Here is a 144,179-nt window from a genome sequence, read left to right as displayed (position 1 = left end):
AAAACAAGTTAAAGTTGAATATTCTTAAAGAACCAAAAATCATGTTTTCATTCCATACTTATCAATGTGTTCAAAAGGCTGTTGCAGGTTCTTTCTTAGAGTTGAGTTGAGTTGAGTTGATTGAGTTTAACGTCCCGTTCAGCAGCGAGGCTATATGAGACGTGGACCTACTGATTAACGTGGAATCCGAACCACATGAGCTCCCGCCGGGAATCGAACCCGGGCCTCCCACGCCAAAGGCGCGTACGCTAACCGCTTAGCCACGGAGGAGCTCGGTTCTTTCTTAGAGTTTGATGTTACTACCCAATTTAATTCTAGACAATTTGATATGCCTGATTTCGTAGTTGTAATGTTCCAAACTGATAGAAGTGGCAAACAAACGGCGGATGCAAGTAAGTTTGATCATTGTAAGGTAAAGAATATCTATCTTAAGAATGGAAGGAATGAGGTTTTTCCAAAAGAATCAAGAAACTTAGATATTGCTAACAAGGATTATTTCAAGATGTATGAAGATTATACTGCGTTTAAGAGAATAACGTGTGGCAACACCGAAATGTACTATAACCCTAAAGAGTTTATAGATAACAGACCAATGTATGTGATTAATTGTAGTAAGAGGAAGAATGTATCAGTAAACGAAAGAACAAACATAAAGATTGTTGTAGGCTTTGCAGAAACTGTGACTGCTGATACTATTTGTTATGCGATTTTAATTGGACGAAAGAACTTTACATATGATCCCAAGAATGAAAAAGTAGTAGAAGAGTTTTAGTTAGTTAGCAAAATATCAACGGACATAAGGGTATCAAAAAGATACCCTCAAACTGTTTTTATTAACGATTGTTTTATGGAAGTTTTTCCATCAAACGAAATTGACGAAAATGATTAAATATTTTTTGGTGAAGATAAAAATTGAAAAGTGTTCATTGATTTTCTATATAATAAACACGATGGCAAAACACGTTGATTTTTTAAACAACCTTGGAAGTCTTGAACAAAAACAGGTTATTGGATTAAGAGAATTAGAATTAAATACGGAATATAAGATTGTGAAAATGGAAAAGATTAAAACTAAGTTTGGGAAGAGCATTTTAGTTGAATGTGAAGAGTTTAAGATATTTCTTCCACCTAGATTTACAAAACACTTAACAGATAAAATGATTGATGAGATCGTTAAAGATGGAATAAAAATTAAATACACTGGTCTAAAAGAAAACTATCCAACTGTTGAGTTCTGTATGTAAATCCAAAAATGAAAAAAAATGAACAAAATATGTTGTCAGAACCAAAAAATGGAGTGTTTAGAAATGAATCTTCAAACAAAGTTCATTCTTACTAATAACTTTAATGTAATTGTGAAAAATGTGCAAACCGAAGTTCAAGTAGTTTTTGATATTAACGGCTGTCTATTCAGTTTGAATTACGATCAGTGGACAGAGTTTAAGAAGTCATTGTTTCCTATAGAGAACGAGGTTAACAGAAGATTCCATTATCAGTATCCGAACTTGTAATTTTGAGTATGTTCTAAGTGTTTTATGGTAATAAAGCCATAAAACTGTGATCTTTGGATATACAAATACAACTCAGCTATTAAATGCTTTCAACTTTAGAAATGCGGAGAGAAAAAAGAGAAGATGTGTGGAGAGAAATACATTTCGTATATGGGACTACACCAGCGCACGCATGTGGCACGTTTTGGAACTAAAGAGCGGCTCTGCCGAGAAGGATACTCACAGCCAGAAGTCCTCCATGTAACAGCGCGAAATGTTTCGCTCGGATTCTGTTCGTTAGGAGATCGTTACAAAAGAAAAGTTGAGCGAAGGATACAGCGCTCGAGCTATGTTTAGCTGTTAATTTCAATGTTATTTAAATGGAAATCGAGACATTCGACGCCGTTAATCATTCTTTCTCTGTTTCTATCGCATAAACCTCTCTCTCGCTCAGAGCTGATGGGAAAAAAGAGAGAGAGAATGAGAGAGAGAAAAAAATTGGCAAGCGTTCAAGTTTTACTTCCTCCTTCTTCTCTGCTATATGTATATGTGTGTTAGTAGCTTTTTTCTTTTTTCTTTTTAAACTTGTTTCAGAGATGATGTAATAAGTAAATACATATAACAGCTTGCATTTCCTCATACAGCGCAGAATGAGCAATACATCTGATCAAAGAGTATGTAGATTCTTAGAAAGCGTTGTGGCTAAGTCTGACAATGAAACAATTGAGCTAAAAATCACACAATTAAAATTAAAAAAGAAGCGAATTAAAGATAATATTAGAAATGTACAAAAACGTATGAAAGAGCTATCTAAAAAGCTTCGTATGTATGAACATGATTGTGATAATATCGATATACAAATTTCAAATCTAAAAAGCATAAAAACTACTGAATTTGAAGAAGATAAAAAGATATGGCTGAACTAAACATTAATCTAAGATAATACATCTCATAATATTTTTTGAAATCGGAGGGCACATATATATGGATGGTGCTCACAGAATGTCGCGATGGTTGGGGCGATATTCACCAAAAAATATATATAAAATTTTGTCTTTCCATTAAAGGAACAGTAATCTAAACAAATTCTTTTAGATGTAAGTTTTTATGATTTTAAATGTCATAAAAGCATATTCAGTCTCACTTGGGGGTATCATTCTGTGTTAAAGTTCAATGATCAGTGGCGGCTTCATATATGTTTGGGGGCAGTTAGGGGGTAGAGGGGCAAAGTGGGGCAAAATATACATATCTCCCCTACTATCGTGAATATATATTTAATAAAGTTTTATCTGAAATACAACAAATCTGAACGTACAGCCTAAGCCAAAACACGTTTTGCTTATTTTCTCAAAAGTAAGTGATATGGAGTTAAGGCTTTTTCGCTTAGCACGCAGTATGCACAAAATACCCACACAGCAATGAAATATTTTCAAAACGTTTTTAAAACGTACCATTATTTTCCTTCAGAAAAGGTATCCTACTTCCCTTAAGGAAATAATTCCATATGTTGTTGAAAACATTTTCCAAATGATACTGAAAATATTTTCGCAATATACTCAAAAACGTTGTAGAAATATTTTATACGCCGTTAGAAAAGTTTTCCAAAAAATGTTTTCTGAATCATTTCCACACATTACTGAAAATGTATTTGAAAAGTTTTATACAATGTTAACGGAATGGTTTTTAAAATGTTTCGCATGGAATATTTTAAAATCATTTGCCAATAACACTGAAAATCATTTGTCTAAAATAAAGAAATTTTTTCTAAATATTTTTACAATGTATTGGGTACTTAGTTGAAATGTTTTCTGAAGATTTCTAATCCATTTTTAACAAAAATTAATGTTCTGTAAAATAACAATTTTAAAATATTTTCCACTCATACCAAAAAATATTTTCTATACATGACAAAAAATATTTAGTGAATATTTTCCGTACATCACAGAAAATATTTAATGAACATTTTCTGTGCATGACAGAAAATATTTAGAGAATATTTCTGTACATGACAAAATATTTAGAGAATATTTTCTGTACAAGACAGAAAATATTCAGATAATATAAGGTAGACATATCAAAAACATTTTCAAATTATTTTCCTTGGTGTTTTGTAACAGTAGAAAATGTTTAGAAAATATTAAACTAGTTTCAGATATGAATTTGTGCTAAGAAAGAAAATATTTACGATTCATTTTTCAAATAGCAATTGATAAGTTTTTGATTTGTTATTGCATGTAGTTTCAGAACGTAGTTAAAATACTTTCTAACGAATTTTGGTTTTCACATAGAATATTTTAAATTCTTTCTGAATATTTTTTCGTCATTTCCACGATAACACCTACAGTTTGAAATACATTTCTTTCTTCAATACTGAAGGAAATGCATACTGAACAGTTTTCCAACTCTTGTAAGTTAAAATATCTGGATTTCATTTTTACAAATTGATGGGATGGTAGCAGTCTGTGTATGTTGGAACCGGTTTAGAACACGGAAACTTCCATCATCACATAAATTTGTGGAAATAAATTCTAGTATTCTAACTTATAGGTTGAAGAAAGAAATGTATTTCAAACTGTAGGTGTTATGATGGTAATGACGGAAAAATATTCAGAAAGAATTTTAAATATTTCTCTGCGAAAACCAGAATATGTTAAAAAATATTTTAAGTACGTTCTGAAACTACATACAATAACAAATCAAAAACATATCAATTGCTATTTGAAAAATAAATCGTAATTATTTTCTTTGTTAGCACAAATTCGTCTGAAACTAGTTTAATATTTTCTTAACATTTGCTACTGCTACAAAACACCAAGAAAAGTAATTTGAAAATTTTTTTGATTTGTCTACCTTATATTCTCTGATTATTTTCTATCATGTACAGAAAATATTTTCTAAATATTTTGTCATGTACCCGGGATCCCTTAATATTACAAGGCGACACCACAGGGGGCACTGTGCAGTACAAGTGGAGAAAACTAAATTATCTCGGACACACATTCTATATCTATGTCAATATTCATTTAAAAATATGGAGGAACAATAACAATCGGAACAAATCACATGCATTTTGTGAAAAGTATTCTTAATGGAACAAAAAAAAATGCTATAGTACAGTTTCTTACAGAAGTATTAAAAATATACGAAACTTACAAGCACGTGTATATAATGAGTTTTTCTTATAAAGAATCACTATAAAACGTGATCATATCATCATGAAACCATTTTATTGCACTATGACTCTTAACACAAGGACGACGTGGACCACTCAGATGTCCACAGTCGAGGTGTCTTAATTGTGCTCTTCGTTGTATGTTTTACACAACACTAAAACAACTATTGTAGTGCGTAGAATAAATGACAGCACAAGGAAGACATCCCAGTTATCAACATGTGAGTGGTTCATGTCGTCCTTGTGTTGAGTCATGATGGAATAACTCGAGTATAAAGGAATCAGGTCTACTAAGCTAAAGTACATAATTACAAAAGGAAAGAAAATGCAAGACTGGACTAAGATTTGAACCTGTAACTTCAACTTACCGTATCGATGCATTAACCACTAGGCTACTCACTGTTTCCGAATAGTCATTCATTCTACCACTCCTGAAGTCAGTGCTCAAGCAACCAGACCGCATTGACTATACCGCAACTTGTAAAGTACTTGGGCAACCAGTGTCTATACTACAGAACCCCACTGGTGGTAAGATTTATACATGATAAATGGGGAAAATAACTTATTTTATATCATGTAAATATTTAATGCGATATACAATCGATTATTTCTTTGTGAGTTATCGTATATAATAGAGAAATTGTCCTTAAAATGATCTAAATTCCACCATCCTACATTACTTATGATTACATAACAAACCGAAAGCCAAATAAAGGAATGAACCTTCAAAAGACAATACATAAAATAAAATCCTGTAGATTTATTGAGAATAATTACAGTAATAATCTATTAAATTTTACATTAAGTATACATTTGTAGTACACAATATATTTACTGTGAATACATAAACAAAAAGTCTATATTAATTTAAGTCTACTAATTGCATACCGTACATTATAATAGTTTGAAATGTATACACACCTCATCAGTGTATCAATTTTAACAAGTTTTATTTAACATTTAAAATAAAATAAAATAAAATAAAACACTTTGTAAGAAAAGTTTGAACAGAGTTGCATCTTACAAACTCTTTCCCACACCCTAGTATTGTAGTTCAGAAGATGACTGTACCAATCACCGAAAACCAAGCAGCAATGCGTTTACTTACGTCCCCCCTCCCCTCAACACACACAAAATAAGTTAAACTATTTCTTGAAAAGTTCTCTGTCACCTTCATCTAAGAATATATTTAACGATACGAAGTAGGTATATTATACATTACTTTAGAATCTGAAGTGTGATTTAACTGCCATAAATTAAAACAGCATAATATGCACGCAAATTAGCTTAAATGAGTACCATACATATCACACGAAGCGAGCTACGCCAATAAAAAAAAATAATAAAATAAATCACAGTCAATAAGAATTAATTTGATCTTCAGTCTATATTTTTAAATTGGTGTTATGTTGACGCTATGAATTTTGGGCTTTCTATACTAAATGTCTCTATGCCAAACTCTCTATATATACAACGTTTTTCGTCGAATCTGCAAATTAAGCAAGCCGCGCGCTAATGATGGGAGGCTGATGATAGTTCATCACATAGGAAGACACTTTGAAATGCTAGGTGAGTCACAACACTTTCTTCCTTTTTCTGGGATTCATCCTTACTTACGGTCAAATTTGGTACCGTCTATGTAGTACCTGTGTGCGGCGTACCTTGAAATCATCTCGGTTGATAGCCTCCAAACACAGTGGACTCCTAAAATAAAGCAATTGTAAAATTACTATTTGTAGCATGTGTGGCAAAATTTAAAAACAAAAGATATCTCAGAATCAAGGTTAAGTCAAACGAAGCGTTTTATGCGTTTTTTTTTATCTTACCTCAGGCTATCCAAAATACTAAAACATTGTTTCCTATATTTTTGGAAGTTATATACTAAATATCTTAATAAATATCACTCAAATTTGGTACGCTGAATAAAGTTATAGTGTAGATATAGAATTGAAACTATGATCCAAACTTAAAATAATGATATTACAGAACACAATAAACTTAACTTAGGATGAAAATGGAAATTGTAGATGCATGAGTATTACTGAGCGAAGGAAGGAAAGTAACTCAGCTGGGTTACGAGTTTGACAGAGTTCATACACAGAAATCGTTCGGTGGTTTATATTTCCTGCTTCGACTTAAAAGATAAAGATAAGCTCGCTTTAAAAAGAGTTAAAAAGAAAAAAAAACTTTTAAAAGATTTAATTTATTCTGAATTTTTGTTCAGTATTTGCAAATAAATAATGTAGAAAACCGACACAGAGCTTGCCCGCTGGACTCTGGCGCCCAAATCCGCTATATGCATGCCTGCCATAAAGTAATAGAGATAAAAACTTTTTTAAAAACGTGCAGATTAAGCCTAGCTTAATATTTACATTTTTTTAAACGATACCTACAGTATGGCGCTAAATTAGTCGTACAAAAGCAGAGGAGTGTTTCCTGAGAGTAAAACAAACAAAAAAGTTCCAATAAACTTACGGCGAAAAGCCCATCGTTCACGTGTTATAGGCTGCCGAAAACATGAAAAAATCAATTCTAAAGGTCCATAGCTCCAAAACTATGGGACCTACCAAAGTCGGGTCAAGACTTCACTTAGGAACTAATATGTGCTCTATCCAAAAATACATGTTTTAGAATCCTAAGGTACTCACGCAACAATTTCTATGGAGGTTGTTGGAGAATACTTTATATCATAGGCCCGTAGTCAAACTCCCTCTATAAACATTGTTGTGGAAGCACGTGAGGATTCTGAAACACGCATTTTTGGATAGGGAACATATTAGGTTCTAAGTGAAGTCTTGACCGGACCCAGGTAGGTCCCAAAGTTTTGGAGCTATGAACCTTTAAAGTTCATTTTTTCATGATTTCAGCAGCCTATAACACACATAAACGATGGGGTTTTCGCCCTATGTTTATTGGAACTTTTTTTTTTTTTTACTCTCAGGAATCACCCCTCTGCTTTTGTACACCGAATTTAGCGCCATACTGTATAAATTAATAAGGTAGAAGTATATATGGTCCTTCTCACTATGCTCACTTATATATATATATATATATATATATATATATATATATATATATATATATATATATATATATCTTAAAGGCTAGTGATAAATAACACCAGCCCTCTGCTCCTATACCACCCTGTGATACCGGAGCAGGACGTTTGGGAGCGAGACGTTTGGACGCAAAGCCGTATATCTAAATAGGTTAATCTACTTAAATGAGTTATATTGTACTTCAAAAATAGAAACCGGATGATTACGTACTAAAAGCCTTAAAAATAGGCATTAATATCACTAAAACTCACAAAATAACTGCACAACCTAAAATTAAGAAGTTCGGAAAGGTTAAATTTGATCCACATTTTCTTTAAAATGCCATGGTAAACAGTCACTGAAAGTCTCAGTTGCAACAAATGCTTAATTTAGTTCTAATATTTTTTTTTGTATAATGCAAAAAAAGATGGGTCTAATTATTTTGTTTTTAGAACGATATATCCTAATTTCAGGAAAATCGGAGACAATGACCTGCAGAAATTTTTCTCAGCATGAATCTATATTGGGCTAAAATAAAATTTGCTGTAGGCATCCTACAGCACCCCAAAGTAAACTTCTGTGAAGTTATCTTTACAATATCTCTAACGTAAAGGATATTCATAATTAATAGCAATTCATAACACTGCATTACTGCTTATTACTACGTACTTGCAACACAGATAATTGGAAAGAAAACAACAGTGAAATCTAATATACCTATTGAATAATTTACTTTGTCTTATGTTACAATTACCATTACATTAACATTCCATGACGGAATTATGGGCCAAATCCAGCATTATTCTGCAATGTCAACAGTTTCTGTACGGCGAATTCTTTCATCAGCTTGAATCTATTTTCTTCTTTTAGTTCAGTTGAATTTGAGTTTAACGTCCCGTGAACAGCGAGGCCATACAAAACGTGAACCTACTGATTAACGTGGAATCCGAACCACGACGTGAGCTCTCGTCGGGAATTTTCTTCTTTTCTTGGGCGAATCGTCTTCTCGAAGCATTGCCTCGTGTCCTGCTTCTCTTTTTTCTTTCGAAATGCATCAATAAAGCGCCAAATCAACCAATGTCGTTTCTTTACGTTCGATATATTATAAAGAACAGAAGTTTGTTTATTTTGGGGTGTCATTGGCTACCTACAGTAAATTTTATTTGACACATTCTTTCTATTTAAATGTATAGTTAGTGCCTATTTCTATGAAAATTTATTAATATTATAGTGTCTCAACTTTCTATCAATACAATAGAGTCTCAACTATATGGTTTAATGGGCATATCGAATAATAATAATAAAACATTCAATAAATACTCACTTCCTGAACTACCCAATACATAGCATAAAGAACACCATTTTCATTCCAAAACCAGCTCGTATTCATCTTTTCTGATCTCTCGGAACAGGTCAGTACTTAATAAACATTTCTTATGTTTTGTAACACGTGTTTTAATAATATATTATAGAAAAAGAAAATGCAAAAAATTAATATATGTACAGTATTTTACAAATTGTAAGTTACATCTTTATAGTAACTAAAAATTAATGAGAAACGTACATTGTTTTTAACTTAAATTAGATATCTGGTGCCTTCCATTTCAATTGAGGCAAAAATAAATAAATAAATAAATAAATAAATAAAAATAAAATTGTACCATCACCATCTCAGATATTGTTCAAACTTTTTTTTTTAATAGAAACTAGACGTGTTTTAAGCGACCCGTATTTTTTTTCGGAAAAAAAATTCCCACCAAGTAATGGGCCATCAAGGACGGGGAGTACAATTCATGAATTGTAGAAAACGTGGAAAATGGTCAAATTCGGAGCCTCACAATTCAGCAATGGAGACATGTAGAGTTATAATTCTTGTTGTGGTATGCACATAGGGATATGAATAAACTATATTTTATTATAGTTTGGTTTGCATATGCGTATCTTTTTGTACATAAATTAACAAATGAACGTAAGTTTATGTGAAAAGTCGAAGTTTATGCTTTCTTCCGAGCACTTCCGGTTCGAATTTTAAATTCCGTTTTCAAGGTTGGTAAGACCTAGTTACCCGCTTCCCCCCCCCCACAAAAAAAGTATCGCTTCTGTGTGCAACCGTTTTATCGCAAAAAATTGAGAAATTGTCAAATTTTCAAAAATCGTCATTTTCTCGAAAACATCATAATTTAAATTTCTTAAATTTTGTCAGATGGTTCAACTGTACATGAATAATAAACACCAAATAGCATTCTCGACCAATGCTTCATGAATGAACTACAGCCTTTTTAAGTTAGCGAACTTTCTTTAACTTTGAAGTCACAGTTGGCAACAATGAAAACAATGAAAGTGTAAAAAAATGTTACCGCAAAGCATCGTGTAAAATTTCAAGATATAAATTCTATTTGTAGTAGTAGTAGTAGTAGTAGTAGAAGTAAAATGGCGGTTCTGCGCCACTGACCCTCTACCCACTTTCTCGGTCCCGCCTGAAGCAGACAACGAGTTTCCCAGTGCCGCCTGACACACTATGCCGGAAGACACAGGGAGGATACGAGAAATCGAGCATCGTGAACTGTCAACCCACGGTCTTTTACGACCTCCATTTTAGGGGTGAATTCGTTCCCTTTCATGACCACTTTTAAGGGGGTGACCTCGTTCTCTTTTACGAGCACATTTTAAGGGATGAACTCATTCCCTTTTATGAGCATATTTTCCAACCCCTATGAACAAACAGCAGAACATCAGACTACGTAACATAACGAACATACAGAAGAGCAAATTGAACTCGTTCCCTTTTATGAACACTTTTTCAGGGGTGTACTCGTTCCCTTTTATGAGCATATTTTCCAACCCCTATTCTGAACATAGCAGAAATTACGAACACATAGAAGAGCAGATAACACATAACACTACGTAACACACAGCAGAACAGATAACACATAAGAGTACGTAACATAACAAGGGTAAACTCGTTCCCTTTTATGAGCATATTTTCAACCCTTATTTTAACATAGCAGAAATTACACTGAGACTATGAACACACAGCAGAACAGATAATACATAGCACAGCTAATAAAAGAGCATGGCTTATTTTCCAACCCTTATTTTAACATAGAAGAAATTACACTGAGACTATGAACACATAGCAGAGCATAAGACTACGTAACACACAACAACCTCCATTTTAGGGGTGAATTTATTCCCTTTTATGAGCATATTTTCCAACCCCTATTTCAACATGACAGAGACTACGAAACATGGCGGACATAGCACAGGGGGTGTATTCATTTTCTCCACCCCTAATGAAATTACATAGGAGAGCAGATAATACATAAGATTCGTTCCCTTTTATGAACACTTTTTAGGGGGTGAACTCGTTCCCTTTTATGATTACTTTTTCAACCCCTATTTTGAACATTTTAACATAGCAGAAATGACATAAGCATGTCCTCAAACTACTGACCATCGTAAACAAAGGTCAAACTCGAAAACGAAACAACATATCGAGGTGCTGTTTCCACATTTAGCAATTGGTCATCAAGGTCAAAAATTAAAACTCGAAAACAGAGCCACATTTAGCAATAGGTCATCAGGTACTACATGTCCCAAAATTAGTGGTCATCGAGGTCAAAGGGCAAAATACTTAAAGCCAAATAACTCTTAAATGGATCCACATATTGAGATGCTGTTTCCAAATCTAGTAACTGGTCATCAACTACTACAAGTTCCAAAATAGTGGCCATCGAGGTCAAAGGTCACAGTACTTAAAACCTAATTACTCGAAAATGGATCCACGTATCGAGGTGCTGTTTCCACATTTAGCAATTGGTCATCAGGTACTACAAGTTCCAAAATAATGACCATCGAGGTCAAAGGTCAAAATACTTAAAACCTAATATCTCGAAAACGAAGCAACATATTGAGGTGCTGTTTCCAAATCTAGTAATAAGTCATCAACTAGTACATGTTAAAAAGTACTGATCATCGAGGTCAAAGGTCAACATACTTAAAACCTAATAACACGAAAACTGAGCCACATATTGAGGTGCTGTTTCCACATTTAGTAATTGTTCATCAACCACTGCAAGTTTCAAAAATAATGACCATCGAGGTCAAAGGTCAGCATACTTAAAACCTAATAACTCGAAAACGGATCCACATATTGAGATGGTGTTTCCAAATCTAGTAATTGGTCATCAGGTACTACATGTTCCAGAATAATGACCATCGAGGTCAAAGGTCAGCATACTTAAAGCCTAATAGCTCGAAAACGAAGCAACATATTGAGGTGGTGTTTCCACATTTAGTAATAGTTCATCAATCACTGCAAGTTCCAAAATAATGATCATCGAGGTCAAAGGTCAAAAAAATACTTAAAACCTAATATCTCGAAAACGAAGCAACATATTGAGATGCTGTTTCCACATTTAGTAATTGGTCATCAGGTACTACAAGTTCCAAAATAATGATCGTCGAGGTCAAAGGTCAACATACTTAAAACCTAATAACTCGAAAATGGATCCACATATTGAGGTGCTGTTTCCACATTTAGTAATTGTTCATCAACCACTGCAAGTTTCAAAAATAATGACCATCGAGGTCAAAGGTCAGCATACTTAAAACCTAATAACTCGAAAACGGATCAACATATTGAGATGGTGTTTCCAAATCTAGTAATTGGTCATCAGGTACTACATGTTCCAGAATAATGACCATCGAGGTCAAAGGTCAGCATACTTAAAGCCTAATAGCTCGAAAACGAAGCAACATATTGAGGTGGTGTTTCCACATTTAGTAATAGTTCGTCAATCACTGCAAGTTCCAAAATAATGACCATCGAGAGCTTGTAAACGGAGCAGCGGATAAATTTTGTACAAAGCAGAAAAAGTGAAGGAGGAATAAATTTGAGTGGCCTATTCAATTTTGTACCAAGGAGAAATGTCATTTTAACTAGCTGAGAACTATATGTCTTCTTGTACTAGTTAAACAAACGAAGGAATATTGTACCAATGAGAAATGTCATTTTTTCTAGGCCATGTTCTAATATTTAAACAAACGAAGGGGTGAATTTGAGTGACCTATTCAATTTTGCACCAACGAGAAATAATTGCGTATTTTAAACAAACAATCAAATAAATTTAACCGGCTCAGAAGTTCAATACTATTTTGTACTCTTGAGTGAGCTTTCCAATTTTGTAGCAAGAAGGACCATTTTTTAAACTAACTCAGAATTTCATTTCATTTTGTAATACTCAAATTTGGATGGAGTGTTTAGTTTTGTACGAACTAGAAACATTTGATTGGATTATTTCCTTATGTACCAACTGGAAAAAGTGAAGGGCCATTATTCAAAAAAACGAAGGAATACCAACTAGAAAAAAAAAAGAAGTGAAGTATGAATAAAATTTAGGTGGACTATTTTCTTTTGTACCAACTGGAAAAGAGAAGAAGAGCTACTTTAACTAGCTCATTATGTACTGTTTAAAGAAACGAAAATTGACTCAGAATTTATGTAAGAATAATTTCGATGTTCTACTTTTTATACCAACGAGAAAAAAATGAACTAGCTGAATATTTAAATATACGAAAGAATAAATTTAAGTGACCTATTCAATTTTGTACCAATGAGAAATGGCATTTTTAACTGGTTCAGAATTTTACTACTCAAATAAACAATGGAATATTGTACCATTTTGGAGTATTCAAATAAACAAAGGAATTATAACTTGTGTCAACTTCAACAAACAAAAGGAAAAAGCAAAAAAGGATCATTTCAACTAGTCTAATAAACGAAGGCATAAATATGAGTGAGCTATTTAATTTTGTAGCTGAGTATTTTAACGAAAGAACAAAATTGTACTAACCAGAAAAAACCGAAGAAGACACACTTTAACTAACTGAGAATTTCTGTACCTTTTTGTACTATTTAAACAAACGATGGGATAAATTAGAGTGGCCTGTTTTTTTGTACTAACCAGAAAAATCGAAGAAGGTTCAATTTAGCTAACGCAGAATTTATGTACCTTCTGTACTAGCCCAATGAACGAAAGAACAATTTTGGGTGTTCTACTTTTTTATACCAAACAAAGAAGAACCATTTTGTACTACTCAGATCTTTATACCATTTTGTGCCATTTAAAGAAATGAATATATACATACGGATGTTCTATTTCCGTTTGTACCAACGAGAACCATTTTTAACAGGCTTAGATTTTTATGCCTTTTTGTAATATTTGTACTAAACAAAGGAATAAATTTGTAATAACCACAAAAAGCGAAATCTCATTTCCAGGCCATGTTTCACTATTTAAACAAACGAAGAAAGCGAACATGAACTCAGAATTTTATATCATTTTGTAATACTCAAATTTGGATGGATTATTTAGTTTTGTACCATGCAGAAAAAAGGAAACAAAGGTATAAATTTGCACTGATCAGAAAAGCTGACATTTATTGAGGTGTCCTATTTCCTTTTGTACCAACGAGAACCATTTTTAACTGGCTTAGAATTTTATGCCTTTTTGTAAAATTTGTATCAAATCTAAAAAAGCAAGGAAATACCATTTTTAAATAGCTCAGCATGTTATAACTTTTTGTGTTTTTGGTCTACCCAATTTCTTGACCATATTGTACTATTTAAACAAACTAAGGAATAAATTGGTGTGACCTATTCACTTTTGTTACAAGAAGAAGGAAAGAATAAATCAGTTTTGTACTAAGCAGAAAAAAGCGAAGAAGGTAAAATTTAAATAGCTCAGTATTTATAACGAAGGAATAAATTTGGGTGTTCTACAGAAGAAAACGGGGAAGGACCATTTTATTTAATTTTGTAGTACTCAAAATATACAAAGATATAAATTTGTGTGACCCATTCAGTTTTGTACTAAGCAGAAAATATGTTGGTTTTTGTGCTCTACAAATAAACAGAGGAAAAGCAAAGAGAGACCATTTTATGTGTCTTTTGTAACGAAGAAACAATCCTGCTGCGAGTAGATCAATATGGCATTATTGCGACTTTCATTTTCGAATACATACGGATTAAGCCACTATGGCAAAAAATACTACTCTCTCCTTATGCTTTAGAAACCCGCTGGTAGGGCGTCGATTCAGTAATCCATATTGGAGTATACCTTTTATACAACAAAACAAGCTTCTTAGCCCCACTCCAGAAATTAGAAAACAAATTCTTTCTTCTACGGTCTTCGGCAGCAAGATTCGATTCTCTCGATCTTCTGCTTTATCCTGCAACTTTACTTGGAAATTATCCACATCTCAGAATTTATCAGGTTACATCTAGTAAAAGAAAACGAATAGATAATTTTGAGTCAGTTCCATATGGGTAAATACTGTAGTAGTAGAAACGATAATTTTTTTAAAAAAAATTAAGTAGAGATAAAGAGAGAGTGTGAAAAAATGGATAATTAAATTTTAAATCATTATTATTATCATTTTAGAGGTCAAAGGGAAGAATAAATGAATTTGAGTGGCATATGTGCGAACATGATATGTCATTTTATTATATTATCGTGTGCTGTTTAAACAAATGTATGGAAATGCACTACTCAAATAAACGAAGGAATTTAGTTTTGTACCGGGCAAAAAATTTGAATGGAATATTTTTTTTTGTACCAGCTGCGAAAAGTGAAGGAATATTTAGTTTTGTACCATTGTATCAATTTAAGTATTTTGTACTATTTAGTACCACCGAGAAGGTGTAGAATATTTAGTTTTGTACTAAGGCTTCTTTACTTTTGTATTAACGACTAAAAACTTTAACACATACTTGGTTGTGTATTACAATGGCCGAAGTTTTTCATTTCCCTGTGGTACAACGTAATGGTCTACAATTAGATATTTTCGGTTACATAATGGTATACAGCCATGTTTTGTTGAGCATAATGCACACTATAGCGATGTGGTAGAGAATTATTTGATGGATAGATATTATCGCTTCTTTCGCTATGGGGGAACGCAGGACACTTTGGATGAGTTATTAAAGTTTTGGAATCATGTGTGCGAGTTCAGGCCAAGTATCCAGACTGCAGATTTACTTGGTTGCTTTACACGATGTGGTAAAACTGGCCTTTTTGCGGTATCTCCTGATACCTATCTGTTGGACCTCGCGGTATTTGGAAACTTGGTGAAAAAGAATAACAAATGTTTTTCCTCACAATAAAGCTATACATACAGAATAATCCATTATGGCAAAAAAAAATCTACTTTCTCCTTATGCTTAGTTGAAGTAGACTTCGATACTGCACTTATAATAGTCTGTAATAATGCAGTTTATTTTTCGAATGAGAGTAGGTTTTAAAGGTGTATTGTAGTCTACCAGCAATAATGATCTCTAAGAGAGTTATTAGGTAAAGATAACAATTACACCGCCATTCTGCGAACACATTTATACGATCCAATTTCTCAGATTTAAGGCTAAATTAAATGGGCAAGAGATGTACAGTATTTGGGAGATATAACTAAGAAGTACTAGGATGTGCCAATAGAAAAAAATTCAGAACTTCTATTTTAATTTTGGGGTGGAAAAACATGCCTATTAACACTATTTGTAATAACGATGATTCCGTGGATGACAACTATCTAATTGATTTTCTTCATTGTTCAGACAAGCGTTTACAGGGTATTACGAGATGTGAAGCAATTATCTTTAACCACTATACTGATGAGTGGATCCAATTTTACACATCAAAGAATATTTACAGATGCTTATTGAAGTTGCAGGATAAAGCAGAAGATCGAGAGAATCGAATCTTGCTGCCGAAGACCGTAGAAGAAAGAATTTGTTTTCTAATTTCTGGAGTGGGGCTAAGAAGCTTGTTTTGTTGTATAAAAGGTATACTCCAATATGGATTACTGAATCGACGCCCTACCAGCGGGTTTCTAAAGCATAAGGAGAGAGTAGTATTTTTTGCCATAGTGGCTTAATCCGTATGTATTCGAAAATGAAAGTCGCAATAATGCCATATTGATCTACTCGCAGCAGGATTGTTTCTTCGTTACAAAAGACACATAAAATGGTCTCTCTTTGCTTTTCCTCTGTTTATTTGTAGAGCACAAAAACCAACATATTTTCTGCTTAGTACAAAACTGAATGGGTCACACAAATTTATATCTTTGTATATTTTGAGTACTACAAAATTAAATAAAATGGCCCTTCCCCGTTTTCTTCTGTAGAACACCCAAATTTATTCCTTCGTTATAAATACTGACCTATTTAAATTTTACCTTCTTCGCTTTTTTCTGCTCAGTACAAAACTGATTTATTCTTTCCTTTTTCTGCTTGTAACAAAAGTGAATAGGTCACACCAATTTATTCCTTAGTTTGTTTAAATAGTACAATATGGTCAAGAAATTGGGTAGACCAAAAACACAAAAAGTTATAACATGCTGAGCTATTTAAAAATGGTATTTCCTTGCTTTTTTCGATTTGATACAAATTTTACAAAAAGGCATAAAATTCTAAGCCAGTTAAAAATGGTTCTCGTTGGTATAAAAGGAAATAGGACACCTCAAAAAATGTCTTAGCTTTTCTGATCAGTGCAAATTTATACCTTTGTTTCCTTTTTTCTGCATGGTACAAAACTAAATAATCCATCCAAATTTGAGTATTACAAAATGATATAAAATTCTGAGTTCATGTTCGCTTTCTTCGTTTGTTTAAATAGTAAAACATGGCCTGGAAATGAGATTTCGCTTTTTGTGGTTATTACAAATTTATTCCTTTGTTTAGTACAAATATTACAAAAAGGCATAAAAATCTAAGCCTGTTAAAAATGGTTCTCGTTGGTACAAAAGGAAATAGAACATCCGTATGTATATATTCATTTCTTTAAATGGCACAAAATGGTATAAAGATCTGAGTAGTACAAAATGGTTCTTCTTTGTTTGGTATAAAAAAGTAGAACACCCAAAATTGTTCTTTCGTTCATTGGGCTAGTACAGAAGGTACATAAATTCTGAGATAGCTAAATTGAACCTTCTTCGATTTTTCTGGTTAGTACAAAAAAACAGGTCACTCAAATTTATCCCATCGTTTGTTTAAATAGTACAAAAAGGTACAGAAATTCTCAGTTAGTTAAAGTGTGTCTTCTTCGGTTTTTTCTGTTTAGTACAATTTTATTCTTTCGTTAAAATACTCAGCTACAAAATTAAATAGCTCACTCATATTTATGCCTTCGTTTATTAGACTAGTTAAAATGATCCTTTTTGCTTTTTCCTTTTGTTTGTTGAAGTTGACACAAGTTATAATTCCTTTGTTTATTTGAATACTCCAAAATGGTACAATATTCCATTGTTTATTTGAGTAGTAAAATTCTGAACCAGTTAAAAATGCCATTTCTCATTGGTACAAAATTGAATAGGTCACTTAAATTTATTCTTTCGTATATTTAAATATTCAGCTAGTTCATTTTTTTCTCGTTGGTATAAAAAGTAGAACATCGAAATTATTCTTACATAAATTCTGAGTCAATTTTCGTTTCTTTAAACAGTACATAATGAGCTAGTTAAAGTAGCTCTTCTTCTCTTTTCCAGTTGGTACAAAAGAAAATAGTCCACCTAAATTTTATTCATACTTCACTTCTTTTTTTTTTTTCTAGTTGGTATTCCTTCGTTTATATGAATAATGGCCCTTCACTTTTTCCAGTTGGTACATAAGGAAATAATCCAATCAAATGTTTCTAGTTCGTACAAAACTAAACACTCCATCCAAATTTGAGTATTACAAAATGAAATGAAATTCTGAGTTAGTTTAAAAAATGGTCCTTCTTGCTACAAAATTGGAAAGCTCACTCAAGAGTACAAAATAGTATTGAACTTCTGAGCCGGTTAAATTTATTCGATTGTTTGTTTAAAATACGCAATTATTTCTCGTTGGTGCAAAATTGAATAGGTCACTCAAATTCACCCCTTCGTTTGTTTAAATATTAGAACATGGCCTAGAAAAAATGACATTTCTCATTGGTACAATATTCCTTCGTTTGTTTAATTAGTACAAGAAGACATATAGTTCTCAGCTAGTTAAAATGACATTTCTCCTTGGTACAAAATTGAATAGGCCACTCAAATTTATTCCTCCTTCACTTTTTCTGCTTTGTACAGAATTTATCCGTTGCTCCGTTTACAAGCTCTCGATGGTCATTATTTTGGAACTTGCAGTGATTGATGAACTATTACTAAATGTGGAAACACCACCTCAATATGTTGCTTCGTTTTCGAGCTATTAGGCTTTAAGTATGCTGACCTTTGACCTCGATGGTCATTATTCTGGAACATGTAGTACCTGATGACCAATTACTAGATTTGGAAACACCATCTCAATATGTTGATCCGTTTTCGAGTTATTAGGTTTTAAGTATGCTGACCTTTGACCTCGATGGTCATTATTTTTGAAACTTGCAGTGGTTGATGAACAATTACTAAATGTGGAAACAGCACCTCAATATGTGGATCCATTTTCGAGTTATTAGGTTTTAAGTATGTTGACCTTTGACCTCGACGATCATTATTTTGGAACTTGTAGTACCTGATGACCAATTACTAAATGTGGAAACAGCATCTCAATATGTTGCTTCGTTTTCGAGATATTAGGTTTTAAGTATTTTGACCTTTGACCTCGATGATCATTATTTTGGAACTTGCAGTGATTGATGAACTATTACTAAATGTGGAAACACCACCTCAATATGTTGCTTCGTTTTCGAGCTATTAGGCTTTAAGTATGCTGACCTTTGACCTCGATGGTCATTATTCTGGAACATGTAGTACCTGATGACCAATTACTAGATTTGGAAACACCATCTCAATATGTGGATCCGTTTTCGAGTTATTAGGTTTTAAGTATGCTGACCTTTGACCTCGATGGTCATTATTTTTGAAACTTGCAGTGGTTGATGAACAATTACTAAATGTGGAAACAGCACCTCAATATGTGGCTCAGTTTTCGTGTTATTAGGTTTTAAGTATGTTGACTTTTGACCTCGATGATCAGTACTTTTTAACATGTACTAGTTGATGACCTATTACTAGATTTGGAAACAGCACCTCAATATGTTGCTTCGTTTTCGAGATATTAGGTTTCAAGTATTTTGACCTTTGACCTCGATGGTCATTATTTTGGAACTTGTAGTACCTGATGACCAATTGCTAAATGTGGAAACAGCACCTCGATACGTGGATCCATTTTCGAGTAATTAGGTTTTAAGTACTGTGACCTTTGACCTCGATGGCCACTATTTTGGAACTTGTAGTAGTTGATGACCAGTTACTAGATTTGGAAACAGCATCTCAATATGTGGATCCATTTAAGAGTTATTTGGCTTTAAGTATTTTGCCCTTTGACCTCGATGACCACTAATTTTGGGACATGTAGTACCTGATGACCTATTGCTAAATGTGGCTCTGTTTTCGAGTTTTAATTTTTGACCTTGATGACCAATTGCTAAATGTGGAAACAGCACCTCGATATGTTGTTTCGTTTTCGAGTTTGACCTTTGTTTACGATGGTCAGTAGTTTGAGGACATGCTTATGTCATTTCTGCTATGTTAAAATGTTCAAAATAGGGGTTGAAAAAGTAATCATAAAAGGGAACGAGTTCACCCCCTAAAAAGTGTTCATAAAAGGGAACGAATCTTATGTATTATCTGCTCTCCTATGTAATTTCATTAAGAGTGGAGAAAATGAGTACACCCCCTGTGCTATGTCCGCCATGTTTCGTAGTCTCTGTCATGTTGAAATAGGGGTTGGAAAATATGCTCATAAAAGGGAATAAATTCACCCCTAAAATGGAGGTTGTTGTGTGTTACGTAGTCTTATGCTCTGCTATGTGTTCATAGTCTCAATGTAATTTCTTCTATGTTAAAATAAGGGTTGGAAAATAAGCCATGCTCTTTTATTAGCTGTGCTATGTATTATCTGTTCTGCTGTGTGTTCATAGTCTCAGTGTAATTTCTGCTATGTTAAAATAAGGGTTGAAAATATGCTCATAAAAGGGAACGAGTTCACCTTTGTTATGTTACGTACTCTTATGTGTTATCTGTTCTGCTGTGTGTTACGTAGTGTTATGTGTTATCTGCTCTTCTATGTGTTCGTAATTTCTGCTATGTTCAGAATAGGGGTTGGAAAATATGCTCATAAAAGGGAACGAGTACACCCCTGAAAAAGTGTTCATAAAAGGGAACGAGTTCAATTTGCTCTTTTGTATGTTCGTTATGTTACGTAGTCTGATGTTCTGCTGTTTGTTCATAGGGGTTGGAAAATATGCTCATAAAAGGGAACGAGTACACCCCCTAAAAATGGAGGAGGTCATAAAAGAGAACGAATACACCCCCTTAAAAGTGCTCATAAAAGGGAATAAATTCACCCCTAAAATGGAGGTCGTAAAAGACCGTGGGTTGACAGTTCACGATGCTCGATTTCTCGTATCCTCCCTGTGTCTTCCGGCATAGTGTGTCAGGCGGCAGTGGGAAACTCGTTGTCTGCTTCAGGCGGGACCGAGAAAGTGGGTAGAGGGTCAGTGGCGCAGAACCGCCATTTTACTACTACTCTCGACCAATGCTTCATGAATGAACTACAGCCTTTTTAAGTTAGCGAACTTTCTTTAACTTTGAAGTCACAGTTGGCAACAATGAAAACAATGAAAGTGTAAAAAAATGTTACCGCAAAGCATCGTGTAAAATTTCAAGATACAAATTCTATTTTACTGCATGTGGACTTCGCTTAAATTGGACTGTTATTCTGCAAAGGGAAGTTCAGAATGATCACTGGAGAAACGAGCAAATGTCCTTCTTTACGGGAGTGATATATTATTATGAAACAACTGACAGTTTTGCCGTAATAAGCGATGACAAAACACACGATTCGGCTCGTACTCATAGCCATGAATAAGATTCTAAAAATACTCGAAGAAAAGCGATAATATACGTTATAGAAAAAGGTTCGAACACGTGAGAATAAGTGTCTACAATTTCATAAACCGTTTCAGTGATTTCTGATGGTGCTGCATTCCACTTTAAAAATTGCTTTCAGATGTCCAAGATGCAGACAGGTCCGATAAAGCAGTGGCTTTTCAGTGAAACCGGCCGTGGTAAGGGCCTCTGCGACGTATTGGGGAGAGGGAGGGATAAGAATGTGGCAACCCGGGAAAACGAAAAACAGATTCACAGTATTAAACCTGCAGAAAAATTCGTGAGTATAGTGCAAGTACCAACTCCGGGTATTACTCTCGTCTTGTTGCCAAAAACCGAATTCGACAATTAAAAAAAAAAAAAGTGGGAAAGTGTGCGACCGGTAACTGGTATTTACCGAAGTCATCTTTGGCTTTTATGGCAGTAACGGGTCATCATGGACTAACTTCATGCTTTCCCCAAAATCGAGCTTCTGCAATTCAAAGTGTAGATTTAAGAAATCTGCAAAACTGAACTTTTGTTACATGCATATATGATAACCAGTGATGGATAGCAGAAATATTATCAATAAATCATAAATTACATGAAATTGCAGTGTTCTTTGTGTTTCCAGGAGGCGCGGTAGCTCAGTGGTAGAGCGTTCACCTCCGGTGCTTAGGATCCTTGGTTCGATCCCAGCTCGCGCCGTGTGGACTTTGTGGTGGACAAACACCGTGCTGGTGGGTTTCTCGAAGTTCTCCCGTTTCCTCCCACTTTCTTCATTCCACCATTTCACTCATTTCTCATAATCACTGTCTCCTTTAGCCTAACCGCCATAAACGTGGGACGTAAAACGCCCAAGATTTCATTTCATTTTTTTTCTTTGTTTCCACATGGAACTTCAACAGGGTACACGTTTCCAGAAGAGAATAAGAGAAGAGAATATAAGTGTTTTGTGACTATCGACAACGTGCTACGAGTTGTGAGTGCACCAACACCTATTGGAGCATCTGCCATGGTGACATGCTATTAGCGCAGAAAACACTAAGCAAGCAAATAATTACTTCAGAGTGGAAAAAATCAGTGAAACTTTGTATCCGAAAACCATTTTAAGTAAGTTTAAAATTTGTTTCGTAATCGTAATTTTCACCTCAGGATACATCGGTTTAAGAAAACGGAGTAGGGGGAGGCTCATCTTATTATTTCAGAGAGTCTTTTTGATCAAAATAATAAAAAGGAGCCAGGAAAAACTTTTATTTTTTATTTAATGAATGTGAACCACAATCATCATCAAATTGTTGCACTTTCATTGTTTTCAGTGTTGCCAAGGGTGATATTGAAGTTAATGAAACCTCGCTAACTTCAACAGGCTGTAGTTCATTCGTGAAGCCTTGGTCGACAATGCTATTTGGTGTGTTTATTATTCATGTAAAGTTGAACAATTTGACAACATTTCAGGATTTTAAATTATGGTGATTTCGAGAAAGGTGATTTTTGAAAACTTGACGGTTTCTCGAATTTTTTGCGACAAAATGGTTGCACACATAAGCAATACATTTTTTTTCGAGAAGCGGGTTACTAGGTCTTACCAACCGTAAAATAGAATTTTAAAATTCGAAACGGAAGTGCTCGAAAGAAAGCATAACCTTCGACTTTTCAGATAAACTTACGTTCATTTGTTAATTTATGTAGCAAAAGATACGCATGCGCAAACCAAACTATAATAAAATATATTTTATTTATATCCGTATGTACACTCATGTCCAAAATGATTGTCGCATATCTATAAATGTCTTCTTGTAAGAATATAATTTGATAATGATGTTGCAGGGTACTATAGATACAGATACTACATGTATAATCGGGAAATGTATACTCGTAGTAAATTTCAGAAGAAAAGAATTACAAACACGAAAATTAGAATGAGTAAAACAAAATGTTGCTAAATTGACAAGAAAGTTTTATTTTCGTTTTATTGTTCTTATTTACTGCTCTTTTGACATGAAATTTGCCACATACATCGTCCTTCCCGATTATACACACACTACATTATAAGAAATACCGGACGAATTCGTTATCAAATTATATTCCTAGAACAACATATTTATAGACATGCGACAATATTTTTTGTCATGAGTGTACATACCACAACAAGAATTATAACTATCTGTCTCCATAGCTGAATGGTGAGGCTACGAAGTTTACCATTTTCCACGTCCTCTAAAATTCGTAAATTGTACTTCCCGTTTTGATGGCCCATTACTTGGCGGGAAAATCTTTTCCGACAACAAAAAATACGGGTCAACATAAAAATACGGGTCAATATAAAAAAGTTCCAACAATATCTGAGATGGTGATGCTACTTTTTTTTTCTGAGTTGAAATGAAAGGCGCAAACCATTATTTATGTTATTTATATGTAAGGCATAGTTGTATGGGATATAAAATTTTTACACTACCTTCGGTTACGTGCATATCCACCGTCGCTGACATGCCCGCTCCATACGGAAGCACATTAAGCTCATCCTGCTACGCCCTTGTGCTCACTCTGTTAATAATATTCGTGCTTTTCAGTGGCTATCTAGCACTGGTTGGTTCGTATTTTTCGCACTGTCGTTCTATCATTGCTTTTTTTTTATGGTAATCTTTACTTGCAATTTTTTAATACATATATATTTGCGCCTGATTTACATAAGAGTTGTACTTCTACACTTCTGATGCACAGAGTTAAGTTGTTCTAAAGGAGAATATACTTTCGGAAAGAAGAACAGGTTACAAATACAAAACATACCTAAAAAATATAAAAACTTACTCTTTTCTTTATCATAGCACTATCGTATTCTAGATTCCTCACCCAACTAAATGAGGATTTCACTTACGAAGTATCAATAACACTAAAACTGTATTCTGTAACCATAGCCGCCCGCTGCAGGGAGCACTTGCTTTAACAATGGATTTTCCTAATTAGTATTAAAATATGCTAAATTTTTTATTCACACACAACAGTTAGTAAAGTTAGCAGTGAGTTGTAATAATTGTATTTTACATTAAATATTATGTGGTTCTAGGTATTTGTATCCGTGACTTTGCTTGTATGTCGGTCCTTTTGCCCACTCCCCCCTGTAAAAAAATCCTGTGGGAGTTACTATGTCTACATTTCCCTTTAAAATTCGCTTATACGAGAGCAACTAATTGTTAATAAAGATGAATATATTTATGATTACGCCAACCACACGATTAAATTAATCGAGAGCCGTAATTAGTAGACGCTACTTTAATTGGTTAGTGCATCGCGTACACAACAATGACAACTAGCATATCTGAGGATGTTTCATACTGTGACCAGAAAACTTTACTTCGAAATATCCCATACTGCAGCTAATTTAATATTATATAAGAATTTCGATACTCGAAAAGAAAGATCAATTGAGACGTGTTAATTTATCCTGAATAACTGAGTCCTGCAACCAAGGAAGAGGGGTTCAAATAACTAATTGTCTATAACAGCCCAAGTACCGGCAATAATTAAGTGCAATGAGCAATTACAAAGACGAGACGGCTATTTTTACCGCAAAACTGTACAGCTGTTATTCCTTTTGCTTAATGTAACCAAGTAAGTTGGTTAACACCTTTTGACAATTTTCTTGGTAACTAAAGGTTAGAAGGTATAGCGTCGTTGGCTTCCCGCACTTGGACCTGCTCGTCACTGGGGGTGTGGTAAGAGGATAGCAAATCACCAGCCACCATTCACTGCGCTCAGCGAGCCACGAGTAACCAAGCTGGCAACTCCCCATAAACGTCACTACAACTTTTCACGGGAAAGCAACGATTATACCTTCCGTACTATAGTAATCCAGGAAAAGGCAAAGTGTAGTTTCACTGAGTACTGCTCGATTACTATTCGGCTACACGACTTCTAGCGTAGTTTTAACCGAAATTCGACTACCAGCAGCTAAGTTATCATTTAATTCTTACTCTGCGCACGAAAAGAAAAAAAAAAGTTCATATGGACCCGTGGTCAAACGTCTATAGTTACAGGCTGCCGAAAACGTGGGAAAAGGAAATTTAGAGGTCCAGAGTTCCACTACTGTGAGACCGATCCCAGTCGAGTCAACACATTACTTAAGAGCTACTACGTGCCCTATCCAAATATCCATATTTCAGAATCTTGTGGCACTTACACATTAATTTTTATAGAGCCAGTTGAGGAATACTCAGAAAAGTTGAAGTGCTCATAAACTGTCCATTGATACGCAAGCACCGCATAATTCTGAAACATGGGCATTTGAATAGGGCACATACTAGTTCTTAACCGATGTCTTCCTTGACTGCGCTCGGTCCCACACTGAAGCTATACATTTTTAAAGTTTATTTTCTTATGTCTTCGATAGTCTATAGCTTCGGAAGTATGGACTTTTGACCACAGGTCCATATGAACTATTTCTTTGCTCTGATGTGACAAATCACCTCTGTAGGTTTGATGCTTTAAATTTTCTTACATCCTATATATATATACCAGGGTTGGCTGGTTTAAACCAGCTGGTTTTTTCAAAAAAACCAACTGGTTTAAACCAAAAAAACGAAAAATGTTCTTAAAAGTGTAAGTGTTTGTAAAATCTTGATGAACAGACATTTGTGGGTTATCACGTTTCACTCCCATTATTCGTGTTATATTCAGACCTAAATTCCCCATGCATTACTTAAAAAGATTATACTACAAAAGCAACTTTTTTTTTAAGCTTATAAATGTTTGTAATTTTTTTGTAGTAGTTATTATTGTTATGTAATTGCAATCAAAGAAAAATACTAAATATTGTTTCGTTTCAATGTTTACTATTGATAAAATACTTCGAAATGCCGTACTTTGTGTGTGTGTGTGTGGGGGGGGTCATACAGACCCCACGAGAGACAGTTAGTGAAATAAGAAGTATTTCTGGTATCTATTTATGTATAAATGAGTCTGAGCCAAAGTGGACTCAAATAATTCGTATCTTTATTCACTTTTCTTACTGATATGCAAATTAAGTTGTTGTATTTCTTTAATTTCGATCAATAAAAGTCATTGTTAACCAACTTGAACTAAATTAGTTCTTCTGTACTCCGTAGTACTTTGAAATTGTTCATATGTAATTCTGTATAATGGTTTCACTTGTGCAGCTGTTTATCTTTTTGCTCTTCTGAAATTACTCTTGACAATTATATCAAGAAGCATGTAAAGATCAGTTCAACGTATTTTTATGAGGATTCCTTCGTGAGTGAGTCGGCAAACGTATCGCATTTGTGGCTAATTAGTCCGGGTTCCGAGTTTAAATGGAGGACAATTTCTCTCGGATGTAACTCGAGAAGCGGTTTTTATTCCGCATTAAGCTTATATGACCCCTTTCAGCATAACCCGGTTGTTGCATAATAACATCAAGATGAAACAAACTTATTTCTGTCCATATATGATATGAATATATAGAGCAAATTATTTAAATCAAACAAACCTGGTTTAAACCAAAAAGAAAAGTTTTTTTGTTTTTTTTTTTTTCAATAAAAACCATGGTTTTTGCCAACCCTGATATATACTAATATAAAGAAACGTGGAGAAAGTTACATTGTCTACTGTAACGGTTAGTGACATAACCAAGAAGGCAGCAATCTTCTAGAACACAGGCCCGTCTTCCCATTTAGCAGTAATAAAAACAGAAAACAACGTGCCCTGCGGGGCACTAACCCGTCTCCACTCGCTAACACTCACTCGGCATTATTATGTGAATTAAATGTAAAACTTTGGTAAAGAAAGAAACCAATTATTACACTTCTAGCCAAAAAGTAGGCGACGACCAACTTCGGAATAAATAGTTGTTAGTGTGCTATTCCACTATCATCGTTTATGCGCGTAACCCCCGTCGATGACGCGCCTGCTCCCTACGGGCGCACCCTTATCACTCGGGCTTTCGTGCTGCACTTTTGCCCTGACTCAGTTAGATAGCACTCGCGCTTTTCAGTGGCTACCTAGCACAAACTGGGGCTTAAGTTTAGAGTTGCCCCTCCAGTCTGTAGGTGCCCTTGGACTTTGCAACATACAAAAAACAGTGCTTAAAGTATTAAAAATTATTACATTTCACTTAACTTTAGTACTCCGTTGGCTTTACAAAAATTTAAAAGGTTTTCTTCATTATTTTTGAGCATTCATTACACCTGTTCGCCATATTTTACAACTACCATGCTGCTGAAACCTTCCGCGAATGCTTCCGCATCCGGCAAATAGTACTAACTTCCACATATCTTTTCTCGTATTAAACATAACTCTCATACCGAACTTAAATTCCTAAACATCAAATAAAAACTTCAAATTATCATTTCTTACCTCATTTCTCCTGTAAATTTTCCTGATTGTTATAAAAAGCGGTGCAGATTGACATAAGGAGAGGTCAGTATAAGGACGGTATGGACGTACAACATAAAAATTACAGTGCATAAGGGTAAGTCACGCCCCAACTACGCATCGATAAGTAGGGCCCTTTGAAAAAATATAGTAGAGTAGGGTATGGTAAAGTAGAGTAAGATATAAATAAGTAGGGTAGGGTTTAGCTTAAGGTTAGGTAAGTTTTGATTCTTTTTCATAAAATTATTAATGTGTAATTTCTCCTTTCTGAGTGAGAGTATCCGCTGGAGCGGGCGTTGTAAATTAACCCGTGCATAAATCACAAACCAGTTTGGGGTTGAGGGGCAACTCTAAACTTAAGCCGTTAACAGAAATACAAAGCTCTACCCTAACCTGAAAATGGAAGAAATTTGTCAAACGTTATAAATATATAAATAAATAAAAACTTACTTGTTTCAAATGTTAGCTTCTTTTTCTTTCTTTCTTCATCACTATTAACAGTGTTTTTCTCGCCTCCGACTTAAATGTAGTCTTAGTAGGCTAAATGCTAAATTCGTTATGTGATCTCTATTGAACATATTGACTTGTTACTATTTTCTTCAATGGAAGGAATATTTCAAACAATTTATTTGTATTCATCTTCACAAATGAATGATGCACCAGTATCTAACACTCATTTGTTTTCAAAACTCGCTGGTTCATATCAGCGTTGCCAGACTGACAGTTCGGAATTATTCCAAAACCTGATCGAAATTATGCTAGATTCGGTCAAATTATGCTAGATCCTCATAATTACTATATCAGGAGTTTTAAAAGAAAAAAGAACGAAGTTGAGATACGATAACGTAACTTAAAATACGCAGAGCTCAAGAATGCGTGGATAGAACTCAATACTTCACGCACCAAAGCTTCAACTCAACTAAACTAGTGCAGTCGTTGCCAGACTCAATGGCGTATATATCGTATAAATGAATGCAAAGTGTTTGTTTACATATTTGGAAAGAAAATTACCTAGCAGCATAAACGGAGTTGGGAATTGTCTGCTGGGGGGGGGGGAGCAAATTTTTGGTCGGTCCCTGACCTTTCATTTCAGGAAAAAAGGTGGTCATGAAGTGAGAAATAAAGATGGTGAAATTGTCAAAAAGTTGGCAGGGGATAATGGCCCCCATAGCTCCGACCATGCCTCGCAGTTAAAGAACTAGTAAACCGTGGGTTAAGTCACAAAAAAAAAGCCCAAAGCCATTTTTACCTTACTTCGGAAAATAAGATTGCCTGTATGGTTTACCGACTATATGAATCGATGAAAGAGGATACATTTCTGCCGTTCTTTTTCTTCCCACGACCAACTTGTTTCTCATCTTCAGGTTTTACGGCTTTTTTGATAAACTTGCTGAAATTATGCTAGATTTGGGTAGGATGCTAAAAGCAAGATGCTAGATCCCAAGAAATGCAAATTATGCTAGATCTAGCATCATTATGCTAGATCTGGCAACGCTGGTTCATATACTTTCCCCTGGCGCTGCATACTACAGGTAATAGAATGACGTGTAAGGCTGCGCCTCCATTGCTTCCGAATGCGATTGCGAATGAGAATCAAGTTGCAATGTCTCTTTCAACCCTTCAATGTGAAATATTTTTGCTTCAAAATTCGTACCTTAAAATCTTGAGAGCACGAAGAAGACGAATGCGGATAAATGACATATTTTGCACATTCAAAGGATGAATGGCATTTCCTTTGTGTGCAAAATAGACTGAATGTCGCTCCCTTTATTATTATGCTTTCGTGGTAACCGCTACTATTTTCACTTTAAAATAAATTAACTAAATAAAATTAGAGATTACAGAATCAATCTACTTTCTAAGTAACTTTTCTCCATGAGTAAAAGGAACCCGTTTTTGCTATTTCAAACATATTTGTCAATAATTACATATATTCCTAAAATCATTATTTAAGGAACAGAAAGGAAAAATAAATTGAATAAAAAGTTGGAGTTCATGTATTAATTAAATCTTCATATTTTAAAGACAAAACAAAGAAAAATATACATACCTTCCACGCCAAGTTCCTTGCTTACATCTGCCCATAATTTGTTCACGACGTGTCGTTTGTGATAATCTGGATAAGCTTGGTTCCACAATGCAACTTTATCAAAAGCACAATTTATTAAACCATGAACATCTACTTCTATCTTAATTTTTATTTTATTTTTTTTTATTTTATCTCCGCACCTTGCAACGTCGTCTGCTTTCACGCAAAACAAACTTTATTTCTCTCGTAGCGCTCAATTCCTCTGCAGACAAATCTCCTTCGCACGTATTCGGACGAACAATCCCAACAGGTTGGGATCATTCGTATCTTTTCGTCGGTTTTTTCACAATTTGCTGGTCGGAACTAGTCGAGGCCTCTCCAATTTATTTACACGTGCTGGGAAATTCGTATTCGCAATCGCATTCGGAAGTAATAGAGGCGCGGCCTAAAAGACATCCACATTTAGTTCGGATTCCACGTTAATCAGTAGGTCCACGCCTCGCTGCTAAAAGGGACGTTAACTCAATATCAACTCAACAATATATATATATATATATATATATATATATATATATATATATATATATATATATATATATCAGGGGCGTCATTTCAGATTTTGCTTGAGGGGGGCAAGAGCACCACCAACATAAGACTTTCTCGTATTGTACTAGTACATTAGTAGACAATCGATTAAAGCGTATGTATTCCTCAAAATCTTGGGGGGGGGGAATTGCCCCCTCCTGCCCCCTCTAAATGACGCCCCTGATATATATATACAGGGTGCCTCAAAAGTCCCCTACCACCCCTATTAAAATCCAAATGGATGTACTTTCAGCGAATTTGATCTGGTAGGTGAACTTGAGGGTTAGGGGGACACTTTTTAGCGTAGGTTACCTGACGGCTGCCATCTTGAATTTAACTTTTTTATTATAAACGCTACGTGGGTCATGTGATACATGACCATAGGCTAGAATTTCACCAGAAAACCGAATCTGAAGTCAAAATGCATTTATCTTTATGTGGTAAATAGTTATCCACAATTGAAGTTGTGAATTTGACTGCGTTTCTTTTGTCTTGCAGGTTGTGAATCATGCCCTTAACGAGGGACGAACGCAACCAGATCATCAAAATATGGGACGCGAGAAGTGCCCGCGCTGTGGCTGCCGATTTCAATGCGCGTCATCCACAACGAACACCTGTATCGCATGTTGCAGTGAGACGGTTATTGACCAAATTCGAAGAAACGGGAACAGTTGTGGATAGACTCCGTAGTGGACGGCCAAGGACAGCCACGGACGAAGAAACAGCTACTGCCGTGCTGGCCTCCTTCTCGAAGTCGCCGCAGCGAAGCACACGTCGTTTAGCAATGCAGTGTGCGTGAGTCACAGTTCAGTGCACAGAGTGCTCCAAAGGTATAAGTGGCATCAACATAAAATGCAATTGCAGCAACATTTGTAGGAGGACGATCCCGATCGTCGCGTTCAGTTCTGCGAGTGGGCTATTGAGCAATTGAGGGTAAATCCGCAATTCGCTATGCAGATACTTTTTTTGGATGAAGCCCATTTCTACGTAAATGGTGAGGTCAATAGGCAAAACATGCGCTATTGGTCCCGTGACAACCCCGCTTGGACAGATCCCTCGAAAATGACCGGTGCAGGGAAAACTATGGTATGGGCAGGCATATGGGGAACAAAGATCGTCGGTCCGTTTTTCATTCCAGGAACGTTAAATGCAGACCGATACCTCGCGTTGTTGCAGGAAAACATAATGCCGGCTCTGATGTCCGAAGATGGTACCTTCCCCAGGTTCTTCCAACAAGATGGTACACCTCCCCATTATGACATCCAGGTGCGTCAGTTCCTGAATGAACAATTCCCTGGGACGTGGATTGGTCGACATGGACCAGTGGAATGGCCTGCCCGATCACCCGACTTAACCCCCCTTGACTTCTACCTGTGGGGACCTGTGAAGGCTATGGTGTATGCTGTGAAAGTTCGTGATGTTCGCCATCTGGAACAACGTATCATGGCTGCCTGTGAACAAATATCCTCAGAAACTTTAATACGTGTCCATAGTAATTGGGAGAAGCGTCTGAACACGTGCGTTGCCCAGCACGGACAACATGTTGAGCACATTATGTAATACGAAAGTCACACTTGCAATTGTGGATAACTGTTTACCGCATAAAGATAAATGCATTTTGACTTCAGATTCGGTTTTCTTGTGAAATTCTAGCCTATGGTCATGTATCACATGACCCACGTAGCGTTTGTAACAAAAAAAGTTAAATTCAAGATGGCGACCGTCCGCGTACCCTACGCCAGAAAGTGACCCCTAAACCCTCAAGTTCACCTACCATATCAAATTTGCTGAAAGTACATCCATTCGGATTTTAATAGTTGTGGTAAGGGACTTTTGAGACACTCTGTATATATATATATATATATATATATATATATATATATATATATATATGTATGTATGTGTGTGTGTGTGTGTGTGTGTGTGAGCTTTTGTGAATTTCTTCGCGTTTGTATGGTTAGCATATACGCCTTGAGCACGGGAGACCATGGTTCGATTTCCGCTGGGAGCTCATGTAGTTGTTATACCACTTTAAACTGTAGCGGAAACAAACGTAATAGTTTCGCAATTAAAGCTTATAATGTATTACTAAACACGTATTTACTTACTTCGTAGTTCCTTAATTAGCTACTATAATGAAAATTTTGCCTACCCATACTCCTTTATCGTGAAACTTCAGATTTTTGTGGCACTACCAAAACTTGCAAGTCACTGAAATCACAATGCCTACTGATTCTCAGCCCCCAAACTTTGTAGGATTACTTTCTAATATCAGCGCCTTTTCTTAATCGGAGTAAGTAATGTGCCCAGCACAACACTTGGCTGTTTATGCTTCATAGAGACGCTAGAGACTGGGGTGCCGGATTAGGGATAGAGGGCTGGTATTGGTAACTTTCCTCTCTCTCTCTACACACACACACACACACACACACACATATTATATATATATATATATATATATATATATATATATATATATATATATATTCTTTCTCCAACATATTTAAATTAGAAAAATGTTTCAGAAACATTTCCGATAAAATTCATTTTAGGGATAACAAGGAATATGTACTTTTATTGTAACAGAAGCATATATTATGAGAATAATGTAAAAGTATTTCTTTGATATATAATAAAATAGTATTAGCTAAAAGCACAAACTATATTTCATAAACATCAAACTATATTCATTTTTAATAATCTGTTTTAGCTTTTCTAATTAAACATTAGATAAAATATTCTGAAAATAATTCTAAAATATTGTATGAAAATATTTTATTTAACCCTAGGAAGTCCAAGCTCGTTTGTATTTCTTGAAAAAACCCCGTCGTAAATCTTGATGAAAATATTGAGAATTTTATTTATTGTGTATTATTACTTCTTCGATAAATCCAATCCACATCATTAATGTGCATTTTTATTTAGTAACTTGTAAGTTAAAAATTATTTCAAAGTAGTGGGCTCATCGAACCCCCTCCTTGGACTTCCATGTGACATAATTTCTACAAGTATATTTCCTGAAAAACTCCGTCGTAAGTCTTGATTAAAATATTGAGAATTTTATTTGTTGTCTATTATTACTTCTTTGATAAATCCACATCATTAATGTGCGGTATTATTTAGTAACTTGAAAATTAAAAATTATTTTTAAGTAGTGAGCTCATCGAACACCCTCCTTGGACTTCCATGTGACATATTTTCTACAAGTATATTTCCTGAACTTAGATTTTTTCGTTTGTATTTAACAAGGATTGTGTTTTTATGTTGGGTAACAACATATCAGCCACGAGTAAGTTCTGAATGCTTATTCTATATTCATTTCTTGTTAGATGGCATTATGTGAGTTATAGTATGTTATACTGTGGGTTCGAGGAGCCCCCCCCCCCTTGGACCTACTTGAGACAAAAAAAAATTCTTGAACTTTCTAGGGTTAATTTACAGTAGAAGGTAACAAAAACATTTCCATACAAAATTAATAGGTGTTTTAAAAATATTTCTGGAAAATATTTCTCATATTACGAACGAATTTATTTTTAAAATATTCGAAACATTTTTAAAATTATATTTCGTACGTTTTCTCGTAACAATAGAAAAAATTGCGAGTAACACGTTAGAAAACATTGGTAAAATCTATGGAATATATTTCCTATTCTGTTTTTTATATCATGTATGTAAAACATTTTCAGTATTACTTTGAAAACATTTTCTCTCTCAACATTGAAAACATATTGCATTACATTCAACACAATAGTAGAATTTGTGAAAATTTTCCTTAGATTATTTTCCTTCTAACGTTCTAAAAATATACTTATTGTACTTCATAAAATGTTTTCCAAACATTTTCTAAAAATATTTCCGGTAAGTATTTGGGATATTTCTCAGATATAACAAGAAATATATTTTCTCCAGTAACGGAAGAGTATATTCTGAAAACAATGTAAAAATATTTCTATAATATATCAGAAAATGTTGTTCACTAAAAACACAAAATATTTTCGAAAACATAACGGAAAACATTTTCTATTCATTTTTAATATGTTTACTTTTCCCTGTTTTAGAGTTTTATATTCAAAATCCGATAAAACATTCTGGAAATAAGACTAAAATATTGTACGAAAATATTCCATTTAAGTTATAACAGAAGGTTACCAAAATACTTTTGTTAAAATTAAGTAAACCTTTTTAAAACATTTCTGAAAAATATTTCTTATATTACGAAAGAATTTATTTTTAAAATATTCTAAACGTTTTAAAAAATATATATTCAATATGTTTTCTTGTAAAAATAGAAAATATTGCAAATAACCTATTAGAAAACATTTTTCAAATATATGGAATATATTTCCTTTCACTGTTTCCCATATCATATATTGAAAACATTTTTATTATCATTTCGAAAATATTTTCCTTCTCAATAGTGAAAACATATTAGATTACATCCAATAAAATATTTCTAATATATTTTGTGAATATTTTCCTGGATATACTTTCCGGCTAGCATTCTCAAAATGTACTTTCGGTAATTTCTAAAATGTTTTCTAAACATTTTTGGGAAAATATTTTCCGGAAATATTCGGAATACATTAGGGAAACCAGCATGGAAATCTCCAGAGAAGGAAAACCTTTTGGAAACCAAGGAAAATATTTTCTTTTGGTTGAGAAAATATTCCTTGCTGTGTGGGTAATATGCTGGCGATACAAAAAGTTGATGAAAAATAACCCAAATAAATTCCTCCAAATTGGAAGCATTTAATATGTCAATGGAATTTAAAAATAAATCATTGGTAGTGATAAGTGTCTGAAAAACTCGAACTTCGTTGGGCTAATTTCTGGCCCCTTAAGCCCCTATCCTACAACTGTTTGAAGTTCGAAAATATTATTGTTTTCCTCGTTTACCTTTATTTTTAACATTCCCGCACATACAGCAGCTTGAATGTGTCTCTTCACTCTTCTCACTTTAATACCTTCATTCTCACCGTCACACAATGGGGCCAGGCGTGACGTCATATTATGTGGTGCTCTCGTTTTGTCAACTTAAGATCTCTCAGGCAATTCTTAGCAAAAACTCGAAAAATGAAGTAAAAGATTGACTCGACATAATTTATTATAATGAAACAATAATAGTGTACACATAAGATAGTATACAGGAAAAGAAGTTATAGCAGTTTACAATGAACTCATGGGACGTGTAAATTTGGTTATTCGCCGAAGCCGGAGAGGCGCTCCTTAGTGACAGAAAATAGGAAATTGACTTTGAATGCAACTATTCCTACATTGCGTGTAGATATTCAGTGGCTGGTAAACATGATGACACGGCCAACATGTATGTATCATTTTGTATATTTAAAATGTAGATGTGATGTGTAGTCAATAATCATATTTGAAATGATGCTAATATTTATCATATCCCTATGATAATCAACTACTAAATATCATATTTGGAAAATGTTGTGGTACTGAAAGCATATAACTATGGTCAAGCGATAGAATGACATTTTAGTAGAAAATATGGCATGTCTGTAATTTTTTAATATGTCGTAGCGGAAACATTGTTCTTACTGTATGCAAAGAGAAAACCTGCACATAATTGCACTTTTGAGAAATTTAGCGCATGAAAATGTTTAAGGAAAGCCGCATTCTGGATGCAATGCTGCTTTTGAATTGAGCTGGGATAAATGTGAGAGCAAGTGTTAGGTTATTAGACGTGTGATCCCCATGCACGCAGTGACAAAGTTGAATATAGGTCGATTCTAGAATTTTCAACCCAGATCTCGTTGGGGGCTTCGCCCCCAGGACCCATCTTGTTTCTAACATCTAGTCATACTTCTCTGGCATTCACTAACAGAACTAAACTTTAGTCAAACGTATTTGATTAATGGTGGCGACATTTTGAAACACCAATGCTAAATCATCTATGGCCTATAAGGTAGAACCATATTAAAAATGGTGTTGATAAATTCACTATTGTGTTTTTTGTGATGCGTGCACAGAAGTGACATTGGAATCAACTGTAATGAACCTCCGCTTGCTCCAGCTAAGAGTGTTCCGATTAAGCTCTGAAATGAGCTCACGTAATACACGATGCAATATATGAAACAACTTGAACAGGTTACTGATGCTTGTAAATCATAATGGGCCTTATTCAGAGTCGTTCTGACGCTTGATTAGTGTCATACTCAAGAGTTCGATTAGCATATGTTTCCTGCAGTAGTCAGGCTTTTAGTATGACGCTAATCATACGTCAAAATGACTCTGCATAAGGCGGCATATGTTTAATATATCTGATAATATATTCATATCGAGAACTTGTGATGAGATAATTTTTATGTATTGAAGCGTCCTTGCATCTTCATTGTCATAACGAATCCTCCACAACTTTGAAATAATTTTGAGAAGCAAGAACTTCTCTTCAATTTTATTACTCTTCAGTTGTAAGTGAATAAGTACACTTTTCCTTTCATGCGTAAGAATGTAAGCCAATAGTGAATTGCCAAATCAAAGCATATTACCCATGCGTTTGTTTATGCCAATCATATAATCTGTTAAACAATTTAGGAGCGAATATAAGGAATATTTCCTTTTATGATGTAAAACTCTGTTTTTGATGAAATAATGTCGAAATAACATTATTGTAACCACTGCACATACCGAAATAATTGGTTTTCTTTCAATTTTCTGCTTCATATTGCGAATTCTTATTTTTGCCAAGAATTCAGTGCTTTGGCCCCATTGTGCGTTGAGATTAATCCGATTGGGTAGAAAAACGTTTTGAACTAAGCAAACTCATCACTGTCAAAACACCGAACACGACTTCGCTCGTTTCTGATTTTGAAAATGCTCCTGCGCACACTATAAGTCATTACTCGGCAGTGGATTGCGAGCGAAGCGAGCAAGAAAATTTTTAAGAAATCTACGTATTTCATTGATAACCGACAGCAATATTGATCGAATAGGGCGCCAATACTTTCTGGGGGCGACTCGTCTTTTACTCATGTCCAACACCATTTTTTCTTTCTCCTTGCTCGTTCGGCGCCCCCTTTCATCAGCGCCCGGGGCGGGCGCCCCGCTCCCCTCCCCCCTTAGCTACGGCTCTGCATATAAAAGATCTTATCTAGCTTCTTACATATTATTTTAGAAGTTACAGTTCTTAATAGTTCAATAATTACGAACCGACTATAGGCATCTGTTACTATAATATGTATTTGAATCCATTGCTAGGTAACCATGGACCAGCTACGTGATAGCAGCTATTTGCAAAAGAATACTTCTCAGCGTAATATTTATGTACAAAGCACGATTTCTATCCTTTATACGTTGACATGTTTCGCAGCTGCGAATATAAACTTATTCGGACACCTGCGGTACATATCGTTCCACGTAAATCGGGAAGCTAGCTTGCTACAAGTGCGGGCTCGACCAGTGTGTCCCCATCCCACTATCTCATCGTGGAAGAATTTGATCACCTAATATTGTAAGGATTCTGGTATTACTGCTCTCAATCCACCATATACTTTCCCATACGTACGTTTTAACAATACATTATTTTTCAATAAATATGGTTTAACTTTCTTATTTTGTTCTAACTCGGCAATAATTGGTCTCAATTTAGGGTCTTGCCTCTGCAAATCACCTAAAGGAGAATTAATTTCCAAAAATTAATTTCCATCTAAAAGAGGAGGAGGTAATTTCCAAAATTTAACAAATGACAAATGAACTCTTTCATCATTAACCTTTTCAATTTCCTTAATCTCGTAATCTGGTGGTTCAAAATCAACGTAACTATACATTCTGCTGACAAAGTCTGCTAAAAAATTACTCCTAGATCGAACAAAAATAATATTAAAGTTATATTTACTTATTTTCTCAATTAAAGTTCCATATTTTTTCTGTCTCTTGTGATTCTTCAGTATCCAGATTAAACTCGAGCTATCACAATAAACAGTGAACTCATTATGTAAATACATATCAAATTTCTCTAACGCTAAAACTAAGCTTGTCATTTCCAAGGCGAAGATATTCTTGGACCAGTCAGATTCAGGAATGACCTTACTGAAGAAATATACTGGTCTCAAAAACCCAGAAGCATCATACTGTGACAAGATGGCGCTATAACATCTGGAACTGGAATCAACATGAATCACAAAGGGACTTGAAAAATCCGGGACTTTAAAAAACAACATGTTTTACAATGGCTTCTTTGATTTTTCTAGTAATTATTCTTCTTCTTCACCCCACACAAAGGGAGTTTTATCACTCTTTAATTTATACAATGGGCCAAGTAGTTCAGCATAATTCTTTACAAATCGAAGATAATACCCTAGAAATCCCAATAATTTATTTAATGCTCTTCTATTCTTTGGACGTGGTAAATTTCGAATTACCTTTACTCTATCCTCATCTATACACATATTCCCATTTGAAAATTCGTACCCTGAGATTTTAATTTTCTTTCTTATCTTATGTTTCGAGACAGTAACTCCATATTCTCGTAAACGTTGTAATACCTTCTCTAGAATTTCATTATGTTTCTCTATAGTGTCAGCATGAATGTTTCCAAGGGAATGTTGTGACATTAAGCTGTAAACTTCAATTCAACTTATAGACTTCTTTAGATGTTTTAACAATAGCAACGTCAAAAACAGCAAAAGGCTTGTAGTATACGAATTACAAAAATTTACAGCGAAACAAAGTATTTTCATTATTTCTCTTTCAAACAACGCCTTTATCATTTCCGAACGATCTTCTTTACTTATATAGAGAAGTATATCTACCTACTTCTTGGGGAAAAATATCGAAGAATCACTACTTCTTCCTCGATAATTCACATTAATATTTCCTGTTTCATTCAAGCGTTACTACAATACAATACTCAGGGAAGAACACTTACGGACATTCTTCACTAAGTATATCTACATACCTTTAACGCCATCATACATATATACCTTCTTTAAACACAGTTGGAGGAATAGAATTACGTAATACTATATGACTAATGTTGTAACGAACACTGGAGATATATAAACACTTACAACGTAAAAACTAAAAAATAATAATAATAATTAACACGAAATAAATTTTCAAGAAAATCTTTTCCCGAACTTGCCATCGCATTTCGAAGAAAGTATACATTTTATTTATACTATTACAGTCAAAATATGTTTTCTTCGCATAAATGCGTCTTGAAACTAGCCCACATCTCATTAAAGTACGAGTTAAGATCAAGTTCCTGCACAAATCCTGAAGCAGGGACAATAATCATATGCTTGGTTATGGTTGTATTTACTGTGCTATCTGTGAAATTTCAAAGTTGAAGTTAAGCATTGGTTCTCTGTACACTTTTTTTGCAGAGGTAGCACCCTCGTGATCAGGTGTTTGTTTCGCTGGTTACAATAAAGTACAACATACTGAACATACGTTCGCGAAATTGTGAATGAAGGCTGAAAGAGTAACTTAATTGCAAGAAACGTGACCTTCATTTGAAGTTTTCATAGTAATTTTCAATGTGTAAATTTAGCAGTAATAGCTTAAAAAGCAAAATATATATTTCACTTTAAATTTTAGTACACATTCAAGAATATACGAAACTCGTTCACTCAGTGAATAACCAAACCCTAAGTCCCACACCTCATAAATTTAACTTCTCGACTGGGTATCATCCTACACTAAACCATGCAAACTTGGATCATTATAGCCCATTCTTAGAGTATCGTATCCTATAATGTTATCTTTTCGTTTTTGACACACCAAAATGTCACAAAAGTTTTACAATTCACAAGCATAGTGACGCAAGCGACGTGACCCGCCTATCGTAGACATATCGATTTCATTATTTGTGTAAAAATGTGATGTCTCCTTATTGTAAATGTAAACTAAATATATAGCACGTAAAATTTCTTTTCGTTCATCTCACGCTAAGTAAGTTATTCAAAATTTAACGTCTTTTTCCTGATTGTTAATAACCATCTGTAACCCTTTCAGCCCTGACCTACACAATTGTGCAGGTAGGTACAATCACCAACATATAGAATACCGGCCGAACATTATGTTTACACTAAGGTAACTATAATGAACAAGTTCAAAAAGTTACAAAATTCGTAAAATATCTGCGTTTATGAACAACTGATACGGTGTTAGCGGAAACTGTGAAATAACCAACGTAAAAGTCGGAACGGTAAAATCTTGTAGTGGTTAAAACATACATCATTGGCTCGAAAACGAACAAATAACAGCATTGCCTAGTACTAAAACAATATTTCAAATCAGGATAAAGGTTAAAATTCGTGCCACTGAAAAGAAAATGTGAAGGCGGCACATTTTTATTAACTATTCACATATCTTCTGCCAAATATCTGTTACATAGCTACAACTTTTTTATGCATGGCTAAAAGTATCAACCTGGTGGGATTTATTAAACACTTTATACAATACCCAAATAACAAGTGAATATCGTTTCACAGTCGACTTCCAAAATATGCGAATTCAATATTCAAACATGAGGTAGTACATCTGTAAAAATTTGTCCCCAAATATTAAGAAGATCGAAGAAGGAATCTGTTCCTTGAACACTGGATCTATCTCAAATATCTATTACTAGTTATTCATTATTCTTTCACTTCTATAAAGATAAATGTTAAAAAAACTTGTTAATTTGAAGCACTTCTAATTTGAATAAAAAGTTAAGGAAGAAGACAAAACGTATCGTTGGGACGCTGACTCGATCGCAGAAGAGCTGCTCGACAGATTATACAGTTTTTCTATATGAAAATCCGATAACAGGATTACTAATCACTTACAAAACAACAGCTGCTACATACCTGTTATTATTTTCGTTTTATAGCGATAAATGCTGAAACCGGAGACGGATAATTTTAACCACGTCCAGTTTGAATTGAATTTACACGGAAAAAATGAACATACTATTTGAATGCAGAATCGATTACAAGAAACTACAATGTGATAGATTTTTAGCACTCTTCTTCTAAGAAAATAAGTAATGAAATTGGATATAATAGTGAATTTGAACTACTTTCCTATTTGACATGTATACAGCTAAAAAATTTAGCCGTGATATTTCGCCAGATTCGACACCAGTTTTGGAATGTCTGTTCTAAAATAGTGTTAAAATGTGTTCGTGTCTACATAAAACGATTAGTTTTAACACTGATACTTTCTATATTTAATCATAATAATGATCCGTAGGTCATTTTTGAAGAGAAAAACTGATTTGACAATGCGTGTACGTGCAGAAAACTGATGACACCGGCACTAACAGTGAGTAAAAGGTTTGGCCGCATAGCACACACTGGCAGTAACTTTCGGAATAAAGAAAAAATAATGCATTACTGTGTCAAAAAAATGTGCTTTGGCATCGTTCTATATTTTCTTCAAATATATCCTTGTTAAATAATTATTAACTTATTAAATAAATATTAACAAATGTGAATATATAGGAATCCATTTTGAAGTAAAGATAGGAAACTGTAAGTATATATAACAAAACCTGGTTTAACTAACCCTAATCCATGAACACATGGTCTAAGATAACATATGTGAGGTGCAAGAAAAGAAATATTAATAATATATGTGAACATATAGATACATATTTAAAATGAAAATGTTTCAACTTCCGTGATTTGAACCCACGACCATTTATTCCAGACAGCAACGCGTTAATATCTCACAACAGAATCAACCTAGGAAGTTTTGGTTTCTCCGTTTTATTTACTGTGCAAAAATGCAAAATTAAATTAAGATGTAAATTGTTTCGTACAAAAATTGCGTACTATACATAGCATAACACCAGAAAGACGTTTCGGCTATCACGACCTGAGGCCCATTTTTTGGAATTTAAAAGAAATAGGACAATGTTAAGTTTAAACTTTATTAACCAAGCCTCTTATTTGGAGGAGCAATCTTGAAACATTTTTCATCAGTTTGGTATTTTGTACACTTGTGTTAGTAAGCCCAGCTCCGGTCTTACGGCCATATATGCTCATCAAACAGGGACACTGATCACGTGAGTGCGTCATTTCTGGTGACTGTTTCCTTATATCTGAATTTCGGGACAATCACCCTGCACCTACGCACTGTTATAACTAAAAGACAATAGGACGATAATACCGGTCCCGATGCTAGAAGTTAAAATCGGGATTTTCCCGGCTGAGCATATACAAGCTTTGGTTTGCTAAAAGAACCTTCAGTGCTTTGCACGAACGCCTGGTCGTCGCTGGGAAAGGCACCCACGAAGGCGAGTTGGGTGCATTGTTGTAAAGTAAATACACGTTATACTCTTATGAGTGCTCCACTTGTACGGATTCAGCTTCGTAAGCTAAATCGCCGTTTGCACGCGCGAGAGCCACTTTTTTTTTAGTTTATCATCAGTGATTGTACGACATTTGCATAAGCCTTCGTGTAAAATATTTTTTCTAATATTGTGCAGAAATCAGCAGTGAAGTGACTAGTAGAAATGTTTTAGCACCTTAACATTCGTTTGTAATTTCAGTATTGTGTGACAATTTTTGCCTCCAAATCATTGAAAAGGACGGAATAATTGTGCCGGCTTGGACGATCGCTTATTACTATCAGCAGAAAACTCCAGAGGACTCTTGGGATTATCCGACGTGGAAAGTCTCAGATCATTATAACTGAAGGAGATGACCGGTCGAAGATTATTGTAAGTGAAATCTTAACTTTTCAATTGTGCCACACCGCCACCTGTATTAAAAGAAAAAAGGAGATAAAGGTGGAAATAAAGAAGTCGAAACGGCCGTAAACATATACAGTAAAAGCTACTTGTTCATTGGTAACCTTTTGATGTTCTTTTACTTTGTATGAATTACATTCAGTATTATTAGATTTTGCACAGAGTTTAACCAGGTTTTGTGATTTGCACGGCAAGATAATTTTAGTTTTTTAATATCTGAGCTTAATTTGATAATTTGCTCACTTTTCCATTTTTACGATACCTACGCTTTGTCTACCGTTCTCCCTACCTTCGGTTTATGATAAAACGTAGGTACGGAAGAAATCTTGATTTGCGGTAGCAAAGCTGGGATAAACGGAATAAACTAGTGACAGGGAGAGAGAGGGATGTGTAAACTTTTGGGAAAAAGGTGAAAATCAATATGAGCGTTCCGATTATATTTACAAGATTCTAACAACGAGAAGAAACACGATTTCCCGGCCATAGGAATAACCCATGCAGTCAAAAGAAAGAAATAGAAGTGTAAAGGTATTTGACAAAAGCTAGCCTCCACTAACCACTGGTCAATAAAATTTAAGATATTTAGAAGAAATGCAGAAAACAAATTATTAACAAAACAATGTGTTTTGAGAGTAAAATATAGCTTGTATCAGGCGATATTTGAACGCGGGTTATTCCAAAAAATAACACGACATAGTTCCGATGTATTCCTGCGAGAGCTTGCACATATGATTTTCAAAGTAAGATTTACACTGCACGAACATTATCTAACAAAGCTACGAAATGTAATTCCCGCATGGATTATTGGTGAGGACACATCCTTCAAGAGGTAGAACTGGCTTCGTAGATTTATGAAATCAACTTTCTAATCATCCTTAAGGAAGTAGTGTAAATATCGCAAATTTGGGAGATCACTCTTTAAATTATCGGTTCCTTCCTGTTCCCCCCAACTATAGGTAGGTGGGCAACATGGAAATTATGAATTTTTTCTCTACGATGGAAGATCAGTTTTAAAACTTGATAACGTCCCTTCTTCGTAACTGCCTATCCTTGGTCTTTGTTTTCCTGGTATTCCTATTGCATTTCCCGTTATCAGCATGGTGATACAATCGGAGTGCGGAATAAGATGGCCAAGCATGCTTTTTCTTTCTTTTCCTATTATTTTCATGATCTGTTGTCCTTCACTAGCGTCCCTTAGTCCTTGTACATTTATTTTTTTTTCTGTCCATGTTATACACAACATTGTGAGCCAATACCAAATTTGAAGTGCTTCTAACTTGGATATTTTAGCTTTTCTCAATGCAAATCCTCGATTAAACCTACATATATGTAGACGCAACAGTAAGTTCTGAAGATTGTGTTTAATAACTTTGGCCTGATCTTGATCTACAGATCCAAGGTTTCTTTTCTGGAGCCACATGTTTAGCCATAGACATCTAAAAACCGAAAATAAAATTAAAAATTGAAATGGAACCGGCGGCAACTATATGGCAGTGTGCAGTTATATGGCTGTTTTGAACATACGCCTTAGATTGTACCCCTATTTGGATAGCGTGTGAGGCTCATTCTAAATATTCTCCGTTCGATTCGCCTACAGTTTGTTTTTCAATGAATTAATCATTGTAAAATATGTTTGCTATTGATACTAAAAGCAACTTATTCCATAAGAGAAAAGAAAAACCGAAACAGAAAGATGGGGCAGGAGGGAAATGCAGACTGCCCATGCTTAAGATTTAAAACTTTGTTGTTCTGTCCATTTTTCTCTGTCTCAGCATGATACACATTATTATATTCATCTTGTTTGCATTAATTTTCCTCTCTTAGAACTCAACGTGAATGTAATTTATCCTATCTATCTAGAACTTCTCTAAGTGATGCCGAAATATTCATTCTTTCTTGCCCCAATTGGAGAAATACCCTGGCGTGTCATGTTCGTTGTCCAGCTATAAGATATACACTGAAACAATTTGTGACAAGATGGATTGGCATGAATTTTTAAACCAACCCTCGTATTTCCCCAGTATCAATTCTTGGAAATGAAATGCGACTAATCAACAGTTGGAAAAGAACAATGCTTAGGAATTTCTCACCCAAAAGGTACCTCACATTTCCAGACACTCTTACTTCCTCCCGTCAGTCCATATTAAGAAGAAAAATTTTGCTACCCTCGAAAGAAACGCCCACGTATAAGTCCTCCTGACGATGACAGAGTTTTACGTGACAATGTGAAGTCTATCAATAATCGTCGATTGTATAACTTATTCGAACAATCAGTGTTTTTAATGTGATTTTTATTAATCTATGAACCGTTTATTATATATTATTAAGAATATAATAAAGCAAAAACTCAATGCTCTCTACGAACTATATTTTAGTTTTGTCAGTGTATTCTTGCGCTGTGAACTGGCAACTGTGCCACGCAGGAAAAGACCGGAGAGAGGACTTTCAGTCTCCCTCAAAATGTGAAACAGCAAGTGTATATACCCTGATAGGGGAGAGAGAGAGAGTATTTATCATAATATGAAGGAGAGCGTCGACTTTTGAAAAACGACATGGACGGATTGAACTAGCTCTCATGCGGAATTAATAAATTGAATTGAATACTTTTCTAATAGTGCTGCACCAAGTTTGTATATTTAATAGTGGTGATAGTGTGATATCAATAATGTCTTTTATCATATTATTGTAATGAACGCCATCACAGTTAATATCAATGAAGAAACTCCCCTTTGATTCGTCGTGTATTCCAGAAATGAAACCATCGAGTTATCATCGTCAAGTGGCAATGTAACGAAATCTTCTTCATGAACGTGTATGGATATTCGTCGTTACGTCTGCCGGAATCGTCGTACGCGGTTCGTGCCGTTCCGAAATCTTTGGGCCAATTTTTTTCTTTTTTTGAGTGAAATGTTATACTAATATAAAAATATTAGTATTGTTCTAAATTATATCTAGTGTAACCCACATAGTGCATAACAATATAAAGCTATTTACAATTCTTGTTATCATTTCAAAAATGATGATAGTGCTAATCAGATGCGTTTAGTAAGTTATTTTTTTTTCTTTTCTTAGTGGTTCAAATGTATACCAGATAAAGTATATACGGCGTAAAGTGTTTGTCAGAAGGTAAGGTACCCATCAACAGAGAAGTTCAAACATTACTTTCGTCTCTCACTATCCATCTGGCGTAGATCATGCATTGCTGTCCCACTTTGTATTCTCTTACAGGCAGCGAGCAGCATATCTTGGAGCTGACGCAACAGCGAGGGTGGGTAAACGGCTTATGTCTCTGATGTTTAACGCTCGAATCCTAGGACCGTAGGAGTGAGAATATTTGTTTACTTACCAGTTCCTTATTGGATCTATCAGTCTTTGACAAATGAATGATGTTAAGGAAGACTTCAAGAGAGATCCAAGGTTCGAATCCCAATATTATTATATCTGGCTTTCGTTACGTAAACAAACTCCCTTCATAAATGGCTTTCCCGAACAGGAACAGGTAATAAACAAACCCAGCATCCTTCATAAATGTCGCCCTATATCACAGGGACAATACTAGGAGTCGAACCTAGGACCGGCAATACCTTTAGAAATGGCGCCCGAACAGGGACAGATGCTTTAGTGGGAAGAAAGCGAATTTTTGAACTTCACTGTTTGTATTCAATGCCTGATGGTGTTGTGTTTTGTAGTATAATATTTTACAATGTCAACGCTTAGTGAAATGGAAACACTGCTTGAAGCAGTGGGAAAGCTGTCCGCAGATTTGGCTGCAACTAACCAAATATTAAAATCAAATCAAAAAGAGTTGACTGAACTATTTGAAAGTTTAAGAGCAGATGTGGTTGAATTACGCGAAAGGTACGAAATGCACAAAAAAGTCCAAGGTAATTCTCGAGAGTTGTTAAATCAGCCAAACACTACTGTATAAAAGCAGGTAGGTCCTAGTGTATGCATACAAGAATGCGAAACAATCACTGAAAATTTAACATGTGAACCCAGCAATTAATGTTTTGCGAAAGAAATATATCCTTGCATTTTTTCACATGTAGTGTTATTTACATTTTTATATTTTTGTGTTCATTTTAGAATATATAATTCATAAATCCACGTACAAAATGCTAGCGCTGAATTTAATGAATGTAAGAGCACAGATAGAACTAGAATACACTAACGCAATAAATGAATATAAATATAGTACTGTTCCATTTTGCTTAGAAGAGTTTCAAAATGTTTTAGGCCTTGATGTAGAAACTCACAGTCTCAATAGAGTAGCGAAAACAGCAATTTGTGAACATGTGTTTAATTTTAATTGTGAATATAGGAAAAACGTTGAAAAGGAGGTCAATCTCCGTGTACGTGGTATACGTAGAAGTAAGGAATACGAAAGATTGAAAGAGAAGTGTGCTCGCGGCAAAAATGTATATTTTCAGTATGTAGCAAAAAAGTTGAAACTTCAATGTGATGACGTTAATGTCAAGAATAAGGTTATTGAAATAGTAGTTCAACGGCTACAGAAAAAGTATTCCAATGACGTTAGTTCTCTTAGTGATCATGATAGTACGTTCAATGAAAAGGAGAAAGAATTATTTTCAAGCAATGTTGAAAATTCTCCTGAAAGTGTGGTTAGTAGTATCAAATCTATCCTCAAAAAACGTAGTAAGGATGTTAGTTTACATACTATGTCAGGTAATGTGGGTCAAACTGAAAAGGAAAATAAAATTCCTAAAAAAGTTAAATTCGTAGATGAATTTAACGTGTACCCGTTAGCACAGGTTCGCCATAGTTGTCCTTCTGAGGTTAGAACTAAAAGTTGTAAGAGAAAATTGGAAAATGTTGCCGATGATATTGATTTTTATTCAAACCCTGTCAAGAAAGGTAGGTTATCTGAAGTCCAAGAGTCACATTTTGTTCAAATTAATGAAAGTGAAAACATTAAGTGGAATGAATTGTTTCAGTTGTTGGATAATAATTCCGTACAATTACAAAGCATCAAAAGCCAATTGGAAAATATTTCTGTTCTACAGAGTAATAATGTCTTTGCTCAGGGAAATGAAGTAAGTAATGAAAATGTCAGTGTAAATGTAAACACCGTGCAGGTTGACTTCATGGAGGCTACCTCCAATAGTAGTACGAGCGTGGTTAACGTAACCATCACTAGGGAAATAAAAGGTGATACTGTTGTAGTATTTTCAGACGAGATTAATGTCTGCACTTGTCCCTTATGTGATAGGAAGTGGGTGGATCAGCTGTTTCCCCCCTCCTGCCCAATGCTACTTGTTCGTAAGAAATGTTTGTCTACAAGTCCTGTATTTTTTGTGGTGTATACACGGCATGTTACGAATTACCCTAAAGTAAGCTGCATTAGGCAACCAATCCAGATTGGTGAGTTGCGTTATTTTTCCAGTGGTAATATATCTTTAGTGTTGCTGAAAGGTACAGTATGTACATTCGTAATTGTATGTTTTAATAGAAATGAAACCATTCCATGTTCGCTTGGCATACATCGTGCAACTAGTAAATCTATGAAATTTAGATTCAGGAAAGGTAAGAAAAAGTGTATTGAATTAAATCAAAACGTTCAGATTGACTATCCACCAACCAACACTTTGTACCCAACTCGAAAGGTTATTGAGAAATTTAGGAACAGTAATTTCAATTTGGCAACCAAGAAAAGTAGGCAAAGGTTTTTCCACCGTGCGAAAATGAAAAATAACGTAAAAATTGGCAAAAAGGTCCGTAAAGTAAGTAAGGTATTATGCCTACGTAGAAAGTGTAAATGCTTTGCTACCAACATTTGTAATGACACTCAAGTGGTCAATGTTTCGAGCGTACAAACCAATCACAAGGTATCAGTTGATTCTTACAGTAAGGCAGCACATAAAGTTAGCGCTTGTAGAATGTTGCGTTTTCATATTAACAAAAATAAGTGGATGCCTAGTATGGAAGTTAAACGTATAATCTTTGAATGCATGAGAATTTTACTCTATGATGTTGTATTAAATCCAATACGAAAAGGAATTGGGTAAACGACATTGACACATAGCCGGATTGCCCATTTTCCATATTTTGACCTTGCAATGAAAAATAAATTTTGGTCACATGCAGAAATTTTTGTGCAGAATTCTTAGGTGTTAGTAATTATTTTTCATGCTATAAATATTTTTCAACACTGTTAGTGTTTTACAAAATTTTGAATGCTCAAACAAAATGAATAATATTTTTTGTATATATCACGTTAGTGGCTATAGCCGATAGATTCAGGAAAAATTTTGAATATTAATTTTTTCGCTTTATACATTGTTGCATAAGGTATTGAAAATGTTGAAGGAGAGATACCATTTTTAAAATCTTGATATTTGAAATATATGTGGTACGAAATTACTTGTAATCGCATATTTTTTCGTTAAGGCGTTCACGATGAAATTTCATTTTTCGAATCATAGAAAATATAGTGTTTCTTTTCGAAGTGCAAGAGTGAATTCGCACAGTGAAAATTTTCAAATATAGTGAAAAGAAATAAATTTGCGTAGTGAAGATGTGGAAAATCCAAATTGAATATTCCATCACAGTGTTGCAATTTTACAAAATTAAAAATTTGATGAATCACAAATTTAAATATTCTGGTGAGAAACCATTCGGTAATAAACCTGAATAAGCACATTTTAAATTAATGCAGTAAAGATTTCAACTTTTAAACAACATCCATGCGTCAATTAATAGTAATGTATACTTACGATATGTTATCTCAATTTATTTGTTTTAACCAATCAGTATGCCTCTGGGATTATCAATCAGCTGATGATACTTGAATTTTGGTGTGGTAAGTTATGGTAGTTACTTGTACCCACCTTCAAGGGGCGTTGTTTAATCAAAAAAAAAAATCACAGATTCGATATTTAAACGCAAATGTGAGATTAGTAAAATGAATACTTACATGATAATTGTCAGCAACCATTGTTGCATTCACTTTGCATTAATCTTTTCGTTGAATACGAAAATATTTCAAGCAGTACTTGAAGATATTGAAGCAAAGGTTCCTCCAATATTTTGGGTTATTCATATTATGTAATGCCCGGAGTAGGCAATTTTCTTATTAGTCCCCTCTATATTATTTTTGAATTTTAACCAAATATTCTATCTTTTCACTTTGCTTCGGGGATGGAAACATATTAATAAATAAATGGGTTAGGGTCTTATTAATGTAATGCAGGCAGTATATTTTTATATACTTTGAGCGTGACGAGCTCACATGCGCCCAGTCTTTCATTTCATAGTAAATGAAATATTTCCAGTGTTATATTTACACATGTACTTTATCATATGTTTTAGTTATGTTGAATTATTTCGAATATTCTTGATAAATGCCTTGTGTTAGCATGTCAATGAAAGTATATTTTTGAATTTTATGAATAATGTTGATGTTTTCATTGTAATAAATTTTCTACACATATAGTAGGAATGAATATCTTATTTCATGAAAAATAAAATCACGATAAGTCAAATTACTTAGTGATATATGCTATTTTTGAATGATATTGTGTGTTTTATTTTAGAAATTAAGAAGCATTACTGCAAAATATCAAAGCAATTTTACCATTTTAAATTTATTGGTATATTGTTAGTTCGTGTTACTTATATTTTATTGTGTATTCTTAAATATGGCATTGAATACAATACCTTACCAAGTGTAATCTTTTATCAAGTATGCTGTTTACTCATTGAAAACATTATCGTATTGAATATATTAATATGTTTGTGTAATTTAGTTTGAATTTTGGAAAAACATTATGAAGTATAGTATTGAATAGTACTTTGAATTACTAGTAATTATTGATTTATATTCAAATATTGAAATTATATTTGTGTTTACATTTCAAGGAATAACTAAAATAAATGAAAAATATAAACAAATAATAAAAATAAAAAGGACTCAAAAGACATTTACGAAATGGCCCTCGCGTTATCGTAAATGGCCCTCGCGTTCGTTATTCTTCGAATTTCGCGATCAAGTGCGTTCGAGTGAAGCTATAAACTGTTATTCTTCAGTGAAAACGAACTACAAATGACATTAACCCTCTATGGACTAATGGAGTGCTGTGATTGCTGTTGTGTTGCAATGTGCTTAGGAAAATTTGGATTCCAGGGTTCTTGCCCACTTCTGTGGTACCTTCAGTGGACAGTCCGTCGGCCCCCATATGTGACAAGATGGATTGGCATGAATTTTTAAACCAACCCTCGTATTTCCCCAGTATCAATTCTTGGAAATGAAATGCGACTAATCAACAGTTGGAAAAGAACAATGCTTAGGAATTTCTCACCCAAAAGGTACCTCACATTTCCAGACACTCTTACTTCCTCCCGTCAGTCCATATTAAGAAGAAAAATTTTGCTACCCTCGAAAGAAACGCCCACGTATAAGTCCTCCTGACGATGACAGAGTTTTACGTGACAATGTGAAGTCTATCAATAATCGTCGATTGTATAACTTATTCGAACAATCAGTGTTTTTAATGTGATTTTTATTAATCTATGAACCGTTTATTATATATTATTAAGAATATAATAAAGCAAAAACTCAATGCTCTCTACGAACTATATTTTAGTTTTGTCAGTGTATTCTTGCGCTGTGAACTGGCAACTGTGCCACGCAGGAAAAGACCGGAGAGAGGACTTTCAGTCTCCCTCAAAATGTGAAACAGCAAGTGTATATACCCTGATAGGGGAGAGAGAGAGTATTTATCATAATATGAAGGAGAGCGTCGACTTCTGAAAAACGACATGGACGGATTGAACTAGCTCTCATGCGGAATTAATAAATTGAATTGAATACTTTTCTAATAGTGCTGCACCAAGTTTGTATATTTAATAGTGGTGATAGTGTGATATCAATAATGTCTTTTATCATATTATTGTAATGAACGCCATCACAGTTAATATCAATGAAGAAACTCCCCTTTGATTCGTCGTGTATTCCAGAAATGAAACCATCGAGTTATCATCGTCAAGTGGCAATGTAACGAAATCTTCTTCATGAACGTGTATGGATATTCGTCGTTACGTCTGCCGGAATCGTCGTACGCGGTTCGTGCCGTTCCGAAATCTTTGGGCCAATTTTTTTCTTTTTTTGAGTGAAATGTTATACTAATATAAAAATATTAGTATTGTTCTAAATTATATCTAGTGTAACCCACATAGTGCATAACAATATAAAGCTATTTACAATTCTTGTTATCATTTCAAAAATGATGATAGTGCTAATCAGATGCGTTTAGTAAGTTATTTTTTTTCTTTTCTTAGTGGTTCAAATGTATACCAGATAAAGTATATACGGCGTAAAGTGTTTGTCAGAAGGTAAGGTACCCATCAACAGAGAAGTTCAAACATTACTTTCGTCTCTCACTATCCATCTGGCGTAGATCATGCATTGCTGTCCCACTTTGTATTCTCTTACAGGCAGCGAGCAGCATATCTTGGAGCTGACGCAACAGCGAGGGTGGGTAAACGGCTTATGTCTCTGATGTTTAACGCTCGAATCCTAGGACCGTAGGAGTGAGAATATTTGTTTACTTACCAGTTCCTTATTGGATCTATCAGTCTTTGACAAATGAATGATGTTAAGGAAGACTTCAAGAGAGATCCAAGGTTCGAATCCCAATATTATTATATCTGGCTTTCGTTACGTAAACAAACTCCCTTCATAAATGGCTTTCCCGAACAGGAACAGGTAATAAACAAACCCAGCATCCTTCATAAATGTCGCCCTATATCACAGGGACAATACTAGGAGTCGAACCTAGGACCGGCAATACCTTTAGAAATGGCGCCCGAACAGGGACAGATGCTTTAGTGGGAAGAAAGCGAATTTTTGAACTTCACTGTTTGTATTCAATGCCTGATGGTGTTGTGTTTTGTAGTATAATATTTTACAATGTCAACGCTTAGTGAAATGGAAACACTGCTTGAAGCAGTGGGAAAGCTGTCCGCAGATTTGGCTGCAACTAACCAAATATTAAAATCAAATCAAAAAGAGTTGACTGAACTATTTGAAAGTTTAAGAGCAGATGTGGTTGAATTACGCGAAAGGTACGAAATGCACAAAAAAGTCCAAGGTAATTCTCGAGAGTTGTTAAATCAGCCAAACACTACTGTATAAAAGCAGGTAGGTCCTAGTGTATGCATACAAGAATGCGAAACAATCACTGAAAATTTAACATGTGAACCCAGCAATTAATGTTTTGCGAAAGAAATATATCCTTGCATTTTTTCACATGTAGTGTTATTTACATTTTTATATTTTTGTGTTCATTTTAGAATATATAATTCATAAATCCACGTACAAAATGCTAGCGCTGAATTTAATGAATGTAAGAGCACAGATAGAACTAGAATACACTAACGCAATAAATGAATATAAATATAGTACTGTTCCATTTTGCTTAGAAGAGTTTCAAAATGTTTTAGGCCTTGATGTAGAAACTCACAGTCTCAATAGAGTAGCGAAAACAGCAATTTGTGAACATGTGTTTAATTTTAATTGTGAATATAGGAAAAACGTTGAAAAGGAGGTCAATCTCCGTGTACGTGGTATACGTAGAAGTAAGGAATACGAAAGATTGAAAGAGAAGTGTGCTCGCGGCAAAAATGTATATTTTCAGTATGTAGCAAAAAAGTTGAAACTTCAATGTGATGACGTTAATGTCAAGAATAAGGTTATTGAAATAGTAGTTCAACGGCTACAGAAAAAGTATTCCAATGACGTTAGTTCTCTTAGTGATCATGATAGTACGTTCAATGAAAAGGAGAAAGAATTATTTTCAAGCAATGTTGAAAATTCTCCTGAAAGTGTGGTTAGTAGTATCAAATCTATCCTCAAAAAACGTAGTAAGGATGTTAGTTTACATACTATGTCAGGTAATGTGGGTCAAACTGAAAAGGAAAATAAAATTCCTAAAAAAGTTAAATTCGTAGATGAATTTAACGTGTACCCGTTAGCACAGGTTCGCCATAGTTGTCCTTCTGAGGTTAGAACTAAAAGTTGTAAGAGAAAATTGGAAAATGTTGCCGATGATATTGATTTTTATTCAAACCCTGTCAAGAAAGGTAGGTTATCTGAAGTCCAAGAGTCACATTTTGTTCAAATTAATGAAAGTGAAAACATTAAGTGGAATGAATTTTTTCAGTTGTTGGATAATAATTCCGTACAATTACAAAGCATCAAAAGCCAATTGGAAAATATTTCTGTTCTACAGAGTAATAATGTCTTTGCTCAGGGAAATGAAGTAAGTAATGAAAATGTCAGTGTAAATGTAAACACCGTGCAGGTTGACTTCATGGAGGCTACCTCCAATAGTAGTACGAGCGTGGTTAACGTAACCATCACTAGGGAAATAAAAGGTGATACTGTTGTAGTATTTTCAGACGAGATTAATGTCTGCACTTGTCCCTTATGTGATAGGAAGTGGGTGGATCAGCTGTTTCCCCCCTCCTGCCCAATGCTACTTGTTCGTAAGAAATGTTTGTCTACAAGTCCTGTATTTTTTGTGGTGTATACACGGCATGTTACGAATTACCCTAAAGTAAGCTGCATTAGGCAACCAATCCAGATTGGTGAGTTGCGTTATTTTTCCAGTGGTAATATATCTTTAGTGTTGCTGAAAGGTACAGTATGTACATTCGTAATTGTATGTTTTAATAGAAATGAAACCATTCCATGTTCGCTTGGCATACATCGTGCAACTAGTAAATCTATGAAATTTAGATTCAGGAAAGGTAAGAAAAAGTGTATTGAATTAAATCAAAACGTTCAGATTGACTATCCACCAACCAACACTTTGTACCCAACTCGAAAGGTTATTGAGAAATTTAGGAACAGTAATTTCAATTTGGCAACCAAGAAAAGTAGGCAAAGGTTTTTCCACCGTGCGAAAATGAAAAATAACGTAAAAATTGGCAAAAAGGTCCGTAAAGTAAGTAAGGTATTATGCCTACGTAGAAAGTGTAAATGCTTTGCTACCAACATTTGTAATGACACTCAAGTGGTCAATGTTTCGAGCGTACAAACCAATCACAAGGTATCAGTTGATTCTTACAGTAAGGCAGCACATAAAGTTAGCGCTTGTAGAATGTTGCGTTTTCATATTAACAAAAATAAGTGGATGCCTAGTATGGAAGTTAAACGTATAATCTTTGAATGCATGAGAATTTTACTCTATGATGTTGTATTAAATCCAATACGAAAAGGAATTGGGTAAACGACATTGACACATAGCCGGATTGCCCATTTTCCATATTTTGACCTTGCAATGAAAAATAAATTTTGGTCACATGCAGAAATTTTTGTGCAGAATTCTTAGGTGTTAGTAATTATTTTTCATGCTATAAATATTTTTCAACACTGTTAGTGTTTTACAAAATTTTGAATGCTCAAACAAAATGAATAATATTTTTTGTATATATCACGTTAGTGGCTATAGCCGATAGATTCAGGAAAAATTTTGAATATTAATTTTTTCGCTTTATACATTGTTGCATAAGGTATTGAAAATGTTGAAGGAGAGATACCATTTTTAAAATCTTGATATTTGAAATATATGTGGTACGAAATTACTTGTAATCGCATATTTTTTCGTTAAGGCGTTCACGATGAAATTTCATTTTTCGAATCATAGAAAATATAGTGTTTCTTTTCGAAGTGCAAGAGTGAATTCGCACAGTGAAGATTTTCAAATATAGTGAAAAGAAATAAATTTGCGTAGTGAAGATGTGGAAAATCCAAATTGAATATTCCATCACAGTGTTGCAATTTTACAAAATTAAAAATTTGATGAATCACAAATTTAAATATTCTGGTGAGAAACCATTCGGTAATAAACCTGAATAAGCACATTTTAAATTAATGCAGTAAAGATTTCAACTTTTAAACAACATCCATGCGTCAATTAATAGTAATGTATACTTACGATATGTTATCTCAATTTATTTGTTTTAACCAATCAGTATGCCTCTGGGATTATCAATCAGCTGAGGATACTTGAATTTTGGTGTGGTAAGTTATGGTAGTTACTTGTACCCACCTTCAAGGGGCGTTGTTTAATCAAAAAAAAAAAAAATCACAGATTCGATATTTAAACGCAAATGTGAGATTAGTAAAATGAATACTTACATGATAATTGTCAGCAACCATTGTTGCATTCACTTTGCATTAATCTTTTCGTTGAATACGAAAATATTTCAAGCAGTACTTGAAGATATTGAAGCAAAGGTTCCTCCAATATTTTGGGTTATTCATATTATGTAATGCCCGGAGTAGGCAATTTTCTTATTAGTCCCCTCTATATTATTTTTGAATTTTAACCAAATATTCTATCTTTTCACTTTGCTTCGGGGATGGAAACATTAATAAATAAATGGGTTAGGGTCTTATTAATGTAATGCAGGCAGTATATTTTTATATACTTTGAGCGTGACGAGCTCACATGCGCCCAGTCTTTCATTTCATAGTAAATGAAATATTTCCAGTGTTATATTTACACATGTACTTTATCATATGTTTTAGTTATGTTGAATTATTTCGAATATTCTTGATAAATGCCTTGTGTTAGCATGTCAATGAAAGTATATTTTTGAATTTTATGAATAATGTTGATGTTTTCATTGTAATAAATTTTCTACACATATAGTAGGAATGAATATCTTATTTCATGAAAAATAAAATCACGATAAGTCAAATTACTTAGTGATATATGCTATTTTTGAATGATATTGTGTGTTTTATTTTAGAAATTAAGAAGCATTACTGCAAAATATCAAAGCAATTTTACCATTTTAAATTTATTGGTATATTGTTAGTTCGTGTTACTTATATTTTATTGTGTATTCTTAAATATGGCATTGAATACAATACCTTACCAAGTGTAATCTTTTATCAAGTATGCTGTTTACTCATTGAAAACATTATCGTATTGAATATATTAATATGTTTGTGTAATTTAGTTTGAATTTTGGAAAAACATTATGAAGTATAGTATTGAATAGTACTTTGAATTACTAGTAATTATTGATTTATATTCAAATATTGAAATTATATTTGTGTTTACATTTCAAGGAATAACTAAAATAAATGAAAAATATAAACAAATAATAAAAATAAAAAGGACTCAAAAGACATTTACGAAATGGCCCTCGCGTTATCGTAAATGGCCCTCGCGTTCGTTATTCTTCGAATTTCGCGATCAAGTGCGTTCGAGTGAAGCTATAAACTGTTATTCTTCAGTGAAAACGAACTACAAATGACATTAACCCTCTATGGACTAATGGAGTGCTGTGATTGCTGTTGTGTTGCAATGTGCTTAGGAAAATTTGGATTCCAGGGTTCTTGCCCACTTCTGTGGTACCTTCAGTGGACAGTCCGTCGGCCCCCATATGTGACAAGATGGATTGGCATGAATTTTTAAACCAACCCTCGTATTTCCCCAGTATCAATTCTTGGAAATGAAATGCGACTAATCAACAGTTGGAAAAGAACAATGCTTAGGAATTTCTCACCCAAAAGGTACCTCACATTTCCAGACACTCTTACTTCCTCCCGTCAGTCCATATTAAGAAGAAAAATTTTGCTACCCTCGAAAGAAACGCCCACGTATAAGTCCTCCTGACGATGACAGAGTTTTACGTGACAATGTGAAGTCTATCAATAATCGTCGATTGTATAACTTATTCGAACAATCAGTGTTTTTAATGTGATTTTTATTAATCTATGAACCGTTTATTATATATTATTAAGAATATAATAAAGCAAAAACTCAATGCTCTCTACGAACTATATTTTAGTTTTGTCAGTGTATTCTTGCGCTGTGAACTGGCAACTGTGCCACGCAGGAAAAGACCGGAGAGAGGACTTTCAGTCTCCCTCAAAATGTGAAACAGCAAGTGTATATACCCTGATAGGGGAGAGAGAGAGTATTTATCATAATATGAAGGAGAGCGTCGACTTCTGAAAAACGACATGGACGGATTGAACTAGCTCTCATGCGGAATTAATAAATTGAATTGAATACTTTTCTAATAGTGCTGCACCAAGTTTGTATATTTAATAGTGGTGATAGTGTGATATCAATAATGTCTTTTATCATATTATTGTAATGAACGCCATCACAGTTAATATCAATGAAGAAACTCCCCTTTGATTCGTCGTGTATTCCAGAAATGAAACCATCGAGTTATCATCGTCAAGTGGCAATGTAACGAAATCTTCTTCATGAACGTGTATGGATATTCGTCGTTACGTCTGCCGGAATCGTCGTACGCGGTTCGTGCCGTTCCGAAATCTTTGGGCCAATTTTTTTCTTTTTTTGAGTGAAATGTTATACTAATATAAAAATATTAGTATTGTTCTAAATTATATCTAGTGTAACCCACATAGTGCATAACAATATAAAGCTATTTACAATTCTTGTTATCATTTCAAAAATGATGATAGTGCTAATCAGATGCGTTTAGTAAGTTATTTTTTTTCTTTTCTTAGTGGTTCAAATGTATACCAGATAAAGTATATACGGCGTAAAGTGTTTGTCAGAAGGTAAGGTACCCATCAACAGAGAAGTTCAAACATTACTTTCGTCTCTCACTATCCATCTGGCGTAGATCATGCATTGCTGTCCCACTTTGTATTCTCTTACAGGCAGCGAGCAGCATATCTTGGAGCTGACGCAACAGCGAGGGTGGGTAAACGGCTTATGCCTCTGATGTTTAACGCTCGAATCCTAGGACCGTAGGAGTGAGAATATTTGTTTACTTACCAGTTCCTTATTGGATCTATCAGTCTTTGACAAATGAATGATGTTAAGGAAGACTTCAAGAGAGATCCAAGGTTCGAATCCCAATATTATTATATCTGGCTTTCGTTACGTAAACAAACTCCCTTCATAAATGGCTTTCCCGAACAGGAACAGGTAATAAACAAACCCAGCATCCTTCATAAATGTCGCCCTATATCACAGGGACAATACTAGGAGTCGAACCTAGGACCGGCAATACCTTTATAAATTCACCTGGATGAAGGAGCTACTATTTCTTAGAACGCCAACCTCCTTATATGTTAGTGGTTAGCTGACTAGGACAAGTAATAAAAAATTGGATTAGAAAGAAATAAGTGAATATTTAAGAAATAATTGTAAAAATTCCGATTAGTAATGTAGCTAAACGCAATCATCAAAAGAAAATAAATAACATGGTGAAAATTAACCATAAAAGGAAAAATTGGAATAATACATTTCGAGTATTAAAATTAGGAAAGGGGAAAGAGAAAAATTAAACAAAGAAACGATGGAAATTGTTACAGGTCATGGTTTCTGTAATGTTTATACTAGAAGATTAAGTATTAAATATGAGTAACATGTTACTGCATGGTAGACCAAACGCCGTACTAACCTATCGGCCATGGGTTTACGCTCCCTACAAGCAACGACTCTTGTGTCAAATATAATGAAATGCCACATGATCGCTTTTTTGAAGTTTGATCCCCCAGATATAAAACAATCAATATATGTGACTACTCTATCTTTGTATTATACTATATTCAACTTTTCAATTTGGAATCCATGCTTAAATTTGTACATGTTTAAATATTTGATTCTGTAGCTATATTTTCCACATTTCAAGTTGGTAGCATTGTTATCCTGGATGTGTAGGCCTGAATCAGAATTATTCGATTAAAATTTTGTACGCAAACGTAAAAGTTATAAAATTGCCTTCTGCCAATTTTGATCACTCACTACGGTACCTGTGATTCGAACAGGTGTGTTTCCAAACCTAGAAACTTATTGTGAAATAGTAATCATTTCGCTGCGGTTTTTTCTTTTTTTTTTCTTTCGAAGAAAAAGGTAAGATGAATATTGTGTAGAAGCTAAACCGCATACTGTATGAATAGTGTATAGAAGCTGTACCGTATAAATGATGTAAAGAGTAGTTACCAACCTTATCTCTCAAGAGTTGTGTGTTTTTAAGGTTCCTGAAGGCAATGGTTTCATGGTAAATTCAAGGTGAAAACATGAGAGTGTCTGGAGGAAGGTAAGATCATTATGTCGTTTCATTAAGTTTCTGGTTTCAAGATTGTTAAAGATGAGTTCTGCTCTTAAATACAATTACTATTGATGCGAATACAGTTACTATTCCTCTGGACATTCCTGACGGGGTATTCATTTTCACTCCGTTTGCTTGTTTGGAAATAGTTCCGCAGGTGTGGTAATGATGACACTAGGAAAGTAGTACCCAAATCATATGCTGTCATACGATATTATTTCCACCTCGCATACACTTTCGATATTTCGTGACATTTTACGTCACACTCAGCTAAAATATAAATAAATCGTTTAAAAAATTGTTCATTACCATAAACAAGTAATAAAAATATCATTTAAGTTACCTTCACGATTCTCATACTACTTGGATACAAAATAGAAAATATCTATGTTGCAAGTGCTATGTTGCTACTTGCTAGTATCCTATGAATTTTGAGCTCTCTGCAAGTCGTAATCGAACAAATGTCAAGCATGTAATACTTTGCTGGTAAATTGTCTGTATTTTGAGAACTTGTAATTTCAAAACAAACTTCGAAAAAATCTCAGCCTTCCAGTTTTTTTCGCCAATTGGTAATACTACTTGAAATGTAAAATTTAACTAATTTTTAAGGTTTCACTCGTGAACTTCCTGATTTTGTATGAAATACCTCAGCGTTTATAGCTTCAAGTACAAAAATATGGAACTGTCCAAAAAGGCAGTATGAAGTATGATAAAAGCTATCAATGCACACAAGTACTGACAAAATGGTAGAAAACTCATATCTTGGTGGAATTCAATCGAAAATAGTGTGAAAAACTTTTAAAAATTGAGAAAAAGTGCAAATTAAAGAAAGGGAAATATACGTGGAAACAAAATATATCAAAAAACTGATACACAAGTAAACTAAAAAACCATTAGCTCCATAACTTTCTCGTCATTCTTGGTTCCACGTACCCTCACGTTCCTGCACTTTTGATTGGATAATGGAATATATTCCCCCGTGTAAGAAATATAATAAAAGTGAACATTTTTTTTTAAAGCAGTTTATATCTTTCACTCATAAAACCTTGGATTCATAGCCATCATCGTGCTTTCCTAATGTAAACCTGCAATCCAGAATGAAATTCAGCTTAAACAGTGTAGTTTTCTATGCTTCGAAAATATTTTGTTCGAAAGGCGGAATGTACTTAGTTATTTCGTATTTACGATTATATTCCTAATCTGGACTGTACAGTCAAATTTATAAATAAATAAGTAACGCTTCGCTGGCATTTTATGAGTACATCTCATTAACCCACAATGAAATTTGACTTAACATCGTTCTGAAATGAATTTAAATAATAATGATGATGTCAGGCTTCAGGAGTTCTATATAGAAGAACGAAAAGTCCATTATAAAATACAGTTTTCAATGTACTGCGAGAACATTATCTGATAAAATGCTGCTGCCCCTTAACAAAAATTGAAACTAACGTTACTCAGAAATCGGTTAGTAGTCATAATGACCACCTCCCTTTAAAGGAAAACTAAAAAGAAGAAGCCGACGTTGGGCACATTTTTAAAGGTACTAAGATTCTATTTTGTCAAAAAACACTTTGCAAAGTTATTTTGTATTGATAAACCTATTCTTAATCTTCTATTCCAAAGCTTTTCTTAAATAAAGAACACAAAATCCTGCGGGACTTGTATCTAGGGTCATTCTCACTTATCTAAAATCTAAAAGCAGAGTAACAAAATTTATTTCACTCAAATAATAAGAAAATCTTGATCTTAAATTACATTCTCTCCAATTAGCAGCAAAATAACTGGCAATACCTGTTAAATTTCGCAAGATGTTTCAAACAGATTAGTTGGAAAATTTTTCAAAGTTTGTACCTGGGATATTCTTACATTCGTCTATATTATCAAATAAAATATCAATTCATTTCACTCGCCTAAAAAAATGAAACGGTCTCAAATTATACCATCCGCGGAGTAGGAGCCGTTCTGAACCCCAAATTTAAAAGAAGTTTAATGCTACGATCAAAATTTCTTTCATTGTTTGTCAGTACGGAGATTAATACTTCCTTCTTCATTAAAAAAAATACTTATGAGTTTCTTGCCTCTTATACTAGGAATAGCAGTATGTCAAATATATACACCTCTACGATGGGCTCAGAGCACCGCCAAAAAAAAACAAATAAAAAAAATAAAATAAAATAAAAAATCGAATTGGAAAGCGCTTGAAATAGAACAAGTTCGAACTTTCTTTGTAGTTTCCACCTGATATATTCTTACAAATTTCTAAATTGTAGAAAGCACAAACCCCTAATTTGTTACACAACTACTAAAAATGAAAATAAATACATTATTTATTCCGTAAAGTTGGTTGTAGAATAGCTGCAAGTAAAAGGTAAAATCCAAAACAAGGAAATACGAAGTCAGGAAAATACTTCCATTCTTTCTTCTTGAAATATTATCAAACGTGCGGTTGGTAATAATACTCTTTCCGTTTCACAACACAAAGGATATAATTTGAAAGTGTCTTATCCGTAAAAACTGAGGGAAACACAATTGTTGCTATAAGATACAATACAAAACATACAATTATGTCCGTAGGTAACAGAAACTAAAAATTACCCTTTCTATTTTTTTACCTACTCTAAATTTCGACTTCTCATTTACGCGCTCTGAAGGACTAAGTTGGAGGTGTTTCACTTCAAATCACGTTATCGCTACCCGATGACTGAAATAATTAGTTATCATTTTCTAGAATCTAGGAACGGATAATAATATCCTAGGGAAGAGCTATACAATTATACCCAATCGTTTTATTTGTAACATGTACGTAACTTGGATCTATTCATGGCGTGCGTTCTTCTTTTCACCATAGGGGATATAATTTGAAATCACTCCAATTAAAAGACAAGTGAAATGACTAAAATTTTTGAGGGACTTACAGAAAGAATGGGCCTAGATATGAATCACAAACAATTTCTTAATTTTTTATTTGAGACCCGGAATATTCCCTGGTTTTCTCCCTGGCCTAAAAAATCCCGGGAAGGAATTTGTTTCCATTTCTTTACTTTATCTTCCAAATTATAAGAACAATATGACTAATTACTTTGTTTTAATATAATATGAGTTACTTCTAAATTTTAAAGAATTTGGACGTTAAAAAATTTAAAATTATTTGACTGTACTTTATATAACTAACAACAACTTTCTTAAATTCCTTTCCCATTTGAACTAAATGTAGGGTAATTGTTTAGTATAGGTGCCAAAAACTAGGAAAACGTAGAACAATTTACGGAACAAATGAGTTGACACTGATGTACAAGTACTCAAGAAAGTACCGAACACATTTTTTTTAGGGGGTAGGGGATTTTCACGAACCGTAAGTGTAAGAGGAAGTGATTTATGTGAGAAAAGAAAGTGAATTGCTGGTAACGAAGATAGAAAACAACGTGCCCTGCGGGGCTCTATTCCGCCTTCACTGGCTACGCTCGCTCGGCAATGCTGTCTGAATTTAATGTTGGTAACGTAATTTAACATATGCAACCTCCAATTGCTGTAAATAAAAATATAATGCAACTTTCAACAATACAATACAATACAATACAAAAAATACAACTTTCTTTACAGTTTCCAGCTAAAGATATTCTTACAAATTTCTAAATTGTAAAAAGCAGAAACTCCTAATTTGTTACACTTAACTACAAAAAATGAAAAAAAAAATATTTATTCAGTAGAGTTTGTTGTAGAATAGTTGCAAGTAAAAGGTACAAATCCGAAACAAGTTAGGAAAATATTTCCAATCCTTATTCTCTAAATATTATCAAACTTTTTATTGGTAATAACAGTTTTTCCGCTTCTCAACACAAAAGATATAATTTGAAACTGTCTTATCGGTAATAACTGAGAGAAACAAATTTGTTGCTGTATGATACAATATAAAACATACAATTATGTCCGTAGATTACAGAAACTAAAATTATTCTTTTCTTTCTTTTTTTACTTTGGCTCATTTGCAACACTAAACGAAAGAACTGTTTTCAGTTTTTCATTATTTACTTCAAGCGTATTTGGTTTCATCAGTTTTCGGCCATAATTCTTCCGTCTGCCGTAACCAGTCAGATCCTTCCCACCATTTACTCTTCAGTAACGCTGCAGCACTGCAGCCTCTTGAGGGTAGGTCAGCTGCGTTCAAATTTCCCGGTACATGTCTCCAACACTTTACGTCGGAGAGAGTTCGAATTTCCTTCAATCTATTCATTACAAACACTCCCCAAGGTTAATCATTTTTTATCCAATAAAGCGCCACCAAAGAATCTGTCCAATAGAACACAGGAATGTCGAAATTTAAACTCTCAATCACAGACACAGCAAGTCTAACTCCGATACAACAGGCCATTAATTCTAAACGTGGAATAGTTGACTTTTTCAATGGCGCAACACGTGCTTTGCTGAAAAACAACTGGACATTAACTTCTCCATTGCATTCACTTCTCAAAAACACGACAGATGCATATGCATTTTTACTAGAATCACAAAAAACATGTAACGTCCAAGAGTTCCTTGTAACATCCTGTGCAAACTATCTAGGAATCTTTATTTCGGCCAACATCGCCAGTTCTTTATACCACCTGTCGAATTTCCTGGAAATTTCTGAAGAAACTGGTGTGTCCCAAGAATTGTTATTTTCCCAGCTTTCTTGAAGTAACAATTTTGGAATCAACGTCACTGGTGACAGAAATCCTAGAGGGTCAAATAACCTATGAGCAGTAGATAAAATAACTCGTTTTGATACTGGTCCTTCTACTCTGCCTAAATTCTTTGTATCACACAGTAAAGTGTATGTACATGTGTCCCATAACATACCTAGAACTGGAGTGTAAACATCATTACTGCCTATGGAAGAACCACTATATACCCATCCTCGTAAATCGAATTTACCTTCACTGAGCAGCGTCTTTGATTTTTCGATCAAAGCAAACATTACGTCTTCATTGTCAACAGACGTGACACAATTATCATCATAAAGGGATTGTTTCAATTTAATAGTTATTTCTTCATATTCACGGGGAGCATTTTCTAAATGGTAATTAAGCACGGCCCCCAACAGAAAGGGACTGCAATTCACACCAAAAACAACTCGCATATGTCTAAAAGTTTTAAACTTCCTTTCGTCAAAATTCTCCCACCAAAAAAAATCTTAAATAATCACCATCGTTTTTATTTACCGAAATTTGCAGGAAAGCTTTTCTAATGTCTGATATAATCCCTATCTTTTTCTCTCTAAACCTATGCATAAGTGCCGGAATTTCTTCAATTAAATTTGGACCCTTCTCTAAGCAGTCATTCAATGAATATGCATCCTTTGAAGACGCATCAAAAACTGGCCTGATTGGGTAGTGGAATTCTCTTTTATCACTGCCCTATGTGGTAAATAGTAGCTTCGTTTGTCCAGCTTCTCCTCCGGTACTTCTTCTATGATTCCTTCTTCCAACCAGTTTCGAAAGACGTTATCATAGTCTTCGTATCTTCCTTCTTGCCACAGCTTCTCGGTCATCTTCACACATCTCTTTTCAGCTAGTTCCTTGTTGTCATGTAGTTCCATAGGTTCTTGCTTCCACGGCAATTTAACTTCGTAACGACCATCTGAATTCACGCACAAAGTTTCTTCAAAATGTCCTAAAATTACTTCATGGTTTTCGTTCTTAGTCTTAAGTTCTATTGGGTCAGTGATGCCTAACGTATCTAATATCCACAAATCCGCAATACGGTCACAGATTGACAATAAAGTGATCACAACATTGGCAGACATACCATAACATCTTTTGGACGGGAACTTACCCATTATCGTCGATCCAAATATTGTTCTAACAGCAAAATGTCCTGACTCTAACTTTAACATATCTACTGTTAAAAATTCACTAGCAATATCCGCACCGATTAACAGTTCTATTTCTCCCGTACTATCTAAATCGAACACCCAAATTTTTCTCTTCTTCATTTCTTTTAACCAAGGTCCACGTTTAAGAGAAGGTATCTGACCGCAAATCACTGGTTTCTCTGAAACTTCCATTCTACACGAGTGATTGTCATTAACATCAGCTAGAAGTATACTATATTTGTTAAGGGACTCCTTTTGTGTTTTGACACCACCAAACAAACTATGTTCTAAAGTTTCAGTACATATTGGTTGACAACCCAGTATTTCCACTACTCGCTTAGGGACATATGATCTCTGTGAACCACTGTCATAAAGTGCACGCACTACACATTCTTTCCCGTTTGTTTTCAATTTTAACTTAAGAGTTTGTAGGAGAAACTCATCCCTACCATGTTGATTCGTTAGCGTTCCGTTATGTGGTTCTGAATTTTGTTTTGTTTTGTTTTCTAATTTTTCCGGACACAAAACCGAGAAATGTTTTCCCTTACACAAAAAACAAACAACATTAAATGTACAGCTCTTGGGAGTGTGCTTTTGAGGTTTCAAACACCGAAAACAACACTTTTGCTGCATAACAGTTTCTTTTTCTCTTCCAGATTCATAATTTTGGCTTTTCACACTTTTGTGGTAAATAATACGCCTCACAAAAAACACACTGTTTGTCCTCTTTTACCTGATTTTGTCCAGAAAAAAGATTATTAACAGTAGGTACCCTTTTTCTTCTTTATTCTTTTTAAAATTCACCATGGAAGTTTGTTTCACTTTAAATCCGGCTTGAGCTAACGCAATGCGTTCTTCTCCCCCACTTCATTTCTCAGGAACTGTAACAACTGTTTTAGTTTCTCACTATACGTATTCGCATTACTATCACTTACACTGGCAGTCGCTGTATGCCTTAACCAAACCCTCAAAATTTCATCAGGCATACAAGATTCTACCAAGGGGAATAACATAGCTGCATATTTTTCATTAGTCATAGCTATTGATTCTAGCGCACGTAAATATGACTCAAGTTTATCATATAAGGAATACAATTTTAACTTATTTTTGTCATTCGAAACATTCTGTATAACAAGTCCTAACAGTTCAGGTATGTAGTACTCTATCAACAATTCTTGTCGACCAAAACGATTGCATAAACTTTCTATAGCTTTATCGTAATTATCGGCTGTGGGTGGATAACTGTTCACTACGTCCCATGCTCTGTTACCGGTAATAATTGATTGTAGCAGGTATTGGAACTTGTCCTCTTTCTCGATTTCATCGTCCTTACGAATTCGTTTGAACTGACTCCAGAAACTTATCCACTCACTTATTTCCCCACTGAAAGTTTTCAACTCAATTTTCGGTAATTTAAGTTTCTTTTTACCTGTATGACCACCTGAACTGCTAGAAGCAGGTACTTTTTTCAAAATGTTCTCGTTTTACACGCGCTTCGTCTAACATTTCCCGGTAACTTTCCACGTTGTTGTACTCTTGCATGTAACGTGCTTCACTTTTTTTGCTTGTGTCACTAAGCAACAGTTCAAGTATATTTTCATCATAGGTTGACAATTCGGTTATAAGTCGCTCCAACTTAGTAAAATATAACTTGACATTTTCCACATTTACATTGTCCTTTTCACATTCAGCCACTAAGCTAGTATAAGCCTTTGAAAACGATATCTGCACCGGTTTCCTAGCCTTTACTAATTTATCCATGATTCGTCCTTTTTTCCCGCCTCACGCTGGTGTGCCAAAATGTTACAGTCTATAAAAGCAATTTGTGTTTAAGAAAAAAACACAACTTTCTATCTTTTGTCTATTTTCCATTAAACATCACACATTACTATATCATTCTACAAACAAAACCAAAACCATACAAATTGACTGTATGTCTTCAAAAATTACAAATGTTACCGGTACACATGACTTCCACTATTTCTCTAGCTTTTGCAGAACTACTGCGTCTCATTACAGTCAAATGTTTTTCAACTTTTCACAATCTTGCCAGATACAAACTCCACAGTGTAGTTGAAACTTCCTGTTTACAGTTCATGGTTGTACCGACAGAGGACTTTGAAACTCTTTTCATATTCGTGCAAACTAAGGACATATGTGCAAAGTAACCCCGTGTTACGTTATCTAGTAACTACTGTATACATGGTTTCAGATCAAGAGAGCCCTGGTTCCAGGAATTCACAGATCACCCAAAAGGCTCCGACCCTTGTCAACTGGTCATAAATCTAAGAAAACAAGAGGCGAGAAACAGAAAAAGAGATTGCCAAATGTCCCTTTTTTCAATATTTCTTTCAGTGTTGAGTCACTCTTTTTGTGTTAGTGTTTTCGGTTATAATTCGCTACAATGTAAATGTTTTCCCGACCTTGGTTAAACAATAACACTCGTAACGAGGTATATTTGGACCAAAATCCAGAGCCCGGGCCTTCTTCGAAAAAAACTCCGGCGAAAGAAGATAATGTTGTAGTTGGGAGGGGAGCTAAGTTGCGTAAGCAAACAATGATGATAGTGAAAAATGTGTGTTTTTTTTTTTTTTTTTACGAAGTGTCATCGATAATGGTGGTGTCTTAACTTCCAAAAACTTAAAATAAGTTATTAACGTAGGCGACTGGTGTTAGCATTAGTGCTATAAAAAGAATTTGTGGGAAAATTGATGTGAAAAACTATTCGACATCAACAAACAGAAAGTTGTAAAACAAAAGCTCCAATTCGATAAAATTGACGATTTCACTCGTGATTTATTGCGCCGCATAGTTTTTGAATTTTATAAGGAAGGCAAATCTCCCACAACGGAAGCGTTAATTGAAGCAATGAGGCTTAAGACAGCTGACACCGAATACAAGTTTCCATACCAACTCACTACAGTTTTTCGCCTGCTACGAAGTATGGGTTTTAAATATATAACCTCGGTGAAAAAATGTATTCGTAGTGAATCACCACATGTAATTGCATGGCGATATAGATACCTGCATACAAGGGCGCCCATCAGGAAAGGGCAAAGTGGGGCGCTTGTCCTCTCTCCTAAGAGGAAATTGTACTTCGGAATATCGAAAACCCAATAGAATTTTTACATTAATTACAGCAAAATTTGAAACCATATTTGAAACGTCGCTTGTACTTGGCCCCCTTGGAAACCACAACATGGGCGCCCTTGCCTGCATAGTATCAATAATGTTCGTGGTCAGGGCTATGAAGATGTGTGTGTTTGATAGTAACTCCTGTGGATGAAGAACTGGTCAGACGATTCAGACAATTGTGCTATAACGAGTCCTGGGAATAAAGGTATTAGAATTGATATTCTACATTGCGGGGGGCAAGGAAAAATAAGGATAAAGGTACCCATCTTAATTTACATCCCAAATATTAGGAGGCTATTTAACGTGGCAGCCAGTGCTAATTGCTATCTATACAAAATCATTCTAGATTTCCTTATGCCTCCCTACACAATTTTTTTCTTTCAATTAAAAGAGAATGCATTCTTGGCTATGACAATTAATTATTTTAAAATGCTAAGTTCTCCTTTATAGGTAACGTTCTTAAAGGAATCATTAAGGTATAATTAAACCGACTATGCTACTTTCAATGAAATATTTTGTCTTTCAAAAATAATAATAATAATAATCATATGGATACAACCAGCACCTAAAACCTGCCTGTGGACAGTCCTGAATAATAATAATAATAATAATAATAATAATAATCTATCACAGAAAGTAATAACATTATGTCTTTATTTTTCATTTGTTTTCCTTCCTTTTTCTTTATTGTTTCTTCTTCAGCCTAATGACATTGGACATCTGGCAACAACCACCAACCATCGTCCTAACAAGGGTGGGTTGCCCTTTGGGTAGTGGTGTGAGAGAAGGCTCTCATGTTTTAAAACTTCCTATACACGAAATGGAGTATCAAAATTCAATGTGTCAAATCATGACACGGAACTAGAAAAATATTTGGGAACGAAGGAATCCATATAATTAAGAAATTACGTCCCTAATGTATTGTGGTACTTCGGAACACAAATATGCAAGCAAAGAAAGCATTTCAGAATGATACCTATAAAATACTTAGGAACGTTCAAGTACACATTAAACACGCAAGACATGTAAGTTTATCCTAAATAAAGCATTTTGCGCTATCCTCGTTTACCAACATTCTGCGTAATGCCCTAATCTGCACAGCAATGTTCTCTTTACTGGCCATCTAGCGCATGCTCGTTAGAGTTCTTTGTACATCGTTTCATATTCATGTAGGTTTAGTAAGCCCCTAAAGTGATCCTATATTGAGAAATTGAGGTCCATACCCTAGAAATGATTGCTGGGAATTTAAAAAGTAGACTTCCTTGAAATAAATTAGTGCAGCTATGAAATGGATTTGTGTATGGACCTCTACAATTAATGAACATTCATTCTTGGTAAAAATATTCTTTATTTGTATTTTGCTAATGTCTTTCTAAGCCCTCGGGAGAAATGAGGCTGGACCCATTTGAGCTAAATCCTGAATAAAATTACAAATGTCCATAGTTTTTGTTCCAATATAATACATTCCACGTTTAATTTGGAAAATTTTAGGATGAATATTATTCTCGCGATTTCTTATTTTACAAAAGTCTCTATATAAATAAAACAATATCGTCGAGTACCTATATTTTAAATATGTGCAACATTTAATGACTAATGTGTAATCAATAATAAAAGAATCAATTTTTTATCAAGATATAAACTACATAAGACTTGTATGAGCAGTAGTTTATATCTTAAAAAAAAAAAATATTCCTTTATATCTTGACAAAACATCGATTCGTTGTTATTATTTGGTATACAGCTAGTGTATGTGTGCCATGCCATTCCCAAAGTGTAGATTACTAACTTACGTTCGAGATATCTCCCATATATATATATACTTCTTGTGAAGCATTTCTTTTAACCAACAATTTTCCGAACCCATGTAACCGTATTATCAATCTGAGTCAATTAGTATATGAAAAAATGAACATTACCTTTCTGTCCGAACTGAATTTAAATTTTTTGTGGTTAATTGTTGGGAGTCATTAGAGTACGACGCGCAAGTCTCCTGAACCACTATTTTTCGTAGCGTTTCTATATTACTTTCAAGTGCAGGATCATCTTCTTCTGTTAATTCTGATTTCACCCTATCAACGTTTAGTTTCACATCCAAAGAACACATAGCTGTATCCTTGTCCATTGTTTGCTCTCCTTCCGTTGTAGAGAATATTAACTCTTTGTTGTCAGTCATCAGTTCCTATGTCCGCCCTTTCCCTTCGAGTGGATCTTCCTGAGGTAAGTCATAAACAATTTCTTCTTTACACATCAATTCCAACTTAACAAACTCCTCACCAGCCATTGTGAATTGAATAATAAGAATTTAACACTGGTCTTATACTTCCCTTATATTTTTTTTGCCAGTTAATGAAATGATTTACGAGAACTTTCAGAAAAGTAACTTTATTTCTCCAATCTTCTTCTGCGGTTGCGTATTTCTTTCGTAGAGTGATGCCAGGTTACTAGAATTAATGTTTGGTTATATCGGTAAAGGGACGCTGATTGGCTGGGGACACGACGTCACTGCAAGATCAGGCAGGAGGACGACAAATTGTAGAGGAGCAGACAAGCGAAGCGCGCAGCCACAAGCAACACAAGACAAAGTTTGCACAGGAAACAAACAATAATAAATAATATTAAATAATAATACTACACACCTTTTGCTGCTTAGTTTTTTTGTTGTAGGCCTCGCTGTGGCTAAGGCATGCCTAGTCATGATTTTCTTTTATGGGCATTTGTTGATTTTAGAATTTTACTTCTATTATTCATGTATTTTATGCGAATGATGATCCTAGTTATTACATATATCTCAATTAAATGTTCATTTACATCAGGATACTTTTCACTTATTTTCTCGGTTAGTCTTTTTACAATGTTTTTCTTTCACCGGACATTGTGCGGGTACCATTAATGTCATTGAAAATAAGTTCAAAACTCTTCATTTTTGAAATCCATTCTTCTGATGGAACGAGGAGACAGAAACTCGATCCAACCTTCAGATGTTGTACCGGGAATGGGAGGAAGTGCATCTCTACTATCCATTTGATAAAGATAGGCCCCTGGTTTCGTGGTGCTGCCGTGACGTTCAGTCAAAACTTATATTGCATTGTCGTACCTCGTTGGAATTGCTGAAATGTTGTCTTTTCAATACTTAAGACATAAAACATTTCTTTGTACTATGCAGTGAGAAAAAAATAATGATTAATGAAAAAGTGCGTATTTTTTCGTACTTTTTTGGTAGATCAATGTTTATAGGACTATATCTCAGAAAAAATGATCACGTGAAATAATTTCCAGTGTACAATATGTAGATGCATCCATTAACTGTAAGTTTTGAAAAGTTCAATTTTCATCCATTTATACTTTTTTTTTTTTTGTAATTAAAACAAATGTACGACGCTCTGATCTCCTTTACCATGGTAGGTAGAGAAACGTACAAAACACTGTTCAAAAATTTGGAAGTCTAGTGTTCCAAATATTTGAAACTATTAACAAAAAAAGGTTTAGTTGGTAGAGTATTTATTTTTTGATTATTTTTTTTTTTTACTTCAACATGTTTTCTGCGTTAAGCGGTGAGCCATGTTGCAGCCCAATCTCTAAATTTCCCCCGCTTATATGAAGAAACAGCCTACAGTAAGTGGAAGTGTGGCAACGATGTCGTGCAGTGTTGTCACGTTCAGGAAGCTTTTAGCGCAAAGCTTACTTCATAAGAATGTAATAGGAAAAAGTATTTATTATGACCTTTCACAACATCATGAAAATAATATTATTGCATTACACATCTCAATTTAATCGAAATAAAACGTTGAAGTAAAACATTCAAAACTCATCTATTAATCTATTTACTTCATTCACTTCGTAATGGGTTTGTTGACTTATCGCTGTTCCTGTTATCTTCCTGTATACTTATTAGCAATGGCTCCATTTCTACCTCAAGATCTATCAGTATACACACTTTCCAGCTCTCGAATATGTTAAAGGGTAAAAAGAAATGTATCCCTGGCAACTGCGATCAATTCCCCTGCCGAATGTATATACAACAACACAGAATGGGTCCTTTGTTTTCTTTCAACTTAAGAAACTATGCAGTGTGTAGGTGACGAGGGCTGTATTTGCATCTAATCACGTCTTCATCACTTCCCCACGGTTCGTAGGAGTCAAAAACTTAGACATGCACTCACGCCATATGGGTTCATTTCAATGAGACGGACGAACGGACATTTATATTTTCCTTAGTATATGTCGTGCTTTTTGATTAATATATATATCTATATTAAGTTTGTGTGTCTGTGTGTGGATATTCCTTTACGAGCGGCGGTATTACAAAAAGAAGAGGCATAATTTTTAGCGATAATGAAATTGCAGAACTGATGAATGTCTCCGACTGACGGTTATGAGTTAGTAATGAATAGTAATGACATTGATTATTCTGTGCTCAGTGGCGTATTCAGGAGTGAAAAATATAGTAACTCTGTTTCAAGTGAACCTGAGGCTGCGCCGGGAAAGAGAGAAAAAAAAAGTGTCGTTCCTATTCAAAGACAGATTCTGATGTAGCTTGGAGCGATAAAATGCAGGTAACTGCAAAACCCCTGTTTAGTGGTATCCCGGGAATTGATCAAAATGCTGGGCTATCTATTGAGTATTCCGCATATAAAGTGTTTCAGCTGTTTTTACCGACGAAGTTTAATAGTAAAAAAAAAAAAAAGTTGAATTGAATTTGAGTGGAACTTCCTGTTCAGCAGTGAGGCTATATGAGACGTCGACCTACTGATTAGCGTGGAATCCAAACTACATGAGCTCCCCCCAGGAATAGTAGTAAAAGTTATGAATCAATACGCAAAACAGCATATTGAGAAATTGAAAAAAATACTAAAAATAAAATCTTTTTTTCTAAATGAAAGCGTGTTACTTCATTTAAAAACAAGGAACTTTTTACACTAATTATTCACATAAGTAGGGATGCGCACGAGACGAGTAGACAGGATTTTCCAGACAAAATTCGAGTCGAGACACGGCTCTTCCAATAGAGAAATATACATTTTTGGAGTCAGCCATCACTGTTACAGCACATTTTCGAGACGAGACAACCACAAATCTTGTCTCGTGCCCATCCCTACACATAAGCCTTGTACGGAAGCCAGCTTTAAGCGATTTTTACAAATCAACTACGCAAGAGCTATTAGTATGTCTGTCAAGTGGTGGAAGAAGTTTTACAATTTTACAGACTCTGCTATGAATATTAGTTTTTTGCCGGAATATGACTCTTTAGTGGTGAGTGTAACGTGATTGAAAGAATCGGTAATGAACAGTGGAATGCCGTTTCTCAACCAATTGTCTACATAGATAAACGACCGGAAGATAATAGGGGCGGAGTGTTCGTAGTATTAAAATAAGTGGGTCAGCAGGGCACAGAACCATCTCGTACGTGAGTGTGAATTTATTTGAGCTAAGGTAAGTATGTCCAAAAACACAAATTTCGTCGAGTGTTTCTGCAGACCATATAGAAACAGTCCTCAAAATTTACTTGAAACATGCAACGAATCACTTCCAGTTGCCATTAGAAGGTGACAAAGGTGCTCATTTTGGTGACTGTAACTTGGGCTTAGATATGGATCTACAGTAAACATGGGATAACATCAGACCCTTTGTCGAAAATTCTATTCAAGGACTCGTTTTGGGATAGTACAATATTCATAACGCGTGTAAAAATAACAGCTTAGGTTATGTCATCTCTATTTTTCCAACAGAATGTGTCATCCCATATAAAGAGTTGCTTCTCCCAGACCGCGAGTTCCCCGTTCCATATGTTACTCCCGAACTCAGAAGCCAGCAATCCAACTCAAAAAGAAAGTTTGTGCCTGTCAGAAGGAAGGCCCCTTTGGGTGAAATTTGTAAAAAACTAATGGTGTTACAGTGGACACTTTTACTAGATGGAACAATAGACGAGACAGTGGGTTATTTCTCCGATCTTTTTAATGCAACAATAATAAATACTTTGTACTGTTCAAAAAAGTAAAAACAGTGAAATTTCCAACAAGGCACGGCGAACAGAGTTGCCACTCATTTCGAAATAAGATAAAGCTTTGGGAATTGTTGCGTGCATTTCAAAATGAACACATATTCTTAAAAGAATTTCTGATATAGGAAAAAAGATATTGAGATGCAGCGAATACCTAAACTATATATTTTTTTTAAAAAAATCAGACACCAGCATCAACAACACTAAACAAGTTTGGTTTTAGGTCTAAAACTTCTAGCATACCTCTAGTAAGGTAGAATGATGCATCAGGTGCAGAAGTTGAGGGAAAAGCAGAAAATTTTAATGAGTTATTTTGTAACAAATTCTAAACTGCATAATCAACGTACTTCCCTGTTCAATCCGTTTGCTCGTCCATTTTATCTCATTTATCTATCACTTCTGCACTTTTATTTTCTCTCCGGCCTTAGAGCCTCTGGCCAGGACAACATAAGCAAAACCTTTTGCGTTCGACGTCTTCTATTATTTCTTTTCCGCTTTCGCTCATTTTTGATAGATGCGTAAGGGAAACCTGTTTTCCCTGTTCTTGGAAAACAGCCCGTTTCTCTCCCATTTATAAATCTGGATTAGAAAGTTATGTCAAATCCTGAAGCAATATCTCGCTACCCTGAAACATATGAATCCTCTACGAGAAAATTATCGAATACATTACTTCCGGTTCAGTACAATGCCAAAGTTGGTATTGGAGGGTGGATGGCCCATCTGCCATCAGAGGTAGCCAAAACGTGATTTTTTTTGGTTCCCATTTACATAAAATGTAAGTATATCTTTCATTACGTTTCAATCGCAGTTTCATTTTTAACATCCCTAACATCAAAAATTATACAAGAAGACCACATCTGTATGAGTTAGCATTGTACTAATAAATGAAAACCTGAAAGCTCGTTGTGAAATCTCAACTTTGAAAAAAAAATTGCTGCTGTTCTTGGCACAATATAGAAAGCAAAATACCAATGACGAACGAGACTAACATATCCGAAGAGATATCTGCTACATCTCCTGGTCAAGACAAAACAGAACTCGCCTTGAATGTAATGATTGTGGATAAAACGTGTTCAGAAGGCAGTCAACAATTACTACTACTTGCAATACATGCCAGCAATCTCAGAAAGAGGGCAGTGACATGGAGGTTGATTTATTTTGAACTCGCCTGGCATCTACATATTGTGGAAAAACATGTGCAAAAAGCACTCAATGATTACTGCTCCCTGCAATAAATGTCAGCATTATCATAGCTAGCTCAGTGACATGGATGTTGATTAGGTTAGATTCTGTCCTTTTGTGTTTTGTTCAGTGTGTTCAGTCATACAGTGTTGTAATTTAATTTAAAGCATAAGTATACTTCTGGTCAAAATTGATTTGCTTTAATTTACTAAACCTAAATGCTCCAAAACATACACTTTGCATCATGCACAATGCTGAAATATGTGATTAATCGATGGCGGCCGAATTGACGTCGTGGCGAGTGGAAACGTGAATTGGCAGTACGTGAGCAGATGAAGGTTAAAGAAAGTGGTATTTAACGAATTTTATCGCGAACTTTCCCCAACTAAGATGTTTCGCATTTGTATATTTACCACGTGTGTAACTTGACTATACCATTTTATATACAAACTTTATTTTTCAGTAAATCGTTTCACATATCTTGCTATATCTTATCACTAACAAAATTTGGACTTAATGTAAACGGTTTTCACAATTATGCATAGCCATCTTTTACCTGTATGAAATAGCATGTTTCCCCAAAATTGAATTTCGACTATACCAGTCTTCATAGTCTTGACACGAGCAGTTCCTCCCCATGTGTATAATATATCTGTTGCAAAATATAAACTTAGTAAGTCGTTTCTACACACTTAGAACGCTTTAGTTTTTAATATGTTTTCTCCTGCGTGTTTTAACATATGCATTGCAAAATGTGAGCTCCATATAAATCTTCTTTTCAACTGTGTGTATTCATGTGTGAGATTTTCTACTGTGTATTACAATGTCCTGCCAAACTTAAAAATACACAAAATACTTTTCTAAACTCGTCGTATGTGTGGTTTACTAAACTGTCTAACTTCGTCTGATCAGTTTAACCGATGTGGAAGAGAGGACGACTTGATTTTTTGATCGCTTTTTTTCTTCAATTTGTCATAGTTTCCTTCAATCGGCATTAAAAAAATGTCTTGGGAAATATAAATATATGCGGTAAAAACGGGCCTCCGCAACCAGGTATTAACCAGCAAGACGCAGCCGAATCGCAGATGATCCAGAAGGCCCTAGTGTTGGAACAGACATGGAACATGTTTGTTCCGCTGGATCTACACTTGTAGCTGATGAGGAAGGTGCACCCTGATTATCGTTGTCGCTTAAACTTGTTACCGTTATCTCCATTACATATATGTAGACTCAAGAAGGGGTATATTTGGAGTCATTATTTTCAGATAAACATTTACTTGAGGAATCGTCATTCGAATCTTCCTCGGCGTCAGCCATTTTTCACTATGCTACAATTCCTATGACGGCAAGGCAAAAGCGCAGCTCGTAGAGTAGATGCGGCTCCAATTTGCAGTAATATCTGCCCAAATTACGAACTTAAAACCTGTTTTCCAAAACACGTTCCGTTACAAAGTGGAGGTACGACATTTGAAGGACTTAATGTTTTTTTTAATATTATTGTAAACCTATTTTGTAGGACATTTATGATGAACTTATCATTTTTTTCAGAACTTAACATCTTGTGAGTGCGTCAAATCTTTCTATATCTTTTGTATAGTTAAATGTCTTGCCAAACACCATTTGCATGTTTGGTTATTGAAATGTTCTGATATTGCCATTTGCCAAATGTGAACTGCCTGTAAACGTTTTTCTACACTCTCCGTACGTGTGGTTATTGTCCTGTCTGATTTAACATGTGATTTACTATGTGTGAACCTTGAGTAAATGCAATCTACGCTCTTTGCATCTCTGTGCTTTTTACTTTGTTATTGAAGTGTCTTCTAACTTTGAGCGTAGAATTTACATTTTTCGCGTATGACGTTTCCTTTCTGCGGGTCAAAACGTATGAACGTTGAATAAATTCCATTCCAGTGTCTTTGCACGTTTGATATTTTTCTCCTGTGTGGACTAACATGTGACTAACCAAATCTGAACATCGATAAAATGACTTACCACACTCTTGGCAAGTGTGATGCTTTTCTCCTGTGTGGATTAACATGTGTGTAGACAAATTCGAACGTCGATTAAATGAATTGCCGCATACTTAGTAAGTGTGATTCTTTTCAACTGTTTGGATTAACATGTGCCTAACCAAATGTGAGCTTCGATTAAATGACTAACCGCACTCTTGGCATGTGTGATGCTTTTTTCCTGTGGATTAACATGTGCGTAGCTAAACTTGAACGCTGATTAAATGAATTAAAATACTCTTGGCATGTGTGATACTTTTCCCCTGTGTGGATTAACATAAGTAGCCAAATTTGAACGTCGATTAAATGATATGCCGGATACTTGGCAAGAGTGATTTTTTTCACCTGTTTGGATTAACATGTGCCTAACCAAATGTGAGCGTCGATTAAATTACTTACCGCACAATTGGCATGTGTGATGCTTTTCTCCTATCTAGATTAACATGTGTCTAGTAAAATCTGAACGCCAATTAAATGATTCTGCGCACACTTGGTATGTGTGATTTATTTTATCCTGTGTTGATTAACATGTATGCAACCAAACTTGAACGTTGATTAAATGATTTTTTGCACAATTGGCAAGTGTGATTCTTTTCTAGTGTGAATTAACGTGTTTAACCAAATTTGAACGTCGATTAAATGCCTTACCACAAACTTGGCACGTGTATGCTTTTTCTCCTGTGTGGATAGTCAAGTGTGCAACCAAACTTGAACGTCTATTAAATGGCTTACCACACTCTTGGCATATGTGGGCTTTTTCTTCTGTGTGGACTAACATGTGTGTAACCAAACTTGAACGATGTTTAAATCCCTTACCACACTTTTGGCATGTGTGATGTTTTTTTCCTGTGTGGATTAACATGTGTGTAGCCAAACTTGAACGTTGATTAAATGCCCTACCACACTCATGGCATGTGTGAGGTTTTTCTCCAGTGTGGATTAACATATGCCTAGTCAAAATTGAACGTTGATGAAATGGCTTACCACACTCTTGGCATGTGTAGTGTTTTTGTCCTGTGTGGTTTAACCTGTGTGTAGCCGAACTTAGACGCTGATTAAATGGTTTTCCGCACACTTGGCAAGTGTGATTCTTTTGTCCTGTGTGAATTAACATGTGTCTAACCATATTTAAACGTCGATTAAATGTCTTACCACACACTTGGCACGTGTAATCTTTTTCTCCTGTGTGGATTGACATGTGTGTAGCCAAATGTGAACGTTGAATAAATGCCTTGCCACACTCTTGGCATGTATGGTGCTTTTCTCCTGTGTGGATTAACGTGTGTCTAGCCAAATCTGAACGTTGATTAAATGATTTTCCGCACACTTGGCAAGTGTGATGCTTTTCTCCTGTGTGGATTAACATGTGTCTAGCCAAATGTGAACGTTGATTAAATGACTTTCCACACTCTTGGCAAGTGTGATGTTTTTCTCCTGTATGGATTATTATGTGTCTAGCCAAATTTGAACATGCACGAAATTTCTTTCCACATACTCCGCAGATGTGGGATTTCTGACTTGTATGCAGTAACTTACCGTTTGACATATTTGAGCTTTGACTAAAGCGTTCATCAGTGTTTTGGTACGTATCACGCTTTCCACTTTCCTGCGTCAGTATATGTCTTGACAAACGCGATCGATGAAATCCTTTGCCAAACTGCATCGAAGTATGAGATTCCGGATCTGAATGAGAAATGGCTTTCTTTAATATATTCAACGTATTCTCTTCTCCGTGGGAAGCGTATACCATATCGGGCCTGTAACATATTCAACAAACAACGAAATGTGATTGGAGATAATGATTAAGTAACAACAAAAAAAATGTCATCATTGGCTATATTTCATGATAAAATTACGCTCAATTTGTTTCATTACATGAACTATTATAGAAATATGAACTGGAGTACCACTGAGAAGTCTCCATATCTTTCTACTTTCAAAATAAGAGCCTGTAGCTTTTTCAATATATCAAATTGAACAATCATTTGTATCGTGGCGGTCAAAAGTCTTTGACCATGTAATGGCGACTGCTTTGAAACAAATGCAGAGTATGAGAAGTAAATCTGTCATATCTGTAGCTTCGTGTGGAGAAAAAAACAAATTTGCGAACCAAAGGTTTAAGAACAAACCAACTTTTTAATATATACTCTACCATAGATTATTCACTTATACCATCATAAGTGAAACACGAAAGTCGTTTTTGAAAAAAAAAGTAACATACAACTTTCAACGCTGAGGCACAGAAACTTAACGTAACCAGAATAAAGATGAATCGTTTACAGCGTAGTGATCGTGGTTCAGTGGTCTAGACGCTTGACCAGTAAACTGGAGACTCTTTCACCGAATACACGTCGAGCAACTTTTTTTCTCTACTTTAGGAATTTTGATTGCGATTGATCGGCAGACAGGCTTTTATTACATTCAAATATTTGAATACTCGTTTGATTCAATACTTGAACTATCAAATTTTCAGGAATAATACTAGTAATAATAATAATTATATCGTGAAATATTTAAACAATAAAAACTTATTATCGCACAGGTCATACCATTACAAGCAGAAACGTGATATTAGAAAAAAAATATTTCGGTTTACTGTAATGTTGCCCATGAAAAGACGAATTTCTCATCTCCATTCTAAAACAAACCGAATAAAATTGGGATGAGGCTTAACATTTTAATTCGACATGGGACAAGGGACAAGGCTAACTCACAATATCGTCACGCTTTTGAGATGAGAATCGAGACGAGACGAAAAGTATTGTAAACATTGCTCGTCTCATCTCGATACTCGAAAGGATATATGCCACTCTTTAGGAAACAATTGGTCTGTAGACTGAATTTTAGATATTATTTTCTTACCTTGTATATGGTCGGTATATATATATATATAGCAAAACTTATATAGTTACATCTGCAAACTCCACAAGTTAGTTTATTATAACACTTAGTGTTCAATGATATTCAGTTGCTTTTATTACAGTTATTTTACTGAAATCGTGGAATACAATATTTTCTACAGGAATCTTTAGAGGAAAGCTTTCCATTAAAATTGAGAAGCTGCAGAAATGTCTCAGGAAGGTACGGAACACCTTCTCCGAAACCCCTACGTTTAAAGAAGTTTTGCCAAATTTTAGGGCAACTTTAAAACTTTTAATACCATTATCATTTTATCATTATTATTATTATTATTATTATTATTACCATTATTACTGAAGTGTTGTAGATTTAATGGTTCAACCTGTTTCACCCAACTCCCGTTTAGTGAGTATTGTGCTGAACAAACACCGTGTGTATAGGTTTTCTCCGTGTTCCGCTTCCTTCCACTTTCTTTTTCGAATATTTCTTTCATTCTCATCATCGACTTCTCCTGTAGCTTATCCGGCATAATCATTACTTAAAATAAATTTTCTTACGGCTCTTGTGAATTCGGAATCCCTACTTTCTACACGAAATTTGTCTCGAAACTTTCCGTTATAACATTTGGCTAGTTGTAGGGACGTATGAAGAGGGTATGTCCTGATGGTCCTGACACTTCTCCCAATCCCGACTATTTTGTAACTTTTGGCTAACGCTACCGGCGATTTTACAGGCTTTAATAATATGTGTCCTCGTATGGAATTTCTTATCTATATTATTATTATTATTATTATTATTATTACTGAATATTTGATACCTCAATATTACGTCCTACTGCAATGCAAATAAGCATACTGAAATTACGAAAATGAAAATAAATTCTTTTATCCCTCTATAAGGGTGTATTGAGTTATAAGAGAGGAAAAAGGTGTCAGCTACTTGACAATATGAAATTCGAAACTTCGGATGCCTTAAAAGAAGCTAAGTAGGATTTTGATCATCACGATACTCTTTCTAAGTAACACCCTTTATTTGCGTAAAAGACGTTGGATTATGGATGCGTTATATTGAAATATCTTAAAAATATACAACTGAAATAGTTACTATTTATAAATTTTCTTGAACAAATATATGGAACGTGTTGAAAATGGAGAAGGAAAACATTATTATTGCTTCTAATATGAGTAGAAGAACAGTTAGTAACAATTCAGGCAATTTTATGACTCATAGGTCTGAAAGATGACCCATTTATATTCATGAATTGTTTTTGAAACAAGCGAAGTTTTCAGACAGTAGGAATCGAGATTGACGTTATGTAAATAGTTTTTCCTGTGAAAGAAGTCATTTCAACGCTAACTTGTAAGAACAAGAGAAAATGACAATTTTTCATTTTATTATACATCAGAAATATTAACATTCTAAATTATAATTTTTTTCTGAGTATCCTTGGAGAGAATCGAACCGCGGACCCCCAACACACACAGCAAATGCTCAAGCCACTATCCTAAAAACGCTCTTTTAATAAAGAGTTGCGAATTGCTTTTATGTAAGAGTTTCTATGTAGCGAATTGCAAACGTGCTATTAACCATGAATCACTGATTTTGGTCAAGATAACATAGTGTAGTCCAGAGAATTCAACATTAAATTTTAAAAAGTATCTCCGTAACTTATCTCTATTATATTCGGATATTCTTGTTTTACAGGTGTTTCCAGTAACCTTGAACGACAGGGACACGAACACAGATACATCGAAGACATTTAATATTTAGAAGTATTTCCAATCGGGAATCGAAAGTGAGACCCCGCATAATAAACAATCTAATGTGTCGGGTGCCTGGTTCGTTCCCAAGGCAAGTAAGGTTGAGACGGACATCGTGCTTGTGGGTTATCTCGGGATACTCCGACTTTGTCATTCCAACAATTCGTCCATCATAATTCACATGCTTTATTCATAGTCTTCTTTAACCTAACAGGTGTAATCGTTGGACAATAAAGGATTTAATTTTCAAGCTGTTAACTCAAACCAATCCGAATCGAAAACGTTGAATTTTTTATTGGTCATTACGTTTTCTCACGAAAATTATGTAGAAAATCACGGGAATCCTAATTCCATTCAAAAATGAAACTGCAGACTAGTAATACCTAAACCTAAAATGTAACCATTACATATCCTTTGGAACTTTTCCAAAATCTGTACGGATATTCCGGGAAGTGCCACTGTTGGAGTTGTTCGTTGAATCGGTGGGTCAGTCGGTCATGGGTCAAAAGCATATGACCCTCTGCGACCCTCAACCACCACCATGACACACTACGACCCACCACTCACCATGAACCACTACGATCATGACCCAGAAGTACAATTCTTCTGTAGGAAACAACATATATGAAAGATTTAATTCTCATAAGCTGCATTTGTTTCAAAGCAGTCGCCATTACCTGGTCAAAGACTTAAGTCCGTCACGATGTATACGATATCAGAGTTAACCTGGTACATACCAAAATACTTATTTTGTGCTATATGGATTAAACATTTCATTATTATAAGTGAAAATAGAGACGGGTGTCACTAACTTTATTTATATATCATTACTTTTTGTGTCAGAGAATTTAAAACTCGGAAGAGATTTTTTCAATTGCAGCTACAAGAAACTGTCACTATGATTACAAAGAGACAAAGGAACGATATAATAACTTTTAAAATTTTGCACAAGATACGTGATTTCCTTATGTATACCAATTTCAAATTGCGATTTTATATAGTCTGATACCTTGAGATAGTAAAATTTTGCGTATATTGATATGTAGCTACGTAGTTACATCAGATACATTCTTATTAAATAAATACTTTTGACAAGCATAATGTTTTCAATTTCTTGTAATTTTAATCTACTTATTTGAAATACATGATACAACGATTCCAGAATTCCACGATAAGGTAATATGGACAACCATTAAAACCTTCATTACTCTTAAATTATTACTAGTGCTTTTATGTTTGTGCTCTAAACATAGAATTTAAATTTATCATAACCCGGTGTAATGTCATTCGCCGAAATCGAAATATATACTGTGTTTGGAATCCTACTATTACACGGATTTTGCAAACAATGCCCCTCGAGTGTTATTAGCATCGTGAAACACTCTAGTCATTATTGTTTTTTACGATAAAAGTAAATAGGGCGTGCGAAGATAAATGCTACACTCTGAATACCGAAATATTAAAGAAATATGTTATGCATCACATTATAAAATACAAGGAGCTGAACTACTTAAAATAAATAATTGAATTTGTTGAGAGTCTACATTTAAGTGGCATTTTATTACGTTACGTTCACTCAAATGGGCATTAAATTTTTACGTCAACTCTTATAATCTAAGTGGTCTCTCCTGTTAGAGAAAGGACAGCTGGCACAATAGCTTTTTCAGTTTTAAAAAAGTGTCGCGTGCAGCAGTGTTTTCGGAATTACAACGTTCAAGAGTGAGAAGACGAACAATCTGCATATTATACCTCAGTACAAAAAATTTGACATCAACCTAATCTGGTATTAACTACAGAAATGGCTGAATCCATTGAAATTAAATTTTACATGTCTGCCATTAACCAGACATGTATGATTTATCTCACTTAGAAAACTTATTTTTTTTTTTTTTTTTTTACGTTACTGTCTCTAGAATGAACATCCTACGAGTAAGAGAAAAGCTATAAATGTTACACTAAAAGCAGAGTATCTGATTAGTGGATTATGCTTTGGAGGTGAAAAATGTCATGAAAAATCTTTACTCTATACCAGTGAGGAAGTTACTGGATAAAAACAGACAATTTTGCGCAGATTTTATAATACATAAATTTACCATATGATATAAAATGAATATGCAATGTACAGAACTTCGTCACGCATTGCCTGATGCACTCAAGTGATCACAATATTGCTAGCATAAAAAATGTAGAAAACTACGTTTTCAAGGGGATGTTGTGACATTAAGCTGTAAACTTCAAATCAACAACTTATAGACTTCCTTAGATTTTTTTAACAATAGCAACGTCAAAAACAGCAAAAGGCTTGTAGCATACGACTTACAAAAATTTACAGCGAAACAAAGTATTTTCATTATTTCTCTTTCAAACAACGCCTTTATCATTTCCGAACGATCTTCTTTACTTATATGGAGAAGTATATCTACCTGCTTCTTGGGGAAAAATAACGAAGAATCATTACCTCTTCCTCGATAATTCACATTAATATTTCCTGTTTCATTCAAGCGTTACTGCAATACAATACTCAGGAAAGAACACTTACGGACATTCTTCACTAAGTATATCTACATACCTTTAACGGCATCATACATATATACCTTCTTTAAACACAGTTGGAGGAATAGAATTACGTAATACTATATGACTAATGTTGTAACGAACACTGGAGATATATAAACACTTACAACGTAAAAACTAAAAAAATAATAATAATAATTAACATTTGAAATAAATTTTCAAGAAAACCTTTTCCCGACCTTGCCATCGCATTTCGAAGAAAGTATACATTTTATTTATACTATTTCAGTCAAAATATGTTTTCTTCGCATAAATGCGTCTTGAAACTAGCCCACATCTCATTAAAGTACGAGTTAGGATCAAGTTCCTGCACAAATCCTGAAGCAGGGCCAATAAGCATATGCTTGGTTATGGTTGTATTTACTGTGCTATCTGTGAAATTTCAAAGTTGAAGTTAAGCATTGGTTTTCTGTACACTTTTTTGCAGAGGTAGCACCCTCGTGATCAGGTGTTTGTTTCGCTGGTTACAATAAAGTACAACATACTGAACATACGTTCGCGAAATTGTGAATGAAGGCTGACAGAGTAACTTAATTGCATGAAACGTGACCTTCATTTGAAGTTTTCATAGTAATTTTCAATGTGTAATTTTAGCAGTAATAGCTTAAAATGTAAAATATATATTTCACTTTAAATTTTAGTATACATTCAAGAATATACGAAACTCGTTCACCCACTGAATAACCAAACCCTAAGTCCCACACCTCATAAATTCAACTTCTCGACTGGGTATCATCCTACACTAAACCATGCAAACTTGGATTATTATAGCCCATTCTTAGAGTATCGTATCCTATAATATCTTTTCGTTTTTGACACACCAAAATGTCACAAAAGTTTTACAATTCACAAGCATAGTGACGCAAGCGACGTGACCCGCCTATCGTAGACATATCGATTTCATTATTTTTGTAAAAATGTGATGTCTCCTTATTGTAAATGTGAACTAAATATATAGCACGTAAAAATTTCTTTTCGTTCATCTCACGCTAAGCAAGTTATTCAAAATTTAACGTCTTTTTCCTGATTGTTAATAACCATCTGTAACCCTTTCAGCCCTGACCTACACAATTGTGCAGGTAGGTACACCTTGTCTCAAAAAGGTTGAGCGCATTCTTTATTGGTGTTTTGAGGCAAATATTTTCTAAGTCCAGCTTCGGGTATCTTCGGGAAAAAGTAAGCCAGGTTCGAACCTCCAAGCCAGCCTTTGCAATCGGGAAAAAGTTTGCACATGTGTTTTTCTTCTTTTAAATATAATAAGACTTGTTACCAAGTGTTTAAAAAAGCAACATTGATTGAAATACTTAATGATACAATATTTCGAAACCTTTTATTAATGTGCGCACATGCTTGTCATTTAGCTTTCTATACGTAATGGAACATTTAAATACGTTAAAGAATCTTTCCATATGTAAAAGAATGCTCAAAGTTAAGAAATAGAACATAATTATCGCCTGAGTACTAAAATAAAAGTCAAAGTAGAACAGAAACAGCGTTTGTAATGGATATGAATGTCATAATTATCTTGAGATCCGTTATACATCGCTAGAAGCTTAGTTCTAGAAGTCCTTGTGTTAGCTCATTGGTAAGCTATCGGATTGCAATTCATAAGGTTTTGAGTTCGAATCCCATCTGGGTCAATACCTTTTTTAAAATTATATTTTCCGCAATGCATGAAAAATTATATAAAATAATTACATTAAAATACATAAGTTGTTTATATATAACATAATAATTGCAGAACATAGTAATTATTATGTTTAAAATATAACATCTGAGATAATTTTCACAGTAGGTAGGTATTATGTATGAGGATGTAAATACAAGTTAAGAAACTCGTTCAATAGCAATAAATAAATCATGTAGTGTATTTATTTGCAGCTATTTGTCATATAGAGAGTAATTCTCAACATTCATAATATAGAATGTCATTTATGTTCTTGAAAAGTTATTCGATGCATAAACAGAGGGTATAAACAGGGAATCCAAAGTCGGAACGCTCGCAAAAAAATTCATGAACCCCAAAGGTCACGTGAACAGACTGGAATTGTCCTTATGAAGCATGCCACAGCAGAAAGTCTTTACATAGATTTTCAATTCAATTCCTGATATATGCTTTTGCAATGTGGAAGTGGTGATGCCTTGAGTCGCCCTCTCTCGCTCGCTCGCTCACTCACTCTCTCTCTATTTATACAGAATATAAAAGTGGATTTATGTGTGTGTTTCAACATAACTCTGATATATCTAGAGCAATTTTAACTATATTTCTTACAGTCTGGAAAAAGAGTACTGTCGGGATACATATCAAAAATGCTAGAAACGGGTCGATATTATTATTGAATCCATAGTTTCGTGGTCGCTTAGGTGAATAGCTCTACTTTCAATTCAAGTCCAATTAAGCTCCCATTAGCACCCAGGGTGATTACGTAGCGACATAAAGATATCGAAATCAACCGATATTAGAATCGAATCGTAAGTTTTCAGCGCCGCTAACAGTGCAGCATTTCCCATTAGTCCACATTAGTCCCATTGCCTAGAGGGCAACATATTTGCAGAGTGCAAATTTTAAAACTTGAATAATATTTTAATTTTTTCCGTATGAAAAAGTTAAAAATCATGAGCAAATATACTATTACACGAACAATCCTCTTTTACTATTCTAATATGTTTAATAATAGCGTAAGAAATGTAATAGTAATTCAGAACATGTTTCACAGTTGTTATTTTTTCTTACATAGTTGTAGCTGTAGCATGTAGTGAGTGGAATTTAACTGTAATAAATTCACTAATTAACCATATTCGAATTAAGTTTTATTTTTAAGTTCGGAATGAAGGGGCGGAGAAATATGGAGTTATTGGGGGCACCGAGCTTTTCTACATTTTACTTTCAAGATCTCCATTTTTCTTTTGTCATTTGTTCCTAATAAAAAAAGTTCAGTCACTTTTGGATTATCATAGGATAGTAGGAGTTGGATTTTGGGATGCAGCCTGTGAGATTCTAGAGGAGCTAACTGCTTGAAAAAATATTTTTGAATCATCTGTAACATATGAAATAAGGATATGTATCATAAAAAATTGAAAGTAACTATGTCTGCGTAATCATCACGGTCAAATTGCAAAGTCAAATGAATTGACGTTTGGTATATAATCAGGCTCCAATCCCAACTGGGAAGTTATCATACGCGTGTCACTTTCATTATAATACATATCCTTAGGGGGAGTAGAAGTCCGAATTTTTGCGAAAAATTTAGTATCTCACAAGCCGTTCAACTGAGAGCTGAAATTCAGCATATAACTCTTTATTAAAAATAAAGAGAATATGCCCTGGCATTTTTTAAAATTGTCTTTTATGAGCGGGGGGACGGGGGTGCATTTTCTATATATTGGAAATTGGTAGTGGGTTGATTTGTAAAAATAATCGAAAACGATTGATATTAGTTGAGAAAAAAATTGAGTAATGCAAACTAAAGTTCTTTTTGAATTTTATACCCACTGCTTTCTATTTATAATTGCTGAAGCTGGTGTTTAATATATGGAGCGTTCCGAGCATAAGGCAATCAAGCCATAAAGTTAGAGAAAAATGGTCATAAAATTTGTATTCTAAACTTAATTACATGGGCATTTTCAATTAGTACGGCATGCTTAATTATATAGAAAATTAGTTTCTCTCTCTTTTTTTTTTTTTTTTTTTTTTTTTTTTTTTTTTTTTTTTACGTTGGTCTACTTTTCCTTGATTCGAAACTTTTAAATTTCACCCTATTTTCTACTGAAATGTGTCTGTAAGGCAACAAAGAAATAATTACATATGATAAATTTAAATTCATTTTAATTCGGAAGATGAGAAACACTTTGCCATTATATATCGTAAAGGTCAGACCCACCAGTATTGTAACAAAGAGGTGCTTGAGCCAATGACGGTAGAAATTCAAACTCCGATAAGTGATAATTTCACAGTCTTGTTTTATTACAAGTGTAATCTCTTTAGTCAATGGAGAGGAGGACGTGGGTCATCGGTCAGAGTTGATGTCGATGGGTTTTGGTGGGTCGGAGTTGGTCGCAATGGTTCAGAGTGGTTCATAGTTGGTGGTGGGTCAGAGTGGATCACGATGGTTGATGGGTCAGAGTGGGCCAATGGGTCATTTGGGTGGTGGGTCATAGTGGGTCATGGTGGGTCGTGGATCAAATTTTCATTGATCCACACCATCTCTGGTTAAAATTGTACTAAAGATAAGAGGCACCGAAGATGCATGTCGGCTATTATGCTCAAATTTTGCGCATGGATAGTACTCCACCAGAAAGCAATAAATCTGAAACGGTTCACGGTATGACCTCCTAGAACTCGAGATGTAGGGGTTTGTCTGATTGGCTAAATTAAGACGTCAATGATTTATCCTTCAACAACCAAGCTTTTTATGATCGTTTCCGTGGGGAAGTCAGAAGAACACGTGCCTAGTAATCGTAATATTGATAGTTCGCGTCCACCCCGGGGTATTTGTTTTGTGTTTTTTTGTTTCACCTAAATATAAACAAACCACACATATAGGCATTTTAACATATTTTGGGAGAGTAATTTTGTGGTTCGTTGGCGTTTCATCGCGTCTCTGCCGCTGGTAGTAAAGTTTTCAAAATGGAACTTGGGCCATCACGGATCGTCGCTGCGGGGCCACCAATTTCTGGCGAGAGGTTAATAGTTGACCATCTGTAGTCCACCGACGCTTACAGCTTAGGGTAATGAACGATGTCCTTGCCTTGTAGACTTCATGACTACCGACGTCGGCAGTCAACTAGCTTTTAGTATTCCTTTACTAACCATCTATCGTTCATGTTTGTACACGGTGTTGTCATAATAATAATAATAATAATAATAATAATAATAATAATAATAATAATAATAATAATAATTATTATTATTATTATTATTATTATTATTATTATTATTATTATTATTATTATTATTTGTAGTAACAGTAGTATAATTGATGATAGAATAATTATTGTCTATGTATTGTCTAGGTAGGACTACACACAGGATTTGGCTCGTTTTGGTTCGACTTGACTCTAATCCGAGTCGAGTTGGAAGATATTTTTCGCGCCGAGTCCAAGAGTAGACCTCAAAGATGTCTGTTTCGAGTCGAGTCGAGTTTCAAAGAAAAGTCGTTCGTGCCCATCCCTACTAATGAGAGCTTAATCGGAGTTAAGCGAAATTGAAAGTCTCACTATTTATCTAAGCGACCCCGAAAACTATGAATCTAATATCGATCATTTTCTAGCAATCTTTTATATGTATCCCCCTCCCATTCACCATAGGTAACGCGACAGCACTCTTTTTGAAACTATAAGAAATGTGGTTAAAATTACTCTAGGCCAGTGGTTCTCAATCTAATTCCTATCACGATCCCCTTTTATCACACGCTCTTGCCAGCGACCATTTTATAATTTGTTTTATAATAAGCTTGTGTGGGATTTTTAACATACCTATTTCTATAATAGTAGAATCCTTTTTTTTTTTTTTTGTTTATAGTGAACAGTGCCATGGAAAATCATTGCCCGGGGCGAGAGTATAGTACGATGTCACCGTATATATGAGTGACGTCGACAGACTAGCTACGAAGCGCCACCATGGTTGGCACGAAGCTCAATAACATTTTCAAAATAAACCTTACCTTTCCTTAATTTTAAACACATTTTATTACGTTTTTCCTTCTATTTTACACATGTGCACATGCACTTTCCTAACTTGAGTAACACACTTCCTCCGAAATGTGTGGCCCCTCTTTTCGGCGCCCGGCACTGACAGTGGATACAATAACTGTAATATCTATATTCCCAACGACGAAAGTGCTGGTTCAAGATGGATGTTAAACTCCTTCATTGAAGAGGCCATTAACGTATCCGATCTAAGCCCACAACTTCTTGACCAAATAATAGAATGATCATGCGACAAGTCTTTGCAACTGGTTTTCTGTAACGAACACTTGGACAAGTTCTGCCTGATGAGGAGAGAAGAATATCCTGGTCTGGTGATTGCTGCTTTAAAAGTAATAATTCCATTTGCTATATCGTACTTGTGCGAAAGTTTTTTTTTTTTTTTTTTTTTTTTTTTTTTTTTTTTTTTTTTTATGGTAAACATTAAAACAAAGATAAGAAATCGCTTATCAGTTGAAAATGGCTTGATAATATTCGTCATGAAGATTGAACCGGGCATTGCTGCACTAGTGAAATTACACCATGCTTAGGTATCTCATTAGGTTTTAATTTTAATTGTATTTCAATGTGCAGGCTTTGTTTCATGTGTGTTTTTCTAGTATTTCTATATACAGTTCTCATTAGTTTTATATCATACCTCTTTGATTTAAATTCATTTTTAAACAACTCTACTAACTAACTAACTCTATGGCCTATGGAACCCGAAGGTTCAATGCCGCGTTCACAAAAGCTCTACACTGACTTCTATCCTTAGCCAATTGGATCCAGTTTCTACTTTGTATTCTTATCTCAGCGAGATCCATCTTAATATTGTCCTCCCATCTGCCCCTAGGTCTTCCTAATGGCCGTTTTCCGTTTGGTCTTCGAGTCAAGACTTTCAAAGCGTTTCTACTTTCTTCCATTCTAGCTACCTGACCTGCCCACCTAAGCCTCCTAGACTTGACGACCCTAACAATGTTGGGTAACCGTATAAATTATGTAGTTCCTCGTTATGAAGTTTCCGCCATTCCCCATTCCCGTTCCTCTTGGGTCCGAATATTCGTCTAAGGATCTTGTTCTCAAATACTTTCAGTCTATGTTCTTCCCTCAGAGTAAGCGACCATGTTTCGCAACCATACAGAACAACAGGCATGATTATCGTTTTGTATATTTTAAGCTTCAAATTTCTCGACAGAATTCGCGACGACAAGAGACTTTGAACCGAATAGTAACACGAAATCTACATCCTTTGAAAATGTTCAGTAGACTTATTTTTTATTGTTCTTTACAGTGTGTATATATCCCTAGGGGATCGCGAAGATAGGCGGAAGAGATAAATATAGTTAGTAAAAAATAAAAGTATGCCTATCAGAACAAAATTAAAGTAATATTTAAAAATAATTTCTGGTATTAGATTCTAACTATATTTATCTCTTCCGCCTATCTTCGCGATCCCCTAGGGGCCGCGACTCCCAGGTTGAGAAACCCTGCTCTAGCATACATGAGTTATGATGGAACATACATACATACACTTTTATATGTATAAATGCAGATAAAAGAGAGTTGAGAGAGAGCGTTTAAGGAATTACCGCTCTCAATCTCTTCACTTTACTTTTGCGATTCGTGAATTTCTTACGTGACAGTTTGGGGCTAGCTAGTTTTTTTGTCTTGAACCACGATCCGATTTTCGATATGCTCTACCTAAATGCTGCAATGCGAATATTGAGAAGTTATCTGCGATGAAAGTAGCTGCAAATAAATATATTACATAACTTATTTATTGCTATTACACGATTTTTTAAATTTGTATTCAATATTCACACATAACACACCGACGTTCTGTGAATACCTCAGATGTTATATTTTAAAGATAAGAATTACTTATGTCGTGAAATGATATGAATATATATATTCAACTGATATATACAACTGATGCTATGAATATGTATATTCAACTCATATATACAACTGATGATATGAAAATATATATACAACTGATGAATTGTAACTATTTTACATAATTTTCATGCATTGAGGAAAGTAGAATATCATAAAGGAATCTCACCTGAACGGGTATCGAACTCACGATTTAAACGCTCGGTGGTGTACCACTGAGCTAACATGACCGCTTTTCGGAAGCTGCTTCTGAAATATAACTGAGCTCATACGTAAATTATTTTTTTCGTATGGAAATCACAATGACGAAACGAGAGTGTGAATACATAGTCTCGAAATATTGTATCATTAAGTATTTCAATCAATGTTACTTTTTTCTACACTTAATACCATTTCAACATGTCTTATTATATTTAACAGAAGGAAAAACATATCTGTACATCTTTTCCGGATTACTAAGGTTGGCTTTGGAGGTTCGAACCAGCAGCTTTAGTTTACTGTTTTCCGAAGACACCCGAAGTTGGACTTCGAAAGTGTTCGTCTCAAAACAGCTATAATCATATCGCTCAATCTGTTTGGTATATGGTATATGTTTTTATACGTGTAAAGTCAGTATAACAATTCATTCTTTAAACAGCTTTTCGTATGTATTAATATTCCTTTATAAAAACTGTTTTTATTATTATTATTACGGCGCACCATTTTCAAATTTCTTTCGCGAGTCGTTGACCAAGTCGTTCGCCACCAGCGTTGCCAGACTCACAGCTCGGAATTATTCCAAAACCTGATCGAACTTATGCTAGATTCGGTCAAATTATGCTAGATCCTTATAATTACTAATTCAGGAGTTTAAAAAAAAAAAAAAAAAAACAAAGTTGAGATACGATAACGCAACTTAAAATACACAGAGAGCAAGAATGCATGGATAGAACTCAATACTTCACGCACCAAAATTTTAACTCAACTAAATTACTGCAGTCGTTGCCAAACTCAATGGCGTATATATCGTATAAATGAATGCAAAGTTTTTGTTTACATATTTTGAAAGAAAATTACTTCGCAGCATAAGCGGAGTTGGGAATCGTCTGCTGGGGGAGGGGGCAGATTTTTGGTCGGTCTCGGAGCTGTCATTTCAGGAATAAATATGATCATGAAGTCAGAAGTAAAGATGGTGAAGTTGTCAAAAAGTTGGGGGGAGAATGGCCCCCATAGCTCCGCCCATGCCTCGGAGTTAAAGGTTAAAGGATTAGAAAACCCTGGGTGGAGCCACAAAAAAAAAAAAAAAAAAAAAAAAAAAAAAGCCCAAAGCCGTTCCGAACTTACTTAGGAAAATAAGACTGCCTGTATGGTTTACCGAGTGTATGAATCAATGGAAGAGAATACATTTCTGCCGTTCTTTTTCTTCCCACGACCAACTTCTCCAGGTTTTACGGCTTTTTGATAACTTGCTGAAATTGTGCTAGATTTGGGCAGGATGCTAAAAGCAAGATGCTAGGTGCTAGAGACATACAAATTATGCTAGATCTAGCATCATTATGCTAGATCTGGCAACGCTGTTCCCCACAATAGGCGTGTCGTGCAAGTAACCAATCACACGTCAGGTACTAGCTTTTACCTATTGCTTTCTTCTCACAGCTCAGAACATTGGTAACTATGGATAGACGTACAGCAGTAATTACTTTATGGGAGTTGGAAGGTTATTCTGCAACTGCAGCTAGCAGGCGAGTAGGTGTCCCGGCCTCTACAGGAAGGCAATGGATTCGGAAATGTGGTGCTACAGGTCAGACTGGTAATTTACGATCTCCTGGTCGTCCGCATGTGTCAACCGAAGCCCAAGATGCGAGATTAGTAAACGAAGCCCGGTTAGACCCACTAAGGACGTCTAGACAGATAAGGGAAGCTTCTCTCTTTCCTGGTAGTAAGCATACAGCTCTGCGAAGGCTTCGTCATGCTGGGTTACGTGGCCGTGTTGCTGCCGTGAAGGAAAAACTCTCAGACGACCACAAAATTTACCGTCTCGCGTTTGCACAGGCAAATGTGGGTCTCAATTGGGAAAACGTAGTTTTCTCAGATGAATCCATATTCACAACATCAAAGGAGGGACGCCGTTTTGTGTATCGTCCGAGAGACACCCATATGACCATGGATATGTGGCTGCTTGCAATCGCAGTGGCCATGTATCTATTTTATGTTGGGGTTGGATTTCCAGTCGCGGAGCAGGACAGCTTCATAGAATTGAAGGACATCTGGACAATGCTCAGTACTTAGACATTATCAGTAATATCATGGTGCCATCTGTACGAGTATTTCAGCCTGATGGTGTAATTCAGTTCCAGCAATACCAGTCGCCAATACATAATTCCCGTGTGGTTCAGGAATGGTTCGCAGGGCACCCTGAGATTGATTTAATCGACTGGCCGCCTCGTGGAGCAGACCTCAATCTCATGGAAAATATGTGGGCAGAAGTGAAGCGTACTCTAAGGGAAAGTTAGCCTGAGGCAGATCCACCAAGAACTCAGGATGACCTGTGGCATCTTGTTTCCGAAGCATGGCTGGAGGTAGGGGAAGGAGATAGATTTGTCACCCATGTAATAGATTCCATGCCCAGAAGAATGGAGCGTGTAATAAATTCAGAAGGGTCTTGGACACAATATTAATGTCTCCGCCTTAACTCCCGAAAACAGCCCTTTTCAGGGCTACCTAAACGCTTCTGGAAATATTTCTAGAAGTAAACCACTCCTTTTATCCGATTTCTGTGCAATCCTACTAACAAAAGAATGATAATTAGCTGTAGGCTTTGAACTCAAGACCTCTTCAGTGGCAAGTCCTACTCTACCAGTGAGCTAACATGAACACGCAAACCTAACCTGAAGAAACACGACTTTCAATTTCTGGTATTCGATGACAATGATGCTCATATACTTTGCAAATGTTGTATTCAACTTGGGATATTCCGCAACACACACACACACATAAACAAAGCGAAAGAGAAAGAGAGAGAGAGAGAGAGAGAGAGATGAATACACAAAAGCATATTCAACGTATTCGAATGAGACTCTAAGTAACAACATTCCGTTCAAAAGATAATTTGTGTTTCTTCCCGTGACGTTAAGGGGATCGGGAAAAGTTATGTGTCTTGAAGCAGGATACGACTTTGGATACTCTGTTTATACACTTTCTATATCCGTAGGAATATACTGTATTTCACGAATATAAATAACATACTGTAATGAGAATATTGAGAAGTTAAATCTGTATGACAAATAGCTGCAAATAAATACACTACATAACTTATTTATTGCTATTAAACGATTTTCCTAACTTGTATTTAACATTCTCATATATAATAACGACCTACTGTGAAAATTATCTCAGATGTTATATTTTAAACATAATAATTACTATGTTCTGCAATTATTATGTTATATATAAACAACTTATGTATTTTAATGTAATTATTTTATATAATTTTTCATGCATTGCGGAAAATATAATTTTAAAAAAGTATTGACTCAGATGGGATTCGAACTCAAAACCTTATGATTTGAAATCCGACAGCTTACCAATGAGCTAACACAAGGACTTCTAGAACTAAGCTTCTAGCGATGTATAACGGATCTCAAGATAATTATGACATTCATATCCATTACAAACGCTGTTTCTGTTCTACTTTGACTTTTATTTTAGTACTCAGGCGATAATTATGTTCTATTTCTTAACTTTGAGCATTCTTTTACATATGGAAAGATTCTTTAACGTATTTAAATGCTCCATTACGTATAGAGAGCTAAATTACAAACAAGTATGTGCTCACATTAATAAAAGGTTTCGAAATATTGTATCATTAAGTATTTCAATCAATGTTGCTTTTTTAAACACTTGGTAACAAGTCTTATTATATTTAAAAGAAGAAAAACACATCTGCAAACTTTTTCCCGATTGCAAAGGCTGGCTTGGAGGTTCGAACCTGGCTTACTTTTTCCCGAAGATACCCGAAGCTGGACTTAGAAAATTTTTGCCCCAAAACACCAATAAAGAATGCGCTCAACCTTTTTGAGACAAGGTGTACAATCACCAACATATAGAATACCGGCCGAACATTATGTTTACACTAAGGTAACTATAATGAACAAGTTCAAAAAGTTACAAAATTCGTAAAATATCTGGGTTTATGAACAACTGATACGCTGTTAGCGGAAACTGTGAAATAACCAACGTAAATGTCGGAACGGTAAAATCTTGTAGTGGTTAAAACATACATCATTGGCTCGAAAACGAACAAATAACAGCATTGCCTAGTACTAAAATAATATTTCAAATCAGGATAAAGGTTAAAATACATGGCACTGAAAAGAAAATGTGAAGGCGGCACATTTTTAGTAACTATTCACATATCTTCTGCCAAATATGATACATAGATACAACTTTTTTATGCATGGCTAAAAGTATCAACATGGTGGGGTTTATTAAACACTTTATACAATACCCAAATAACAAGTGAATATCGTTTCACAATCGACTTCCAAAATATGCGAATTCAATATTCAAACATGAGGTAGTACATCTGTAACAATTTGTCCCCATATATTAATAAGATCGAAGAAGGAATCTGTTTCTTGAACGCTGGATCTATCTCAAATATCTATTACTAGTTATTCATTACTCTTTCACTTCAATAAAGATAAATGTTGAAAAAACTTGTTAATTTGGAGCACTTCTAATTTGAATAGAAAGTTATGGAAGAAGACAGAACGTATCGTTGGGACGCTGACTCGATCGCACAAGAGCTGTTCGACAGCTTATGCAGTTTTTCTATATGAAAATCAGATAACAGGATTACTAATCACTTACAAAACAACAGCTGCTACATACCTGTTACCATTTTCGTTTTATAGCGATAAATGCTGAAACCGGAGACGGATAATTTTAACGACGTCCAGTTTGAATTGAATTTACACGGAAAAAATGACCATACTATTTGAATGCAGAATCGATTACAAGAAACTGCAACGTGAGAGATTTTTAGCACTCTTCTTCTAAGAAAATAAGTAATGAAATTGGATACAAGTTATAAGAGTGAAGTTGAACTACTTTTCTATTTGATATGTATACAGTTAAAAAAAAAAAATAGCCGTGATATTACGCCAGATTCGACACCAGTTTTGGAATGTATGTTCTAAAATAGTGTTAAAATGTGTTCGTGTCTACATAAAACGATTAGTTTTAACACTGATAGTTTCTATATTTTATCATAATAATTATCGGTAGGTCATTTTTCAAGAGAAAAACTGATTTGACAATGCGTGTACGTGCAGAAAACTGATGCCACCAGCACTAACAGTGAGTAACAGGTTTGGCCGCAAAGCACACACTGGCAGTAACTTTCGGAATAAAGAAAAAATAATGCATTGCTGTGTCAAAAAAAATGTGCTTTGGCATCGTTCTATATTTTCTTCAAATACATCCTTACTTGTTAAATAATTATTAACTTATTAAATAAATATTAACTAATGTGAATATATAGGAATCCATTTTGAAGTAAAGATAGGAAACTGTAAGTATGTATAACGAAACCTGGTTTAACCAACCCTAATCCATGAACACATGGTCTAAGATAACATATGTGAAGTGCAAGAAAAGAAATATTAATAATATATGTGAACATATAGATACATATTTAAAATGAAAATGTTTCAACTTCCGTGATTTGAACCCACGACCATTTATTACAGACAGCAACGAGTTAACCATCTCACCACAGAATCAACCTACGAAGTTTTGGTTTCTCCGTTTTATTTACTGTGCAAAAATGCAAAATTAAATTAAGATGTAAATTGTTTCGTACAAAAATTGCGTACTATACATAGCATAACACCAGAAAGATTTTGGCTATCACGACCTGAGGCTCATTTTTTGGAATTTAAAAGAAATAGGACAATGTTAAGTTTAAACTTTATTACCTAAGCCTCGTATTTGGAGGAGCAATCTTATAACATTTTTCATCAGTTTGGTATTTTGTACACTTGTGTTAGTAAGCCCAGCTCCGGTCTTACGGCCATATATGCTCAACAAGCAGGGACACTGATAACGTGAGTGCGTCATTTCTGGTGACTGTTTTCTTATATCTGAATTTCGGGACAATCACCCTGCACCTACGCACTGTTATAACTAAAAGACAATAAGACGATAATTCCGGTCCCGATGCTAGGAGTGAAAATCGGGATTTTCTCGGCTGATCATATACAAGCTTTGGTTTGCTAAAAGAACCTTCAGTGCTTTGCACGAACGCCTGGTCGTCGCTGGGAAAGGCACCCACGAAGGCGAGTGGGGTGCGCTGTTGTAAACACACGTTATACTCTTCTGAGTGCTCCACTTGTACGGATTCAGCTTCGCAAGCTAAATCGCCGTTTGCATGCGCGAGAGCCAATTTTTTCTTAGTTTATCATCAGTGATTGTACGATTTTTGCATACACCTTGGTGTAAAATATATTTTCTAATATTGTGCAGAAATCAGCAGTGAAGTGACTGGTAGAAATGTTTTACCACCTTAACATTCGTTTGTAGTTTCAGTATTGTGTGACAATTTTTGGCTCCAAATCATTGAAAAGGACGGAATAATTGTGCCGGCTTGGACGATCGCTTATTACTATCAGCAGAAAACTCCAGAGGACTCTTGGGATTATCCGACGTGGAACGTCTCAGATCATTATAACTGCAACGCCCCTGACGGAGATGACCGGTCGAAGATTATTGTAAGTGAAATCTTAATTTTTCGATTGTGCCACACCGCCACCTGTATTAAAAGAGAAAAGAAGATAAAGGTGGAAATAAAGAAGTCGAAACGGCCGTAAACATATACAGTAAAAGCTACTTGTTCATTTGTAATCTTTTGATGTTCTTTTACTTTGTATGAATTACATTCAGTATTATTAGATTTTGCACAGAGTTTAACCAGGTTTTGTGATTTGCACCGCAAGATAATTTTAGTTTTTTAATATCTGAGCTTAATTTGATAATTTGCTCACTTTTCCATTTTTACGATACCTACACTTTGTATACCGTTCTCCCTACCTTCGGTTTATGATAAAACGTAGGTACGGAAGAAATCTTGATTTGCGGTAGCAAAGCTGGGATAAACGAAATAAACTAGTGGCAGGGAAAGAGAGGGATGTGTAAACTTTTGGGAAAAAGGTGAAAATCAATATGAGCGTTACGATTATATTTACAAGATTCTAACAACGAGAAGAAACACGATTTCACGGCCATAGGAATAACCCATGCAGTCAAAAGAAAGAAATAGAAGTGTAAAGATATTTGACAAAAGCTAGCCTCCACTAACCACTGGTCAATAAAATTTAAGATATTTAGAAGAAATGCAGAAAACAAATTATTAATAACAAAACAATGTGTTTTGAGAGTAAAATATGGCTTGTATCAGGCGATATTTGAACGCGAGTTATTTCAAAAAATAACACGACATAGTTCCGATGTATTCCTGCGAGAGCTTGGACATATGATTTTCAAGGTAAGATTTACACTGCACGAATATTATCTAACAAAGCTACGAAATGTAATTCCCGCATGGATTATTGATGAGGACACATCCTTCAAGAGGTAGAACTGGCTTCGTAGATTTATGAAATCAACTTTCTAATCATCCTTAAGGAAGTAGTGTAAATATCGCAAATTTGGTAGATCACTCTTTAAATTATCGGTTCCTTCCTGTTCTCCCCAACCATAGGTAGGTGGGCAACACGGAAATTATGAAATTTTTCTCTACGATGGAAGATCAGTTTAAAAACTTGATAACGTCCCTTCTTCGTAACTGCCTACATACTATATCCTTGGTCTTCGTTTTCCTGGTATTCCTATTGCATTTCCCGTTATCAGCATGGTGATACAATCGGAGTGCGGAATAAGATGACCAAGCATGCTTTTTCTTTCTTTTCCTATAATTTTCATGATCTGTTGCCCTTAACTAGCGTCCCGTAGTCCTTGTTCATTTCTTTTTTTTTCTGTCCATGTTATACACAACATTGTGAGCCAATAGCAGATTTGAAGTGCTTCTAACTTGGATATTTTAGCTTTTCTCAATGCAAATCCTCGATTAAACCTACATATGTGTAGACGCAACAGTAAGTTCTGAAGATTGTGTTTAATAACTTTTGCCTGATCTTGATCTACAGATCCAAGGTTTTTTTCTGGAGCCACATGTTTAGCCACAGACATCTAAAAACCGAAAATAAAATTAAAAATTGAAATGGAAACGGCGGCAACTATATGGCAGTGTGCAGTTATATGGCTGTTTTGAACATACGCCTTAGATTGTGCCCCTATTTGGATAGCGTGTGAGACTCATTCTAAATATTCTCCGTTCGATTCGCCTACAGTTTGTTTTTCAATGAATTAAGCACTGTAAAATATGTTTGCTATTGATACTAAAAGCAACTTATTCCATAAGAGAAAAGAAAAACCGAAACAGAAAGATGGGGCAGGAGGGAAATGCAGACTGTCCATGCTTAAGAGTTAAAAGTTTGTTGTTCTGTCCATTTTTCTCTGTCTCAGCATGATACACATTATTATATTCATTTTGTTTGCATTAATTTTCCTCTCTTAGAACTCAACGTGAATGTAATTTATCCTATCTATCTAGAACTTCTCTAAGTGATGCCGAAATATTCATTCTTTCTTGCTCCAATCGGAGAAATATTCTGGCGTGTCATGTTCGGTGTCCAGCTATAAGATATACACTGAAACAATTCACCTGGATGAAGGAGCTTCTTTTTTTTAGAACGCCAACCTCCTTATATGTTAGTGGTTAGCTGACTAGGACAAGTAATAAAAAATTGGATTAGAAAGAAATAAGTGAATATTTAAGAAATAATTGTAAAAATTCCGATTAGTAATGTAGCTAAACGCAATCATCAAAAGAAAATAAATAACATGGTGAAAATTAACCATAAAAGGAAAAATTGGAATAATACATTTCGAGTATTAAAATTAGGAAAAGGGGAAAGAGAAAAATTAAACAAAGAAACGATGGAAATTGTTACATGTCATGGTTTCTGTAATGTTTATACTAGAAGATTAAGTATTAAATATGAGTAACATGTTACTGCATGGTAGACAAAACGCCGGACTAACCTATCGGTCATGGGTTTACGCTCCCTACAAGCAACGACTTTTGTGTCAAATATAATGAAATGCCACATGATCGCTTTTTTTGAAGTTTGATCCCTCAGATATAAAACAATCAATATATGTGACTACTCTATATTTGAATTATACTAAATTCAACTTTTCAATTTGGAATCCATGCTTAAATTTGTACATGTTTAAATATTTGATTCTGTAGCTATATTTTCCACATTTCAAGTTGGTAGCATTGTTATCATGGATGTGTAGGCCTGAATCAGAATTATTCGATTAAAATTTTGTACGCAAACGTACAAGTTATAAAATTGCCTTCTGCCAATTTTGATCACTCACTACGGTACCTGCGATTCGAGCAGGTGTGTTTCCAAACCTAGTAACTTATTGTGAAATAGCTATCATTTCACTGCGGTTTTTTCTTTTTTTTTTTTTTTTTTTTTTTTTTTTTGGAAGAATAAGGTAAGATGAATATTGTGTAGAAGCTGTACTGCATACTGTATGAATAGTATATGGAAGCTGTACCGTATAAATGATGTAAAGAGTAGTTACCAACCTTATCTCTCAAGAGTTGTGCGTTTTTAAGATTCCTGAAGGCAATGGTTTCTTGGAAAATTCAAGGTGAAAACATGAGAGTGTCTGGAGGAAGGTAAGATCATTATGTCGTTTCATTAAGTTTCTGGTTTCAAGTTTGTTAAAGTTGAGTTCTGCGCTTAAATACAATTACTATTGATGCGAATACAGTTACTATTCCAATGGACATTCCTAACGGGGTATTCATTTTCACCCCGTTTGCTTGTTTGGAAATAGTTCCGCAGGTGTGTTAATGATGACACTAGGAAAGTAGTACCCAAATCATGTGCTGTCATATGATATTATTTCCACCTCGCATACACTTTCGATATTTCGTGACTTTTTACGTCACACTCAGCTAAAATATAAATTAATCGTTTTAAAAATTGTTCATTACCATAAACAAGTAATAAAAATATCATTTAAGTTACCTTCACGATTCTCATACTACTTGGATACAAAATAGAAAATATCTGTGTTGCAAGTGCTATGTTGCTACTTGCTAGTATCCTATGAACTTTGAGCTCTCTGCAAGTCGTAATCGAACAAATGTCAAGCATGTAATACTTTGCTGGTAAATTGTCTGTATTTTGAGAACCTGTAATTTCAAAACAAACTTCGAAAAAATCTCAGCCTTCCACTTTTTTTCGCCAACTGGTAATACTACTTGAAATGTAAAATTTAACTAATTTTTAAGGTTTCACTCGTGAACTTCCTGATTTTGTATGAAATACATCAGCGTTTATAGCTTCAAGTGCAGAAATACGGAACTGTCCAAAAAGGCAGTATGAAGTATGATAAAAGCTATCATTACACACAAGTACTGACAAAATGGTAGAAAACTCATATCTTGGTGGAATTCAATCGAAAATAGTGTGAAAAACTTTTAAGAATTGAGAAAAAGTGCAAATTAAAGATAGGGAAATATACGTGGAAACACAAAATACATCAAAAAACTGATACACAAGTAAACTATAAACCATTAGCTCCATAACTTTCTCGTCATTCTTGGTTCCACGTACCCTCACGTTCCTGCACTTTTGATTGGATAATGGAATATATTCCCCCGTGTAAGAAATATAATAAACGTGAACATTTTTTTTAAAAGCAGTTTATATCTTTCACTCATAAAACCTTGGATTCATAGTCTTCATCGTGCTTTCCTAATATAACCTGCAATCCAGAATGAAATTCAGCTTAAACAGTGTAGTTTTCTATGCTTCGAAAATATTTTGTTCGAAAGGCGGGATGTACTTAGTAATTTCGTATTTACGATTATATTCCTAATCTGGACTGTACAGGGCTAATTTATAAATAAATAAGTAACGCTTCGCTGGCATTTTATGAGTACATCTCATTAACCCACAATGAAATTTGACTTAACATCGTTCTGAAATGAATTTAAAAAATAATGATGATGTCAGGCTTCAGGAGTTCTATATAGAAGAACGAAAATCCATTATAAGATACAGTTTTCAAATGTACTACGAGAACATTATCTGATAAAATGCTGCTGCCCCTTAACAAAAATTGAAACTAACGTTACTCAGAAATCGGTTAGTAGTCATAATGACCACCTCCCTTTAAAGGAAAACTAAAAAGAAAAAGCCGACGTTGGGTACATTTTTAAAGGTACTAAGATTCTATTTTGTCAAAAAACATACTTTGCAAAGCTATTTTGTATTGATAAATCTATTCTTAATCTTCTACTCCAAAGCTTTTCTTAAATAAAGAACACAAAATCCTGCTGGACTTGTATCTAGGGCCATTCTCACTTGTCTAAAATCTAAAAGCAGAGTAACAAAATTTATTTCAATCAAATAATAAGAAAATCTTGATCTTAAATTACATTCTCTGCAATTAGAAGCAAAATAACTACCAATACCTGTTAAATTTCGCAAGATGTTTCAAACAGATTGGTTGCAAAATTTTTCAATGTTTGTACACCTTGTCTCAAAAAGGTTGAGCGCATTCTTTATTGCTGTTTCGAGGCAAAAATTTTCTAAGTCCAACTTCCGGTATCTTCGGGAAAAGTAAACCAGGTTCGAACCTCGAAGCCAACCTTTGCAATCGGGAAAAATCTTGCAGATGTGTTTTCTTCTTTTAAATATAATAAGACTTATTACCAATTATATATAAAAAAGCAACATTGATTGAAATACTTAATGATACAATATTTCGAAACTGTATTAATGCCAGCACATGCTTGTTTGTCATTTAGCTCTCCATACTTAATGGAATATTTAGATACGTAAACGAATCTTTCCATATGTAAAAGAATGGTGAAAGTTAAGACATAGAACATTATTCTCTCCTGAGTACTGAGTATAAAAGTCAAAGTAGAACAAAAACAGCGTTTGCAGTGGATATGAATGTAATTATTATCTTAAATACCGTTATATATCGCTAGAAGTATTATTCGAGGAGCGCTTGTGTTAGCTCAGTGGTACGCCGTTGGATTTCAAATCGTAAGGTCGAGGGTTCGATTCCCATCTGAGTCAATGTTTTTTTTATGAAATCTATTTTCCACAATGCATGAAAAAATATATAAGATAATTACATTAAAATACGTCAGTTGTATATATATAACATACAATCATTGCAGAACAAAGTGATTATTATGTTTAAAATATAACAGGTGTTCACAGTACGTTGGTATTGTATGATATATGTGAATGTTAAATACAAATTAAGAAAATAATATCATCGCAATGAATAAATTATGTAGTGTATTTATTTGGAGCTATTTGTCATCGGAAGTTACTTCTGAATCTTCTCATTGCAGCAAGTGATTTACGCTTTCTGAAAGGTAAAGAGACTATTCGGGTATAAACAGAAATTATTATACAAACTCCAATCTTCGTTACAGACACAAAACTCCCGATCCCCCAAACTATGTAAACAGGAAATTTACGAAGACGAAGTCATGTCTAAGAGACTTATTTATACTCGAGAAAGAAGGCAGAATAGGATTTCTTTCCAAAGGATTTCAGTTCAATAATCTGCACGGCTTTTGTATATGGATGTGGTCCCTTTCTCTCCGCCAATATATATAAAGTAAAAGCGAGCGATATTAGTGTCGAATCCATAGTTCTCGTTGTTGCAGAAATTAATAATTACAACTCCGAAAGCGTTAAAGTCCAAATTTAACTCTCATCGTAAAGGTCCTTTGTGGTTAAGCGTATAGCGTACACGCTTTCGGAGTGGGAGACCCAGATTCGGCCCCCAGCGAGAGCTCATGTAGTTAGCGTTAATTAGTAGGTCTACGTCTCATATAGCCTCACTGCTGACGGGACGTTAAACTCAAAATCAATTCAATTGATTGAAAACCCATAATTATGGCGGGCGATAAAGGATGAAAAATGAAATGTCTCAAGTGACTGAGATTAGTGTCAAATCCATAATTTGAGTTCATGACACTGTTACAAACACAATGTCATTTAATGCCACGTCTTGGTATGAGCGACTATGCCTCCTGGATTTTGAATTTACAGGAGCAACATCAAAAGCATTGCTCACACAGCTCTAAATGTTTTGATGTATGTATACGTGTATATTCCAGCGAAACTCCGGAATGTCTGGAGCAACTTTTACCTAACATGGGAGACATATTACTTTCAATCTAAGGAAAAAAATATTGTGGAATTCAGATATCTTAAGGTATTGAAGTTGGGAAGAGTGGTATGTAAAAATAGTGTAAAATGACTGATTGTAGAGTGTTATCCATTGCTTTCTCGGTCGTTGAGATGAGTAGTGAGGCACTCAATGGCGTTATATCCAAATTCATCCTCATCTTTACAGGTTGAGGGGCTTGGAGATATGATTAATAAAATGTAAAAACTTACTTAAACATTTGTCGAAGTAATAGTTTTCTGGGGTCGCGAAAGCGTTTCTAATAACTTTGGAATGTAGTTTGTAACCACTTCAAGACGGGCTCTTTAATCATATAAATTTCTCACCTTAAGAAGAAATTACCATCTCAACTAGTATATGTATCAAGCTAGCCTTCGCAATCGAGAAAAAATTGTGTAGATGTATGTTTCGTCTTTTAAATGATATACTAAATGTAAAATCAGAGATTGAGTTAGGCGGTGGGTCAAATGGGTCAAAATTTATGAGTGGGTCAGTGGATCGTAGGTCAGCAAGGCCCCACTGCGAAACACCATCACTGTGACTCACACTGACCCATTGACCCACCAACCCATTCTGCTCAGTGCCATCTAGATAGCATTTTCTGAACACTGGCAACTTTGTCTACGTTTTACTTTCAAGACCTTCATTTTTCTTCTTTTTTCATTTGGTTGTAATGAAGAAAGAAGTTCAGGCTCTTTTGGATTTTGATATTTCCAGTTGTAACAATGGCAATAGGACTTACTGCTTGGCTTTTGAGATGCAGGCTATGAGTTTTTAGAGGAGTTAACTACTGGAAAAAATTGGTTTATTACAAATATAATCTCTTAAGTCAGTAGAGAGGATGGCGTGGATAATGGATCAAACTTAATGACGATGTATTTTAGTGGGTCGGAGTTGGTCACAATGGTTCAGAGTTGTTTATATTTGGTGGTGGGTCAGAGTGGGTCATGGTGGGTGAATGGGTCACGTTGGGTGTTGAGTCATTGTGGGTCACGATGTGTAGTGGGTCAGTATTTTGTGGATCAAGGTTTCATTGACCCACACCATCTCTTGTCAACATTGCACTAAAGAGGAGAGTTTCCGAAGGTGCGCGTCGGCGATTTTCTCAAATTTTGCACATAGATAGTACCCCACCAGAAAGCAATAAATCTCGAAACGGTTCACAGTACCATCTCACAGAGCTCGAGATAGAGGGATTTGTTTGATTGGGTAAATTAAGACCTCAATAATTTATCCTTCTACAAGCGAGATTTTCTTCATCGTTTCCGTGGCGAAGTCAGAAGAATATGCGGCAAGTAAACTTAAGGTTAAAGGTTCGCGCCCACCTTGGCATACTTTCTTTTTTCCCCTAGTGTTTTTTACACTCACCTGAATATTAACAAATCAAGCATATGGGCGATTTAACATATTTTGGGGGAGAAATTTTGTGGTTCGTTGGCGTTTCGTTGAGTCTCTGCCGCTGGTGGTATAATTTTCAAAACCGAAGTGGGGCCACCACGGATCGTATCTGCGGGATCACCAACTTTTGGCGAAATGTCGCCAGTTGCGCATCGGTGGTCCACTGACGCTTACGACATGGGGGCTTGTATCTGAAAACTAAGAGAATAAAGAAGCATGGTATCCATGAAGCCCGTTGACACTAATAAAAGTCTGAAACGATGAAACAGATGTCAACACTGGAAAACATATATTTTATAGTTTCAAAGGTACCCCGTGTCGAGGAAAAAGATTTGCCGCAAGGTTCCTCGGTGGGTCTCAGGAGGGGTGCAACTCAAAATTTGAAAATGGTATGGGGAATCAAGTAGTATGATATTTAAAAGTATTACTAAAATTTTAAAAAAATGGTAAGAGTCCCGAATCTTTATGCTAACTTGTGCAAAATAGCGAGCGTTCAAGATGGTAATAAATCCTTCATTGAAAACTCCTTGACCACCTCTACAAATGTGAAACTGTGAAACTACCCAGAAGAGGTAAACACTTGTCTTACCATTGCAAAAGTATAATGCACCAAGCTAAAACAAGAAGCGACCCATTATGGGTTTTTACATCACTAATATTAAATTCTCCGTTCCACGATTGTGTCTTTAAGCTAAAGGACAGGGTGATTGCGACTTATGAAATTAATGGTAGAATACAGAATTGACCCACAACCAACTATGAACCACTCTGAATCATTGTGACCAACTCCGACCCGCCAACGTAATCAACTCTGACCCATGATCCACATCCTTCTCTCCATTGACTAAAGAGGTTACAACTGAAATAAAAGAAGACTGAAATTTCCACTTATCGGAGTTTCAATTCCTACCGTCAATCGCTCAAGCACCGCTCTGTTACAATACCGGTGGATCTGACCTTTACGATATACAATGGTAAAGTGTTTCTCATCTTCAAAATTAAGATGATTTTAAATTTATCATATATAATTATTTCTTTCTTGGCTTACATATACATTTCAGTAGAAAACAAAATGAAATTTGAAAGTATCAAATCAAGATAAAGTAGACCAACGTAAGAAGAAAAGAAAGAAAAACTAGCTTTCCATATAACTAAGCATGCCGTACTAATTTAAAATGCTCATGAAATTAAGCTTGGAATACAAATGTTATGTCTATTTTTCTCACAACTTTATGGTTTGATTGCCTTATGCTCTGAACGATCCATATATTAAACACCAGCTTCAGCAATTATTATATTAGAAAGCAGTGGGTATAAAATGCAAAGGACTGTAGTTTTCATTCCTCAATTAGTTTCTCAACTAATATCAATCGTTTTCGATAATTTTTACAAATCAACCCACTACCAATTTCCAATATATAGAAAATCCCCCCCCCGCTCAAAAAACACATTTTTAAAAATGCCAGGACACGTTCTGTTAATTTTTAGTAAAGAGTTATATACTGAATTTAAGCTCTCTAAGTTGAACGGCTTGTAAGATACTCAGTTTTGCGCAAAAATTTGGACACCTACTCCCCACTAAGGATATGTGTTATAATGAAAGTGATAAGCGTATGATAACTTCCCAGTTGGGATTGGGGCCTGATTATATACCAAATGTCATTTCATTTGACTTTGCAATTTGACCGTGATAATCACGCAGACATAGTTACTTTCAGTTTTTTATACTAGGTTTAATAATTCATATATTACAGGTGATTCAAAATTTTTTTCCAGCAGTTAGCTCCTCTAAAAGCTCACAGGCTGTATCTCAAAATTGAACTCCTATTTCTATTGCCACTCTTACAATTGCAAATATCAAAATCCAAAAATGCCTGAGCTTTTTTCATTAGAAATTGAGATTCAGAAGAAGAAAAATGGAGATATTGAAAGTAAAACGTAGACAAGCTCACCAGTGTTCAGAAGATGCTGTCTATAATGCGCAGAACAGAATGGGACGGTGGGTAGTTGGGGGTCGTTTCGTCCAAAGGATTTTCGTCCAGAGACATTTAGCCCAAACACATTTGGTCCAGGGACATTTGGTCCAAAACACAATTGGTGCAAAAGACAATTGGTCCAAACGACATTTCGTCCAAAACACAATTGGTCCAAAACATATATTTGCTCCAAAGGGCATTTCGCCCAAAAGACAATTGGTCCAAGGGACATTTCGTCCAAAAGCCAATTGGTCCAAAGAACATTTCGTCCAAAGGATTTTCGTCCAGAAACATTTAGTCCAAACACATTTGGTCCAGGGACATTTCGTCCAAAACACAATTGGTGCAAAAGACAATTGGTCCAAACGACATTTCGTCCAAAACACAATTGGTCCAAAAGATCTTTGCTCCAAAGGGCATTTCGCCCAAAAAGACAATTGGTCTAAGGGACATTTCGTCCAGGGATGTTTAGTTCAAAGCACATTTCGTCCAAAGAACATTTGGTCCGGTAACGCTTGGGGGTCAAGGGTTTGCTTCTATTAGAAGAGTAAAAGTGATGCATATAAAATTATGACTCACAAGTAATACCTCCCAAGTGTAACACTCCGATTTTGAAAAAAATAGGCAGGTAGATACTACACACAAAATAAACGAATACGTGTTTTTCTGCGGAAAAGTGGTTTTAGGGGGGCAAAAGCCCCTACTCATAATTTTGAAAGTTGACGCCCGAAAGCCAAGAAGAGGTGGACCGAAGTGAACTAAATTGTGCACAAGTATTGCAGACGTAAAATGAGGGAATACGTGTTTCGTATTTTCCTGGAAAAAATGGTTACGTGGGGCACAGACCCCTCCAAAACTTTGATCACGAAATATCAAAAGTACTAATAACAGTATGTCAGATGTGTGTAAAGAACATGAAGAATTGCAACAAAACTCTGAGTAGGGACAATACGCAAAAAATATATACGTTTTTTTTATTTTCTGCGAAAGAACGGTTTTAGGGGCAAAAGCCCCCATCCAAAAGTTTGAAACTTGAAGACGGAAAGGTCACAAGAACCAAAGTGAATGAAATTGGCAGAGATATTGTAGATATAAAATGAGGGAATACTGGTTTCGTATTTTCCTCAAAAAAAGAAAAAGCTTTGGGTAGGACACAGACCCCTACAAAACTTTGATCGTGAAACATCAAAAGTGCGAATAACAGTATGTCAGAAGTGCTTAAAGGACATGAAGAATTGGAACAACATATTGTGTAGGGACAATACGCAAAAAATAAACGAATGCGAGTTTATTTTCTGAGGAAAAACGGTTTTAAGAGACAAAATTCCCCACCAAAAATTTTGAAATTTGAGGCCTAAAAGGCAAGAAGAAGTGTACAGAATTGAATGAAATTGTGCACAGATATTGTAGACGTAAATTGAGGTAATTGGTTTTCTTAATTTCCTTTAAAACAAAACGGTTGCGTATATCACGGACCTTTTAAACTGTTGATTACAAAATGTCAAAAGTGCATATAATTATACGTCAGAGGTTCTTAAAGAGTGTGGAGAATTGCAACGAAACCTCGTATAGGGACAATTCGCAAAACAATAAACGAAACGTGTTTAAATTTGTGCGGAAAACAGTGTTTGGGCCTAGGCCTTATCCGAAAAAAAAAGTAAATATTACCGTAATAGCGCAGGAAGTAGTGGACCAAAGCAAATGAAATTGTGGGTAGACATTTTAGAGACCCTATGTAAAATAAGGTCTTTCGTGTTTCTGAAGTATCCCTATCCGTTTTGCTTAAAATTTGGCACATCAACAGCAAATTAATCGACACGTGTTTTTGTTTATGCGGAAAAACATTGTAAGGGTTAAAGGTGCCTCCTGAAATGCTATAAAATACACTATACTGTTTGTGCTTTTTGTTGATCTGCCAAATTTAAAGGAATCAGATGGAGACACTTGTGAAACACGAAAGGCCTTATTTTACGTAGCCAATATCTACATACAATTTCATTCACTTCGGTCCACTTCTTCTTGGCTTTCGGGCTTCAACTTTCAAAACTTTGAGTGGTTGTTTTTGCACCCTATAACCCTTTCTTCGCAGAAAATAAAAAAAAACCGTGCTCATTTATTTTTTGCATATTGTCCATACACAAAGTTTCGTTGCAATTCTTCATGTAAATTTAGGCACTTCTGACATACTGTTACTAGCATTTTTGATACTTCATGAGCAAAGGTTTGGAGGGGTCCGCGCCCCACCCAACCATTCTTTCTACAAAAACACGAAACCCATATTCCCTCATTTTTCGTCTACAATATTTGTGCACGATTTCATTCATTTCGGTCCACTTCTTCTTGCCTTTCGGGCGACAACTTTCAAAATTTTGGGTGGGGGCTTTTGGCCCCTAAAAACCGTTTTTCCGCAGAAAATAAAAAACACGTATTTACTTATTTTATGTGTAGTATCTGCCTGCCAAATTTTTATCAAAATTGGAGTGTTACACTTGGGAAGTGTTACTTGTGTAGCTTCTTATTTCTAAAGGAAATTTTGAAATAGAGATTTATTCCGCAATTTTCTTTACGATAAAACAAACATATGTTGAGATATTCAGAAAAAACGTAAACGCCTGAAAACTAAATGGCCACCTTTTTTTGCTTTCATTAATAATTTTACAAAAATACAGTTTTAGCTTCGCAGAAATACAGTTGTAGCTTCGTTAGTTAAGGAATTCTCCTCTTAAAATGATAAACAACCCTTTCAAGAGCATACTCCCTCTTCATTTGCGGACAACATTGCCTCCGCATGGTCATGTGAATCTTGTATTTGGTTTGAGACTTTGCAATGGATATCTTAAATGTACTGTGTTGTACCGAGAAAATTAATATGAAAGCAAAAATATATACTATATTTGCATAAGGAGTAACACTGAAATAAAAATACAAGACAAGTTAACAATTCTGGTTTGTCATACAACTCACTAATTATGTAGAAACGTCTGCCGAAGTTACACACTATCAATAGTCTACAAATATAAACCAGACTTGTGGTTAACCTGAAAAGATACGTATATTCTACACGAAATGTTCCAACTTTCATCTTATATTTGTCAATCACTTTTCACAATGTTGCAGCCAAGAATGTGACTGTTTAAGAGTATTATCTTTGGACACTAAGAATATATTTCACACATGTGTATTTTTCTATTCTCAGTATTTCTTCAAAGATACTTGACACATAATTTTTCACTTTTCTAACACAAGGCTTTGAATACCTAATATTTAACTTACTCAAATTTAAACTCAATTAATTTTAGTTACCGGTACTTATTTTAGAACTATTTCATTCACAACATGAAAATTTTAGATGTCATGTTAGCAGTTATTACAGCAACATACTTCACACTACAACCTTTCCCTCACTCCTGTTGTTCGGCCATGTTGTTTTCATGCGTTTACGTTTTTCTGAATATCTCAGCATTATTTGTTCTATCAAAATGAAAATTGGGGAATAAATCTCTATTTCAAATTTCCTTTAGAAATAAGAAGCTACTGAGTCATAATGTTATATGAATCACTTTTACTCTTCTAATAGAAACAAACCCTTGACTCCCAAGCGTTACCGGACCAAATGTTCTTTGGACGAAATGTGCTTTGAACTAAACATCCCTGGACGAAATGTCCTTTGGACCAATTCTCCTTTGGACGAAATGTCCTTTGGATCAATTGTATTTTGGACGAAATGTCATTTGGACGAATTGTCCTTTGGACCAAATGTCTTTGGATTAAATGTCTCTGGACGAAATGTTCTTTGGACGAAATATCTTTGGACTAAAAGGTTGGCCACCGGGTGGGCCAGTGTGAGTCACGGTGAGTGTTGTTTCGCAGTAGGACACGTCCTTTTGACCCACGATCCACTGATCCACTCACAAATCTTGACCCATTTCACCCACTTACCAACCGACCCACTCCTTGGTATATCATCAAAGGAAAAGAGAAGGTGAACCACTTGAAATTAATTTTTGAACACAACACTTAGGCCGACATTGTGTTTTGTCATTTCACTTTGATTGAAATGAGTATTATCAGGGAAAAAATGATTTACATTTTTCGCATGTATTCTTTCGTGCGTAGAACTGAAACAGTGACTAAGATATGAGGTGCAAGGCTATAGGCCGAGCAAATTTGAGGGATGAAGTCTCCAACTAGCCGAAAGCTAGTATACAATAATTCTAAGAATGGATTAAATTTAATTTTTCCGACATTTTCGCAGGGAGGCTCTGCATCCTTAGTTACGCTGTTAGCCATGTGACTGGAAATACAAGTCTGGCGCCTATCTAATTTAAGGCTGAAACATATAGGTACGATTATGTATCAAATTGGTCATCATTAGTGAGCAAATATTTCAGATTTGCGATAGACATTTGCATGGGCTCAAATCTGTCTTCAATATTAGGGAAGGGGAGACGGGTAAAACCAAGACCGTTCCCATAAACCTTTTTTCTTTTCTTTTTCTTTTTTTCTTTTTATAAGCGATGTTCAAAATATTTATGAACTTGAAAAACAGTGCTGTGAGGATCAGGACAGCAGAGTTGTCTTCAACATTAGAAGGCGGGCAGATTTGAGGCTTATTCTGGGAAAGGGGGATGAGATTCATATTACGGTAGATTAATCTGATTTCTGAGGTGAATCTGTTGTATATTACACAGCAAGGGACATCATCTCATTTCTCTTTGTGGCATTTGGACACAAATCATCACATTTCTGCTCCCTCCCCCAAAAAACACATTTCAAATCGAATTATTGGGGGGACAGTCCTTCAGTTCCAACATTGGGGAACATGTCCCCTTCATCCCCCGCGATTTGCGCTGTTGGACATTTGCATTAATTATTTTTGTCTCATGTGGTTCGGATTCCACGTTAAGCCGTAGGTCCACGTCTCATATACCCTCGCTGCTGAAAAGGTGAAGTCTAAGTGAAGTCTTGACCCGACTTTGGCAGGTTCAATAGTTGAGGAGCTATGGACCTTTAAAGTTCATTTTTTCATTTTTTCGGCAGCTTATAACTCCGAAAGGGAGTATTTGTTCACCTAGGTTGATTTATACGTTTTGTCTTATCTTGGTATCAGGAATCACCTCCTAAACGTTGTCGGTGTTGTTTTGAAACACCCTGCATATTTGTTGTTTTAAATTAATTTTCTGAGAGAACATTCTTGCAACAAGTGCTCGGAAAATTCCTGTAATTGAACGCACAAAGTATCGGAAGTGAACCTTAACAATAAAACCATTTATTTTACGCTAGAAAATATTTAATTTTATTTAAGAATTTTGAAACATTTATTTTATAAAACATGAGTTACAGAGTTGTTTTAAATTAATATATTTGGTGTTCATATTTGGCGAATGTCACTGAGGCTATTGGGATGATTCGATCTACATTTGTTCGTTCGTCTGCCTGTACCACACATACAACAGCGTTCCACTTTCCGTCTTGTTTCATTTAAAAGACGAAACATATATCCACATAATTTTTTCATCGATTGCGAAGGTAGGCTTAATATCATAATTGTAATGGTAATTTCTTCTTAAGGTGAGAAATTGATATGATTAAAAAGCCCATCTTGACGTGGGTACAAATTACCTTCCAAAGTTATTAGAAACGCTTTCTCACCCCGAATACTATGAATTCGACAACTATTTAAGTAATTTTTGATATTTTATTTTTAGCTCTCCCAGGCCATCATCCTGTGAAGATGGGGATGAATTTGGATGTAACCTCCATTGGGAGCATCACTATCCACCTCAACGACCGAGAAAATTATGGATAAAACACTAAGATCAGTCGTTTTACATTATTTTTACATGTCACACCTCCCTTCATACTACTACAATATTTTCTTCTTAGATTGAAAGTAATATGTCCCCCAAGTTTGGTAAAGGTTGTCCCAGACATTCCAGAACTACGCACTCCTTATTAGATGTGCTGGGGGATCTTACTCTTACTGGAAGTTGAACTTAAAGGTCATCAGAACTGCTCCCAATGAACTTGGCGACCACGAAAGATATGGGTTGTATACTAACATTGGCTATTTTCAATTATTTCTACATGTCACAAATTTCACAAACTCCTTCATTGTGTTAATGAGGGCTTAACTTACATGGCATCTGAAGTTCCAATCTTTACCTAAGAGACCCCCAAAATTATAGATTCGACACTAATGTAGGTCTTTTTTTATAATTTTGATGTCAGTCCCTTTCATTCCTCCTAGGACAGCAAACGGATACTGCCACTGCTAGGACTAAAATTGGTCTTAAATGGCATTAAAATTTCTACCAATTAATTTAGCGAACAGTGCTGCATTTAGAAGCTCGGCGTCCCTACGCACTTTTGCTCTCGGCGCTCCCAATAACTACACATTTCTCCGTCCCTTGATCCCTAACTTACAAATAAAACTTAATTCGTATATGCTTAATTAGTGAATTTATTGCAGTTAAATACCACTCACTAGATGCTACAGCTACAATTACGTAACAAAAAATAAATGGGAAACATGTTCTGAATTATTTTCAGATTTCTTACGCCATCATTAAATATATTAGAATAGTAAAAGAGAACTGTTCATGAAATAGTTTATTTGCTCTCGATTTTTTAAACTTTTTCATACGAAAAAAATTAAAATTTTAAACTTTGCGCTCTTCAAATATGTTGCCCTCTAGGCACGGGCCTAGTTGGACTAATGGGAAATGCGGCACTGAAAACTTACGCTTCGACTCTAATATTGGTTGATTTCGATATTTTTTGTCGCTACGTAACCACCCTGGGTGCTAATGGGAGCTTAATTGGACTTCAATTGAAAGTAGAACTGTTTACCTAAGCGACCACGAAACTATGGATTCGATACTAATATCAATCCTTTTCTAGCATTTTTTATATATATCCCGACAGTACTCTTTTTCAGATTGTAAGAAATATGGTTAAAATTGCTATAGACATATCAGAATTATGTCAAAACACACACATACATCCACTTTCATATATATAAATACAGAGTGAGCGAGCGAGAAAGTGAGAGAGAGCGACCAAACGCATCACCACTTCCACATTGCAAAAGCATATATCAGGTATTGAATTGAAAATCTATGTAAAGACCATCTGCTGTGGCATGCTTCATAAGGACAATTCCAGTCTGCTCAAATGACCTTTCGGTTTCATGAATTTCTTGCGAGCATTCCGACTTCGGATTCTCTGTTTATACCCTCTTTTTATGCCTCGGATAATTTTTCAAGAATATCAATGACATGCTGTAATACGAATGTTCAGAGGTAACCCCTATATGACAAATAGCTGCAAATAAATACACTACATAATTTATTTATTGCGATGATATTATTTTCTTAATTTGTATTTAACATTCACATATATCATACAATACCAACGTACTGTGCACAACTGTTATATTTTAAACATAATTATCACTTTGTTCTGCAATGATTGTATGTTATATATATACAACTGACGTATTTTAATGTAATTATTTTATATATTTTTTCATGCATTGCGGAAAATAGATTTCATAAAAAAACATTGACTCAGATAGGAATCGAACCCTCGACCTTACGATTTGAAATCCAACGGCGTACCACTGAGCTAACACAAGCGCTCCTCGAATAATACTTCTAGCGATATATAACGGTATTTAAGATAATAATTACATTCATATCCACTGCAAACGCTGTTTTTGTTCTACTTTGACTTTTATACTCAGTACTCAGGAGAGAATAATGTTCTATGTCTTAACTTTCACCATTCTTTTACATATGGAAAGATTCGTTTACGTATCTAAATATTCCATTAAGTATGGAGAGCTAAATGACAAACAAGCATGTGCTGGCATTAATACAGTTTCGAAATATTGTATCATTAAGTATTTCAATCAATGTTGCTTTTTTATATATAATTGGTAACAAGTCTTATTATATTTAAAAGAAGAAAAACACATCTGCAAGATTTTTCCCGATTGCAAAGGTTGGCTTCGAGGTTCGAACCTGGTTTACTTTATCCCGAAGATACCCGAAGTTGGAATTAGAAAATTTTTGCCTCGAAACAGCAATAAAGAATGCGCTCAACCTTTTTGAGACAAGGTGTACCTGGGATATTCTTACATTCGTCTATATTATCAAATAAGATCTCAATTCATTTCACTCGCCTAAAAGAAATGAAACGGTCTCAAATTATACCATCCGCGGAGTAGGAGCCGTTCTGAACCCCAAATTTAAAAGAAGTTTAATGCTACGATCAAAATTTCTTTCATTGTTTGTTATTACGGAGATTAATACTTCCTTCTTCATTAAAAAAAAAAATACTTACGTGTTTCTTACCTCTTATACTAGGAATAGCAGTATGTCAAATATATACCTCTACGATAGGCTCAGAGCACCGCCAAAAAAAAAAAAAATCGAATTGGAAAGCGCTTGAAATAGAACAAGTTGAAACTTTCTTTGTAGTTTCCACCTAAGATATTCTTACAAATTTCTAAATTGTAGAAAGCACAAACTCCTAATTTGTTAAACAACTACTAAAAATGAAAATAAATAAATTATTTATTCCGTAAAGTTGGTTGTAGAATAGCTGCAAGTAAAAGGTAAAATCCAAAACAAGGAAATACGAAGTCAGGAAAATACTTCCATTCCTTCTTCTTGAAATATTATCAAACGTGCGGTTGGTAATAATACTTTTTCCGTTTCTCAACACAAATGATATAATTTGAAAGTGTCTTACCCGTAAAAACGGAGGGAAACACATTTGTTGCTATAAGATACAATATAAAACATACAATTTTGTCCGTAGGTAGCAGAAACTAAAAATTATCCTTTTCTATTTTTTTACCTACTCTAAATTTTGACTTCTCATTTACGCGCTCTGAGGGACTAAGTTGGAGGTGTTTCACTTCAAATCACGTTATGGCTACCCGATGAGTGAAATAATTAGTTATTTTCTACAATCTAGGAACGGATAATAATATCCTAGGCAAGAGCTATACAATTATACCCAATCGTTTTATTTGTAACATGTTTAGAACTTGGATCTATTCATGGCGTGCGTTCTTCTTTTCACCATAAGGGTTATAATTTGAAATCACTAAAATTAAAAGACAAGTGAAATGACTAAAATTTTTGACGGACTTACAGAAAGAATGGGCTTAGATATGAATCACAAACAATTTCTTACTTTTTTATTTGAGACCCGGAATATTTCCGAGTTTTCTCCCTGGCCAAAAGAATCCCGGGAGGGAATTTATTTCCATTTCTTTACTTTATCTTCCAAATTATAAGAACAATATGACTAATTACTTTATTTTAAGTAGTATGAATTACTTCTAAATTTTAAAGAATTTGGACGTTAAAAAATTTAAAATTATTTGACTGTACTTTATATAACTAACAATATGATTTTCTTAAATTCCTTTCCCATTTGAACTAAAAGTAGGGTAATTGTTTAGTATAGGTGCCAAAAACTAGGAAAACGTAGGACAATTTACGGAACAAACGAGTTGACACTGATGTACAAGTACTCAAGAAAGTACCGAACGCAATTTTATTTAGGGGGTAGGGGATTTTCACGAACCGTAAGTGTGAGAGGAAGTGATTTATGTGAGAAAAGAAAGTGAATTGCTGGTAACGAAGATAGAAAACAACGTGCCCTGCGGGGCTCTATCCCGCCTTCACTAGCTACGCTCGCTCGGCAATGCTGTCTGAATTTAAAGTTGGTAACGTAATTTAACATATGCAACCTCCAATTGCTGTAAATAAAAATATAATGCAACTTTCAACAATACAATACAATACAATACAAAAAATACAACTTTCTTTACAGTTTCCAGCTAAAGATATTCTTACAAATTTCTAAATTGTAAAAAGCAGAAACTCCTAATTTGTTACACTTAACTACTAAAAATGAATAAAAAAACATATTTATTCAGTTGAGTTGGTTGTAAAATAGTTGCAAGTAAAAGGTACAAATCCGAAACAAGTTAGGAAAATATTTCCAATCCTTATTCTTGAAATATTATCAAACTTGTTATTGGAAATAACAGGTTTTCCGCTTCTCAACACAAAAGATATAATTTGAAAGTGTCTTAACGGTAATAACTGAGAGAAGCAAATTTGTTGCTGTATGATACAATATAAAACATACTATTATGTCCGTAGATTACAGAAACTAAAATTATCTCTTTATTTCTTTTCTATTTCTTTTTACCTACTCTAAATTTTGACTTCTCATTTACGCGCTCTGAGGAACTAAGGTGGAGGTGTTTCACTTCAAATCACGTTATCGCTGCCCGATGAAAGAAATAATTAGTTATCATTTTCTACAATCTAGGAAGGGATAATAATATTCTAGGTAAGAGCTATACAATTATACCATAACGTTTTATTTCTAACATGTTTAGAATTTGGAAATGTTAATGGCGAGCGTTCTGCTTTTCACCATTGGGGTTATAATTTGAAATCACACCATTTAAAAGACAAGTGAAATGACTAAACTTTTCGAGGGTCTTACAGAAAAAATGGGCCTATATATGAATCACAAACAATTTCTTACTTTTTTGTTTATTTGAGACGTGTTTCCAAACTGTAGTGATTATTGATGCCATTTTCGATTTCGAGTGTTGGATATTTTAAAGATTATTATAAATATTTTTATACATAACTGGAATCATTATGTATTGTCCCCGATTACTCAATAGGTTATGATTATTAATATATATTTTATTGCTATATTTTTTTATGTTATGTTAAACAAATGATACACGTTCGGAATTTTTTTCACAGTATTAGGTAAAAATTCATATTATAGTACGGTACAAACTTGCATTTTACCATGCGCCAGGCGAAATAGCACAAGCTTCAAGAAAAAATGTGCATACAAAAAATTTGAAATAAGGAGCTGATAAGAATAAATAAGAGGAGCAACAATCTTACGATTTTAATGTCTTTTCCGGTACATTTCTAATTTCTTATCATAATTATAATAATAACTATTATTATAAAAATTAAACAAAATAAATACCAATGAGCAACACCTACTGCACTAGAAGACTATGGATTCGATAGTGATAGCGGCCGTATTTGATCATCTTCTCATCTCTACTCTTCCTAATATTTTGGGGTCTTTCACATCTATAGTACCTTTCTCCATAATGTTAGTTATAAGTGTATGTTAACTAGCTCTTATAAATTAGTACACGAATCGAGCTTCATCCTCCTAACGTGATGACAGGGAAAGAGAAAGAGTAAGTTAATAACATCTTTAACACTTCCTTTTCCCCAGTTAAGGTAAACCAAATAATGACATATAACCTACCGTTTAATCAAAACTATGATGTCTTGCATAAAACTACTTTAAAGTACCATAAGACGGGTTACTTTGCACATCGGGCGTTGCTTTGCACAAAATTTGAAAAGATTCACAGTACTCTGTCGGTAAAACCATGAACAGTAGAAAGGAAGTTTCAACTGCCACTGTAAGGTAGAACATGTAACTGTATTTCAGCTATAATGTTTGCGGTAAAATTCAGGTCAAATTACCGGGAAAGTTTGTTCTAGTAGATATAAAGGCTGATAAAGGCTGTAAAGTCACTGGAAAGGATGATAAAATTTAACAGATATCATCTATAAGAATTTCCGTCAAAGTTAAATTAGTTTCGCAGAATACTACCATGTATAATGGGACTTGGATCTAGTAGTTGAAATTGAAATGTGAAACGTTCTAAAATCATAAAAAACGTAAAACTGAGAGAAGGCATTTAAGCCTGTACTAGGGGTTAATTTGTACCAGTGCAAAATACAGCTTAGATAGGAAACTATTACCACTGGAGTCTGCTGTGTTTTAAATTTATGTGAATTTCCTATCTAGGTAGATGCTGGAATGGATTGTTTGTTAGAAAACAAATTATGAACAGTGGCAGATCCAGAAAAGTAGTATGAGAGGGACTTTATTTAAAAAGACTTTTTTTTTTTAAGAAACACTAGACCTTTGGGGACTGGGCTTGCAGCTTATACACGTAGGAATCACTAGCAATAGATTTTTAGGCGAATCTTCATTTTGACTCAAGCAGTGACTGCAACGATTTATCTGATCCGGTGTTGGGAGCAGTTTAGGAATGATTCCCAAAATGCTCCAGTTTGCTCCCAGAACCGGATCAGTTGAATCGGTTATAGTTACTGTCCAAGTCAAAATAATGCACAATGTTAAGAGTTATACTATAAAGACAAGAGCCAAAATGTTACTAAACGCTATTCTTAATCAATCCAGGTGAAGTGGTGACTATCAATGTTGATATCTATATGGGGACTACCAACCCACCTACACCCTACTCAAGTACAATAAAAACATCCAAAAATAATAATATTTAGCAAACCACTAATATAAAGCTAACGTAAGAAGGAAAAAAATTAAAAAAACATTCATCACTAATTATAAATCAGTGAAGCATGACAAGGAAAAATAAATTACATTACACCAAGATGATGGAACAACCAGCAGCAAAGCAAATACTTTGCCAAATACTCAAATGCAAAGCAAATCAAGAATAAAAATAATATCAATTAAAAAACGAAAGCACTCGCGGTTTCGCCATACCAGACCACACATGAATAATGAACTCATAGTTTCTGATTCCCGAAAACCTAAGATAGCAGCAAGACATGCGCAATACTCAACTACACATTACTGAAAATGTTCCTTTCTGCACAGACGTCGATTTATTAAAGCGAGCAAATTTGTTATTTAGACAAATAAAACTAACCAATAAACGCCCAATTTTACCATACGTCGGGAATATCTTCAGCGTTCGACCACAACCATCAGAGGTTTTCTCTAACTCAATTGAACCACAGTGCTGAAAGGTGATATGAGTTAATATCCGAATCTAATACAAACTTATTTAAAAACGACAAGTTCAAATTCTTTGTATTAAATTCATCTTACGCTGTCTCAATCGCACTTGCTAACTCGATCGTCGCTATGAAACGAAAACTCAATAACCCGCTCACCGCATTCCACCAACAACAGCACACACATACAAGCAGACAGTACATGTGACGTCACAGTACCAAGCTGCCATATGACTGTACAGAGACACTTAATGGGAAAAATATGAACTACCACCAATCACTGAACTAAAACGTTACACCAAAAACACGAACAATTCCAAGTGACTCACGCAGAAACAGTTCGAGAAAGTGACTATACCTGTAAGAACCGATTAAAGTCACTGTTTCAGGTCTAATTGCAGGCTTGCCAGTAAAAAAAAATGCAATTTTGGGTGGGTTTCAGCCTGAAAAGTACAAACCCCGTAAATCTTAAACTGATAAGTGTTCAGATCATATTCTTGGACAAAGGAGCAAATCAAGTCATTTTACAAAAATAATTTTTTTCTCGTCAGTTGGCACTTCTGTGGGACATATTTTAAACTATTAGAATGTGGTTCCATAGTCGGTACCAGAAAATACATAATTTCCTTTACAAATATCGATAACTCAAAGTAAGTACTGATACCGGTACCATCATTATATCAATCACAGTGGAAAAAAATCATGATTCTTTTTTAAAAAAATCCTTTTTGTTGATTTAAATAGATTTTTTTGTTTTAATTCAAATCTTTCTCCTCGTATAATACAGGTCGCGAACTGAAGAAAAACATTAGGAATTAGTTTTAAATGTTAATTATGTCATTTAAGTGAAAGTATTGGGGTTGAATTTTGAATTAATCCCCAATCGTTAACCTATTTCAATTCCAAACAATGTTTCTTCAACATTAAGGAGAAAGTAAACCAACATTCATCAACATGACACTTTTCTTTTCACAAAAGTTACTGATATTTCGCAGGGGCATATTTAAAAACCGGAACTAGCTAGCGGCACGAAATACATACATACAAAAAACATAAATTTCGCCTAAAATTCAATAATGTCCTATGGAACCAGGAGTTTCAATGCCACATTTACAAAAACTATTCATTGACTTCTAGCCTTAGCCAATTGGATCCAGTTTCTACTTCGTATTCCTATTTCTGCGAGATGCATCTTAATATTGTTCTCCCATCTGCGCCTAGGTCTTCCTAATGATCTTTTTGCGATTGCTTTTCCAGTTAAGGCTTTAAAAGCGTTTCTACTTCCTTCCATTCTGACTATATGACCTGCCCACCTAAATCTCCTAGACTTGATGACCTTAACAATGTTTGGTAAACCGTATAAATTATGTAGTTCTTCATTATGAAGTTTCCGCCATTCCCCATTTACATTCCTCTTGGGTCCGATTATTCGATTCAGGATCTTATTCTCAAGTACTTTCAGTCTATGCTCTTCCCTCGTAAGCGACCATGTTTCGCAACCATATAGAGCAAAAGGCATTATTATCATTTTATATACAGTATTTTAAGCTTCAAATTCCTCGTCAATATTCGCGACGACAAAAGTTTTTGAACTGATTAATAACAAGAACACCCTGCTTTTAGTCGACATTTAAGTTCTTCGTGAATATGGTTTAGGTCGGTTAATATTGATCCTAGATATCTGGAAGTACCCACTTTATCATATGCGCTATCCTCGTTTACCAACATTCTGCGTAATGCCCTAATCTGCAGAGCAATGTTCTTTTTACTGGCCATCTAGCGCATGCTCGTTAGAGTTCTTTGTACATCGTTTCATATTCATGTAGGATTACTAAGCCCCTAAAGTGATCCTATATTGAGAAATGGAGGTCCATACCCTAGAAATGATTGCTAGGAGTAAAATTAAAAAGTCCATAGTTTTTGTTCCAATATAATACATTCTACGTTTAATTTGGAAAATTCTAGGATCTCGCGATTTCTTATTTTACAAAAGTCTCTATTAAAATAAAATAATATCGTCGAGTACCTATATTTTAAATATGTGCAACAATTAGTGAGTAATGTGTAATCAATAATAAAAGAATCAATTTTTTATCAAGATATAAACTACATAAGACTTGTATGAGCAATAGTTTATATCTTGAAAAAAAAATTCTTTATATCTTGACAAAACATCGATTCCTTGTTATTATTTGGTATACAGCTAGTGTATGTGTGCCACGTCATTCCCAAATTGTAGATTACTAACTTACGTTCGAGATATCTCCCATATATATATATACTTCTTGTTAAGCATTTCTTTTAACCAACAATTTTCCGAACCCATGTAACCGTATTATCAATCTGAGCCAATTAGTATATGAAAAAATGAACATTACCTTTCTGTCCGAACTGAATTTAAATTTTTTGTGGTTAATTGTTGGGAGTCATTAGAGTATGACGCGCAAGTCTCCTGAACCACTATTTTTCGTAGCGTTTCTATATTACTTTCAAATGCAGGATCATCATCTTCGTTTAATTCTGATTTCACCCTATCAACGTTTAGTTTCACATCCAAAGAACACATAGCTGTATCCCTGTCCATTGTTTGCTCTCCTTCCGTTGTAGACAATATTAACTCTTTGTTGTCAGTCATCAGTTCGTATGTCCACCCTTTCCCTTCGAGTGGATCTTCCTGAGGTAAGTCATAAACAATTTCTTCTTTACACATCAATTCCAACTTAACAGACTCCTCACCAGCCATTGTGAATTGAATAATAAGAATTTAACACTGGTCTTATACTTCCCTTATATTTTTTTGACAGTTAATGAAATGGTTTACGAGAACTTTCAGAAAAGTAACTTTATTTGTCCAATCTTCTTCTGCGGTTGCGTATTTCTTTCGTAGAGTGATGCCAGGTTACTAGAATTAATGTTTGGTTATATCGGTAAAGGGACGCTGATTGGCTGGGGACACGACGTCACTGCAAGATCAGGTAGGAGGACGACAAAGTGTAGAAGAGCAGACAAGCGAAGCGCGCAGCCACAAGCAACACAAGACAAGGTTTGCACAGGAAACAAACAATAATAAATAATATTAAATAATAATACTACGTACCTTTTGCTGCTTAGTTTTTTGTTGTAGGCCTCACTGTGGCTGAGGAATGCCTAGTCATGATTTTCTTTTATGGGCATTTGTTGATTTTAGAATTGTATTTCTATTATTCATGTATTTTATGCGAATGATGATTCTAGTTCTTATATATATCTCAATTAAATGTTCATTTACATCAGGATACTTTTCACTTATTTTCGCGGTTAGTCTTTTTACAATGTTTTTCTTTCACCGGACATTGTGCGGGTATCATTAATGTCGTTGAAAATAAGTTCAAAACCCTTCATTTTTGACATCCATTCTTCTGATGGAACGAGGAGACAGAAACTCGATCCAACCTTCAGATGCTGCACCGGGAATGGGAGGAAGTGCATCTCTACTATCCATTTCATAAAGATAGGACCCTGACTTCGTGGTGCTGCCGTGACGTTCAGTCAAAACTTATATTACATTGTCGTACCTCGTTGGAATTGCTGAAATGTTGTCTTTTCAATACTTAAGACATAAAAATTTTCTTTGTGCTATGCAGTGAGAAAAAAATAAAGATTAATGGAAAAGTGCGTATTTTTTCGTACTTTTTTGGTAGATCAATGTTTATAGAACTATATCTCAAAAAAAAAGATCACGTGAAATAATTTCCTGTGTACAATATGTAGATGCATTCATGAACTGTAAGTTGTGAAAAGTTCAATTTTCATTACTTGATACTTTTTGTGTAATTAAAACAAATGTACGACGCTCTGATCTCCTTTACCATGGTAGGTAGAAAAACGTACAAAATACTGTTCAAAAATTTGGAAGTCTAGTGTTCCAAATATTTGAAACTATTAACAAAAAATGGTTTAGTTGGTAGAGTATTTATTTATTTATTTATCTTTTACTTCAACATGTTCTCTGCGTTAAGCAGTGAGCCATGTTGTAGTCCAATCTTTAAATTCCCCGCGCTTATATGAAGAAACAACATACAGTAAGTGGAAGTGCGGCAACGCTGTCGTGCAGTGTTCGCCTTCAGGAAGCTTTTAGCGCAAGCAAAAAGAATTTATTATAACCTTTCACAACATCATAAAAATAATAATAATGCATTACACATCTCAATTTAATCGAAATAAAACGTTGAAGTAAAATATCCAAATACTCATCTATTAATCTATTTACTTCATTCACTTCGTAATGGGTTTTTTGACTTATCGCTGCTCCTGTTATCTTCCTGTATACTTATTAGCAATGGCTCCATTTCTACCTCAAGATCTATCAGTATACACACTTTCCAGCTTACGAACATATTAAAGGGTAAAAAGAAATGTATCCCTGGCAACTGCGATCAATTCCCCTGCCGAATGTATATACAACAACACAGAATGGGTCCTTTGTTTTCTTTCAACTTAAGAAAACTATGCAATGTGTAGGTGACGAGGGCTGTATTTGCATCTAATCACGTCTTCATCACTTCCCCACGGTCCGTAGGAGTCAAAAACTTAGACATGCACTCACGCCATATGGGTTCATTTCAATGAGACGGACGAATGGACATTTATATTTTCCTTAGTATATGTCGTGCTTTTTGATTAATATATATATATATATATATATATATATATATATATATATATATATATATATATATATAGGTCTATATATATTAATCAAAAATCATATATATATATATATATATATATATATATATATATATATGTGTGTGTGTGTGTGTGTGTGTGTGTGTGGATATTCCTTTACGAGCGGCGGTATTACAAAAAGAAGAGGCATAATTTTTAGCGATAATGAAATTGCAGAACTGATGAATGTCTCCGACTGACGGTTATGAGTTAGTAATGAATAGTAATGACATTGATTATTCTGTGCTCAGTGGCGTATTCGGGAGTGAACAAGATAGTAACCCTGTTTCAAGTGAACCTGAGGTTGCGCCGAGAAAGAGAGAAAAAAAGTGTGGTTCCTATTCAAAGACAGATTCTGATGTAGCTTGGAGCGATAAAATGCAAGTAAATGCAAAACCCCTGTTTAGTGGTATCCCGGGAATTGATCAAAATGCTGGGCTATCTATAGAGTATTCCGCATATAAAGTGTTTCAGCTGTTTTCACCGATAAAGTTTTATAGTAAAAATAAAAGTTGAATTGATTTTGAGTTGAACGTCCTGTTCAGCAGTGAGGCTATATGAGAAGACGACCTACTGATTAGCGTGGAATCCAAACTAGATGAGCTCCCCCCAGGAATAGTAGTAAAAGTTATGAATCAATACGCAAAACAGCATATTGAGAAATTGAAAAAAAAATACTAAAAATAAAATCTTTGTTTTCTAAATGAAAGCATGTTACTTCAATTAAAAACAAGGAACTTTTTACACTAATTATTCACATAAGTAGGGATGCGCACGAGACGAGTCGAGACAGGATTTTCCAGACAAAATTCGAGTCGAGACACGGCTCTTCCAATAGAGAAATATACATTTTTGGAGTCGAGCCATCACTGTTACAGCACATTTTCGAGACGAGACAGCCACAAATCTTGTCTCGTGGCCATCCCTAAACATAAGCCTTGTACGGAAGCCAGCTTTAAGCGATTTTTACAAATCAACTACGCAAGAGCTATTAGTATGTCTGTCAAGTGGAAGAAGAAGTTGTTTTTTCTGCTGTTTAACTTATCACACATGTCAATGCTCACATACTGTACAGGAGGAAAGCAGGAAAACATATCGCACTTCGAACTTTTATGCGAATGTAGCAGATAAACTGCTGCACTCAGCAGGCATTGAAGTACAGGGACCTTCACCCGGTAGAAGGCTGGTAGGAAGGGGCCATTACCCATAGAGATTTTTCCCCAATATCTGCAAATCCTAACAGAGTAGGACAAAGGAGATGAAAAGTGCGTAGCGTCCTCAAGGTGAAAGGAGGTTTTTAATAAATATTAGCGCTTATTGCAGGGATGCAAATAACCACTCGCCCAGGGCATGTAGTTCATCGGTGCGGGCGAGTATTTAATATCATACGGAAGTTAAGTAAATTATTTTTATTATGTGATGTGGGCTAGTAACTTTTGTTTTGGGCAAGTAAACTTTTGTTGCTTATTTGCATCCTTGGTTTATTGTCTGATATATAACGTTGGACTTTGGGTGGGAAAGTGCTTCGAAATGTACAACATTAAAGAGAAGTGCTCCTAGATCTGAAAACAGATTTTCTGTGATGTGTAAACTCAATATTACATATCAACTAAGGTTGTATCATATAATAAAGTTTATGCTTGTAATTGTTTCTGTGCAAGTGTATTTTGTACTGCGTGCAGTAAGTGAAAAACTGACAAAAAGCAACAAATTTTCGAAGACCATCACATGCAAATCAGACAAAATAAGAGTTCGCTTTTTTAATTTTGAACATTTGGAACATTTTCTGTATATCCTGTTAATTTCTAAGAAATTGGTTTAAAATCTATGGAAGCATAAAATTTTAAAAATATCTCTAAAAAGTGCCGGACAGTGTGCGTGACAAGCTTAAATACCCGTCCGTCTGAGAGTGTATACGCGCCAGGAAAATGTGGCCACGTAGCACTCCGTATAAACAGCGATAGCGAAGGGTGCAAAGCTGAGAAAATCATAATGTCATATTTGTGATTATTTATCTTTTAAAACAAGTCAAAACAGTTTGGTTGAGAAAGCTACTTTAAGATCTTTCTAAAAGTTTTTTTAAGATTGTTAATACACCGCAGCAATTCAGAGATAATGATGTCTCACTTTTTACGGAATAACAAGAAAACTACTATATGTTGAGTAATGAAATTTTCAGAACTTACAGGTAACATGTGCATCTACATATGGTGCACAGGAAATTATTTCATGTTATCTCCTTTCCGAGATATAGTCCTATAACCATTGATTTACCAATAAAGTACGAAAAAATACGCACTTTTTCATTAATTTCTATTTTTTTCTTACTACACAGTACAAAGAAAATTTGTATGTCTTAAGTATTGAAAATACAACATTCCAACAATTCCAATGGACGACAATGTAATGTAAGTTTTGACTGGACGTCACGGCAGCACCGCCAAGTCAGGGGCCTATCTTTATGAAATGGATAGTAGATAGTGTACCCATTGATGTGTCGTATTTTCTTCCTCGATGAGCGATGTAGCCAGCAAGAAATCGAAAACCTTCCACTGAGCAATCTGTCTGTTGTTCAATGGCCGGTGATTAGGTAGGTGTTCTGTCATCTGATACAAAGATATTTTCGGTTTCGCCTTCAATCATTGCCAAGGGTTGCGTCATATCTGGTAGAATTCATTCTAATAACTCGATGTCAAGAAATCTCCATCATCTTCTTGCGCGATAGGAACTTCATTTGAAAGAGGGATTTCATTTATATTTTTCCCCATAAGCAAAAGCCGCAAACTGTATTTAAACTCGATTGGTGTCGGATGGTCGTAGCCCATGTAGCCAAAATGGCTGGGCCAACGTTAAAATCAGGGTTGATATGTGTAAAACGAGGGACATTGTTTTTTTCTCTTTGTTTTAAACGTTTTAAACAAAATGTTTTAAACGTGTTTTTCTTCGATGGTGTTTGAACATTTTTAAAACAACTAAAATATCAGATTGAGTAAGTTAATTTAATTTTCTAACAAACAACCTATCTTCCGCAGGATTTGTGCATGGAGTAAATTACAAGCAGAGTTATATTCTTATTATAACAGCAATTACTGAACTAAATTCTGCACATCAATGTGCGTATAACTAAACCAACAGAAATTCGAATTAAGTATTTAAACATTTCTTAATTTTCAAGAATAACGGAGGGTAAACACACTATACACTATTCTAAGATCCAAATTCACAAATTCAAAACTTGGGTATTTTTGATCACTATCATTTCCATAATAATGAAGAGTTCTCGCATGATAAGCTAGAAGAAATTCTCTGACAAATACAATACAACTCATAGAAAAGAACAGTGACTAGCCTACAAGGAGCAAATGCCATATTTTAACTAAACAGTTTTTAAGATACATCTCTATCTGCAACATGAAAAGCTAATAATGATTAATGTCTACGGCATAACAAGATAATTAACTCTAGACGCCCGCCAAGTATTTTAACAAAATGGTAGACTCTCACGTTCGGGGCTCTGGTGACCTCCCTAATTTTCACAGAGTCATGAGTTATACACCATTGGAAAGCTTATAGACCACAAATTCCAATGAGGTAACATTCGTCAAATTCCCGCCGTATTCGTAGAAAATGAACAGACATTGAAAAAGAGCAGAGATAAAAAACATTAAAAATATGGAAATATTGATTTTGCGGGGACCTGGCACCCTTGCAGCCACCCTACGCTGACAAAATGATGAATGTGTAGGCCACATACGTGGCCGGGTGACATCCAAAAGTCCTAAACGGCAGAAGTCCTAAAACTATAGGCACTAGACCTAAATTTTAGGACTTTGCAGTTTAGGACTTTTGCCGTTTAGGACTTGTGCCGCGATATGATTTTTAGGACTTCTGCCTTTTAGGACTTGTGCCGTTTAGGTCTTGTGCCTTTTCCAATTATTTGCTTTAGTTCTGAAATTCGCCACCACCACACAGAATTGCGACGATGCAGTAACTAGTAGGCAATAATGTTACGGACGTAGCTAATTCCAACAGTAATAGTTATATTTGTACTACTACGATTATTATTATCATTATCTATTCTGCACTTATACACGAATTACATAATACAACCAATTTCATTCTAAGAATTAATTACATAATTAGTTAAGAAATTCGTTCCTTTCGAATGGAGATACGAGAATCCCAAGACAAATTAATAAAACAAAAATAAATAAATAAATAAATAAAATGTTTAAAAGGTATATTTTACCAGAATTCTGAAACCAAGCAAACATTTAGAATTGCAATATATACTGTGCGGAGCGTATTTTATTAAGAGTAGGACAAAAAACCACCAAAGTTTACGTAATTAGGACAAAAGCTCACTAGACATTTCACGGGTGAACATTAAATACTAACTGTATGCATAAAGAACGTAGTAAATTCAAAATTGAACAAAGAATATTTATTATGCAATACAGTGGGTGACCTTCATAAGTACTAAACGGCACAAGTCCTAAAAATATAGGCACTAGACCTAAATTTTAGATCCTGTGCCATTTTTGCATAAATTACTACATACGGTAGTCATTTAGGGGTGTAGGCTGCACATTTTCCTAGGGGAGCAGGCTTTTTATATATTAAAAGCAAATCAAAAGTTTATTTCCAGGTTTCGAAAGCTTCAATAAGACAATAAATTTATACATATTACACATGTACATAAATACATAATATTATTATATTACCAGTTAGTTCCTTTTTGAAACCTGGACCTTGACAGAGCGTAAATTTAAAACCACAGCTTGTGGGAAATGTACGAATAAGTTAGTTATAAGAAATCGGAAAATGTTCGTGGAAGTCCTTTTGTTTGACTGTATTTATCTTCTGTACTCTTATATAAAAAAGTAAAGATGAGTGATTCTTTGAGCATACTACTACAAGTACAGTTGTTAAATTTTAATTATAAAATATAATTTTCTTATGAAAGCAGGACATAAGAAAGAATTTTTGGAAATAAGTATCGTAAAAAGGGTGGGGCAAGATTTTTTTAAAGGGTAGTTTATCTCGCAAGTTTTTGAAGCTAGTAAAAGTTCTTTTCGCACATTCACATCCACTGATAGTTCACCATATGTAATATTAAAATAATATCTTGTTAATGGTGTAATAACAGTATGTGTTTCTGCATAAATTTCAAACAATTCCTCCTGTACACGAGGATTCACCAGCTCAGACCAAATACGAATGTCCAAAATGTCTTCATTACAATAAACACATTCATGAGATCATTCACATGTATCATGCCAATAACATGCATAACATATTAAATAATCATTTGGATTCCATTTCACAATGCATTCTCTAACACAGTTCACATCCACATAATTAACACCACCTTTACAATTCCAACTTAATTCCGATAAAGCAGGTGAACATGGCGGCGTACCCACATTTGATACCACTTCGTCACCTGATTCCGCCTCAAAATCTGAGTTATCTTCCGAAAATTCGTACTCTTCATTATCTGATCCCTCTTCACTATCACATGTATAAAGTTTTATATTATCATTTTTATATCTTTCTAATTCATTTTCATTAATTGTAGAATCCGGAGAATCTGGATATTCTTTTATATTTTTACAACAACTTTCATTCTCAACGTCTAACTTATGCTTCACATCAACGTCTTCTACAAACTGACGGTTCTCCATCGCTAACAAAACTATACATGTCTATTTTTTAAACCAATATTTAAATAAAAATTTCAAATGACGCCACGCTCTTGCGCCAGCGCACGCCGGTATTTTCCGTTCGCACCCCGCGCATTCCCGCGCCGCTTCCGCGTTTCCGGTATCCGCCGCCGGCTTAAAAGTCTTTTTTATAAATATTTCATCTATTGTGCAATGTTCTCTTCAAATTCCATCACATCAACATCTGCTATTATTCTCTTCTTTTATTTATAACAATCTACCATTGTTCAACCAGTTTCCAATGCTTTTTCTTTTCTATTATTCTTTTCTTTTACTAATCATTTATCATTACAACTTTGACATCTTTTATTATTCTCTTTTATGTAACTCCTGTACATACAATAGTACCCCACACATTACCTGTCATCATATGTCATTTAAATAATATTGTAATTCTATACTTCTAAACTCTCTACCCATTGTCTGGGGGAGACCGCATGGGGCGAATTTTGGTTAAATTTTCCTATATCAACTACTGACGACCGGTAGAACGTAAGACAAAGAAACTAAACTACATAATCCGTGAACGGAGATCGGGAAAATCCCAATTTCTTTCTCCGGAATTGAACATTTGAGCGGATCGAGATTAGGGATGTTCCCGAAATTTGATATAGCGTTTGAATATAGATGCCAAGCAATACCTAAGAGTGTAAAAATGTAATATATATGCGTATTTAGATTATTGTTTTAAACAAAATAAACATTTTAAACATGTTTTTTTTTTGTTTAAAACAAAGTACTGTGTTTTAAACGTTTAAAACGTTCTAACAAAATAAATGATATGTATATATGTATATACAGGGTGGGCCATTTTAATTAATCCACGGAAATATCTGAAAAATGATAAAACATAGAAGTAATGTTTCAAGTACACGTTATATATTGCTAAGGGGGAAACCCAATTCCGCCAAAAGTACCCCTCCCCGCCCCCCTAAATGGGGGTAACGGGGGGTAACTTTGAAATGTCAAATGGGAACATGGGTCGAGTAATACCTCGTTCGAAAGGTCTTAGAAAACTAAGTAACGCTGTACCAAAAGATGTTCCATATTGTGCACCGGTTTCAAAATGGCCGCCATAATATGGTTCGGAAACTCCAGTACCCGTAGTGGGAAAACCATGGAAGGTAAATGAATTGAACAAAATTGAAATACGTAAATATCATAGGGCATATCGATCGGTGTGGTCCCTGTGATCCCAGTGGCCTCCCTAACTGGGTCTTGGGGGCTAACTTCAAAATTTCAAATAGTAACATGAGTCGAGTGGTACCTCGTTCGATAAATCTTGCAAAATCTAACATATTGCAGGAGAAAACGATTGATATGAAATGGCAGTGTTCTCAAAAGGCCGCCGAAACATAGTATCCGTGTCAGAGAAAAGGTTTAGTACCCGTAGTATGAAAGCGATTGGAGATAAATCAAGAAAAGAAAAACTGGAGTAGCTAACTGACGTAAGGCACATCGAGAGGTGTTGTCGGGGTGACTTCAAGAGCCAACTGAAAGGTATCCGGAGCCAACTTGAAAATTTCAAATAGCAGCTTGAAGCGAGTAACATCACGTTACATAGACAAATTAATATCAAACAGCTTCTGTAAGAAAATTTTCGACATGAGACACCGTTTTCAAAATGATGGCAAAGACATGGTTAATGTGTCTAAGAAAACGTCTAGTGCCCATAGTATGAATACGGTTAGACATAAATGAAAATAACGAAAATTAAATAGGAAAACCACGGAGGCGTTCCAAGGCTCGAGAATAATACAACAGAGGTAAAAATATTAGAGTAAAATTGCCATAATGTATAGAGAGAAATCCAAGTCCTGCAAAATAATCTCTCCCTGCGCTCTGTATGTCAGTGGGGTGAAAAGTAAAGTGAAAGTTCAAACGAGAACTCTACTTTAATTCGTAAATTAAGGCTAACCTTACAAATAGGTATGGTGTGGTTGAAACATTTGTTTGTAAGGATGACGCTGTAGTGACTAAAAATGAGAAACTTTTATGCAATGCGTGCTGGTTATTCAGAAAGCATTTCGGGGATATACGTGCACACCGTTTCGTCCCTCAAGCTCACAATATGACATGAATGCTAATAGTTAATCAAAATGTAACTGTGGCCATCCGCGTTAACTTAGTGCACCAATTCTCTATGCATGCAGTCTGCCTTCCAAACAGCATTGGGTAGGTCAAGCGTACGCCCGAATCGTTGTCCGGTCGGACATTGAAATTTTGAAGTTAGCCTACAAGACCCAGTTAGGGAGGCCACTGCGATCACAGGGATTACATCATTCGATATGCCCTATGATATTTACGTATTTCAATTTTGTTCCATTCATTTACCTTCCATGGTTTTCATACTACGGGTACTGGAGTTTCCGAACCATATTATGGCGGCCATTTCGAAACTGGTGCATAATATGAAACATCTTTTGGTACAGCGTTACTTAGTTTTCCAAGACCTTTCGAACGAGGTGTTACTCGACCCATGTTCCCATTTGACATTTCAAAGTTACCCCCGTTACCCCCAATTAGGGGGGGCGGGGAGGGGTACTTTTGGCGGAATTGGGTTTTCCCCTTAGCAATATATAACGTGTACTTGAAACATTTCTTCTATGTTTTATCATTTTTCAGATATTTCCGTGGATTAATTAAAATGGCCCACCCTGTATATATGATATGTAGAGACCGGATGTTAGACAAAATGCCTATTCCTTAATATTAAAGATATGATCAAAAATAACGTTTTAAAGTTTATATGAGGGGTTATAGTTACGATTTAAGCCAATTTTATTTTGCCTATTTTGCCTATTTCACCCGTTACTGCCTAAATAATTGTTTTAGTGCCTAATGTTGCCTATTCTATGCATTTTCTTCAAAATAAGCCTTCATTAGGAAAATATATAACTTATACAATATCAATAACACACACACACACACACACATATATATATATATATATATATATATATATATATATATATATATATATATATATATATATATATATAAGGTGTTTGTAAACACAAATACGTGGTACGTTAGAATATATATATATATCGTAAAGTAAAAGAAGACATTAACAAACAGTTATGTTTCTATATTCTTTGAACATTATCTGTGACTTTAATCTATTTTTTAATCGTATTGACTATTTATCTCAGTTATTTCCTGTTACTTTTTGTGCCTATTTTATTGCCTATTTTTTACATTTTAAGTGCCTATTTGCCTGCCTATTTTCCAGGTTTTTAGTGCCTAAACATCCGGTCTCTAATGATATGTATTAATGGAAAGTAAAACAAATATTAAAACAGAAGAAAACACAATTACGAAATTTAGATATGATATTTTTCATGTTGAAATTCCAGATTTTCACGTCTAGTTCATACTGTGGAATGTAGGAAGAAGGAGTGATTCCTACTCAGAGTGCATCAGGTGAACCGCCAGACGTCCGCCCAGCAGTGGATTCCGTTTGCTGGATTTCGGTAAGTTTTCATCCAATTTTATAATTATTTCATGTCATTGTAGATATGTTCAGTAGCATGCCTAACCTATATATAATAAGTGGTTGTAGTTCATTACACAATCAAAACTTTCGGCTTACATAAATTCCAGTGCTGTGCTCGCTAGGATTATAAACAAAGCGGCAGGTAATTCTATTGATATATGATTGCCCATAATAGGTGTACGTAAATTTAAAAACGGGTAGAGCAATGTGGGGAGCGTTGCGTTAGCTGGTCCTCCTTCCTTATAGGTTCGATAAATTTATGTGAGTTTGTTTCAGAAGTGGTAAAATAAACACACATGGTGTCAATAAAACTTGCAAAACTTTACCGTGAGCTGCGCACGATATGCGCCGTTAACGCGATTGTACCAAGTAATTTCGGAACAGGTTTGCTTTTTTGAGCACGGTATCTTAAAAAATGCGATAATAGGTCAGATTAGCTCCTGTCGCACATCGTAGGCTATGATGCAAATCATCGTTATTTCATTGCCAGTGATGTGCACAGTGCTAAAAAGGGTGGCATGCAGTGTGCGTGTATATGAGTACAAAGGCACACCTAATTTCGGCAATGTGTCCTTGCGTCCAAAAGACAGCCTTGGCTATTGTGCAAGTTATCGTTATTTCGTTGCTAGTAACGTCCAGAGTTCAAAAAGGAGATATAGTGTTTGGAGTTTTGAGTGCAAGGACGCATTGCCAAAAACGTTTATGTGTCCTTGTGCTCAAACAACACCCTCTTCACCGCCCTTTTTAGCATTGTGGACTTTACTACCAAGTACACATACAGGTTACTATCATGTAGGGGACTACCTGATTGCTTCACATACCAATTTTTATGGATGTACCACAAAGGGAGGTGGAATACCCGCCAAAACCTGATAAAAAAATTGATGAAAAATTAAAAAACGAACTTCAATCTCCCTTTCTCGGCCGTACATACGTACCCCCTATATACATAAAATGTAACTGACGGAAAGCTTCATCCCTCAAAAATACTTTGGTACCAAATCATCTTTCTAGCTTAATTAGAGACTGAGCTATTGATGTTTGTTGTAAAAATAAATGTTATTTACGTTAAAAAAAAACTTAAACTCCAAAAAAAATGGCTAACTTTGCCCCCTCCCTTCTCCCCCATATAAACAAGAACTACAAATACACGATATTACCATGTAGTAACCTACTTCATTGCTTCACGTAACAATTTTTATGAATCTATCCCCCAAGATGGGGAATGGCCCCCCAAAAAAACTGTTGAAAAAAACACGATATTTACCCTCCTCCCATATACATAAAATGCACACCAGCAAAGCTGCATATTTCAGGAATAAATTGGTACCAAAACCATCTTCCAGCCTTAATTTGAGGTTTAAGACTGAGACATTGAGGTTTTAATCAGGGGTGGATAACTTAACGTAACTGTAACGTAACGAAAATAGTTCTCTGTAACAAAATTATTGGTTATTTAATGTAGGTAGGTACAAGGTATAACACCAATTTTTGTTACGACACCGTAACGTTATTCGAGCATGTAACGTTATTGTACCGTAACTAATTGAAGGAACGAATCTGTTTCGGGTATTCCTTTCACGCTTGGTGGGAGAAAATCAACAACTGGTACCAGCTGAATGAGATTCTTTCCTCTGCGGGTATCTAATGGAACGAAAATGTGTGGAACAGAAGCTATTTCGTTACAAAGACTATTTGCCACACGAGTAACACAGATGAACAGACAGGTTTCGTAAAGGTATTGTGTTCATCAGTTACAGATCTTATCAGATCTTTGGAGAGTTCCTCGGACATGGTATCAGTTGTATTGTTCTTCAGAGGGTGACACTGAATTTCGTTCTTCAGGTGGTGAAGCAGAATGAATATTTCACTTTCATATGTTGTTATTGCAAATATGAAGTAGAGACAGGGAGAAAAAAGACATCGATTTCTGTGAATATCATAGGAGGAAGTCAGTCACATACAAGGAAAAAGGCAGGTGGAAGGGGATAGCAGGGTCAGGGGGAAGCACAGAGTGAGACAAAAGTAGCAAAGGGGAGGGAAAATAGACAATCTCTTTCATTCTTCATCTTGCTTTGTTTTCATAGCGCTCTTCGCTGTCCACAACAAGAGTAGGATTAATTTATGTAAGAACTGTTCCATGAATGGTGGGCGCAAGCCTCTGAAAATCATATTAGTATTATTAAAACAAAGCCCACAAAATAGCTAGGAAATTGTGTGATGCATGGCCACGTCATTGGCTATCAATCTGCATTAATTTTTGGATATTTCACCGTTGTTTGCTGATTCTTAATCCAGGCACATCCCCAATTTGTTCACTATATTGAATCAAACTATATTATTATTATTATTATTATTATTATTATTATTATTATTATTATTATTATTATTATTATTATTATTATTATTATGTCTAGCGAGCATAGCCTAGTGGCTAGCGTTCTTCCTTCGCAAAAGGGAGATCCTGGGTTCAAAGCTTGTGGCCTGCTACCGTGACCGGTTTTACCAGCTTTTTTCGTTGTTTCACAAAGTGAATGTCGGGATGTTATCTTTAAGCATAAATCCTGCCTGATTTTCTCCTTTCCTTTTTCCATTATTGATGTTAAAATATTCTGTTGTAAATTGGCCTTAGAAGCTGCATTTGAAATATTTTACATAAATAAATGAATGTTTAGAGCACGCCAGGCGCGCGCCCAGAATTTTTTTTGTTTTAGGGATCCGAAGATTTTTGCAGGTCTAATACGTATATGTAGTATTTAATCTGTGTTATTCAACACCCGAAAAGACGACAAGTAATTGTTAATTAGTGCCTCTTATTAAACATGATAGAGCTAAAGATATTAAAATTGTTAGGCTATGTCAATCATTTCGATGACAAAGAAGTATACTTATAGTAAGAAAGTTCACAAATGTTCGTCGATTTGCGAAGTTTTGTGGGGAGGAATCTGAATCCTGTGGATCCCCACATAGGCCTTGGTTTCAATTCCCAATGGGAGCTAAAGTACTTTTCCGGCGTTGATTCAGTATCTTGAGACAATGGAAAAGCTTACGGTAGACTAGCGGAGTCCGGTTACGTGCTATGTGCCTTCCTTTTACTTAAGGAATAATGCTGTTGTTTGAGGTTGCAATTCATCAAGTATAAAAGGGGGAAGGGAGTTAGTAAAATCAATCTCATGTTGAAAGTTTACACATGTAGGCCACATGGAAGACAATATTTCAATATACACTATGTAAAATATTTATATGTCAAAACTTGGTGTATATTTTCGGGTCGCGGACATAAGCTCACCGGCATTAAGCTGACCTATGTTAATGCAAAAGCGGACAAAAGCTCCCCGGACATAAGCTCACCACTAATAATATATTTGTATTATAAGATATTTACGAAATAAAGAATACAATAATGATAAGTAATTACATTTATAAATTAACTAATTTAATTGCAAAGGAAAATAAACCTGAATAAAATAAATAAGCAACGAAAAAATGACAGACGGAAAATATGACAGAAATGAAACTAGACTTTGAATATTAATATGAAATAGATTTTTAATATTAACATATAAACTGAAAACAGATCTGGACAAAGAAAAGAATACTACTTCCTCTTACTGAAGAAAGCAATCCAACTCCCTCCCCTGTGCTAATACTTTCGTGCAGGAAATTTTGCAGCACAGAAATATCGGTAAACGAAACTTTGGTGAAAGGATATCTCCTTGTTATTTTTTTCCACACTGGCTGAAAGTATCTCAGATATATCTCATTTTGCTTTAGAAAAACGTATGCTGGGTATGACGGTTTATTAAAATATAGACTTTGACTAGTAGTAGGGGCCTAAGTCAGTAGAAAATAGCCCGGATATTTAAATGTGGGCTTTGACTACTAGTAGCCCTAGTTCCTCAATAGAAAGTAGGCTATATAACTAATGTCATATAGGAGTTATCAGACATCAGAAGAAAATATTAAGATGTTGCAGAGTTTAAATCTTAAGGCTGTCATCATACTTGCAGACCAATACTTATCAAATGAATCTCTTTCTTATTTACTAAGAACAAAACAACAACTTATGAACAATAAAAGAAAACAAAGAAAAAGAAAAAGAAAGCTTAGTGTTAGGAAATAAGAAAGGATCTTGCATCGTTTGGCCTAATCCTCGTTTCGCCTAACCAATTATCTGACACTTTTATGACATATAAAAGATAAGCTTTATGTCCGCCATTTTAGGCGAAATAAGGATCCTCGTTTGACCTAATCCTCGTTTTGCCTAAAATGGTGGACTACAAAAAAAATCTGGAGATAAAACTGGAGGGAAATTGTTCGAAAAAAAATATTCTCTACTATGTGAAGAACTGAGAAATACAAATTAGTTTTCCCATAACTAATTTGTAATAGGACTATTTGCTTTCGGAAAAAATGTTTCGACAATTGTACAGTTACTTTTCCGTTCCATTTTGAGAATATTAATGCCCCCACATGGTGTGACTGTATTTGAGATGAGAGAAACAGAAAAAGTTACACCTGTTATTAATTTTGTTTAAAGGTGAATGCTGTTTAAAAGTAACTTTTAGTTTGCTGTTTGTTTCCAAATATCTGATATTGTCAAATGGTACTGCTAATCGGTACGTTAAAGGAAATATAGTTTGTGTGTTTCTTCTTATGTAGGTGCAAAAGTTCTTTTATTGTAGATTTTGCTGATCTTTCAGACGATTTCATTCCAGTTTCAACGCTTTTTTGAAACTGCTAATGCATGTAAGAGATCCGATTGTGATTCTATTGTAATTACAATTTGTATGAAATTTGTAACTATTTCGAGCTAGATCTGACAAAAGATCCCTAAATTTGCTCATAACTGAACAATGGACAATTATGATCGCAAGGAGTGATTTGTGATATTCCTCCGCTGACAAATTGCTCTTTGGATAATTCCACAATTCAAACATCTCAATGTGTTACTGACAAAGAAAGAAGAAAAATATATTTCATTTCTTATTATTACTTTTGAAATTACAACTTTTGAGCTGAATTTCCACTCGTTTCACATACTACAGGGAATGCCCATAGCATAAGTCTCTGAGATGCACAATGAGATTGAAATCCGGGCTTCTCGGTGGTTGTTGCAGCAGGAAGAAGTTGAATGCTCCTCCAAACAGATGGTGGCCAACCGGGATCTGTTACGATGGTGGTTGTCCTGCTGGTACACTCCATTTCCACTCGTATGACAGAAATAAAGATATAGTTGACTCTGGTGATCGTACTTCGATACAATACGGGTAAATAGTAGGTACCAAAAGTCCAAAACACTATAAATCAACATGGTCTCCGTTATCTTGTACAATTCCAACCTGACATGATTTCGTTGGGCTAGCACCAAATTATAGATCACTATCGGCGTGATGAGATTGAAATCGAGACTCATCTCACCAGGATTTGCTGGTTTAAACCAGCTGTTAAAAAAAATGGTTTAAAGCAAAAAACGAAAAATGTTCGTAAAAGTGTAAGTGTTCGTAAAATCTTGATGAACACACATTTATGGGTTATCACGTTTCACTCCCGTATATTATTCGTATTATATTCAGACCTAAATTTTCCATTCATTACTCAAGAAGATTATACTACCAAAAAAAAGCAACGTTTGTATTTATTTGATAAGTTTATGAATGCTTCTTTTGTGATTTTTTTATAGTTCGTTATTATTGTTATGCAATTTCAAAGAAAAATTCTAAATATTGTTTCCTTTTAGTAATGTTTACTATTGATAAAATACATCGAAATGCTGTAGTTTTGGGGGGGGGGAAAGGAGGGTTCATACAAATCCCACGAGAGGCATTTATTGAAATCAGAAGTATCTTTGGTATTTATTTATGTATAAATGGGTCAGAGCCGAAGTGGAATCAAATAATTCGTATCTTTATTCACTTTTCTTACAGATATGGAAATTAAGTCTATTTCTTCTTGTTGTTGTAATTCTCTATCTTGGACTAATAAAAGTCGTAATCAACTAACTTGGACTAAATTAGTTCTTCTGTACTCTGCAGCATTTTGAAATTGTCCATATGTAATTCTGTATAATGGTTTCACTTGTGCAACTGGTTATCTTTTTGTCCTTCTGAAATGACTCTTGACAGTTACATTAACAAGTACCTAAAGATCAGCACAACGTATTTTTACCAGGAGTCCTTCATGAGTGAGTCGGCAGACATATCGCATTTGTGGTCAATTAGTCCCGGTTTCGAGTTCAAATGGAGGTCAATTTCTCTCGGATGTAAGCCCAGAAGCGGTTTGATTCCGCTTTAAGCTTATGTGACCTCTTCCAGCATAACCCGGTAGTTGCACAATAACACCAAGATGAAACAAACTTATTTCTCTCCATATGATATAAATACATACAGCAAATTATTTAAACAAAAAACCTGGTTTAAACTAAAAAATACCGGGTTTAAACAAAAAAAAACGGGTTTATTGTTTTTTTTTAAAAAAAACATGGTTTTTGCCAACCCTGCATCGTACCATGCTACTCGTTTTTATGGTCCAGTCACGGCATTCTGTTGCCAGTGTAAAACATTAACCGTAGTGACATATAATAAGTAGTAACCTTGTGAGTTATCGGCTTCTGAAGTCCATACGATGAAGCGAACGTTGTCTACTAACTATCTGACTGAACCCCTTGTTCAGCTGGGTGCCCGTCTTGACTAACGTTTACTGGTGTTCGGTGCAGTAAGCAAAGTTATGAAAACATTAATACCTTGTTCTCTTACATGTGAGTTTCTTTTTACATTGTTAAATTACTGTAGATTTCCAAATTATGCAGATTCAATATTAAAACCGGAAATATATTTATAACTTCCGGTAGCAATAGAGTGATAATGTGAGACATGCAACCTGTTTATCGGAAACTGAATTCTCATCAAAAACGATTTCTCATCATCTCTTACGATTTTTAATATTTAGGAATCAATGTTGAAACCGAAAGTTGTACTAGTTCTTACTTTAATAGAAGACTCAAGCTGAGATAAAATCTATTCTTAAGATTTGGAATCCATACCATAAATCGTTTGGATCGTTAGAGAACGTGTCGATATATATACGATATATTAGTAGGCCAATCGCAAAACCCGTTAAATTCACTTAAAAAAAAAGAGAGAGAGAGAGAGAGAGAGAGAGATAGTGGTTGCTTTGGAAACTTTAGTTGGAAAGCTATTATTTCCAAATAGTATTCAGTAGAAAAAGCCATTTTAACTAGTTGAAAATTGAGATTGAAATATGTGCCAATTCAGGCCGGTAGCCAGCCCAAAAATGTAGGGGGGGCGGCTGAAGTTAGGGGGGCCCGAT

General features: G+C 34.9%; 3 protein-coding genes across 3 annotated transcripts; all 3 read right to left on the bottom strand.

Moving 5' to 3' along the window:
- Nucleotides 1-64,910: 64,910 nt before the first annotated feature.
- Nucleotides 64,911-65,474, bottom strand: LOC145689668 (uncharacterized). Its single transcript, XM_081763861.1, has one exon. The coding sequence runs from the start codon at nucleotides 65,472-65,474 to the stop codon at nucleotides 64,911-64,913; it is 564 nt and encodes a 187-aa protein (XP_081619987.1).
- A 201-nt stretch (nucleotides 65,475-65,675) lies between these two features.
- On the bottom strand, nucleotides 65,676-66,401 carry LOC145689667 (uncharacterized). The gene has a single exon (XM_081763860.1). The coding sequence runs from the start codon at nucleotides 66,399-66,401 to the stop codon at nucleotides 65,676-65,678; it is 726 nt and encodes a 241-aa protein (XP_081619986.1).
- A 9,964-nt stretch (nucleotides 66,402-76,365) lies between these two features.
- Nucleotides 76,366-125,872, bottom strand: LOC145690804 (uncharacterized). Its single transcript, XM_081766098.1, has 2 exons — nucleotides 125,297-125,872; nucleotides 76,366-80,293 (listed from the first exon to the last, which is right to left on the bottom strand). The coding sequence occupies exons 1-2, from the start codon at nucleotides 125,659-125,661 to the stop codon at nucleotides 79,132-79,134; spliced, it is 1,527 nt and encodes a 508-aa protein (XP_081622224.1). The 5' UTR covers nucleotides 125,662-125,872; the 3' UTR covers nucleotides 76,366-79,131.
- Between the last annotated feature and the right edge of the window lie 18,307 nt (nucleotides 125,873-144,179).

This window comes from Thermobia domestica, chromosome 7 (assembly GCF_964235325.1).
Source record: "Thermobia domestica chromosome 7, izTheDome1.hap1.1, whole genome shotgun sequence".
Classification (NCBI taxonomy): domain Eukaryota; kingdom Metazoa; phylum Arthropoda; class Insecta; order Zygentoma; family Lepismatidae; genus Thermobia; species Thermobia domestica.
This window is presented reverse-complemented; position numbering and strand designations above follow the sequence as displayed.

Bases quoted from the DNA above. Each gene is read 5' to 3' on its own strand.
- LOC145689668 (XM_081763861.1), bottom strand. From the start codon at position 65,474: ATGCGAGTTGTTTTTGGTGTGAATTGCAGTCCCTTTCTGTTGGGGGCC.
- LOC145689667 (XM_081763860.1), bottom strand. From the start codon at position 66,401: ATGGAAGTTTCAGAGAAACCAGTGATTTGCGGTCAGATACCTTCTCTT.
- LOC145690804 (XM_081766098.1), bottom strand. From the start codon at position 125,661: ATGGCTGGTGAGGAGTCTGTTAAGTTGGAATTGATGTGTAAAGAAGAA. The intron at 80,294-125,296 runs GTAATGTTCATT...AATATGTTACAG, and splicing joins AATTCAGTTCGGACAGAAAG to GCCCGATATGGTATACGCTT.